Source organism: Carassius gibelio, chromosome A4 (assembly GCF_023724105.1).
Source record: "Carassius gibelio isolate Cgi1373 ecotype wild population from Czech Republic chromosome A4, carGib1.2-hapl.c, whole genome shotgun sequence".
Taxonomy (NCBI): Eukaryota; Metazoa; Chordata; class Actinopteri; order Cypriniformes; family Cyprinidae; genus Carassius; species Carassius gibelio.
Window position 1 is genome coordinate 3,909,940 of NC_068374.1, and position 144,179 is coordinate 4,054,118.

Below are 144,179 nucleotides of genomic sequence, written 5' to 3' on the forward strand. Positions count from 1 at the left end.
ATTTCAATACACATTTTTCCCAGAATGTTCTTGCGACCCGGTAACAGTGCAAACTACGGGGGAGCTGTGCCTTACCCTCTAAGAATAAAAGGACAAATTAACTGATATCCTTCGGTTGAGGTGTTTCCTAGATGAAGTTCCTAAGTAGGCAAAATTTGTGTTGTATGACATGATAAATGGAGATGTACATTTAAGGAATTTCTAATTGTATAAATGTTAAAAATTTGTTTGAGATAAAGGAAATCTGATGGATAGGAATATCATTCCTATCCTATCATATTTGCTAACAAGATTATATGCCATTAATATGACATGCAGCTTCGAATACAAGTTGTTAAATGTTATTATTGATAAGATTGAAGGAGTGGATGCCGAGTTGCCATATCCTTCATACTGATATTAATTATATTATTACATGATTTCTTGTTTGACTATTGATCAATTTATAGCAAGAGTGAAATGTGTAACCTTATGTGTGCTGTATTTCTTTTCCTCAAGATTAATGTCCACATATTATGTGTGTGTATCCAACCGTAATGATAAGACACTCGCCAGTTCAGAAAGCCTTGAATTTTAGATAAGTTCTCTGTGTATGTGTGTTAGTATCTGTCTGTACAGGGAGAAGCTCAGACAGTCCCAGGACAAACGATCAACTGCCAGTGTCCAGCATATCAGATATACGTCTTTGGAGAGTTTATCTAGGTTTTGGAACCAATCAGAATTTTGTTGACTCATGTTTTGACGCAATTAGTATCCTCTGTCAGGGTATTCACCTTATTCCGCCCCGCCCACTTTTAATATTTCGCATTTCCGCATTTTGTCATCCGACTTCCGCTAAACCGATACGGCACGTCCGGTTACTAGTTTAGTAGTTGTAAGATTGTTTATAGCTAGCTATAACTGTGGCGAAATGACAAATAACATTATGTTATAAATTGGTAGCACGATGAAAACGTCTTACGACGATCAAATGGTCTCAAATTGTCCCATCCATCGTCGGTGTTAACGTGGGTAATGTTAGACGATATGAAGAAGTGGCCAGAGTTAACCTATATATTTAACTGCCCTGTCAGAAGGAGTTGATGGAGCAGCAAGGGAAAATTATATGTAAAAAAAAATGTAACGAAGCTTACCAGTATTTACATAGTGAGACAGTGGGTCGTGTACTGTTACTCAGCGAGGGTTTTTTCGTCTTTTTAAAATTGAACGTGCAACCACCAGCCAGTCGAGCAGTCTAAACCTCTCAGCATGGTGCTGTTTAGTTTTGTGTGTGTGTGTGTGTGTGTGTGTGATGTTAACATACACAAAGTTATAAATGTTTAAAAAGTATATTAACGTGTTTGATGACCATCATCAGACTAAGTATTTTGCCTAATAACTTAAATGTACAGTGGAGTAAGGTAAGTGAACGTTTATGAATTACACGTTAGAAAAGAAGGAGGCTGGAACTTGTAAGTGAAAAACGCCTTATATCCAGGTATGCATAATTATTAGGCAGATTTTCTTTTACAAATAAAACAAGCCAAAACAAGATTATATATAACTTATAAAAGATAAAATGCAAAATTAAAAGTTAAGATTGGAATTGGTAAATTTTACCAAAAAAATATGATCAGAAAATCAACTTGCCTCTTAATTCTGCAGTGTATATGCAAAAGGTAAGGTAAAGGTAAGATTTGGTAGGTGTACATTAAGTCTAATCAATGAATAATGTAGGTAAACGTCAAGTGTAATAATAATAATAATGATTCTGAAATAAGACAACTGTAAAATCTTTTAAATGTTTTAGGTTTGCCATGTTCCGTACAGGGCTGAGGACCTGTAAGCTGCTCATCTGGGTTCCATCACAGCAAGTTACATGTGCCACACAATGAGCAATTCTGTGCCAAGACTGTAGCTAGACTACAAACCTTTTATTTTAAGTGTATGCTTCCTCTTGTCAGATGAGTTTCAGACAGGCTACCTGCTGCTTTCAACAAGATACTTGGAGCTTTGTAAATAAGCAGGAATGAGAATAATTAGGTTAAGGATAGGATATTAGGTAATTGGGATGGGATGTAGAGGATGTGGGTGAAGACTAACTATATGAAATAAGTTGTTTTAAATCAGTTGTGTTAAACAAGAGACAGACTGTGATTTGTTTTTAATACATGGATAATTTAATATAAGTTGTATAAAATCATTTGTGATTTGTTGATCAGTGTTTGTTGTTTTCAGGAAGCAAGAGACACCTCCTACTGACCATCCTATAAAATTTCAACATTTAATTTCCATATGTAATAAACCAAGATGGAATTAACTTGCAAACTTGACATGACTTATTCCTTCAAATCAGAGATTAAAGATTTAAAAAAAAGATCAAATTAAGATAAATAAATATTTACAGCAGGTAATGTCAGGTGACACTGTAAAGGTTCATAAAAATAACTTATTACAGCAGGTAACTTTTGGTGACATTGTAAAGGTTCATAAAAATATCTATTACAGCAGGTAACTTCTGGTGACTTTCAGCAAGATCAGGGGCATGTTGATCTGATCACCCTCACAGCTGTCCACTGCATCACTGGCGGTCATCAATACATCTGTGGAAATAATTAAACATTTTTACATTAGTACTTAACAATATATCATGAGTATTAATATATGATGGGACCCGAACTTAGAACTGTGTGTGTATGTGAGAGAGAGAGAGATGCATTAGAAACAAAACAGAATACACACTCTTAACTGTAGTTCAAACATAGGCCAGTATCTGAATGAGAAATGTAGCTAACTGGCCTTCTATCACCTGCAATCTCTGTAGCAGGAATAATGTGAGCTATTGTAATGTACTATAATATCTTGTACTACCGTAAATATTAAATAAATAGGTGGACAATGGTAATCATGGAAAATTCGTTGTACTTCGTTAACTGCTTGTTACTGATCTTATATGTATTCATAGAACGGACTTCATACATCTAACGTTAGGCGAGCAAACACATAGCTAGTTAAGGTTAGCTTACCCGAATCTGACAACCTTTTCATCCCCCGGCGTGACCTCTTTAACGGAACATCGTAGTCGAGCCATTTCTCGGGGTAAAAGTGTTCGTCAGTCGCCTTCCCATCCATGAAATGGTACGAACACACATAAGAGCGCTTGGGTGGGCGCTTCAAATTTAGCGCCTTCATCCATTTCCTCAGGTGCTTCTCTTCTTTAGGTGGTGGGTGTAAATTGTAAAGTGCACCACAACACTCCGACCGCTTCACAATGTGTTCGCTACATCGTTGGTGCAATTGTTTTTTTAATACAATTGTTATGCAGCCCCTAACTGGGCATATAATACTTGATATATTTGCGTTTTGTTATCTAGCCACTAGCTTAGGTACATTACGTCCGGTCCCTCAGCCGGAAGTAAGATGACAAAATGAGCGCAATGGCGGCGCCGTTGTTGCCATGGAAAATAAGGTGAATAACTGTGGTTGATTTTGAGTTGTACGGGGGCGGCCTGCGAACTCCTTCGAGAGTGTTGAAGCTGACTTCTGCTGATGAAATTGCAAACTATTTTGTTTAAGTAAAATTATTATTATTAATTGAACTCATCTCTGAGTCCTGGTCTTCATTGCGACATATCTGGTCCTTGGGTTTTAACTGTAAATTCCCCTACAGTTAATGGTGGAGGATCGGCGGGCAATAGGTCTTTGGTGACATCCCTGATCAATCATCAAACCAAGGTAGGAAAGATTTTAGATTTAATAATATTGGTTAGGGACTGTCTGTAAGTGGAGGGGGTCGAGAGAAGGAGGAACGATAGACTCACTCAGACGTGAGGGGGTAGACACCAGCTCCAGGGTGGAGTAAGGTAAATTGGTGTCACAATATACCTGTAAATAAGTAACCTTGTGAGTATAAGGGGTACAAGTACACATCGGTAGGTCTTGATATAAGATATTTAGAGATGTGTACAGTTACAGAGGGAACAGGTGCACACCTATAGGTCTTAGAGAGAGACGTAAAAATTTTCTAGGTGTGCACAGTCCAGGGGGGGACAAAAATGCATTCTTAACAGGCATGTGAACCCGTAAAGGGCAGTGCTGCGTCAAGCACCGAGGGACAAGGGACACGTAGGGCCGTAAATAGGCAGTGCTGGGTCAAAGCACAGAGAGCCGAAAAGCATGAGAGGCCATAAAGGGCAGTGCATTTACGGCCAGGGAAGCCAAAGTAGGGGTATGGGAAATCCCGAGAAGAATGTAAGACACTAGACGGGGGTTCTAGTAGTATCTCGCTCTTCCAACTCTCGATCACCCACCATTTCAGACAGGGGCGCCCCGAGCTTAGAAATAGGCCAGGTCAGTGGTTAGGGAAAAGAGTATCCAAAATTAGTGTTTAAAAATAAATAGTGATAATTCATATGTGCACCTATAAAAATATAGGGATATATGCAAAGGGAAAGTCTTGATTGATCTGGGATGCCTCAGGAACAACCCCAAAAGAGCTCAAATGTAGTTTTCATGACCCTGATTGGATTGGACCAGTATATGGAAATTCTGGAATATACTTTGCAATTTCATCACGCAGAAGTCAAGTGCTGTTGGTAAGATCGCCGCCTCAATATGTTTTTGGTTTATGATAGAAATATGACTGACAAATTAGGTAACCTGGTCAGCCCTGATAGAAATAATGAAACAGAAGAGAGCAAATGCTGTAAACAGTTTGGCTCTGAAGCTCTGACTTTAAAAATATTCTCTGAATTCATTGAAAGAATGGTCATCCTGAGCTTTGATTCTGATTGGAAAGTTAAAACAATTTTTTTTTTGATTGGCTTCAAACAAAGACAAAACCAGAGAAATAAACATTTATAAATGTGCCGATTTGTTAAAAATAATCCCAGAAGTAACTGAGTGATGATTTAATCTGATTCTCTGTGCATAGAAGGTTTAAGGGTGAAGTCGTGGCCTAATGGTTAGAGGGTTGGACTCCCAATCGAAGGGTTGTGGGTTCTAGTCTCGGGCCGGACGGAATTGTGGGTGGGGGTAGTGCATGTACAGTTCTCTCTCCACCTTTAATACCACGACTTAGGTGCCCTTGAGCAAGGCATCGAACCCCCAACTGCTCCCCGGGCGCCGCAGCATAAATGGCTGCCCACTGCTCCGGGTGTGTGTTCACAGTGTGTGTGTGTGTTCACTGCTCTGTGTGTGTGCGTGTTCACTGCTCTGTGTGTGTGCATTTTGGATGGGTTAAATGCAGAGCACAAATTCTGAGTACGGGTCACCTATGTAATTGTTGAAAGTCCTGACAAGGCATACTGAACAGAATTCTGGGTTAGTGAAAAAAAAAAAAAAACTGTAGGCACACAAATTGGCAGTGGCATTTTGGAACAATTTAGAAGTGTAGAAGTTAGAAATTTAGAATGTCTTGCTTTAAAAGATAAGATTGCTTTGACTGCAATGAAGCAGTTGTTTTTATCTCATTCTGGCCCCCACCATGACTCTGGCTTAAGCAGTAAAAATACCAGAGACATGTTCTGAGTGGAAAAATGTTAATTCCAATATTTACTAATGTTTGGCCAAAAGAGTAATTTTATTGTTGGATTGCAAAATTTTAGCCACGCAGCATCATAAAAATAAAAATTGAAGAGAAAAGAAAATTATTGTTTGTTTATGAGATGATAAAGTATAAACAGGTAACATAAACGGGGGTTTTCAAAGTAAATTTGAAGACAGCATGCTAGCAAGACCCAAAGTAATATTCCTGGGTCAGATAACCTCTGACAAGATTTAAAACCAATGTTGAAATTTAGAAGCCATGGCCAGAATTAAGTGAATGTATAAATACAAGTTGATGTAAAAGTAATGACAATGACTGCAAAGAACTTTGAGAAACATTTGAGTTGCGAAAATAAAGTAAAAATACAAATATAAAGATGTTTATTTTTAAAATGCATATAATTTCTGACAAGTTTTGTCAGAAGTTAAAGGCAGGGGGTCACCGCCACTGGGCACCTGCCCTGAAGGGAGGTGTTATATGTGACATGGTAGTGGAGTTGAGCGGATGCTTGATAGGCCTAGAGCAGTGGTTCCCAAACTTTTTGCAGCATGCACCCCTTTCTAGTGTTTGACACCTGTCAAGCACCCCCCAACACTTTACTCTGGTTAAACTTCACATTTTTAATTGCAACAACTAAATGCAAATACTCTGGTTAAACTTCACATTTTTATTTGCAATAACTAAATACAAATATTCACTGTAGATTAGAAAACATAAAAAATCTGTTATAAATACAAAAGATTACTACCTTTTTTTAGTGAGATGGATGGGCCTGCATGTTTGCACACAGATCATCAAAATTTGGTGTAATGGATGACAGTTTTACTCTCAAATCATTCTCGGCATCTAGTCTTTGTCGATGTTTTGTTTTCAACAATGTCAGTGCAGAAAAGCCTGTCTCGCATAAGTATGTGGTTGCAAAGGGCATCAACACTTTAAGTGCTTGCTTTGACAATCCTGGATACTCCACCATTGCTGAAGCCCAGAAATCCACCAGTGACTTATTTTTAAAAAGCATGTTGTGTCTCCCATCAGATGATAACTCCAGTAACTTTTCTTGCTCTTGAAAGGAGAGATGTGGGATTGGAGGAGTAACATCAAAAGGATTCCGAATCCATGTCTGAGATTGGTCCATGGGGAGGAAATAAGTCCGCAGATTTTGGCTGAGCTGGTTGAGATGTTCAATTATGAGGCCTTTGACACAATCACTTAGCACAGATTCCCGGGATTGCAAAATTTCAGATAAAAGAGGAAAGCACTCGGTGGAGTTTGTATTTATCCAGTTGGCCCAGAAAACAAGCTTTTTAATAAGTGCTTCAACTTTGTCCTGGGTGTTGAAAACGGTGGTACTAAGACCCTGCAGACTTAAATTAAGTTCATTTAGAGTAGAAAATATGTCTGCCAGGTATGCCAGCCTCTGAAGCCAGATGTCGTCTTGCAAGCATGAAGACAAGTGAAACGGGTTGTGAACAAAAAATTCCTCAACTTCACATCTGAGCTCAAAAATCCTTGCTAAAACCTTTCCACGCGATAACCAGCGAACTTCTGTGTGCAGTAGAAGTGTTTCATGCTCACTGCCCATTTCGTTGCATATAGTGCGAAAAATACGCGAATTTAACGGACGAGCCTTGATGAAGTTGACGATTTTCACGACGTCATGAAGTACAGTCAAAAGTTCACCTGGCATGTTTTTCGTCGCTAGGGCTTCCCGGTGGATGCTGCAGTGGACCCAGGACACTGCTGGTGCAATTTTTCGGATGAGAGCCACTGCTCCTTTGTGCCTCCCCGTCATTGCTTTCGCACCGTCTGTACAAATTCCAACGCAGCGCGCCCAGTCAACTTCGTGTACTCGGAAAAAGCTATCCATCAAATTAAAAATATCTTCCCCTGTTGAATGTGTGACAAGGGGACGGCAAAACAAAAAATCTTCATGAACTGTGTTTTCAAATAAATAACGGACATACACAAGAAGATTAGCTAGATTCGCTACGTCAGTAGACTCATCGATTTGAAGTGAGAAGAATTCACTGTTTTTTATTCTGCTTATTAGCTGGTTGAAGATGTCAGTAGATATCGAATCAATGCGACGAGAAACAGTATTGTCAGAGAGAGGGATTTTGTCCAGCGTCTTTGCTGCTTTCTCCCCGAGCATACAGTTTACCATGTCTTTGGCAACTGGTAAGCAGAGATTTTCTCCAATTGTGTGGGGCATACCTTTTTTAGCTATGTGGTAGCTCGCCAGATATGAAGCTTTCTGTGCATTTTTGGAAGTCCCTAAGCCTGAATGGGAGTGGATAATTTTTTTCTTCTTCTGCAGTTCTGCCAATTTTCCTTGGAAAAAACTTGCAGGCATGTCTTGTAATTGACTATGTCTTGTTTGTAAGTGCCGGACCATATATGAGGGCTTGAGACTGCTATTAGCTAAAACTTCACCACAGACTACACATTGCGGGTCTGGACTTTCTGCATCACCAATCCATGTAAACCCGAAAGCAATGTAACTGTCACTGTATTTGCGTTTCTTACTTGACATTTTCTCCCTCTGGCATGCAGGCCTATTTCTCTTGACAAATACATCTCTGTTAGGTTTCTCTGTTCCCGCCTCTTCACTCCGTTCATTATCATCTGAGTCTGTTTGATCGGGTTTTTCAATATATTCAGCGCCGTGGTCGGTGCACATCTCCACACAAGAGGCCGATGTAGATGGCTCATTCCTGTCCCTTGAGTTCTTTAAAGTGCCTGTTTTTAACCAAGTGTCCATTTTGATGAATGTAGCAAGTGAAAAAAAATAAATGAACGAATTATCATTTAGCGCCTAATATGAAGAGGGCGGGGCTATTGTGACACAGACGTGCTTGTAAAATGAAATTAAATCATGAGTGATTTATAGCTTGTAATTTGAAATTTTATTTCTTAATAAACCTTTCGCATGTGAAGTTTACCTCAGTTAAATACGTAAAAATAATAAAGAGACCATCTTTTTCCCCGCCATTACAAACATTCTCTGGCGCACCCCCGGTGGTCAGTCTGCGCACCACTAGGGGTGCGCGCACCCCAGTTTGGGAACCACTGGCCTAGAGCATCATTAAGAGGGGAACTGTATGAAGTACAGCAATCTGCCTCAAAATGTGAGCTCCTCCAGACCTGATCACCAGCAACCACATTCCTTGATTGATTGGTGTGACAAGCGTCCATAACTCGATGCCACTATGCCAGGGGATCAGACCCTGAGGAAAAGAGACTTATTTATAAAGAGTTAATGGCAATGGGCTTTCAAGAACCATCTGAGACCATGTGATGACAGACATTATTTTGAGACAAAATTTCTTATGAGGCTAAAATGATATTGAACTAATATGTCTATATCATAGTCTTTACTCATGCAGGTCATTAGGCATGGCACAAGATGATTACAAGATATGGTGGTGGCTAAAAATGAAGACTGCTTCTGCTTAATCAAGAGATGGTTTAGATAACAAAGGTTAAGGGAATTAAGCATGTAAGGTAAAAATAATTTTAAAGAAATTTTCCTAGCATTATGTATTTTAAACAGTTTAAACTGAGATTTTAGTTCTAGAAACTTTGACATTTTTAACCTATTTGAATGATTTAGGGTTATATGTTGTAATGAATTTGATATTATAGTCTAAGTTAAAGTTTGGCAAAAATTGTCAAAATAAATAAATAAATAAATAATATTTTGCACAGTAAGAGAGAGAGAGAGAGAGTGCTTGAGTGGAGGCAGGGATGGTGCTCTTCTTCTATTATTGGCCTGCTAAGTAAGAGTAACCAAAACAGAGCAATAATTTTAAGACCAAAACAACCCAGCTGATTTTTCTCAAAATAAAAATCATTAATGATCAGGCAAACTTTGAGATTAGATAAGAGATTAGGTACAAACTAGGTAAAATGCACAGACAATGTTTGAGTTTAAATCCTTTCGATTTAATACCAAAAGCAAACCTTAAATATGAGCTGTTAAAATATTAATGTGTTAAGTATGTGCATGCATGAGGATGGCTATATATATATTTTTGGGGGACAATTCTGTTCCTGTTTTGTTTCAATTGAGTCACTAACCTCTGGAATGAGTGTTTTATCATTACAGATGTGTTGAGTGAAATTACTTTACAGAAGTCGATAATTCTGAGTGAAACTAATGAAAAGACAATGCCGAACATGGGACGAGCTTTAAGTGTTTTGGTTATCCAGCTCTGTCTGCTACTGGTAATAATGACTTATTTTGTCTTTTATAATGCTGATTTAAATCACTCTCTGGATTAATACGTTTAAGAGTGTTTATATTATTGGATTTGTGAAATTTAAGTTTGCCGTCCAAAATGGGTTTAAAATCCATGCCTAAATTTAAATGAGGGTCTAAATTTTAACAAGTTAACACTTTGTTGTTTGAATGGTAAAGGTAAATATTTTAGACTTGACGGCAGAAAAACAGTGACACATTGGCTAAGTCACTAACCAAATTATTCAGAGAGCACCCTCACATAAAGAAGCCTGGTGGGAAAACAAAGCAGTGAATCCTGTTTATGTAATATAGTGCAAAAGCAGCCGTAAGGCTTTGTGGCTCCACAAGGTCTGAATGACGCAATAGTATGGTTTATGTAGAACAGAGATAAGTTGAACAAAAACTTGTGGATCTCCTGGGATAGTCCCTTAATGGAGGAATACCATAATGAGAGGTTTGAATTAATTGGAATAGCACAGCAAAAAAAAAAAATATATATATATATATATATATATATAAACAACACAATTGTAATAGGCTCTATGGAGCTGCTTATGAACACCTGTCAAGTCAAATCAAATTAATATTGTGAACACTGACAGGGCTTTTTTTTTTGATAATGTATACTGTTTCAATACAGATTTACAGAAACTGAGGATGTCTATTTAATAAATATTTGGCCGTTTAGAACTAAGTAATAGTATTATTCATTTAGTAATAGTATTGGGAAATCTCTCTGCTCTTTTTCAGTTTAGAATAATTTTGAGTAAATAAATATCACTGCCAAATGACAAACATGAACGAGGGTTTTTAAGACATTGATCACGTAGCTGATGTGTAAGCATTTCTAACTGACAAAACAGTGAGAACTAAATTGACTTTATACTAAGTATTGAGGATTTGCTTCTGAATGTGTCGTTAATATAGTCTGAGTACAGAAATATGGTATGATAATTGACAAGATTTACATTAAAAAAAAAATAATAATAAGGCAATGAGTATGGTTAACAGGTATGTCATGGTATAAAATACATGCATGACAATAAGTGGATAGGTTAGTTGTATTTTAAAAGTTAGACACTTCGATACTTAAAATGTAATTTTGACCGAATGTTGTTAACAATGACAATTTTAGTTTTATAGTTCATGTATGTTTAAACAGCAGGTGAACTATGATGACTGCAACTGGATTCATGGTGAAAGTAAAACTTTATAAAAGGGCTATTAAGTAATAAACTAGGAACTGCTCTAGGTTTTCGAGGAAATTATGATTATGATTATTCTTATTTTTATTTTTAAAGATGGCTCAGTATTGATCTTACTTATTTTTGGTTTGTTTATTTTTGTGTTTTTAACACCAAGTTTGGAATGAAAGGGTAAAATGGATATTCAATCTCTATAATTGCACCATTGATCTGGAAAATGATAGATTTTCATAAAATAAGGGTATCTTTACTGGGATTTAGGTTATAAGCAATGTCTGTATTTGGTATCTGTGAGGTGACTGAGGGTCTGACATATGTCAGGAATGCAATAACTATAAATAAATAAATAAATATGCATTTAGCCCGGCTTCCAGAGAATAATATATATACGTTTATTTTAATGAGTTTATTTTAAGATATGACCAAATTAACTAAAATTCATCATAGTTGTATAAGACGTTAAAAAAAAACAAATAAGGCAAATATCCTTCTAAAGGGTTAAAAAAATAAATAATTGGTTATAGTGTATGCGGTTTTCTTTAATGATTTGTTAAATCTGGTTAATTAATATGCAAATTTAGTCTTAAGGCTGTTGGATAAATGTTTTGTTTTAGAGGGTAAGTGTGAAGTAGCTGTAGTAGGAAGAGAGGTATTTACAAAGATATGTTGATGAAAGTATATATGGATGGAGGACACTTTTCCAGGTTGAGGGACACACAGAATGATTCACTGGAAAAGACATTATAATAAGAAAGACTAGTGCAAGTGCCGATATTGTGGGATTAAGTAAGTAGATGAATGTATATGGGAAGTAAGAATGTATATGGGAAGTATTACAGTTGTACAGAATAATGTGTTTATTACTAGAAATGTCAGCCAGTACCAGAGATGTTAAGTATATGCACGTTTAAGTTGACCAACAGCCTGCATTCTTAGCATGCATCACAACGACACCTGACCTCATTTATTAGACCAGATGTGGGGTATTAGACCCCACATTGATCTAAAACGGGGGACTGAAGGAGTGGATGCCGAGTTGCCATATCCTTCATACTGATATTATATTATATTATTACATGATTTCTTGTTTGACTATTGATCCTAGCAAGAGTGAAATGTGTAACCTTATGTGCGCTGTATATCTTTTCCTCAAGATTAATGTCCACATATTATGTGTGTGTATCCAACCGTAATGATAAGACACTCCCCATGCTAGAAAGCCTTGAATTTTAGATAAGTTCTCTGTGTATGTGTGTTAGTATCTGTCTGTACAGGGAGAAGCTCAGACAGTCCCAGGACAAGCGATCAACTGCCAGTGTCCAGCGTATCAGATATACGTCTTTGGAGAGTTTATCTAGGTTTTGGAACCAATCAGAATTTTGTTGACTCATGTATTGACGCAATTAGTATCCTCTGTCAGGGTATAACTGTGGTTGATTCTGAGTTGTACGGGGGCGGCCTGCGAACTCCTTCGAGAGTGTTGAAGCTGACTTCTGCTGATGAAATTGCAAACTATTTTCTTCAAGTAAAATTATTATTATTAATTGAACTCATCTCTGAGTCCTGGTCTTCATTGCGACATATCTGGTCCTTGGGTTTTAACTGTAAATTCCCCTACAAGATAGTAATTACTATTAGCAATGAAAAAACACAAAGTAGCAAATACTTTTTTAATTGTCTCGGTGCCAGTATTTACATTATATATATATTCCACCTTTTAATGTAGAAACTCATCACTGACCGGTGAAAGATGACACAACACTACGCATATCTTGGACTGACACTCCACACACTTTCAACATTCAAAGCAAGTCAAACTTATAGCAACCTCTTGAGTTCATCAGCGCTTCCTGAGAATCAATCTTTCATTTGATCTGACTGAATATCAGCAGATGAGAGTTTAGATGACTGACTGTCATTCTCACATCTCTTCCTGGTAGAGGTGAAATAAATTGCAGAGCTGAGTTTCAACACGACACTTCACAGGAAGACAAGGCAGATGTACAAACACTGAGGTGAGTGTTTGATCATTCTCTAGTTGTTTGCATGTATGAATGTCATCTTATATGTGTCATTGGTCACTTTGTACTTCTTTAATTCTGTGCTGAAGTTGTTTTGATGGTTTTATTTAAAGTTCTTGATGTTATGATCAAACAGATGATCAAGTGTGTCTTTGTCAGTGATTCACAGAAAGATTCTGATTCTGATACAGTTGTCACAATGGTAAATTTAAAACGGAGGTAAATTTAGTTTGACATGCATTGGACATTAATTTTTTTTTTTTTTTTTTTCAATTAAACTCTTTACTGCTGTTATGTTTTGATCTCAAACTAACTCAGTCATAAATATATGCCCTTTATGTTGCACAAGGCTTAATTTTTAAAATACAAATGTAATAATTTAAATTAATTAAACAATTTAACTATGTGTCATTATAATATAAAACCAAAATTAAAATGTTCAGAAAAACATCCTTGTTATTGCACAAAGCTCAATTTCTGGAATTACCATTTTATGTGTTTTATAATATTTTTACAACTTTTAATGTATGCAAATAATATAAATCCATTAAACGACAACACCATTTGATCTAAAGGTATTAAACCAACTGTAAAATATTCAGAATATTATATTAATGCACAAAGCTTGTTTTTTTTTCCCCATTATGCATTTTATGTTTTTCTATACAGTACTAAATCAATATTTTTCATGTTTTGTATACTTTACCCACTTAAATTAATGAAAATCGGACACTGTTTAAGGTAAAGGAATCAAACCAACTGTAAAATATTCAGAATATTATTTCCTATAATTCAAAAGACGTGGTTTTTCAGAATATACATTTATTGTTTTAAAAAATAATGATGAATCCATATTTTTCATACGTTTGTATACTGTACCCACTTAAATGATTTAAACTCTGAAACTATTTGAGATAAAGGTATCCAACAAATACTTCTGAAAAAAATATTCTGAATATTATTCCCTATAATGCACAAGACTTGGTTTTTCAGATTTTACCTTTATTGTTTTTATATACAGTACTGAATCCATATTTTTCATGTTTTATATACCGTACCCACTTAAATGAATTAAACTCGGACACTATTTGAGATGAAGGTATCAAACCAATTGGAAAATATTCAAAATATCATTCCCTAGGAATATTCAGAATATTTCACTGTTAGTTTGATGCCTTTATCTCATATAGTGTCTGTTTGAAATATAAATATCAGAAGCTCTACGAACATATTCATGAATCATTTTTGCTCATTCTTTGCGTGCTTCACTATGTTGAGCTGCTGTACTTCACAATGAAAACCAGTTATCTTAAATCTTGATCTTAAACTGCAGAAGAGCTACATCTGAGTGAAGCACACTAGTGTTCACCTGCAGGTGTAACCCCTCTCTCCCGGGTCCTCTCTGACGCTACTCGCACTCGCTCCGAGCGGGGCTCGAACCCGGATCTTCCGGCATGGGAGGCGGACGCACTAACAAGGAGGCTAAATGGCTACAGCCACTAGCGTCTGTCGCTAGTGCGTCTCTTGAGATCGGGGAGTGAGGTTTACCTGCACAGCACTACTCACTGGCCTCCGTTACACAGGTCATAATTATCTTACACTTCACACAGACACACAAGAATGAAAATGTCTCCTTTCAGGTCAGACTCCAGCTATACGAACAGACTCGTAGAAATTATTTCAAACACTGAAACACATCGGAGCTTTACTGTTCACCCTTGAGTCTAGATAAACCACCAGCACAGTGAATACTAACAGTGAATACTGCAAATACTGTAATCACCACACGTAGTTCATTCAGTCTATGAAACTAAAAATGATTTAATAAGATGGGAGATTCTCCCTCTCTCATTACTGGGTAGAGTGGAGGTGATAAGAATGAACCTACCTCCCAGATTTCATTTTTTTGTTTCAGTCTCTTACAGTAAATGAACCCATCTCAGATTTCAATATGTTGGATTAATTAATTAGCAAATTCATGTAGAAGAAAAATAGATCTAGGATAACATTTTAAATATTTCTTTTATATTTAAGGAGAAAGGAGGCCTAGGTTTACTGAATCAAAATATTTCTACTGGGCGGCTCAGTTAACTGCAATAGTGGCCTGGACTAAAAATTACAAATAATCAGGAAAATATAAAACATAGCACAGAATACAATCAAAGGGACAACAGTGTCCATTCTAATCATCCTAAAATCAAAATTGATAATTAATGGATAAAATAAACACATGTCCAGGCCCATGCCTATAGTAAGTAATACTGATCTTCTTCCATCTATGTGGGACAGTGGATTTAGAGAATGGGCTGATAAAGGCCTTAGAATAATAAATCAGTCATTTTCAACTCCAAGAACAATTTAGTATTCCCTCTAAAAATATGTATAGGTATTTCCAGATAAAATACCACATTACAAGTCATAAAATAAAAGAACCAAACAAAATATAAGAACGATTTATTAATATTACAAAAAAAAACAAAAAACTTTCCAACTAAAAGACATGTTTCTTATTTATACAAAAGGCTAATAACTAACATTATACAAACACAGGAGATATTAACCCTTTGGGGTTTTTCATTTAGGAGGCAGACTCAGGACCTTTGCGGTCAAAAGTGTCTAGACCCTAAATATATTTGTATTCAATATTTTCTCTTTTGAATTTTGAGACAATTTTATGGTAATAATTAATATTTATGCAATAATTATTATTTATTTTTCCCCCATTGAATATATATATATATATATATATATATATATATATATATATATATATATATATATATATATATATATATATATATATATATAACATTTAGATTAGTTTCCAATACATTCTGTATTTCACATTAAAATAGGCTAGGCCTTTAAAATAAATTTTTTAAAGTCAGATTGGTGCCACCTGGTGGGAGTAGTTAGCAATAATTTCATGCAATACCATAGTTAACCACTAGATTGATGAACAGCTCCCTATAGAAAGGCTTGTGAATTCCCTAGTAGTTTTTGCACAATATTCTCCTTTTTTTATGTTGTTGATTTGAATATATATTTAGAGATTCTCAAAGACTAGTTTTGTTTATTTTTTTTGTTTGTTTGTTTGGATTAAATGGTAATTTGATGTGCCAGTTTTACTTGATAATACAGTCAAACCTGAGCATTGCGTTAGAAAGAAAATAGAAAAAATAAATAAGTGTTTTAAATATTATCCTAACTATATTTACATATTATCTATATATATTTACATACTAACTGTAATTAGTGTTTGTTGCACGTCACAGATCTGTTTTTTAGCCCCAGTCCGTCCCTGCTTATGTGTGTGTGTGTGTGTGTGTGTGGTCAAGAGAGAAACACAATGTGAGACTTTTTCATTTTGAACCCAATGTCTCCCCATTTTTTTGATTTATTGATTTTATTCCACATATTCTAAATTTTCCGTTACAGTCTCATCTCTCTCTCTTTTTGTCTCTGTGTGTGTGTGTGTGTGTGTGTGTGTGTGTGTGTGCGTGCATGCGTGCGTGCGTGTGTCTATTTTGCAATATTGATGGCATACAGTCTCATGCTTTCATTGCTGTGTGCTTTTTTCTTACTTTGTGGTTAAATAATTGATTTTATTTCACGCATTTTCCAAAATTAGCTTTTACAGCGAAACACGTTCATTTGTGTATCTGTGTGTGTTTATGTGTGTATAAGTGTGCATGTTTTTGTGACATATCAAGACACAACTCTGTATAATGTCATGGGTATGACACAGGTATTACAAGGAGAGGCAAAATGAGGACAAAACCCATGTCCCCATTTTTCAAAACGCTTATAAATCATACAGAATTAGGTTTTTTTTTTTGAGAAAGTAAAAATGCACAAAGTTTCCTGTGAGGGTTAAGGTTAGGTGTAGGGTTGGTGAAGGACGATAGAATATACAGTTTGTACAGAATAAAAACCATTACACCTATGGGATGAACACACTTTACACAAAAACAAACGTGTGTGTGTGTGTGTGAGAGAGAGAGACAGTGAGAGAGAGAGAGAGTGTGTTTGTGTGTGTGAGAGAGAGAGTGTGTTTGTGTGTGTGTGTGAGAGAGAGTGAGAGAGAGAGAGTGTGTGTTTGTGAGAGAGAGAGAGTGTGTGTGTGTGTGTGTGTGTGTGTGTGTGTGTGAGAGAGAGAGAGAGTGAGAGAGAGAGAGTGTGTGTTTGTGAGAGAGAGAGAGTGTGTGTGTGTGTGTGAGAGAGAGAGAGAAAGAGAGTGTGTGTGTGTGTGAGAGAGAGGAGTATATCTATCAGCCCAACCCTATAGGTCGTTTGAGATATTTGTATTTGAAGATCTTGAATCTGAGGGAGCAAAAAAATATTGTTAGAGGAAATCATGTTTAAAGTTGTTCAAATGAAGTTCTTAGCAATGCATTTTAATAATCAGAAATTAATTTTTTTTGGGGGGGGGGGGGTATTGGGGGTAAATGTACATTTTATACAAAGTATCCACTAGTCATCATTTTTTTTCATAGTTTGGCTGGTCCTGCGACTTATAGTCAGGTGTGACTTATTTATAAAAATTAATTTGACATGAACCAGGAGAAATGAACCAAGAGAAAACATTACTGTCTACAGCTGCGAGAGGGCGATGAAGATATAGAGCGCCCTCTCGTGTTCTTAATAAATACGACTTATAGTCCAGTGCGACTTATATATGTTTTTTTTTTCTCATCATGACGTATTTTTGGATTGATGCGACTTATTTTCAGGTGCGACTTATAGTACGAAATATATGGTAGATAAACCAAAATAATGTTTTTAACCAGGCTGTAAACTTTTTTTTTTTTTTTAGTTGGGCATTTTAACGTGGAGAGTCTATGGGATTGACTCCCTTTTGCAGCCAGCCTCAAGCGGCCAGTCGATGAATTACAGTTTTAGTCACTTCCTTGTTGGCTTTATGTGAGAGAGCCGCTTGGATGCAGCCATTAACTTCTCATTAGTGATTCCTGATGGTTTTAGAGGATGATTACTCCTCATCGCCCCCCACTGTTCAGAGAATAGTACACCAGGGTTCTTACACCTTCCAAAAGTAAAATTCAAGCACTTCCAAGCACATTTCAAGTTTACATACATACTCTTATCTTAGTTAACCCTCTGGAGTCTAAGGGTATTTTTGGGGCACAGACACTCGCACAGACACACAGACACAGACACACCTTTCTTTGTAAATCGTTTGGATTTTTGAAGGCACATTAGCCATTTGTATTGTTCTAAACAAAAATCAGCAAATTGCCAGCAGGTGGCGCATTTGGACGGTACAAACAGTTTGTATGAATGTCCTCACATTTAAATATCCTTAGATTTTATTCACAATGATGATTAATGTTGATTATATTTTTGGTGGGGGAAATGACACATCATGTTAATACATCCTTCTATAAGAAATTATAGTAACATGAAACAGGATGGTTAATCATTTCGGTATTTAACTGAGCAACAAACATTCCTCATTAATGACTGATGGTTCCACTGCATCTTGCGGACTACACCATGAATTAATTCTCGTTTACATCGTTTCCGCTCTTTATGATGACGATATTCGAGAGAGTCCAGTCCAGTGAGCGCATGATCTGAACACACCTGTAGCATTCAACACCGTGTGTGATTAATTATAATACCAATAATACCAACCCTAATGCTGAGGGAACCCTGCATAAAGATTGTATGCATTGTAAGCCGATCTTAAATGTATACCACAATAACACTGCATTCATTTTCACTTCTTTAATCGCAACAGTCTTAATATTTAGTTAACTGAGCAGGGAAAATGTTGTTTACCTTTATGTGCTCAAAGTGCACACTCTCCCATGGAAAACCAAACCAAGGAGACTTAACAGGGGGCTACTCAAGTAGCCGGTTTACCATACTTTTTCATTTTCGAGCCATCGCTGTCTGAAGCAGCACCCTCCAGCAAGCAGGTTTTTTGTGTTTTTTTTCCCTCTCCTCTATCAGAGGGCGCATGCTAATAAAGAGCACAGTGCAGATGCAGTGTCTTGTATTGGGCATTCAATATGAACATGATGGCATCAGTTACAGATTACTTCTCTTCACTAAATGATTACAGAGACAGCATCTGTCACTTTCTTGAGTCCCGGGCACAGGGTGTATCACACTAGGCCTTGTACCGAACCTGAGCTCGACTGTCCCCGCTGGTCTGCACTCATATCGCTGTTAATGTTCCAGGACAGAGCACACATCATTACCTTGCTACTTTATGTTTTGAAGAAATGCTTTCACTAATAGACTGTCTGAAAGATTTAGCACTTGTGCTGCACATATCAGAGGATTATTACAGCATGGTATAGAGATATCGCTCTAGTTAAAAATAACTAGACTTTCTGTTTCACAGTTCAGTTCACCTAGTGTAACGCAAAGAGGTGTGGCAACAAAGTTGAGGATCCAAATGCAGGCTTTATTTGTAGACGTGGTCAGACAGGCAGGGTCCAGTACCAGCAAACAATAATTTCCCAGGCTAAGACAAAGAGGAATCCGTGAACAGGCAAAGGTCAAACACCAGCAAACAGGTACAATCCAGGGCGAGACAAAAAGAGCGATCAAATAAACAGTCCAAGGTCTAAAACAAGAAGACAAGGCAAAGCAAGGAAAAACGGGTCACAAGAAACAGGATACAGGCTAAACATTAATCAGCAAACTGTGTTTGGATGTGTGCAACCTTTATAGTGCGAGACTGATGAGGTGATGAGAGACAGATGATTGCAATTTATGAGTCCTGGCAAAGGATTATGGGAAATGGAGTCCAGGGAGAAGTGGCAAGAGTCTGGAATGGAGTGCCCTCTAATGAAGCTCATGGACACTCCTAGAGATTGCTAGAGAGCGTGACACCTAGTCTGAGTACAAAGCTAATTCTGCTCTGAGCTAAGAGAAACCTCTACAGTCTGTCTGTTCTTCTAAGTTTATTTCAGTGTGGCCTGTCTGCCCCTGTTTATGTCTTTTTCTGTGTTTTTTTTACCTCTATTTCAATCTCAATCATTTACTCAGTGGTATGACAAATAGATTATGTGTGGGTCTTTTGGGAACAAACAGTAATTTAAGCATATTTACACAACTCTGGCACTTCATAGGTTTCTCAACTCAACTTTAGGGTCTCAACTTGACTTCTGAAGTCGCTGGAGGAATTGGTCAAAGAAGATCTGAAGAAGTTTCAGTGGCACTATGTCAACATCTGAAATGGAGGATGTAGAAGAACTCCTTCTGAAGTCACTGGAGCAACTGGACAAAGATGGTCTGAAGAAGTTTCAGTGGCACTTAAAGAAACTTAAGTGTATATCATCGTCTGAAATGGAGGATGCGGATCGGTTAAAAACAGTGGATAAACTGGTGGCATTTTATAGACTAGAAGAAGCTGTGAAGATCACGGTCAGCATCCTGAGGAAGATAGGCCAGAACAATCTGGCTGTTCAGCTGGAGGACGAACACAAGCAAGGTAACATTTAACTTCATGTAATTGTTTAGCAGTGTAACTGTTTGAATTAAACTTTCCTCTGTGCTCTGCTGAAGTGATTGTGTGATTCATGTTTCCCAGTGAGTGATCCTCTCTCTCTCTCTCTCTCTCTCTCTCTCTCTCTCTCTCTCTCTCTCTCTCTCTCACACACACTCTCGCACACACACAGCTCAAGCTGAAGGCAATATGAAGACTGCTGGAGATCATTCAAAAGAAATACAGGGTAAATAACTATCACTGCTTGTACTGTACACAGAAACAAGAGGAAATAAAACAGCAATTACAGGACATAGCCCAACATCAGCAAGTCTACACAAATACATTTAATAGAACTGTGACCCCCAGCGTACAAGCTTGATTAAAACTTTTTTACACTCTGATACAAATTATACTTGACCAGTAGGTGAAATCAATCAATGCATCATTACAATCACAAATACAAAAGGTATGGTAACACTTTAGATTACTGTTTTATACTGCGTAACTAATAAGGAATTATTGAAGAACTAATTCATTAACACTTGACTCACTATTGTTAACTACTAAGTACGATGTGTTAACTAATAAGTATGTTATATCATTTTATGATTGTGTTAAGTAACAGTTAGATAATCAATAACTAATCTAAACCTCCTGAATAACTACTATTAATTATCTACTAGTTAATGTGAAGAAATATAAATATGAAAAACTACTAATGAACAGTTATACACAAATAGTCACTACAATAATCAGGCTGTGGCCCACAAATCAAGTACTTGAGTAAAAGTACAGATACCCCAATAAAATATTACTTAAGTAAAATTATAAGTAGGCCTGTTCATTTTAAAAATTACTTGAGTAAAAGGACAAGTACAACGTGCTACAACAGTTGCAATTTTGTCACAGTCCACTCATTAGACTTTAATGGAAATACAATATGTATTTTGTTTGCTTCTAAATGTTTAACTTTTGATTATAAAATGTTTGTTAAATTAGTTTAAATGTGGGCAGGATACATGTTAAAATGGAATAAAATATGCTGGATTAAGAAAGTTCTCATTTTAAAGATCGTAAACAAAAATAAAAACTGTGTTGTGTATTTTACAAAGTTTATGATTACTTATGTAAGTTTCTAAGTATATGTTTGATTTGATGATTTTAATCAAAATGATGTAGTAATTATTATTTACTAACAGTTTCACTTTAGAATACTGTTTCAGGTTCTAAATAAGTCTTGCATAATTATTTGATAATTCTTTATTAATTACTATTAATTGCCTGTATTTTCACTTTCCCTCAGTACTTGCCTTACATACTGAATTAATGATAATGTGGTATATGCTGAGGAGGCACACATACAGTACTGTAAATAAAATAAGGTAAAAAAAAAAGGACTGGAATTGTGCTGGGGTTCATATCAGAAGCTGATTTCTTATAAAAAACACTTCACGACAGGCAAAAGTTCTATAAAATGTATAGAATTTATAAATATTGTATTTTCGTACTACTACTGCCACTGCTAATAACATTTATATGAAAGGGTCACAATTCATGTAATTGTAATTAACTGTAATTGTGTATAATTGTGTATAACTGTTCATTAGTAGTTACTTCATAGTTATTTTTGTTGAACCTTTACTAGGAAATAATTAATAGTAGTTCTTCAGGAGGTATGACAGAATATATTAGTTATTGATTATCTAATTGTTACTTAACACAATCATAACATTATATTACATACTGTTTAGTTAACACATCTTTCTTAGTAGTTAACAGTAGTGAGTTAAATGTTAATGAATAATAATCTTTAGTTTTTCAATCATTCCTTATTAGTTATGCAGTAAGTAAGAAACAATATTCTAAAGTGTTAACAAAAGTATGTAAGTTATATGAAAGTTGTAAAGTATGTTAATCTTTGTAAGAATCATAAACCTTTTTCTCTCTTTCAGCTGATAAATGTCCAGTCCAGATAAGCAGCAGTGCTCAGCCTGGAGCCAGTGTTGTTGAAGTGAAAGCTGAAACAGGTGCAAGTGTAAATGCTCCTGTACTCGCTGGAAGCTTCACTGGACCAGTAAACATCTACAGCTCACCTGATGCAGGAAACGGTACAATGTCATCACTATGACAAGACTCACTACTAGCATTTGAGTAAAGACTGGTAATGTTACTGCCTCATAGTGAATTAATGGGACACATGATTTAGCACCATTTTAGTGCTATAGAATACTATCTAAATTATTATTAATCTGTATCTTGTTTATTTCTCTCATTCTGTATGCATCTCAGATAAACACAAATGCTCAGAGACAGCAGAGAATAACAGAGAAAAACAAGGTAAACCTTTCAAATTTATTGTGCATCTCCCCATTTAAATATCTGATTTAACAGGAATAAATGTGATGAAGTATCATTGCATTGATGCATTTGGCGTTATTATTGAATAACATTATATAGACTATTTAATGTGCATACTTTTATGAAATTCATGTAGGCAAATGGCAACCACACATCTCATAACCGTAATCTTGTAAATTGAACAGTAAAAAAAAAACACTTGGATTAAAACATACATTAAAGGAATAACTCTATAACAAGCAATACAAACAAACATAAATTCAACCAAATCATTTGCATTTTGGTGCACAAAGTCTTTCACTGCAGCTTTAAGGTTGATTTCGCGAGCACAGATATTATCAGTGCTAAACTGGACAGTCTTTCTTCTAACATTGTGCTCTGAAGAAATCTCTTGAACAGCAACTGCATGGCAAAGTTTGGTGACAAGTCATCAGTGCCCTGAACCACTAAAGCATTTGCCATTTGAAACATGTCATTGTCAGAGAAGAGCAACAGTAGACCAGTGATACTTATTCAGTGATTCATTAAATGATGATTCAGTTAATTTGACTCAAGAATGCCTGCAATCTAATCAGGAACTAATTACAAATACTTTCGTTACAGTATACACAATACATTTTTCTTTTTTTTTAGCTAAATTGTGGTACTTTTACTTGAGTTGATTAAAAATAAAGTATTAAACTTTGCTACATTTATTTTTCACTAAAAGTAAAAAAAAAAAACAAAGGTGCCGATGGAGAAACAGGGCATTTGACTGGAACTTTTCAAACTACTAGATATGCCAAAGCTGTACAAAAGATTGAGTCTCAGCTCAAGTTTTCAGGATATTTGTTCATTAAGTTGCTACACTATATAGGCTAACTGATAAAATCGCTAGGGCAGTGCTAACACCTTTTTTGTGCAAACTGCGTGACCGTTATTACAGTTTTACTATGCAAAGTGATATGCAACTGTAATGCGGTCTGGAAGTATGTTCGCCGTGTGTATCCCAGAAAATAACTGCACCTCAGAACATTCGTCAGCCAATCAGTTTCAAGCATTAAATGGCCCCATAGTATAAATATATATATATAAGTTGGTCTTCATTGACATCTGCTGTTTACGCATCCTAATTAATTATTTATCAATTATTTGTTCATGTTTTTGCAGCGCTCAATCTAAAGTGGAATCTATTCATCATTTGTAACTTTTTCTAAATGTTTACTAGTCACTATTACCTTTATGAGATGTCATCTGAATGACAAAATGGGTCTCAAATGACTGGAATTCACACTATTTACACATAAGAACATAAAGAAATAACACACATTGTAATTTCAATGTAAAATACTTATTAGCTCAACACTTAAATTAGTATACTACTGTATATCTTTAAACAGGATATTCCTTGAATCATAAATAAACAGGAGAAAACAACATTTTAAAGGTCTGAATGATACATTAATTAAGTATATATAAAATAGCAAATTATGCATTAGTTATGCATAAACACTCTAGTAATTAATCATTAATGGTAACAAATAGCAAGGGCATATTAGTCATGTACAATTTATTAAACATTTGAAAGATACACATTTATGCTATAAATAAACAAAAAAAAGCTAGAAATTAATGATTAACTGTATGTACATTATATGCATGGATGTACTGGCAACATTTAAACTTAAATGTTATTTCAAAATTATTTACAGTTAAAATCTTTTATTTATAATAAACTTTATTGCACTATCCACCTTATTTTGCAACTCGGAAGTAAATACAATGACGTATTTCCTTATAATGTCTTAAACTTCCATTTCGCTAGCTGTACGGTAAAGAGTTATTGTGGCGGGAGCATACACAGAACACTTTTCAATGTTGTGATAGTAAATATTTAACACATCCCCGGTGTATGACACAGTGGGAGGTTGAAATGAATAAGTGGCCTGACATAACTTATCAGGACAATTTCAATTTTGTTTTGTCGCTTGGAGAAGACAGGTGAGTAATGTTACCTGTCCAGCGGGAAAGATAGTCGAGTGCTGGTACATGAAACAGAAAGCAAATTCATGTTTTTAAAAGAAGAAGTGAATCCCACTACTGTTATTTGATTGGATTTAGGTAAATGGTAAATAACTAATGTATCTTTTCATCTGTGAAAACATTTGTTGATGGTTTTAAAGTAGTAATGAAATATTCGTTTTTTCTTTATCTGATTACTGATTACAGAATTAGGGCTGATAATTGAATCTCAAATAAAAGTTATAACTTAAATATATGCGTGTATTTTATAGATTCTTATATTTTGGATGCAATTAATCTTTTGACACCCCTTTTCAGAATATTTTTCCATTTCTTTCATGAGCTTTGAAAAAGTGATAAATTGACGATTATTTACCTGTTATTTATAACTGTATTATTTTAACTGATGGAAATTTTTTAATATATATACACACACACAATTAAAAATGTTAAGGTGCAGTTTAAGGAGAAATGCATATTACAAGATCTTTAAAATAGTTGTGTAAAAATAAAATATTTAATGGTCACAATGAATAATTCCAAACAACTACACAATGTATACAAAATTACTACACCATTCTAAATCTCTATTCGTAAACATTGACATTGCGGGTTGAGAGGTGTTGAGGAGGAGAGGTGAAACATACATATGTATGCTATGTCCTGTGTTCGGGGGGTAATGAGTTGCAAAGTTGGTTTAGCCTACTTATCGCAACATTGTCAGTCGCGTTGTCAATCACAAACTCTAATTTATATAAACATCTCGCCACCAAACTACCCACAGTATTTGTGGAGGAAGAAGAGAAAGCACCCATTTGATAAATTCACACCTTTATTTTTCAACCCCCACAAGTTATACAGAACTACCGTCCCCAATAAAACAACCCCCTCTAGCTGAATTGAATTTGGTCTGTTTTTTTTGCGCAAGGAACTGTGTTTTGTCCCGCTACTGGGTTGAAATATGCTGTCTGCACTAGTTTTATTCATTATTTTCTTGCAGCCCATAATATTATTTTCACAAGACCATAATAATAACAATTTATCAATTGATAATTAATAATTATTTTTATGAAAATCATTGTTTTTGGTGAACGTAGGAGTTTGAGGAAGGCTTTAAGACTAAGGGGAATCCTCCGTCAGCTGCTCCCGCTGCACAGTGTGCATGACTCACACTAACTGGACCAGCTTCACCATCTGCAGTTTGATTTTACAAAATCAGATTGAGGCGAATACAACTTATTGGTCATGAGCCCAACATTTAGCAAAGCAGGAAAAGATTAATTCTAACTGAAGGAAGACGTATTTCATGTTAATGCTGTTAAATAGAGAGTAAAAAAAAAGTAGGCATTAAACTTTGACCTCATATTGAAGTACAAATCCAAACACCAAGCAACCTACACTCTCTAATGGTTCTTTCATTGAAAAGTATGCATTTTATTCACAGGCAATATGGTTGAAATAATAGTTTAGTTCAAAACTATAAGTGCCTTTGTTTAGAAAAATGATTTATTGACTTACATTTCATAGACCTTCATTTGTTATGCTTTAAAATCCCATGCCATTTTTTTAATGACGCTATTTATTTGTATTTTTTTTGAATAATTGTAGCCTACACAAATGGGTGAAGCAGGACAAATACGATAACTTTTAGACTACATGCAGCTATAGGCCTATATTATTGTACATTACAAATATTTGGATCATCCCTTATTCTTTCCCTTATTTTCTTTAAGAATAAACACTTATTTTCTACAAGAATAAACATGAAAGGTATTATTAATTCATGAAAATAATTTAAGCAATTCAAACTTTTTTTTATACTAGATTCAATTTGAATTTCAATACTATTAAACTGACTTTAAAATCTCAAGGAGTTTATAGGTTAAAAAGGTTAAAATGTCACAGTGCATGTTAAATAGCCTAAATGAACTTATATCTTATATAGTCTCCGAAGACATTGATTGCATGTTAGCATAAAACTAACAATATAATTAGATTTTTTTTTTATAAACAGTTCCTATATAAATCATAAATAGTTAACAACATAGCCTAGATTTGGCACAGACTCTGTTCCTAAGTATATAATTTAAAAATTTTAACCCACAGTATCACATTTTAACAGATTAATCGCCATTTTCGTTTGCTGCATGTTTAAAAAAATAAAACATGCTAAAAAATAAATTAAGTTTGTGAGAAGAAAAATATATGTGTCAAGTATACTATAGGTTGCATTTTATTACATTCAGAATAATAACAACTGGCCTAATAATGTTATAATGTACCAACAGGATATTTTATGTTCCTTTCACTTTACAACAAATTCTTTAAATTTAACAAATTTATCAAAACATATAAAAATATATAATTCTAATTGACAAATATAATTGCAGTATATAATAATATAGGCTTACCTATAAACAAACAAACAAACAAACAAAAAATTAAAGGAAAGGAAAGGTTGGGTTCTCTCATTCGGGAGAAATATATATGTTTGTGTAATGATTGTTTAATTACAATAGCATGCAGGAAGAGCCTTTGTGCAAAGGTCTTTCTTAAAATGTTTGATGAGTAGACTGTAGCCTAAGACTATCCTATGTTTTGAAATTCACTCACTGTAAAATGTTCTAATGTTTTTTTTAGGATGTTACTGAGTTATATTATAATATTATTGTTGTTTTACTTCTACGTTTCATCTTGTTTACAAACCAACATTTTACAATTACATACAGTTCGCAATCTGTCCTCTTGCGCCACCTGGCAGTAGTTTTGCAAATTAATTTAACTCGTGACTGATTTGCAGTTAACGCTGTGGCGGCGGTATTACCAATTTTGGTTGCCCACCTACTATATACTGATCATTAAAGTTAGTTCATGGTTCATTAACTAATGTTCAAATTGCAACTTCAAATCTTGTAGTGTGAATTAGGCATAAGTCTCACTCATTGGCCCTTCAGGAACATTAATTAGAATATAGATTCACACACAGTTTTCAAGTTTTGTAATGAGAATCACAGACCATGTCTGAGTCTACATAAAGATATTCTCATCATTATTTTATTAAAAACCAATAACTTACTCTTAGCGGACTTTTTTTTTCATTTTCTCAAAGGTTCTGCTGAGGACAGTACAGCTACAAAGATCTTGAAGGACAAGCTAAAACAGCACTGTGAGCGGATATTGGTTGGTAATTCACAGACGGGTGAAAATAAATACCTGGACGATATTTACACTGATTTATATGTGGTGGAGAATCAGACTGGAGGAAGATCAAATGAACACGAGGTGAGACGTATCGAATCAAATCACAACAGACTGACTGCCAAGGACACGCCGATCCAGTGTAATGACATGTTCAAAGACCATATGGGTCGACAAAACAGAAAAGTGCTCACAGTGGGGATTGCAGGAGTGGGAAAAACTGTCTCTGTCAATAAATTCATCCTTGACTGGGCTAAAGGTAAAGAAAATCAAGATATAGTCTTCATTTTTCCACTCCCATTCCTTGTGCTGAATTTGATTAAAAAAAAGAAGTACAGTCTCATGGGATTGCTTAACACATACTGCTTTAGTGGCCTTAAAGAGCTGACATCTCTTCCTGAAGATGGCAATAATGTCATGTTCATCTTTGATGGGCTGGATGAATGTCGTTTCCCTTTGAGCTTTGAAGAGGATGACGGCTTTACAGATGTTAATAAGAAAACAACAGTGAGTAAGATAGTTACAGCCCTAATCAAGAGACATCTGCTTCCCTCTGTTCTCATCTGGATCACATCCAGACCAGCAGCAGCCAGTCTGATACCCCGAGAATACATTGATCAGATGACAGAGATACGAGGATTCAATGATGAGCAGAAAGAGGAGTACTTTATCAGAAACAGCAGTCCTGAGGTTGCTGAAAACATTATCCGTCACATCAGAAAATTCAGAAGTCTGTACATCATGTGTCATATCCCGGTCTTCTGCTGGATCTCTCTCACTGTTCTTCAGCCTCTGCTGGTTCAAGAGAGCAATGACAAAACACCTACAACCCTCACAGGGATGTACATAAACTTTTTACTTTCTCAGAAGCAGCAGATGAAAATAAAATATTGCAAGGATCCTAAAACTAAGGCTGAAGTCATGTCTTTTGATGACATTATTCTGAAGCTTGGGAAACTGGCCTTTAAACAACTACAGAAAGGTAATCTGATTTTCTACAAAGACGATATTGAGGAGTGTGGACTAGATGCCATTGAAGGTTCTGTGTACTCTGGGTTATGCACCCGGATGTTTCAGGAGGAAAAATCTATGTCAGTGAGAAACATTTACAGCTTCATTCAGCTCAGCATCCAGGAATTACTTGCTGCTCTCTATGTGTTTTTCATTAACAAAAAAAAGAAGGAAAACCCATTTCTCGAATCCTGGAAAAAACTGTCATGTATCCTGTCAACAAAGTCACTGTTTGATCTTCACAAAGCTGCAGTCAATGAGGCTTTACAAAGTGAGAATGGGCACCTGGACCTCTTCCTCCGATTCCTCCTGGGTCTTTCAGTGGAGTCCAATCAGAGAGACCTGAAGGAACTACTGCCAGGACTGGAGCTCAAAACAGAGGACACCAAAGACACTGTTGACTATATAAAAAAGAAAATTGAGATGGAGGAATCAACAGAGAGGACCATCAATCTCTTCTACTGTCTGAATGAACTGAAAGATGACTTTGTGGAGGAAATCCAGAAGAATCTGGGCTCTGGAAAACTTTCAGAGCAGAATCTCTCCTCTGCTCAGTGGTCGGGTTTGGTGTTTGTGCTCCTCATGTCAGAAGAAACTCAAGAGAAGTTTGAACTGAAGAAGTACAGAAGATCTGATGAAGCACTGATGAGACTGCTGCCAGTCATCAAAAACACCAGAAGAGCACTGTACGTGTTTTCTTTATATTAATTTATATACACTGTTAGTTGTTTTAAAGGGGAGACACTGAAGGCAAAAAAACTTTTTTTAGATGCACCTGTCAATTTTGAGATTTTGGGCTACATGGGTATTCATAACATTTTCATTAAGATTAGTGGAAAGAAAAATCCAAAAGACACTCTTAAGTGTTTCTTTGATAGCACTTTATCTATTTGTCAATATATTTCAATTTAGTTTTTTTCTTGTAAGCCATAAATCCCAGTTCAGTAGCACTTACAACAAACCTTACATTTTTACTTATTATACATTTTAAATACATTTCAATACCCCCAAACTTGTGTAAATATAGTTTTCTGGCTGTTCAAGGATTTTTCTGAATTATGGAGTGACAAAAAGAGACACCCAAAATATATGGGTAGCAATATTCAATTTGGAATGTAATATGCAAAATAACAATGCATTTCTGTATTTACATTTACATTTTCAAATACATTTGTGCAACGTTTAGTGAAATTTAAATTACACAATTTTCATTTGCCATTTCATACACTAGTTTTAATATGTAAAATGAATAGTAATTTTAATGCTTAGTAAGTTGCAAAATTAGAATTAGAAAATTAAAATGTATTACAGAAATGATTAGATATGTGTAACATGTTCAAGCAAAACTGTGGCAAAATTATAATTCAAATGTTATTTTTCTTAATTGCATTTACATTCACAGCCAAAACACTTACAATTGCATTTTCATTCAGAGTCCCGCAATGAATGTAGCAAAATTCAATGTGCACATTGAAAAATGTAAAATGAATACTAATTTTAACACTTATAAGTTGCCAAATTAAAATTAAAATGTATTACAGAAATGATTAGATATGTGTAACATGTTCAAGCAAAAACTGTGGCAAAATTATCATTCAAATGTTATTTGTTTTAACTGCATTTACACTCACAGGCAAGACACTTTCAATTACATTTTCATTCAGTGTCCCGCAATGAATGTAGCAAAATTCAATATGCACATTGAAAATGCACTCCGAGCCGATCAATCAATCACTGCGTGAACAAGGCGGGGCTTGCAGAAGGTCAAGAGACTCAAGAGGATTCAAGTGAGAGAACATGGACAAGACAGTTGGTGCGTGTACGTTTTGATGAAATGGCAAATGAAAATTATATAATTTAATTTTCATTTTCATTTTGCACCAAACGTTGCACAAATGTATTGGAAAATGTAAATGTAAATACAGAAATGCATTGCCATTTTACATATTGCATTGTCATTTTGTATATTACATTCCAAATTGAATATTGCTACCCATATGCTTGCATATGTATAAACATTTGACTCTAATATGTAAAAAAAATTGTTTTAAACTGACTTCATCCAGTTCAGATTTTTGTATGAGAAATGTATGCAAATTAGTGTGTATATCCAGGATAGTCATAAAAAAATCCTCATTTGCATATTTAAAAATGACATTTTAGGAAAAATTTTATACAAAAATGTTTGAAATTTTCAAGTTAATCAACTAACTGGGTAAGGTGATAACTATTCGTTAATATTTTTCCATAGTGGAGCTATGGAGGTAGAATTGTTGTATTATTCCCTATAAACCCACAAATAAATTTTAAGAGATTTACAAACAATTAAACATACTAACAAATAAATAGAAAGAGATCCATAAAAAAGGTTCAACATTAAATAAAATTAGATTTGCAAATAAACATTTTCACAAATAAATTATGTCACAAACACAACTTTGTCTGCCATTCATTTATGAATTATGTCTTGTACATTTGTAGATAGTTCGTGGATGGGTGATGCATGTGTGACCATGGCAATGCTGCGATCGCGTCTCTCATTTCTTAAAGGGAAAGGAGCAGACCCCTCTGTCACTACCCATTCCGGTTTTTCTGCCATGAGCAGAGGACCGCCGGCTAGTGCTCTGTGAGATTTGAAGGTGACGGTGAGAGCTTCTTCACTGGAGCACGCCCCATGGACCTCTCAGCCCTGTCGCAGTGCTTGTCCTGTGCAGCTGCTGGATGATTCTGCTGGGCATTCTTACAGTAGTCCCAGTGGGTCATTCAGTTTGCTGCCGGGGATCAGATGTTGATTTCAGCATCGGGGGATGGGCTATTGTGTCCGCATAACTCTGCCATTGGGAGGAGTAGTCCGAGCCTCCCATCCAAGGCCTGTAAGCTATTGGCCGCTCTCGCTACCAAGGTTTACACTGCTGCAGGCCAAGCTACCTCTGCCTTGCATGCCATGGCCATCCTGCAAATTCACCAAGCCAAGGCTTTAAGAAATGCATGAGGGTAGAACCAACCCTAGGTTGAGTCAGGAGCTGCACATGGTGACAGAAGTCACAACGCAGTCCCTCGAGAAGGCGATGTCCACTCTGGTGGTCCAGTAGTGCCATCTCTGGTTCAGCCTGTTTGGGATGAGAGTCGTTGACAAAGTGCACTTTCTCGACTCTTCCATCTCCCAGACTGGCCTGTGTGGCGACACTGTCGAGGGCTGTGCCTAGCAGCTCCTGACAGTACAACTGCAGACTGCGGCCATACAGCGCATCTTGCCCCACTGTAATCCTCTGGCTGCCACCGTTCCATCGTAGGTCGTGCCTCAGCCTGCTCATTGCCATGGGCGCCTTCCGGCATCGTCCACATTGGCTCCACCCCGTGCTGAGAGTTCTGCGACGTCATGTCAAGAGGTCATGTTTCGGAGACGCAACGCCTCTCCATGCATCTCTGGCCAGTTCTTCTGGGAACAGGGGGAGTTATGCTGTGAAGAATCAGAACACAATGCTTTCTGGGCCATCCAACACAACTCCCCATCGCTGCACCACTGTGGGTATGTCGACTGTCCCTTTGGTGCCACTTGTACAGAGTTTGGGGGCGTGGTTTGCACTGCTCCAACACATCTCTCTGGCTCATTTGGATTGTTCAACACGGTTACTTGATTTAGTTCACCCGGTAACCTCCCAAATTTAATGGCATTCTCAAGACTTCGGTGGCAGTCTGGGATGCCTCTGTTTTGTGCGAGGAGATTGCTGTCCTGCTGGTGAAGAATGCAAACAAGCGGTCCCTCCAGCTGAGATTTAAAACCCTTACTTCATCGTACCCAAGAAAAGCAGTGGCCTTCGACCTATCCGGGATCTGTGAGTCTTTAATCTGGCCCTGCACAAGCACCCTTTCAAGATGTTGACGCAGAAACATATTATAAAATGTGTCCAAACCCAGGATTAATTTGCAGTGATTGACCTGAAGGATGCAGTCTTTCATGTCTCGATCCTCCCTTGCCACAGACCATTTCTGTAGTTTGCATTCCAGGGTCAGACAGTGTAGTACAAAGTCCTCCCCCTCTGGCTCTCCCTGTCCCCCGTGTCTTCAGGAAGGTCGCCCTTGCCCCTACCTGGGAAGTGTGCATCAAGATCCTCAACTATGTCGAGGACTGGCTCATCATGGCCCGGTCCTGAGTTATGCGATCACAGGTAAGTTGCGCAGAGAATCTCTTATCTCGGTATGAAGTTAGACTCTGTGAGCATGATGGCACATCTCACCAGTGAGCATGCCCAGTCAGTGCTGAACTGCCTGAGTTCCTTCAGAGGCAGGACAGTGGTACCACTGAAACACTTTCAGAGGCTCCTGTGGCATATGGCATCCGCAGCCATTGTCGCGCCACTCAGATTGCTTCATATGAGGCCACTTCAGCACAGGTTGCACTCCCAAGTCCCGAGATGGGCAGAGCGGTCTACAATCATGACAATGACAATTTATTTATATAGCACAATTAACTACAACTTCCGTCGACCAATGTGCTTTCCATTAGGTCATTAAAAACAGAGAAAAACACACAACGAACAAACAAACAAAAAAAAAATTATAAAACTGTATAGATATCAGCCAAACGCTTTTGAAAATAAAAATGTCTTTAGCCTGGACTTAAAAATATTAAGAGAAGAGGCTTGTCTAATGGACAGTGGCAAGGCGTTCCAAAGCCTGGGGGCAGCAATACAGAAAGCACGGTCTCCCCTGCACTTAAGCCTCGACTTTGGAGTAAACAATAGATCCTGGTTGGAAGACCGAAGGGATCTAGTGGGTTTATACTCGGCCAGCAACTCCCTGAGATAAAGTGGAGCCAAAACATTCAGGGATTTAAAGATGAGGAGCAACATCTTAAAATCAATTCTAAAACAAACAGGCAGCCAATGTAGTGAGCATAAAATAGGAGTTATATGCTCCCTCCTTTTGACGCCACACAAGAGTCTAGCCGCAGCATTTTGAACAAGCTGCAAGCGGGATAAAGCTATCTGGCTAATCCCAAAGTAAAATGAGTTACAGTAGTCCAGCCTTGATGAAATAAAAACGTGAATTACTTTTTCAAAATCTTTAAAAGAAAGAAAAGGCTTAGCTTTAGAAAGTTGACGCAGCTGAAAAAAGCAAGATTTGACAATTGAATTTATTTGTCAGTCAAACTTTAAGCCATCATCAAAAATTAAGCCAAGGTTTTTTTACCCATGATTTTAAACACGGAGTCATCCCTCCCAAATCAATTTTTGGGGAATTTGAAAATTCAGATGGACCAAAAAATATAATTTCAATTTTCTTTTCATTGAAAATTAAAAAATTTAAGGAAAGCCAAGTCTTTACATCTGCCAAACATGTCATAAGAGACTCAAGACCCACAGAGTTTCGTTTGACAGGCAGATAAACCTGAGTGTCATCCGCATAACAGTGAAATGACAAACCATGTTTTTTAAAAATTGAGCCAAGTGGGAGCATATAGAGGGAAAAAAGCAAAGGAGCCAAAATAGAACCCCGAGGAACCCCACAGGGCAAAAAAGCGTTACTCGAGTAAAGTTCACCCATCTTGACTGAAAAACTCCTATTTGCAAAATATGATTTAAACCATTCTAGAGCAACACCTCTTAGACCAACACAATGTTCTAAACGGTCAATGAGAATAGCATGATCGACTGTATCGAAAGCAGCCGTCAAATCCAAGAGCACCAGGACTGCAAAATCACCCGAATCACATGATATCAAAATATCATTATGAACCCTCAAGAGTGCAGTCTCGGTAGAATGGCATTTACGAAAACCTGACTGAAATGTTTCAAACATTGAATTGTCAGATAAAAAATTTTGTAACTGTGAAAACACAATTTTTTCCAGAATCTTTGAGATAAAAGGCAGATTAGAAATGGGCCTAAAATTTGTTAAAACTGATGAATCCAGATTCTGTTTTTTAAGCAGTGGGTAAACCACTGCATGCTTTAAAAAGTCAGGCATAATGCCAGATTCTAAACTGCGATTAACGATGAACAAAAGATATGGAGCGATGTCAATAAAAACTTGCTTAACTAAAAAAGGAGGAATAATATCCAAGGACGAGCCCGAGGGCTTTAGGTGCTCAACTATTTCCAGCAAATCTGGAAGAGAGATTAGTTTAAACTGACTAAAAAATGTGTTTGCGATGGAGGAATTAGATGGATTACAAAACGAGGGAGTTATCCCCAGCTGGAGATCCCTAATTTTACCATCGAAAAATAATAAAAATTCTTCACATGAAAGAGAAGAATCCCCAGAAAAACGACAGGCAGACGGATTAAGAGTAGCATTAATAATGTTAAAAAGAGTCTTTGGTCTAGAACAGTTTTTGTTAATAATATCTGACAAATGTAGACATTTTGCTTTTTTCACTGCTTTCTGATATTTAAAAGAGGGTCCTTTAAAATCTCAAAGGAAACATGAAGGCTGTCCTTTTTCCACTTTCGTTCTGCTCTTCTACAACAACGTCTGAGAGAACGAATAGAATCATCAATTCAGGGTTCAGAACGGGCTTTAGACTGAAAATTCCTTAAAGGAGCCACAGCATTTAAAACATTAGAAAAGGTGGAGTTAAATCTGGAGAGAAGTTCCTCAACGCTAACATCACAGGAAAAGTCAGCAATAGAAGGCATCACTTTATGAAAAATTGATGAAAAAGAGTCTTTGGTAGTATGAGTAATACGTCGAGAAAGGCGGCCACGAGATGGGACTATAGGTGCAGCAGTAGAGCATGGTAAAGTAAACAAAACAGACTTATGATCGGAAAACCCATTTTCACAGACTTCTAAATCAGAAATACTAAGTCCATGCAAAAGCACTAAGTCAAGTGTATGGCCATCCTTATGAGTGGGACCATTAACCCCAATAGAAAAGTCAAAAGCGTTCAGCAAATGGGTAAACCCCTTGGCTAAATTATCATTCATGCAGCAAATATGAACGTTAAAATCACGGAGTATAAAAAGCTTGTCGTATTTGGGAGTCACATCACTCAGGAACTCAGCAAACTCCGTTAGAAAGTTCGTATTCGATTTTGGTGGTCGATAGATTACCGCTATGAGAAGTGTATCACCAAGTTCAAAAACAAACAGTTGAATTTCAAAGCTGCTGCAGTTAACGTTACTCGCCACTGAGCGACACGTAAAATGATCTTTATAAATAGATACAAGTCCGCCACCCCGACCAGTTGAGGGCGGAGAATTAAAAAACAAACATTTCGATGGCAAGAGTTCAGAAAAAGGTCTCAGATCACATGGACAGAGCCAGGTTTTGGTAAGAAATAAAAAATCCAAGTTTCGGGTAGAGAACAAGTCATTTAAAATGTCTTGTTAATCACAGATCTGGTGTTGATCAAAGCCATCCTTAAAGACAGAGGATTTAAGGTAGATACCTTGCATTGCTTTTACCGTGGTAGAGGACGAAGATGTTTCAAACACACTCCTCCGCTATAAAAACGTGGAGAGAAAACAGGAGAATATGAATCGGAGGGTGGGATTGTCACAGTCGGAACCAGGTGGATTAACCACTCCCGAATCGGATCCAGGGAGCGGCGGCGAACAACACGACTTCCGAAAAGTCCATCAGAACAGAGATGCTCTCTGTGTTTCAAAAGCAAAAGCCTCAGCTTAACAGCTGTGCCACTTCGTTTTCCCCGGTGTCGCCTCCGCCTCCAGGCCGGTAAGGAACATGGCCAGCGGTGTAGATATCCAGGTATGTTTGATAGAAGTGGAGGAGGAGTATAGTACGAGGCATTCCGTAGTTGATATGGCAACGTGTTTGCAGAAACCTGCAGATTTAAAAGGAATGACCGATCGTAAGTCGCAAATCATGTTGCATGTCTCAACTCGCCCGCCATCTCCTCCTCTGGAGTCAGACCGGGGGAGCTCAATCATGCAGCTGACGTGCTCTTATGACAGCTCACTTTCTCCAGGGAATGGCGACTCCATACCTATATGGTCCAGCTGATCTGGAGTTGGTTCAGGGAAGTCCAGTTAGACTTGTTTGCTTCGCATAAGTCCACCCCCTGCCAGCTGTACTATTCCCTGTGCCAGTGTGTCCGTGCCCAAGGGGGGCCTGTGACAGAGAATAGTACAGCTGGCAGTGGGGGGACTCAGGCTCTACTCAATGTGTTTCCCCCCAGTGACTCTGCTCGAACAGACACTGTGCAAGGTCAGGGAGGACGAGAAACAGGTCCTGATGGATGCATCTTACTGGCCTACCCTGACCTTATATTCAGAACTCATGCTACTCGTGACAGCCCCTCCCTGGTGCATCCCCCTGAGGAGGGAGCCACACGTTCAAGTTCCAAAGATCTGGACGCTGCAGACCTAACTGATCTGACACCGGCGGTGGCAGACACTAACACTCAGGCTAGAGCCCCCTCCACGAGGCAGACCTATCCTTTGAAGTGGAGTCTGTTCATGCATTGGTGTTCTTCTCACCGAGAAGACCCTTGGAGATGCTTGGTCAGAGTTGTGCTTTCTTTCCTGCAAGAAAGGTTGGAGCGTAGGCTTTCCCCATCCACCTTGAAAGTGTATGTGGCTGCCATTTCAGCACTTCACGATGCAGAGGACAGCTGGTCCCTGGGGAGGCATGACTTGATCGTTAGGTTCCTAAGGGGCGCCAGAAGGTTAAATCCTCCCAGGACACCCCTAAAACCCTCCAAACAGAGTGTGGTCCCCTCCTATGCACTGGCGCATGGTGCCTCTCTGACAGACATCTGTCGAGCTGTGGTCTGGGCGACACTTAACAACCTTTGTGTAGAGCCAGTTTCTTCCTGTGTTGGGAAGGTTTCCCTCTTGATGCATCAAAACAAATCTGCAAATCATTTGTCCCTCATCATGTTAAGCCTCGTGCAGAGTAAACAGCATCGCAGTAGATTTCTTTTTCCTTTGGCAGAGGTGAAAATAGTATAAAAAATATTCTGCTCAGTTAAAATTACCATTACATGAATGCAATTTTACTCAAGTAGAAGCAAAAGTGCCAGTGTAAAAATTTACTCAAGTGAAAGTAAAAAGTAGCTTATTTAAAATTTTAAGTAAAAATATCTTAGTTACATTTTTACAGTGAGAGGAAGGCAAAAATGGGACCAAGGGTGTCAAACTCAGTTCCTGGATCTTAGTCTGGCGAGTGAATTTAAGTTTCATTTCTCTACCATAAGCTGTCTCCAAAGACATTTCAGAGAATTTGGCAGTACATCCAACTGGCCTCACAACCTCAGACCACATGTAACCACACCAGCCCAGGACCTCCACATACAGCTTCCTCACCTCCAAGATCGTCAAAGACTAGCCACCCGGAGAGCTGCTGCAACAATCGGTTTGCATAACCAAAGAATTTCAGCACAAACAGTCAGAAACTGTCTCTGGGAAGCTCATCTGCATGCTTGTCATCCTCATCGGGGTCTCGCCCTGACTGCAGTTCATCGTCGTAACTGACTTGAGTGGTCAAATACTCACATTTGATGGCATCTGGCACTTTGGAGAGGTGTTCTGTTCATGGATGTATCTTGGTTTTCACTGTACAGGGCAGATGGCAGACAGCATGTATGGCGTTCTGTGGGTGAGCGGTTTTGCTGATGTCAACATTGTGGATTGAGTGGCCCATGATGGCAGTGGGGTTATGGTATGAGCAGGTGTATATTATGGACAACGAACGCAGGTGCATTTTATTGATGATGCACAGAGATAACGTAAGAAGATATTAGAGGCCCATTGTTGTGCCATTCGTCCATGATCATTACCTCATGTTTCAGCATGAATGCACTGCCCCATGTTGCAAGGATCTGTACAAAATTCCTGGAAGCTGAAAACATCCCAGTTTTTGCATGGCCAGCATACTCACCGGACATGTCACCCATAGAGCATGTTTGGGATGCTCTGGATCAGTGCATACAACAGCGTGTTTCAGTTCCTGACAATATCCAGCAACTCTACACAGCCATTGAAGAGGTGTGGACCAACATCCCACAGGCTACAATCAACAACCTGATCAACTCTATGTGATTGAGATGTGTTGCAATGCTTTAGGCAAATGGTGGTCACACAAAATACTGACTGGTTTTCAGACCCCCAAATACAGTAAAACTGCACATTTTAGAGTGGCTTTTTATTGTGGCCAGCCTAAGGCACACCCGGCTATTAAAAGTCTAGGTTTGATGTTTTATGAGGAGTTTAATTATTAAAGCAAAATGAAAATAACTAAAAGAAGCCTTTTATTTTATAGCCTTATACTCTCTTTTAAATTCAGTAATCACTGAATATATCACATTTACTATATGGTTATAGCTTTGCATTAACTGCATTACTAGTCAATGGTTTTTGCAAGTTGTATGTGCTACAGAATATAAACCATACCAAATAAACAAATTATTTGTTTTTAATTATTATTTTTATTCTCTACATAGGCTACAATGCTGCAATCTCCCTGCTCAGTCTTGTGAGAGTGTGTCTTCAGCTTTACAGTCATCAAACTCCATTCTAAGAGAGCTGGACCTCAGTAACAATAATCTGAAGGATTCTGGAGTGAAGCTTCTTTCTGATGGACTGAAGAGCAAAAACTGCCAGCTGGAGATTCTGAGGTAAAAGATTTTTAATCAAATAAATATTCAAAATATTTGGTGTTTTTATCAATTTGTAAAGCTTGTGATGTAACTATATATTACTGTTTGTTTTGTTCTTTACACAGACTACAGAGCTGTGATCTCACTGCTCAGTCTTGTGAGAGTTTGTCATCAGCTCTACAATTACCAAACTACATGCTGAGAGAGCTGGACCTGAGTAACAATGATCTGCAGGATTCTGGAGTGAAGCTTCTTTCTGATGGACTGAAGAGCCCAAGCTGTCAGCTGGGGATTCTGAGGTAAATGGTTTACTATAAAATAATACAGATGCCTATTATACAGATTTTTCAACCTGAGAAAAATGAACCAGGTGGACTGTGTTCGTATGACAATAAAAATGTTGAAATATTACAATGAGAAATTTAACATTTTCAAATACATTTATTTCATGCATGAACAATGTTGGGAGTAACGCATTACAGAATTTAGCATTACAGTAACATTACTTTTTGCTGTAACACAGTAGTGTAAGGCATTACTAATAAATTTGCAGTAATATTTTACCCGTTACATGATCAGTAACATTAGATTTCAGCCCAAAATTATAAAAAAAAAAAAAAAAAACCCTAGACATTAATGAATCAAAAATGAAGCAAGTCGCGGTTGTGTCCACCTCGTCAGATGCTCTGACAGAAAGGCTGCGTGTGTGTGACGGCTCGTAAAAGAGGAGGAAGCAAATGCAGGCAATCAGAAGAAGTTTATTGATATCAGAGTCCAGAATGTAGGCAATGGAAAAGAAGGTCTACGGTGGCGTGAGAAGAGCTGGATGGTGAAGGTGAAGACGGTCAATGGATGAAACCAGGAACAGACCGGAACACTGACACGAAGACGACAACACAAACACAATCCAGCACACGAACACGGGAGACGGTAATCCAACTAGGAAGCGGAGACATGAATGAGGATCTGACAACAGACAGAGAGATGAGTGAGTATATGTAGCTGAGTGGAGATGAGGATCAGCTGGAGCGAAGACAATCAACGCACAGGTGACAACAATAACCCAAACGAGCACATGGAGACTACGGGAGTACAAATACAAACACAAAACATGACACGGAGGAAACAATGGATTTCCTACCGTGACAGTACCCCCTCTCCTAGGACGTCACCTGACGTTCCCAGCCTGCTTTACCTGTAGATTGTAATCATCAATAAGGCGGTGATCCAGTATGTCCTGAGCAGGAACCCACCTTCTCTCCTCTGGACCGTAACCTTCCCAATCCACCAAGTACTGAAATCCGCGTCCCCTCCGTCTAGAGTCCAGAATACGATTAACCAAATATGTGGTTTCCCCATTAACGATACGAGGCGGGGGGGGAACCGGGGCAGGCGGGTTAAGATGGGAAAAAAAATCACCGGTTTAATTTTGGATACATGAAACACGGGATGAACCCTCCTGTACGCCGGAGGAAGGCTAAGACGCACTGTTACCGGATTAATGATTTTGGTAACAGAAAACGGGCCAATAAATTTAGGAGCAAGCTTATTCGAAACGGAACGCATAGGAATATTCTGGGTTGAAAGCCACACTCTTTGACCGACGACGTAACGGGGAGGCTTCGACCGGTGGCGATCGGCCTTAGCCTTGGTGCGCGACCTAGCCTGGAGCAGAGCTCTGCGAGCTCTGGTCCAGGTGCGGTGACACCTCTGGACTAGTGCGTGTGCGGAGGGGACCGAAACCTCGGATTCCGTACTGACAAAATTAGGTGGTTGGTACCCTAAACTACACTTAAATGGAGACATGCCCGTAGATGACACTGGCAAAGAATTGTGTGCGTACTCCACAATTGAGAGTTGCTGACACCAGGACGAAGGATTATTGGAAGCCAAACATCGCAAAACCCTTTCGACATCCTGATTGGCTCGCTCGGTTTGACCATTGCTCTGGGGATGGAACCCGGAAGAAAGACTAACAGTCGCTCCTAACAATTTACAAAACTCTCGCCAAAATTTGGACACAAATTGGGGACCCCTGTCAGAAACCACGTCTGTCGGAAGGCCATGTATACGGAAGACGTGGTCAATGACAGCTACCGCTGTTTCCTTGGCTGATGGTAATTTGGGCAAGGGAATAAAATGAGTTGCCTTCGAGAACCGGTCCACTATGGTTAAAATCACTGTATTGCCCTTAGAGGGCGGGAGGGCGGTAATGAAATCTAGCGAAATGTGGGACCAGGGTCTCGAAGGGACAGACAGCGGTAAGAGTAACCCATCTGGAGGTCGATTGGAAGTCTTACCAATAGCGCAAACTGAACAAGCCAAGACGAAGTCGTGGACGTCACGAGCCATACCAGGCCACCAAAATCGTTGCTTGACTAGAAACCTAGTTCTACTAACCCCTGGGTGACAAGCAACACTGGAACAATGACCCCACTGGAGAACGTCTGACCGTAACCCCTCCGGCACAAACAATCGGTTCGGTGGGCAACGAGCCGGGGGCGTTACCCCTTCTAAGGCAGTCAACACCTTCGATTCGACCTCCCATCTGAGCGCGGAGATAATGATGGTTCCCGGTAAAATGGGCTCGGGAGTAGCAGTACGATCGGAACGCTCAAAAAGACGGGATAAAGCATCGGGTTTGATGTTTTTGGAACCCGGCCGGTACGAAAGTGTAAAATCGAAACGACCGAAAAACAATGCCCACCGAGCCTGCCTGGAGTTAAGTCATTTGGCGGTTCTAATGTATTAGAGATTCTTATGGTCCGTCCATACAATGAAAGGTACACCCGACCCTTCAAGCCAGTGACGCCATTGTTCCAGTGCAAGTTTGACTGCCAACAACTCTCGATTGCCAATGTCATAATTAACTTCCGCAGGAGATAAACGGTGAGAATAATACGCGCAAGGATGCACCTTTCTGTCTGAGGATGCGCGTTGGGACAACACTGCTCCTACCCCCACCTCTGACGCGTCGACCTCCACTATGAATTGACGTGAGCGATCAGGAGTGACGAGAATGGGAGCTGAAACAAAGCAGCTTCTCAGTTTGGCAAACGCAGCCTCGGCTGCGTCTGACCACCTGAACGTCAAACTAGGGGAGGTCAAGGCGGTCAGAGGAGCGGCTAGTTGGCTGAAATTGCGAATGAAACGCCGGTAAAAATTGGCGAACCCCAGAAATCTCTGCAGGGCCTTGCGAGACTCTGGGGATGGCCAATTTACCACAGCCTTAACTTCCTCAGGATCCATGCGAACACCCTCAGTCGAAATGATGTGTCCTAGAAAAGAAACAGACTGTGCATGAAAAACGCATTTCTCCGCCTTGACAAACAATCCATTCTCTAGCAACCGCAGAAGCACTCGTCGTACGTGTTGCATGTGTTCCTGGAGAGACGAAGAAAAAATCAATATGTCATCCAGGTAAACATATATGAACAGATCGACCATGTCTCGCAACACGTCATTAACGAGTGCTTGGAAGACTGCCGGCGAGTTCGTTAGCCCGAAAGGCATCACGCAGTACTCAAAATGGCCTTTAGGGGTGTTAAAGGCAGTCTTCCACTCATCCCCCTCCCTGATGCGGACCAAATGATAAGCATTACGTAAGTCCAATTTAGTGAAAACGGACGCTCCCTGCAACCTCTCAAAAGCTGAAGACATAAGCGGCAAAGGATAGGCATTCTTTACCGTTATGTTGTTCAGCCCTCGGTAGTCAATGCAAGGTCGCAAGGATCCGTCCTTCTTTCCCACAAAAAAGAACCCCGCCCCCGCTGGAGAAGAAGAAGGGCGGATGAACCCCGTTGCTAGAGAACTGGATATATATTTCTCCATGGCCGCCGTCTCTGGAATAGACAAAGAATATAACTTGCCCTTAGGCGGAGAAGTACCTGGCAATAACTCTATCGCACAGTCATAGGGACGATGAGGAGGAAGAGAATCAGCACGAGACTTACTGAACACCTCCTTCAGGTCGTGGTACTCCGCGGGCACGTTAGCCAAATCCACTGCTTCCCCCTGAAACACAGACTCAGAAACATTAACACCAGCCGACAAAAGACAAGACAAATGACACTCCTCGCTCCAGCTAACCACAGATCCGAGGCGCCAATCGATCCTGGGGTTGTGTTTCTGGAGCCAGGTGTGACCGAGAACAATGGGAGATTGAGGTGAGTCCGTGATGAAGAATGAAATCTCCTCCGTATGGTTGCCAGATGTGATGAGAGAAACAGGTAAAGTGGTCTGTGTGATGACTGGCAGTCTGTGTCCGTTGAGTGCAAAAGGTGCAATGGGGTGTTTGAGGGAGGTGAGAGGAATGTTGAGCTTACTAGCAAACTTAAAGTCCATGAAACTACCCTCGGCCCCAGAATCCAACAAAGCGTGATGATCGAGTGCGTGGGTGGACCACCGTAGACTCACCGGAAGGAGTGTCGATGTAGATGAGGTCTTCCTGGCAGAGATCCCACCCGATAGTAGCCTCCGTTTTACTATCGGGCTTGGTCTTTTACCGGACAGCGCTGGATGTGATGTTCTTGGCTGCCGCAGTATAAACACAGTCCCAGGGATCTCCGCCTGATCCTCTCCTCCCGGGAGAGCCGAGCTCGCCCCACCTGCATGGGTTCAAGATCTCCAGGTGGGCTGACCGCAACCTCTGAGCGCTGACGCTGAGCCTCCGGTCTGGTCGCGAGAACTGCTCTCCCCCTCCGTCTGGCGGCTTGGTCGAGTCGGTTGTCTACTCTGATGGTGAGGTCAATCAGGCCATTGAGAGAAGTGAGGAGCTCAACGGCGCGGATCTCCTGTTGGATGCGGTCAGCCAACCCATGCAGGAAGTGATCCCACTGCGCCTCTTCGTTCCACTTACACTCCGCCGCCAGGGTGCGGAACTCAATAGAATAATCGGATACGGACCGGTCTTCCTGACGTAGGTCCACCTCCCTCCCGGCGACGGAGCGGTCGAAGACCCGTCTCATCTCCTCCGAAAGGGCGTGGAACGAGGCACAGCAGCTGTCTTGGTTCTCCCACACCGCCGTCCCCCAGAGGGCAGCCCTCCCCGTCATTAGTGACAAGACGAATGCCACCTTCATTTCCTCGGTGTAAAACGTGCGGGGCTGCAGGGCGAAATGCAGAGAACAATGAGACAGAAATGATTGACAAAACTCTGGCTCACCCGCATATTTCTCAGGGATGGGGAGGCGTGGTTCGGACTGGGAAATCCCCCCGGAGACGATCGGCGGTGTGGGTGGCGTGGGAGGCGCAGCGGGTGGCGGTTGTTGTTGATGTTGAGCCTGGAGAGCGAGCTCGGACACCTTCGTCACCATTGCTTGGAAAGCTCGACCCATCTCATCTATCGCCTTGTCTTGGCGATCCATACGACCAACGGCTCTCTGCAGGAATTCCTCCAGATGAGATGGGGGTCTACGGTGGCGTGAGAAGAGCTGGATGGTGAAGTCGATGGTGAAGGTGAAGACGGTCAATGGATGAAACCAGGAACAGACCGGAACACTGACACGAAGACGACAACACGAACACAATCCAGCACACGAACACGGGAGACGGTAATCCAACTAGGAAGCGGAGACATGAATGAGGATCTGACAACAGACAGAGAGATGAGTGAGTATATGTAGCTGAGTGGAGATGAGGATCAGCTGGAGCGGACAATCAACGCACAGGTGACAACAATAACCCAAACGAGCACATGGAGACTACGGGAGTACAAATACAAACACAAAACATGACACGGAGGAAACAATGGATTTCCTACCGTGACAGTGTGAGGCTGACAGAGACATGCTGTTTAATGTGTCTGAGATGTGATGTTTTCCTTAATGCATAACTTTTCACAGGTATATTCTCCATCTGTAAATGTTAAAAAAAACAATGGAAAATTTTCATTTTGTTGTCAGAGGTGCATTAGCTTTTGCTTTAGCGATTCTCCTTTATCCTCCTGATGGTATTTACAGCTGATTAGAGAACCGGCTTTACTGACGAGATGCACATTAATCATCGGCAGATATATATCATGCACCCCTATAATATATGCCTACACGCTTACATACACTTTAATTGTTTAATCCAAATACAAAATACCAAGATATAGGCTACCATATACCACAAATCAGACAAAAAATAGAGAGATTTTTTGCTCAAATCACCCAGCCCTTTACAGAAGTGTACTGGAGTTTTAATTAAACTGTACTGTAGTGTTTTTTCTCTTTTTTTTAAATAGCATAAAAACAACTAAATAGCATTTAGTTATGGTAAACCATTAACTGTTTACTCCCAACTGAGCTGATGGTACTCAAAAAACATCCCAAGGTTTGCTTCTGTCTGCAGGTCTGCTTCTGTAGTTGTTTTGGTGAAAGTAACTCAAAAGTAATACAGGAGTAATGTAATGCATTACAATACCAATACTAGCAGTATATAACAGTATTGCAACATTTATCATATTAATCATTTTTCTTTATCATCTTGTGTGTTCTAAATAGAAGTTTTAATTTCTATATATACTAACTTAAAGCTTTTAAATGGTATAGTCTATATTGTTACACTTGGAGTAAGACTGGAGTAATGATACTGAAAATGTATTTATTAAAAATAAATGACTGATTTAGCAAACTGGTATTGACTGGTATTGTGTAATGTTGAAATATATAAATGAACATCAGATAACTAGCATTTCCAAAGTGTATATTGTTTATGTGCTCTCAAATAAACTAAATGATAAACCACATTATTAACATTATTTTAATGGGCACTGATACTAGTAGTTCAGTAGAACATTTAGATCATGTGAATGAAACTTCATAGTTTCATAATGTCATATTTCATATTCATATTATATAATTTCACTTGATTATACATTTAGTCAGATCCCAGACAGCAAAACTCATCTGGGCCAAATCTGGCCCGGGTCAATCGGAAGATCAGGCCCAGATCCGGGCAACGGACTCAGGCCTGGGTCTTTTGGCACAACGGGCCAATACCTGGGTCAGCTCTGGATTCTTTTATGATGATTTGGCCTAAATGTGGGCCGGATCTGGTCCGGTACCATTTTGGTTCTGGTCCAGAACTGTGCCGGATCTGGGCCAGCTCAAACACACATTTATATATATGCTAACACACACACACACACACACACACACAAATAAGTTGCATACATATCTAGAATTCAAATACAGTTAGTTAATTTGGATAGTACTTTTCACAATACATATTTCAGAACACCTTTACAGAAAATGCATGTTTCTTTGTTACAAATAAAAAAGTGATGTCCATATACCACAGTATTTGTACAGTTACCTGATAATACAAATCACATAAGTAGATTATGATTGTATTTAAGAATATATAATTAAAACCATTAAAGCAATCATTACAAGCATCTTACGTAGTAGATAATTAAATACTTTACTGTCTTATGGCACTGATATTTTTTTTGTTAAGTTGTTATACGAAGCTCTTAAGACAACAAAATGTTTAAAGTACTGATTTAGATGTATAGACAATTACTGTACTGAACACTCAATTAAAACAACATTCAAATTAAAACAATTGAATTACTACAAAAAACAATGCAAAATATGTGCCATTGTGCATCTTTTCTTTCCTTTTGATAATTTATGCACAAAAAAAGCAAAATTAAAGGTTTATTTGGTACACTACCCCAAGCAGTACAAGTCTCTTCTAAGCTTAAAGAGTAAGTTCACCCAAAATTAAAAATTCTGTCATTAATTACTCACCCTCATGTTGTTCCAAACTTGTAAGACAACTCGTTCATCTTTGAAACACTAATTAAGATATTTTGATTCTGAGACCTCTCTGACTCTCCCCTAGACAGCAATGTAATTATCATGATCTAGATCCAGAAACGTGGCAAGAAGATCGGTAAAATAATCCATGTGACAACAGGGGTTCAACAATGATTTTATGAAGCTACGAGAAAACTTTTTGTAACCCCCCCCAAAAAATTATATATATATATATTAGGGGTGTAACGATACACGTATTCGTATTGAACAGTTCGGTACGAGACTTTCGGTTCGGTAAGTGGTACGCATTATTACAAAAAACAATGCATACCGAATTATGCGAAAAAATTATGTATACCGAACGGTAATTAATTATATTTGAAAAAAAAAAGAGAAATATAATGATATGCGTTCAAAAAGGTAGCCCAATAACCCAAACGACGTATCAGGCAACGCCCCTGACACCCCAGAAGAAGAAAAAAACACCAACTTATATGTTTATGTTAGGCTACTCAGTCAGGCGCTCGCTCACTCAGTACGCGCTGAAGGCTCGTTGCAAAATGGCCAATGCGTTTAACAGACCAGAAATAGAAGATCCTCCAATAACCAACAGGTCTGGTGTTTGGGTGCACTTTGGATTCCCTTTAAGCTATAATGGTGATGGCAAGAGAGTGGTGGATAAAAAAACAACGGTATGTTGCCTCTACATGACAATAGGGTACACCAGCGGGAATAAAAAAAAAAAAAAAAACACACCAGCAGGAATACTTGAAACATGTCAACTCATTTACGCTGACATCACCTTATTGTGTCAGTATCTGGGAAAAGACGGAAAAAAGGAGAAATATACACGCAACAAACTATCCCTGCAGCAATTTCCAACTGATTCAAACAGGGCAAAAGACATCACCGCGGAGATCGGTAGGCTTCATTTACATTATAGCCGCGGATATGAGACCTTACTATTTACCATTCAATCTGTCATCACCATTATAGCTTACAGGGAATCCAAAGTGCACTCAAATACCAGGCTATTGTTGGTTATTGGAGGATCTTCTTCTTCTTCTCTTGGAGCCTTCATCGCATACTGAGTGAACGAGCGCCTTAGGGGCCGTTCACATATCGTGCCTAAAAACGCATGGAAAACGCTAGTCGCGCCGCTTTCTCCTCCTTTCCAAAGCGCTCTGGCAGAAGCGCTCATGAGGCGTGTGTCTTTGCTAAGCAACAATGACGTGCTCTCTCCGTGAGACGCGGAAATTTCAGCAAAGGATAAATGGATTTGCAGCTCTAAAAATTGCTTGCAGTAGGCTAGCTCTGCTACTAAATTTATTTCAAAATTGCAATCCATATACAACTATGATCAGCTGTTCCTTCATCTTGGCTGAGCTTTCAACGGTGTTACGGGAAAGGATGAAGCTGATTGGTTAGTTCTTGTCACATGACCCGCGGTGTGCTTGCGACATTCTGAAAAGTTTTTACATTTTGCTGTATCTAAAACGTACCGAACCGAACCGAACCGTGACATCAGTGTTATCGTATCGAACCGAACCGTGAATTTTGTGAACCGTTGTATACCACCCCTAATATAAATATAAATATATATATATATATATATATATATATATATATATATATATATATATATATATATATATATATATATATATGAACGTGAGCAGCACATGCTATTATGTGTCAGCTGAAGGGTCAGAGAGGTCCTGGAATTCTTCAAGAAATATCTTAATTTGTGTTCCGAAGATGAATGGAGACCTTACAGGTTTAGAACTACATGAGGGTTAGTAATTAATGATAGAATTGTATGTATTACAGTATTGCAGAATATTACAGAATGTGATACTTTTTTTAGGATTTATTGATGAATAAAAGAATAAAAAGTAATTTATTCAGCTTTTCCATCACATAAATAAATAATATTTTAATGAAAAATTTAGAAGACTTATCATCAGTTAAAATATTTATTTTCTTTGTTAATATATAGTAAAATGTTATTTATTTCTGTGATCAAATCTGTATTTTCAGCATCATTACTCCAGTCTTCAGTGTCACATGATCTTCAGAAATCATTCTAATATGATTATTTGCTGCTCAAGAAACGTTTCTGATTATTATTATCAATATTTAAAGAGTTATACTCTTTAATATATTAAAAAATCAGGATATACAACCATTCAAATGTTTGATATGTGTGTTATTAAATAGAAATGACTGTTTCAGCATATAGCCATTAAATTGATAGAAGGAAAACATTTATAATTGCAAAAATTTATAGTTGCAAAAATATATTTCATCTAAATTATGTTCTTTTGAACTTTCTGTTCACCAAAGAATCATAAAAATGTTTCCAGGAAATTTTAAGCAGCAGAAAGGTTTTTCATTTTATTATTATTATTTTTTTTTATATAAGAACCATTATTGATAATGGAGTACCAAAATAAATCCAGCACTCAACCTGCATTTTGTAATAATTTCTGAAGGATCATGCTCTGAAGACTGCAGTAATGATGCTGAAAATTTACAGGAATAAACTACATCTTAAAATACATCCAAACAGAAAATTATTTAACATTGTAATAATATTTCACAATATTACTTACTTATATTTGATCAAATAAATGCAAGCAGTCTTAAAAAATTAGCTTACTTCTAAATTAATTTACTCATAATTTACTCCCTTTATTTATTGTCTTTCTTTCTTCAGTCAGGTTTTTGAGAAAAACATTCCAGGGTTTCTCTCTTTATAGTGGACTTCAGTGGGGTCCAAATTGCATCTTCAAAACATGATCCCAGACGAAGAAGGGTCTCATCTAGCGAAACGATCGGCCATTTCCTTAAAAATAAATAAATAAATAAAAGGAACGACAATTATTTGGGTTTGTCCTCAAATGCTCATCTTGCATGGCGCTGCAATGCGCACATGTACTCTGTGCAGTTCTGTTGGAAACAGATAAAAAATTCAAGCATTTCCTTGGCTGATCGTGTACGGTCCTTTGAAACTGCAATGTAGCTGCAATTTGGACCTTCCCCCTACTGAAACCCACTTAAGTCCACTATAGAGAAAAACTCTGGAATGTTTTGCTCAAAAATAAGGAAATTTTAATTCAGAAGTGAACTAACGTTAATCCTTTTTTAGAGTTAGCGCTTAAAAATTGCTAGCTCACTATAATTACCACGCAGCAATCTAAAAAAAAAAATGAATAGAAAGAGTTAAAATAACTCAAGTTTAAATTAAGTAATTAAGTTAAACATTTGTTAATTATGTATAATTGCAGAACTCTGGACGTTTTCTGTTTGGTTTTCTTCATGTTAGCAAGTCCTCTGATAACATAGGCCTTAGTGTTCGCCCACAATACAGTCTGACACAGATCTAAGGATCAATAAAAACACCAAACCTTTAAGTTATCGAGTAAGTTACACTGCATAAGACATTGATTTATTAGTAGAACAGTTTGTTCGCACGGTGTGTCATACCTTGGTGGGGTTTTTGAGGATAACAGCAAGCAGTCTGTATTTTCCTCAACCGTCTTGACGTCTTCTCTTGATCTGAACTCCCAAAAAAAAAAAACGTGTGCTCGTTTCCACACAGATCTGCTCTGCGACTGTAGTTCCCGCCCACTGAAACCACACCTGGGCTAGATCCGTGTTACAGCCCTGAAACGGATGTGACTGTAACGCGGATTTGCCGGTTTGAAAACGGATCCGGATCAGAGTCGTCTACCGTCCCTTGTTTCATTCATGCCAGACACTCTATTCACGTTTGGTGTGAATGCAGCATTACTCTCCTCGATAGTATGACTCAAACACGTGAGGGGAGGGTTGAGACCAATCAGAACTACGGGAGCCCTGAGTGGAGCATCAGCAGTTTTATTTTGTTGCGTCCAAACAATGGATATTTAGATCCCAAACAGAGTTCAGACATCTGTAAAATATCTGTCTATAGCAATATTCGGACGGGACTAGTTTTCTAAACTACGTTTGAGTTTCGATTCTTACCACCTGACGTCTGTGATTTTCATGTACCAATTCGGACGGGACTAACATCTCTGTGTTTATTACAGAGGTGGGAGGGTCTGATTTGTGCATCTGGGCGTCACAAAGATCACGTGGTCTGTATGCGTGCATTGCATTCATTCAGAATGATTGCCTTAGTATTATTACACAATAAATACTAAATGGCTAGTATAACAAAACCATGTTAATGTGTGGTTCCTTTAGTTTAACTTGTTTTTTTTATTAAATGTAATTAAAACATTATGTAACTGAGTTCATAAATGAACGTGAGTAATCTTACCTGATGCTGATATTACAATAGCCGGTATTAACAGTTTACGTGATCTTGCTCTTGATTTTATTATTTTATTTTATTATTTATGTGCCGCTAAGCAAATATATCAAACATCCGCGCGGTAAGAGCATCTACGGTAATTCACGTTGGCCAAAACACACAAGGAAACGCGTTGTGAAATAAAATATCACCGGCAATCACAGACATTCGCATTCGGACGGGATTAGTTTTCTCAGAGGATCACTGAGTTTGCTGAAAAATGGTAGGTAATTTGCTCTGGAATTATCACAGAGGTTGTGTGAGAAAAACACAGACGTGGCAGATTCGGACGGGATTAAAATCACCAAGTACGTCTGTGAAACGCAGATTTCTCTAATGACCCCCTGTAAAACTAGTCCCGTCCGAATAGGGCTTATGAACGTATTTTATAGGCTTTTTTAGATTTGAGAATACACATGCATTACAGACATGACAAAAACCATTTGTCCTCACATTCTTTCTTGTAACTCTTCTCTCTCAGTCACTTACCTGACTGAAAGGCTCATTATGCGGGCCTTCTCAGGTGTAAATCACAATGATATTCATGATAGTTGACACCTACTTGCATATGAATTTTACAAACAAAAAAGTGTCTTAGAAAATTTAAATCTGTGAGTTTTCTGTGAGTGAGTAAACAAGATGATTTTCACATCATTTAGAAAGAAAAATTCTAGGCTACAAGCTCCAGTTCTCAAAAGTCCCGGGAACCAATGTTCTGTATGTGTTTAATGGCCTTATTCAAGTTATTTAACATTTTTATTTTTTCACTAACCGCGCATAACATTTTTTTTTCTCAAAACACAATCATGTACATACATGCTGCTCACATATTATTATAGCCCAGTTTGTGCTGATTACAGTGAGATTAGACTTTAGCCATTTAGATGTTTATAAGAAACTGAAAAAAGCAAAATTTCAGGGCATGACAACCTCAGAAAAACCTCAGAGGGTTAAATGCTCAAACCAGAAGCACAATATCTGCAGAGCAGGGTTGGCCATTCTCAAAACATAAAATATAATTTTTGTGTGTGTTTCAGAGCAAAAATCAGTGTTAAGACGTTTCTCCATTATAGACCATTCTGAAAGAAGAATTTATGCAAATGCGTATAAAATGCTTTTAAAAACGTTAACAAAGATGTCTAGAGGGTATTTAATAGTTCTGCCCCAAGTAAGATTTTTCTAGTTACTAGTTGTTCATTTGTCATTATTCATTGCATTATTCAACTAATGCTCAAGCGCATGCATTAAGTTTGCCACAAAGCACAGGCAGAAGTAGCCCAATAATTTTGAAAAAGGAGATATTTTAATTATTTATTAATAAACAAATCTTTTCTTGTCGCTGCAAGATGAAAATCACAGTGCTGACTTTCTCCACATGGACTAACCTTTAGAGAATTGATTCGTTTAAAAGACATTTCAAGCTTTCTGTAAATATATTTCTCATGTATGTGAGACACCTGAATTTTAAGTTATTTCATTATCAGCAAAAAAATCATGCATTTGAGAGGGCACCTCCCTGTCATGCATGCACATGAACAATTTTTGCACAAACACTTGAATATGAATAATAATTCACATTTTGCATGTGCATTACGAAGTAAATATTTTTTTACATTCAATTATCCAAAATAAAACCGAACATGATTTGTAATGAAGATTAAATATGTAGACAAATAAGAATAAATGCGGCAACTTAATAATGTTGAACAATGAGTTAATAATGTTGAGAAGCAGTTCTTCTACTACAGGTAACATCTCTTTCAGTAATTTAGTGGGTAAAGGATCTAATAAACATGTTGTTGGTTTAGATACAGTGATACGTTTATTTAGCTCTTCCTGTCCTAAGGTTGTAAAGCACTGCAGTTTATCTTTGGGTGCTATGGATGAAACTGACATATTAGACACAGTAGAATCTACATTTGTTATTGTATTTCTGATGTTATCTATTTTACCGGTGAAGAAATCCATAAAGTCATTACTATTAAACGTTGATTGAATATTTAAATCAGGTTGCATCTGGTTATTTGTTAATCTTGCCACTGTGCTAAATAAAAATCTTGGGTTGTTTTGGTTATTTTCAATGAGTTTGTGGATATGCTCGGCCCTGGCAGTTCTTAGGGCCTGTTTATAGCTGGTTATTTGCAAATCTGTATTTGGTGGCTGTTACAATAGTTCTTCCCAGATGGTAAGGCTGAGCCATATAGTAAATAACAGTGATAAGCAGCATGCACGATACAATGAAATGGATGGTAACATCATCAAATTAGGTACAATATCTATCTATATCAGTAAGATCGTTTCCATGCGATATAATTGAATCTAGTGTATGATTAAAATGATGAGTGGGCCCGGTGGCATTTTGCTTGACTCCAAAAGAGTTTATTAGGTCAGTAAACGCAAGTCCCAATGCATATTTTGTATTATCAATGTGAATATTAAAATCTCTGTCAATTAGGTCTTTATCAACTGTAACCAAAAGTTCTGAGAGGAAATCTGCAAGATTTTTTTAGTCTTAATATATTGTACAGCGCAAGTACTTTTATAATTTAATCAGGTAGAACAAAAATCATCATAATATTTATTTGAAGATTGGCTTGCGAACCGTCTCGATCAGGCTCCTGAAATCCCTCTTCAGTGTCTCCGTCTGCCGCAGCATGGTGTCGTTAACCCCGGCATGAAGCACGGCCACTCTGGTGCTCTTGTCAGACTTCAGGATCACGGGTATCTGCGAAGAAACCTCGACAAGCGCGGACATGCCGGTGGAATCTCTGATGATCAGAGCATTCCGTTCCATCTCGCGGAGGGGAGCGAAGCGGTTCCGGGTGGAGATCTCAAAGACTGGAGGGGTAGAAGTCATTGCCCAGGGCCTGTCTAGCGTCTTCCGCTGTGGATGCACCCAGGGTCTGTGGTGTCCTGACAACGGAGTGAAGGACATCTGGGTGGATCGCATCCAGGGTGCACCGGGCCTGTGCAGAGAAACATACCGAGTAGAAGTAGTGGGACGGTTAGCAGCACACTGTATATTTACCCCAGACTTGTGAGCATGGGCCCGGGGAGGTTTCTCTCCACTCTCTCAGCTGGGCCAGCCTCACCTCCAGGTCGCAAATCTGCTTCTCCAAGGCCTCCAGCTCAAACTGTACAGAATGCAGCTCAAACGTGTCCTTGCCTGCAATCAAAGGTAGACATACGTAAAAGTGAGTAAAGCAATGGTAATGTGTTTAAATAGAGTATTAGCAATGCAAGCGTAATTTGAGGCTACCACACTGGAGATTCTAATGGGCTATAAGCTAAATAGCGGACCAAGGAAATCTATATAAATCTTGTGATAACGAGGCACTCTGATTGTTTTTGTTGTAGAATACAATAGAGGATTTTATATTCACACTTTATAAAAATTAAAATGATGGTGTATAAAATAGATTTTTAAGATAAATTATAGTCTAAAATAATGTGATGGAGGTCAAACCAACTGAGTTGTTCGGTGTCCCATCATAGCTGTGTGGGCGGAGTCGGCGTTGGGGAAAACAGTCCTTATGAAGAATGAATGGAGGATGGAAGAGAAAGAAGTGAATATTTAGGATCTTGAATATCAGGAATTAAGAAAATGTAAGTGGGAAGAAGCCTATTCTAGAGTTTCTTTTCCTTTCTAGGAAAAAGGACTCAAAGACATCTTGTCCCCTTGATCGCCCATCATGTAAGTCCTGGGTCCTCTGTCATCAGTGACGAGTGGTGTGCCCACTGCATACTGCATACATACCACTGGATGGTTCTAGGGTATGATCATCACCCTGGTAACCACAGCAGTTATTATATAGAACCACATTCAGGTGTACACACGCAGCATATTGAAAGAGCCTGGAGAATATACAAAGAGCAGATCTGGAGGCTTAGGAGGAACTGGACTAAAATCATGCTATCTGATCACCTCACTGTAATCAAGTCGTATGTATGGCTTGCTAGGAAACACTGTGTTGGAGCCTTTGGTATAATTTCAAAACTGTATAATTAAGTGTGTGTGTGTGTGTGTGTGTGTGTGTGTGTGGTGTATTTTACAAAAATGAATTGTATGAAATTGATCATTACAAAAGAAGGTTAAGAGATGGCCAACTTTTAAAGTAATGGGTCATTAACCAGTTACCTGTCACCCACCATTTTCAGCATGGAGACACAAATTATACCCAAAATTAAAACAAAAGTGTAGCTGACACTGATAGGTCATTTATGGGTTGTGTATGAGGTATTTGTAATATCAGGGTTTTGCTCCTTTTTGTATTTTTAAGACTTTACAATTTAAATATAATATTGTGTATGTGTGTCAATTGCATGAATTCTGATGTACTTATTTTGTGGTACTGCTAAGTTTTATTAAATTGAAGGTCATGTGACCCTTCCTGATTAGATTTAACCTGGAAGTGCTACAAATTGAATGATGAGATTTGAATTTAGATACACCTGTTAGAGCTCTTCACCATTCTACTGCTGGTAACCAGGCCAACACGGTAAAGGTGTTAATTTATGTATATTTCTTTATTTGCATTGATGTCCTTTGTATTGTTATGTGTGTGTAAAACTATATTTCTTTGTTTCTGTTTGTATGTAGTTTTCACGGTGTTCCATATCTATAAATAAAACAAATGGACATCAGTACTTTGTAAACATGGACTGTTTAATGACCAGCGCGTAGTTACACTAAGTCTGATGGTTCAAGGTTGTGGGTTGTGGGTTCTAACACTAAGGTTGTGGGTTCAAGTTTTGGGCCTGCAATACCACGACTGAGGTGCCCTTGAGCAAGGCACAGAACCTGCAAATGCTCCCCAGGCACCGCAGCATGAATGGGTGCCCACTGCTCCGGGTGTGTGTTCATGGTGTGTGTGTTCATTGCTGTGTGTGCACTTTGGATGGGTTCTGTTCTGGTATTTCAAAGTTTACCAAGCCACATCATTTCAATCCCAGTATACATTTACCCAACTATTTTCAAATGTATTTCTATAAAAATACAACAAAACATTTCCTTATGACCTTATATGAATTATGTCAAATGCATTATGAAGAAGAGCTGCACCTGTTGCATTGCATAAGAGCTATTATTAGTATAAAGCTACTTAAGACAATTTATGACATTATTAGTACACTTTTACTCAAAACTCACTTTAAACCCCGATCAAGTGTTGGTAACAACTTCATTTTGCAATCTCATGTAGAATTTGGTCGTTTACTGTTGTAAAAATATGCTATTTATAGCCTTTTATATCGTTTCCCAGATTAGTATTTCTGATGCATATTTTCAATATTGTTATAAAAATGCCCCAAATCTCACAAAAAATCACATACAAAACCTATTTAACAACATAATCATGTGTTTATTATTTGGATTTTTTTTATGGGTACAGAGGTTTCTCTGTGTTGTTGTGGTCAGATATCCACATGGAAGTGTGAAGGAAATGCATCACAGGATGGGACGGGATGAGATATGATGAACAGTTACGTCATTTTCCAGCACGATGGAGCACCATGTCACAAAGCAATAAACAAGTGGTTCGAAGATCATTACATTAAAATTTTGGATGTGTGGCCAAACAACTCCCCCGGATCTCAGTCCCATACAGAACCTGTAGTCAGTCATCAAAAGGCGAGTGGACAAGAGGAAGCTCACAAATTGTGATCAACTCCGAGATCAGCATGCAATAATCGATTGCCATTATTTATTTATTTTACCAATAAAAGCCTTTAAAACATATAATATGCTTATTATTGTTATACACTATACCATAGAAACATGGAAAAATAATCTACAAATACTGAAGCAGCAAACTTTGCAAAACACAAAATGTATATCACTGCCAAAACATACATATCACTGCAATAACTGTTAGCCCCCCCCCAAAAAACAAAATCATTATGATCATTACATTAAAATTTTGGATGTGTGGCCAAACAACTCCCCCGGATCTCAGTCCCATACAGAACCTGTAGTCAGTCATCAAAAGGCGAGTGGACAAGAGGAAGCTCACAAATTGTGATCAACTCCGAGATCAGCATGCAATAATCGATTGCCATTATTTATTTATTTTACCAATAAAAGCCTTTAAAACATATAATATGCTTATTATTGTTATACACTATACCATAGAAACATGGAAAAATAATCTACAAATACTGAAGCAGCAAACTTTGCAAAACACAAAATGTATATCACTGCCAAAACATACATATCACTGCAATAACTGTTAGCCCCCCCCAAAAAAACAAAATCATTATCCAGAAATCAAAAATGGTCAACCATTTAACCAGCCTGACCAGTCATATGACTGTTAACTAATGTTGAAGTCTGATAATGTCCTCATATGAGCAAATTAGTATGAACAAGGCTTGTGTGAATAGCATGTGTTTATGCTCTTACCTCCTCAGCACATTACTTGGTCTTCTTATAAAATAATCAGATTTTCAGTACACAAACAAGCTAATTGCACCTATTCATAAAGTGACTGTTCTGTCTCTGTGCATTTTACACATTTGACCTGACTGACAAGATCAGAATAACAATAAATGTGCACAATATTTTTTTTATTGAATAATCAGTTTAACACAAAAGGATACAACACATAATTGATATCCAGAACAAACAAACTAATATGATGTGGACTGTTACTGTATGTTTTTGTAGGTTATCTGGCTGTATGGTGACAGAGGATGGATGTAGTTATGTGTCTTCAGCTCTGACTGCACAACCCTCATGCTTGAGAGAGCTGGATCTAAGCTATAATCACCCTGGAGATTCAGGAGTCAAGCTACTCTCTGAAAAACTGGAGGATCCAAACTGCTCACTGGATAAATTCAAGTATGTCGAGTAGGAAGAGGTTTTAAGTTTTATTGTTTAAACTTTTCAGTGTCTCTGGGTGAGTCTAGGAGTTTTTAGAGGATGCAACAATATATTTAGGATTTAAAGTGCACTAGTTTTCTTCTTTTAGTCTTCTAGTAAAATCTTAACTAAACTGCGCTAACAAAACTAATAACTCTACCCCTAAATGGCCTCAAAACAGGAGAAATCAGTGAAAACACAACGAAAATGGCAGCCACCTCCCTACAGCTTCCAAAAATTGTAGAAACAAACATTTTCAAAATGATAACTTGTAAAAGAAGGAACAAAAAAGCCCTAACTTTGAAGGGGACATCGAATGCCCATTTTCCACAAGTTGGTGTTATTTTTTCGGGTCTTTTTGAAATGTCTGCAACATACTTTGTTAAAATTCCTCAATGGTTGTGTAAAACAACACCCTTTTTACCTTGTCAAAAACAGCTCTGTACACAGCGAGCTGTGTCTCTTTGAATGATAATGAGCTACTGCTCCCACGCAATCACCCTGAGTACCCTAGCAACAGCATAGCAGCATCGTAGAAACCACTATGAGTACCCTAGCCACTGCATAGCAACCACCTAGAACACATTATCAACCGCAAAGCAACCACATCATGTACTTTAGGAACCACCCTGAGTACCTTGTATAGTAACTGCAACTGCAACAGCTATTTGTTTACTGACTGAATGTGTTTTCTAGTGTGGATCATGGAGGAGAATCCAGGATTACAGCAGGACTACAGAAATGTAGGTCTACACACACTCACACTCACCTATGCACACACACACACACAAACACAGACACTTGTTTTCATGCATTGTTACATAATGGGAACCACCCTTTCCTATGATCCTACAGAACTCAAATATATATAAAAAATATAAACATGAAACTTACCTTGCCAGCCAGTTAATCCAGCTCATGGTACAGGCCCCCTGTATACTGTTGTGAGCTGGACTGACACCTGCACTGTGTCCTAAACAGTGCAGTGATGTCTACCGAGGGCACCTTGATGAGAAAGAAAAATGTGACAATCACAATGTTACAAACGTATGTTTATGTCTTCAAAAGAAGTGTGTTCCTAATGACTCTCACCTTTGAGCCATACACTTTCCAAGGCTGCTGTTGTGGAGAATACAGTCTTACAAGAGTTAGGGCGCACTAGTAATGATGTCCTCTGAGTAGAACACCCCAGTGTAAATCCAGGAATTTGAAGTGTCTTGGAGATATGACCACAGTTCTTCTGGATTTAATTTAATAATCTCAATTTCATGTGTTTCTACATGTAATCATAGACAGATTTGATAATGGTGAGATCAGATCTCCATGTGCGAAAACTTTACAGTAGATGGGAAACCGATTGCTCCCTCGTGACCTTTTGTAAACTGTATTTATGACAATGAACTGCACAGACACAGATATTCTAACAATCTATTGATAAACACACCTTGTGTCCTCCTTTTCTGTTTAAGTCCACTCAAGCAGCTGTGCATTGGTCTGTGGATTGTGCTGAGAGACAGGAAGGAGACAGGTCCGCTGCCGTTTTCATATGAAATTTAAGAGGACTGACTCTGAGGCAATCATGAATTTGTGTACAGTTTATGGAGCTAAATTATATAGCCCCACTAAAAAAAAAAACTAGTGTCGCCCTTGCTTCTCGCATATATTTCGGAGAACCAGGACAGATATTTCAATCAATCACTCAGGCATTATTTCAGGTACTGAAATGATGCACCTAAATCTGTGTTCTTATTCGGTTCGGTGCATACCGGTTCCATAGGTAATGATGCAATATTGGCACCGGGTTTCAGTATCCAACCCTACTGAATAGAACACAGCTCAGTGTCGATCCATGAACTGTGACAAACAAGGACACTAGTGATGTTCTGTGATTAGAACACAGTCCAGTTTCGATCCAGGAACCAAGAAAAACAAGAAGACTTGTGATCATCTCCCCTGAACAGAACACAGCTCAATGTCAATCCAGGAACCATGACAAACAAGAACACTAGTGATAATCTCTGAATTGAACACAGCGCAGTGTCAATCCAGGAACCATGACAAACAAGGACACTAATGATAATCTCTGAATAGAACGCAGCCCAGTGTCGATCCAGGAATCTTGACAAACAAGAACACTAGTGATGATCTCCTCTGAACAGAACACAGCTCAGTGTCGATGCAACAAGGACACTATTGAGGATCTCTCCTGAATAGAACACAGCCCAGTGTCGATCCAGGAACCGTGACAAAGAAGGACACCAGTGATGATCTCCTCTGAACAGAACACAGCCCAGTGTCAATCCAGGAACCATGACAAACAAGGACACTAATGATAATCTCTGAATAGAACGTAGCCCAGTGTCGATCCAGGAACCTTGACAAACAAGAACACTAGTGATGATCTCCTCTGAACAGAACACAGCTCATTGTCGATGCAAACAAGGACACTATTGAGGATCTCTCCTGAATAGAACACAGCCCAGTGTCGATCCAGGAACCGTGACAAAGAAGGACACCAGTGATGATCTCCTCTGAACAGAACACAGCCCAGTGTCGATCTAGGAACCGTGACAAACAAGGACACTAATGATGATCTCCTCTGAACAGAACACAGCTCAATGTCAATCCAGGAACCATGACAAACAAGAACACTAGTGATAATCTCTGAATTGAAACCATTTCAACTTGACAAACAAGAAACTTGACAAACAAGGACACTAATAATGATCTACCCTGAATAGAACATAGCCCAGTGTCAATCAAGGAACCGTGACCTTCAAGGACACTATTGATGTTCTCCTCTGAACAGAACATAGCTCAATGTCGATCTAGGAACCGTGACAAAGAAGGACAGTAGTGATAATCTCTGAATAGAACACAGCCCAATGTCGATCCAGGAATCGTGATAAACAAGGACACTTGTGATGATCTCCTCTGAAGAGAACACAACCCAGTGTCGATGTGTTTAGTATGTATGTGTGTCACTCTCGCACTGATCTGCTGTATCTGTGACGAGAAAAGAAAATCTGCACACCTGAATAGAAGACATTTTTTCACTTCCAGTCTTCATGAAAAATTTAATATCAATTATAAATGATTAAATGCATGCTTAATAGTAGTTATTAAGATTGATGTCGTTTGGAATTGTTAAAAGGTGCTTGGAAAAAAACATGATCAAGATATCAACTATGACCTTTGTCAATGTTATGCAAGGAATGTTGTGAATGGTTGTCAAGGCAGCCAATCAGAATTTAGCAGCCTCGTCTTTAATTGCCTGGAATGATGGTATATTGTAACGCTGGGTTGTGTTGAGCAAGCGAGCTGTCAGCATTCAGAGAGCACGGGGTGCAGACATCAGATGAGCAAGACATCCCATAGAGATCAGGCTCAGACAGAATGGTTGAATACAGTCTGTGCTTTGAGAGGCTCAAGTTTATCACTTAATCTCTTTAAAAGTTAAGTAATGATCATCAGTTAGATGACTCATGTATATCTGGGACACAGGTTCAACAGGTATTAGATACTTGGGTAAAATTAATAAATCCGCCTCAGAGAGAATTACAGAAAACCTTTCACAAAGATTATATAAAACCTCTCAGGTTACGAATCTTGGTTCCCTGAGTAGGGAACGAGACACTGCATCCTCTAGGGGTCGCTATAGGGAGAATCTAGTCGTGACCCGTGTCTAAAGCATACATTGAAAAAAAACACCAGTGAGTGTGCCGTCAACAGCCCCCGACGTCACTACCGCCATGACTATAAACAGGCACCGGGAGAACACGTCATTCACTTCTTCGTCTGAAGCTTGCGTCCAAAGCAAGACAAGGAGCAGTGTCTTATTCCCTAATCAGGGAACCATGGTTACGTTCACTTTCAAGAGAATTTCGAACTGCGTCCTCTAGGGGTCGCTATAGGGAACAGCATACCTATGCCGCCATGCTGGGGAGTGCAGGCCAGAATCATGGTGAACACTAAGTACCAACTCTACCATTTCCATTGGAGTTGCCCCTGGGACGTTTAGACGGCTATCTGTGACAGTACCGCTTACTGCCAAAGGCGTAAGCTACATAGCCAACTTAACTGTTAGGGCCTCAGCCCGGGGTAGAGCTGAAGGCTTGGAGCCAGGAAAGATTCCTTTAAAAGGATACGGCTAAGATCTAATCATTTTATACCAAGTCTTGCCTGTCACACAGGGGCTACCTCTTGTTTCCGCATAAGCTTGCTGAAGGAGCAGTCTCAACAGACAACAACATCTCTAGTAACAACATCCTGTTTAGATAGGTATCCGAGGATACATAGGTGGAGTGGCACCCAAGATGAACGGGGCTTTTACCAACTCAAAAGAGGGCACGAAGCAACCGCGTGAAGCCCTCACCATATATGATTTTTTTAAAAAGCAGAATACTAGTGTGCAAACTTACCACAGTCTGGATTTTAGAAAGTGTGCATAGACTTCGCTTGCAAACTTACTATAGCATGGATTTTCAAATAATGTTCTAAGGAGGGGCTCTCGTGGCACATAGATGGAATGGTGCAAATAGTATGTTTGAGAGTCATCAACTCGCTCTGTGGAAATAATGCTGGTGCGCTCTGGGGAAAATACAGAGAACTCAGTTTCATATGCGAGGAGAACTCTGAATTCAGAGTAGCACACTCATAGGCAACCCTCCTAGTTTAGCGCTGATAAACTACCACAAGAATCGCCCAAATAGCCCCTCACGTTGAGGGAAGCGATGCTTGAAGTGTATAAACAAATACACACTGGCTGAATGGTGCCCAAGGAACCAAGGTCTAATCATTTCAAGAAAGTGAATGAGGCAGAGCGAGTAACCATTACCGTACAGGATTTCAGAAAGTGCACAGATCGTTCACGTGTTCACAGGCAGAAATGGAAGGCTCACCTGAGCTGGAGGGCTATGGTCAGAAAGATTACGCTCATCGTAGGTGTCACCTTGTGAGCACACTTTCATGACAAGTCTGACATTGCCGTGGCGCGAACCATAACCTCCAACAGCTCTACATACACAGGGCAGGAGGTTTGAGAAGGCTCAGCTTCAGCTTCTTCACCATCCTCAAATATCTCCTGCTTTTCCTGGGTAAAAACCCAGCTGAGCACTAACCTCAGTATCAGAAATTGTTAAAGATATAACATCATCCTCCGGAGGCTCTCTCTTGTCCGCCGCCGACAAGCACGATAGAAAAAGTCTCTCTCTAAACCAGACAGATTCACCTGTAATTCTCATGAGCTCATTCTCTTCTGTGTCTCAGCATCGACGGGTCCTGTTTATAGATATGCCATTAGTGACGTCAGAGGCTGTCGCCAGCCAAACCGTTGGTGTTTTTTCAATGTATGCTTCAGACACGGGTCACAACGAGGTGTTCCCCATAGCGACCCCTAGAGGATGCAGTTTGTAGTTCCCTTGAAACAGAACTAGAAATATTGTCAATTGTTGGCTTCAAAGAAATGTATCTATTCAAGGTCAGTGTTGACCTCCAAGACTAAAAAAGAGTTTTCAGACTTGTGTATTATCTGTTTATATAGATTCTAATGCATTACACAATTGACAAAAAACTTTTTTTATTAATCTGGAGTGGCAAGACAGAGCTTGATCAAAGAAAAATAATAATTAGAAGTGTATCTATCAAGAGTAAATGCTTTGGAATTTAACACTATCAACAACGTCTTTAACATTAACTGGATCAAATGTCTTTCTGAGAATAAATTTCATGCTTCTCTTATTTAACTCAAAGTTATTTTTAGATAATGTGGTGCTCTTCATCTTCTTGTCTGTTATTTTAAATGCACTAAGCTCCTCATTAAGCTGTCTAACTTTCACAACATATTTTCTTTCCCCATTCATGTTATTATTAAAAATCAATATATATATTACTCAAAAACAAGTGATTGGTTTAACAAAGGTTTAGTTTTTGTTATAGATTTATTTAATTATTCAGGGGATCTTTATAATGACAATGCATTTATTTATAATTGTGGATAAATGTTTTTTCCAGTGAATATATAAAAACTAATTAATTTTATTTCCCCAAAACTTCTTCACCTTGTTAAAAATGGAAATATGTATAAGCAGATCTTACTGCTGGGGGCCTTTCTATCAGCGTTAAAACATTCAGTAACTTTAAAATCAGGAACATTTTAGCCAAAGAAAACTGTATTCTTTCTTACATATTTAAGATATTGTTAAAAAAAAAACTGCATTATAACATGTAAGAAATCACACACACAAACACGCTCTCTTTCTCACACACACGCACACACACGCACACACACACACACACACACACACTCTCTCTCTCTCTCTCTCTCTCACACACACACACACACACACACACACACGTTTGTTTTTGTGTAAAGTGTGTTCATCCCATATGCGTAATGGTTTTTAAACTGTACAAACTGTATATTCTATGGCCCTTCACCAACCCTACCCCTAAACCTAACCCTCAAATGAAACTTTGTGCATTTTTACTTTCTCAAAAAACCTCATTCTGTATGATTTATAAGCATTTTGAAAAATGGGGTCATGGGTTATGTCCTCATAAGTCACCCTCTCCTTGTAATACCTGTGTTATACCCATGTCATTATACAGAGTTGTGTACTGATATGACACAAAAACAAGAGCACACACAAACACAAACACACACACACACTCACTCTCTCTCTCACACACACACACACACACACACACCACTCTCTCTCTCTCTCTCCATCTCTCTCTCTCTCACACACACGCACACACAGTTGAGTGATTGTTGTTGTTATTAATGTCTCTGTTCTTGTGTTCAGATTCCTGTTTTCTCACACTGGATCCAAACACGGCAAACACTGAACTCATTCTGTCTGAGGAGAACAAAAAGGTGACATGTGTGATGAAGAAACAGCCGTATCCTGATCATCCAGACAGATTTGATGATGTGCGTCAGGTGTTGTGTAGAGAGAGTGTGTGTGGACGCTGTTACTGGGAGATTGAGTGGAGTGGATCTGTGTTAATATCAGTCTCATATGAGAACATCAGAAGGAAGGGATCGGGTGTTGAGTGTAGGTTTGGACGTAATGACCAGTCCTGGAGTTTGATCTGCACTCCTGACAGTTACTCATTCAGACACAATAACAAACAGACTGATCTCCCTGTGAAGTCCATCATCAGGAGAATAGGAATGTATGTTGATGATGCTGTCAGGAGAATAAGAGCGTATCATGATGATGATGATAATAATGATGATGATAGTGATGATGATGATGTCAGGAGAATAGGAGTGTTTGTGGATCACAGAGCAGGAATTCTGTCCTTCTACAGAGTCTACAGAAACACGGTGAGCCTCATGCACACAGTCCAAACCACATTCACTCAGCCGCTCTATCCTGGGTTTAGAGTAAATTTTCTGTCTTCAGTGAAACTGTGTTGATGAATCAGAAGAGTCTGATGAGAGATTCTATCCATAATGTTTGAGGTGCATGATAAATCAGTAACAGTGAGATGTTTTGTGCCACGTTTCCACCGTAATTACCTGGAACATTTGTACCCGGAACTTTTTCCCCGGGAACTATTTTCCCCCCAGACCTGTTGCCATTTGTGTTTCCACCAGGGCTTGAAAACGGAAAAAAAATCAGTTCACTCCGAGCAGAAACGATATGTTAAAGTTTCTATTCTGCGTTCCTCTGATATTATTACCGTTCCAAAACCGGTTCGGGTGGAATAAATACCGGTTAATTATGTTATTTTTTAAAAACAATATTATTTGCCTATAATTTTCCTAATAATAATATTAATATTATAATAATAATAAAGTATAGCATTTTCTTTACTCAAAAAGAAAAGGAAAAAATAAAGATCTAACGCTTAGTCACAGCCAATACAGCATCATCTTCTCTAGATTTTGTAAACTTTTTTTTTTTTTTTTGTAAAAAAAAGGTCACGGCTCACGTTGCATTTTATTAGCCCTAATACCTCCGAAATAATGAAGGCTAAAATATCTGTAGTCTAAAGCGAAATGTTTAAAAACATTATAAAAACAGTTATTAGTTTCCCTCTAAAACAAATCCTCTAAAGTTTAGGCTATAAAAACATCAATCCAAAAACAAACTAATTTAAGCTGAAGCTGATGCCTACCTCTCTCATTCTGCACGAATCCAAATATTTAATAGTAAATGTGTAATAAGTAACACTGTATATGCATCCGAAAGTTGGTCTCCTACTTTCATTCTAAGAATTATTTTGAGGTTAATTTAGCAAATGAAAACGGCAGCTTCCGGGAAATTATAAATAAATATAAGAAACTATATCAATATTAATGACAAACAAAAACGAATGAATTTAGACTACAACAAAACTGATACCAATGTTGGGTCTCTCATTTGACACAAAATCAAATGTTTCCGTATTCGCGATGTATTTGAATGCCAAATGATTATAAAAATAGCCTAGCTATGTTTACAGTGTTTATTATAGCCTAGCCTAATTTTTGTAATCATTTTGTGTCTGCATTATGCCTATTTCTGAATGAAATAATCATTTTCCTCATCAGTCACCTCTCCTTGGCTACTGCAATTTTCCTCACAGTATATTTACAATAAAACAAAATAGGATATCAAACACTACTGCCTTCTTTAATTTTTCATTTAAACATAATGAAAGCTGACCGTTTGTGAAATCGGCTAGACACATAAATAAACCTCCAGCTTTAAATAGGCACTGTCTTCATAAATAAACCACAGATTTGAGTTTTAAACAACTACATTCTCGCCTGAAATACATTTCATGACACGGTAACTGTAATGTTTAGAAAAATATAACTTCAAGCAGTAATTACGAGGCCAAGCACTCCACCGGCAAATTGAGGAGCTAAGCTAGCTTGGCATGGAGCATCACACCAAATGCAACGATGAGCGATTACAGCAATTTTCGGATGATTGTAACCGAAATGGCGAAAAAATCATAAATACAACCTCTCGTAGCATGATTTATTGGCCATTGTTTAAGTGTGACCAATAGGTGGCGCTGTTATCAAATTGATATGGTGTGTTCTGTGTGATTGACATTGACACACACTAAGCTTAGTGTCAATATTCCAAAGCATTGCAGAGCTATAGCTACAAGTGCCATTTTAGCATCATGCCTCAAATTCGTTGCTGTACTATAGACACAAAATCCATAAAATTTTGTCAGCACAGTCTCTAGATTATCTCACTCAATTTTGGTAAAAAACGGATGATTGATGAGGAGTACAAAAAAGTAGGTTTTCAACATAAATCAAAATGGCGGACAGGACGTCCAGCTGTCATATTTGGTATCTATGTTGTCGGCATAAAGCATGGAATATTTTTAGACCAGTTTCATTACAATAGGCTAATGCAATAAAAGGTTATTAGAATCATTTTTATCAATGTAATTATTACTGGTTAATGAATGGTTCATTACTCTTGACCAATAGGTGGTGCTGTTACCAAATTGATGAAGTATGGTCAGAATGAAGTGACAGTGATACATACAATGTTTGGTGCAAATATGTGAAAGCATTGCAGAGATATATCCTCTAATGCATTTTGGCACCGTGCCTAAAATTTGTAACTGTGCTGTATGAAAACAGTTATATCAATCAACACAAAATGCTTAACTTTTTGTCAGCCCTGTCTGAAAATGATCTGACTCGATTTTGTTGAAAATCGGACCAACAGTTGAGGAGGAGTTAGAAAAGGTAGGATTTTAACATAAATCAAAATTGCGGACAGGGAGTTCAGATTTCCTACTAAAAAATTGGTATGTCTATTGTCGGCACAACCCAAGGAATATTTTGAGATCAGTTATTTCATTACAATTACAAATTCATTCATTACAAAGAGTTCATTACAATAGCCTAATGCAATTAAAAGTTATTAGTAATTTTGGAAATTTCATAATTTAAGGTTAATGAATGGTTTATTACTCTTGGCCAATAGGTGGCACTGTTACCAAATTGATATGGCATGGTCAGTGTGAGATGAAAATGACAGTTTGCTGCAAATATGTCAAAGCTTTGGTGAGATACAGCCTCAAATGCATTTTGGCTCCCTTCCAGCAAATTTGTTGATGCGCTAAATGAGAACCATTTCGTATATCAACACGAAATTCATAACTTTTGGCCAGTGGGGTCTGAAGATGATCCATGTCAAATTTGGTGAAAATCAGACTAATGGTCTAGGAGGAGTTTGAAAAATGTGATTTTCAACTTTATTCAAAATGGCGGACAGCAAGTATGGCCAATGTTCTCGGCATGACAAAAAGAATATAGACCATTTTCATTTCAATTCATTTCACTTTTGAAAAAAGGTTATTAGCATTTTTTTGATATTTCATTATAACTCTTGATTACACGGTGGTGCTGCCACCAAACTTTTTGAGTACCTTCAGGGCATGGAACCAAATATTTTTGTAATTATTTTCATAACGATATGATAAAGCGTTAAAAAAATACAGCATTTTAAAACATAATTCAAAATGGCTGACACGGGAAATCCGGACATCATTCCACTCGACATGACTCACTTAATCTAAAGAGACCAGTTGTGTGATTTTTGGATAACCATTCAGAAGTTATAAGCAAAAATATGAATTTTTCATATCTCCTGACCACTAGGTGGGGCTTCATCGAAACACTGCATGTAGTCTTAGGTCATGTTTATTATAACACACACCAAGATTGGTCTCAATATGCCAAACCGTTGCCGAGATATAGCCTCACATGCACTTTTGCGTGCTTTTCATCAAATTTTTTCACATGTCATTAGAAAACGGTTGGACAAATCGTTAAAATCGGACTAACCGTCTAGGACAAGTTCATTGTTCGTTCGTTGAAAAAGTAGGTTATTCGAAACATTAAAAATAGCGAAAAACGAAAGAAATTTGGGGATTAATTCGACTTGGGATGAGCCAAGGATTCAGGAAATTTTCATTGTTTACGGTTCAAAAGTTATTAGGATAGAAATATTGAAACTTTGGACAAGCGGTGGTGCTAGAGAGTTGGAGTTAGAGACTTCAAATTTGCTATAGTTAATGTTTGGACTGTCCTCTATCAGTGTGCCAAATTATACTACTTTCCCGCAAGTGGTTCTATGGGCTGCCATAGACTTGCGGCGGAAGAAAAAAATCATGTTAATGGATACAATAGGTGTCTTGCACCTTCGGTGCATGCCCCTAATGATCTGAATAAATGGTGGTTGAAATGACAATGCTGCGTGAACTCAACCAATCAGGATGTTTAGTGCCCAAGTCCCGCCCCCGAAAGTTCCGGAACATTGAAAAAATAAGTTAGAAAGTAAGAAAAGTAAGTAAGTTCCTGGTTCCTGCGGTGGAAACACACAGAGAACAAGGCCAGGTCTCTAGTTCCTGGGTAAAGTTCCTGCGGTAGAAACTCGACTTTCAAGTCTCTTCATGACATTAATACTGCAGCAGAACTTCTGTCACTGAAATAACAGTCAGAATAAATGTGTCATAAATCCTCATGTAGACAGTGTGATCAGTGTGTGTGTATATGTGAGTGAAAGAGAGAGTGTGTGTGTGTGTGTGTGTGTGAGAGATAGTGGGAGTGTGTGTGTGTTTATCTACATTTATGTTTTTATTGTAGTGTCACATCAATAATTTGTATTATTTCTATCAAAATGTTCTTTCAGTTGAAAAGTTCTTCATGAATCATGTTTGTGAAAAGTACATGTCATTTATTGTTCTCTATTGTATTTGTGCATACATAATAAAACATGATGAGAAACTTGAGATCAGATCTGAATTTATGTTTGTATCTTGAATATAATCGATTCCTCACAAGACTGACCTGAGCTTCAGAAAAGTTTCTGATATAAATAAATAAAACATTAATCATAGCATTTAAAAAAATATATTCTAACTAAACTTTGTGATAAAACATGTATACATCCAAAACGGCCTTTCTACCATCGCAGGTACCGCTGACACGGCGTCTCTAAAGTACATTTGCAGCTTTTGACCGCTGAGTGGCGCTTTAACCAAAAGTTATCAAAAAAGCGCATCAAAGCACATTTTCGCAAGACGTCAGTTTTGCCTCGCTGATATGTTACATTTGACGACTTCAGTCGTGGAAAACACTACAGTTAAAATATTTAATATTAAATATTCACAGATGAAAGTTTGGTGCTTATGAAGTTATTTGCATTTCTTAGAAAGTATTCAAGAAGGATAAATGTCAAGCCTGTGCCTGAGCCTGTGCTTATATTTTTTCTGATCTACATGGTATTAAACCATATTTTAGATCTGACACATTTAAAAGGTGTGCAGTATTATTTATATTATATGAATTATGTGTTTATGTTATTCAAAATAAATTTTGGTTTATTTTGCATCGGAGCATTAAAAATGGTAGCCTATTTTAGGGGGGTAGGCTACATGGATTAATATACAAAATGTCAATATTTTCATATATTATGCCTATATTTTATTTATATTTTAAAATTCCTTTAATAAAACAACATGCATTTTTGTTATTCGTTATCTGTCCTTTATTTTGACAGATAACTTCTTGGGAAAAAGACATTTGTCTCTAAACTGATTAAGAAATTGTTGCATGTTTAAACGTGAAGCGCTGTATAATTTTGTTCACATGAATTATGCCTAATTAGCCTAAAACAAAAAACGAATAAATTAAACCTGCATGATTTAGCTTAATCAATATTAAAAAGACAAATAAATTTTTCAAAACAAGTTTTAATATAGTTATACATTTATAACAGACAAGATGATAAAAAACGGTAATGTTTTTACCTTAATGCTGGAAAGAAATTTTACTATTATTATTAATTTTTTTTTAGTATTATTTTTTTTTGTTAATACTAGCCCATCAGCAGTGCAAATTTTGTTTGTGAGGAAAATAACAGTACATTTTTGTCAGTTATTTTATCTAAACAGATCGATGAATTTCTTCAAGATTTCAAAATCAGATAGCCTACTGATAATGTAGTAGCACTGTAAGATTACATTTGTTTGAATGCATTATTGCTAAAGCGATTGCGTGTGAATGTGTCTTTATCTGTTTAAAACATGCTTTAACCCGAAAATAATCAGTAAAAGAAACAGACAAAAACTCTTTAGCCTTTAACATCCCGCTCGACTCTTGCAGTCATTATAACCTGATCAAGCCATAGCTAAATATGTTTAACATGAATTCTTGCTGAATATGCAGTTATATTATGGGCTGTTGGCATGAATTGTACTTGTGATGGAGGCTCCAGTCAGAATCACACCGCTCCGCTCATCCTTTGCTTGGTGGCGTGTCTCTGTCAGACTCGAGGGGGAGGGTTGAGCCACTCTGAACTATGGGAGCCTGAGTGGTGCTTCGGTGGATGTTAAAAAGAAAACTGATTTTCATTCAAACAAAACGATGTAAATTACAAAATTGAGTTAATTGATCAAATTGATTTATCACCCAGCCCTACTTGCTTTCATATAATTTAATGAACAAAAATATATATATTATTAATGCGCATTAATGACAGGGTGCATTAATTTTCAACATTCAACAATCTGTGAATGTTGCATTTCTCTGTTGGAGAGGGCCAGCACTGTGAATTTCATCTTGCAGCCGACAAGTAAACATTTGTTTATTAATAAATAATTAAAATGTCTAATTTTTCACAATTATTAGGCTACTTCTGCATGTGCTTTGTGGCAAACTTAATGCATGTGCTTGAGCGTGGAATATATTAAGACTTGATTATGTAAATTTAATATAAACCTCTGAATTGTTGAATATCGCAAATGAGCGACTAGAACTAGAAAAATCTTACGTGGGGGCAGAGCATTTTTTAGTCTAAAACCAAACAGTCCTATACAAATCAAAATTCATCAACTTTGAAAGCCTCATAAGACACTGTCCATATGAAAGAACAAGAGATTCACACCTTTATCTCGACCCCCACAAGCCCCTCCAGCTGAACTGAATTAGGTCTGTGTTTTGGCTCTGAGGAACGGATTGTTACTGGGCTGAAACATGCCTGCACTCAGCAGCACTACTCTTTGTATTCATTATTTTCTCACAGCCCATATTATTATTTTCACAAGACATAATGATAATAACAAATTATCAATTAATAATTAATCATTATTTTACGAAAATCATTATTATTTGTGAATGTGGATGTTTGCGGAAGGCTTTAAGACCAAGCAAAATCCTCTGTTCCTGCCTCACAGCGAGAGAGAGAGAGAGAAACTAGTCTAGGGCTATTATTAAACTTGGAGCTCATTATATTGAAGTACAAATCCAAACACCAGAAACGTTATGCGTTTTATGAATAATGAAATGTTATGAAAAGTATGCATTTTATTTATTCACATGCAGTATTGTTGAAATAATATTTTAGTTCACAACTTTAAGTTCCTTTGTTTAATAAAATGCTTTATTGGCTAACGTTTCATAAACCTTCAGCTGTTAAGCTCTAAAATCCAATGCCATTTGTAATTTCACAGTATTCTCACCTCCTAAATCACTAACCTTTAAAGTCACAATTCTATAATGGTCAAATTTACTCAGGCCGATTGTATTTTCTAATGTAATTTTATTATTTATTTATTTTTGAATAATTGTAGCCTACATAAATAGGTGAAGCAAAACAAATATTTGGATCGTCGCTTATTTGTTCTATTATTTTCTTAAAGAATAAACACTTTCTAAAATAATAAAAATGTATATAATACTTATAATTACTGTTAACCCAGAGTAACAAATTTTAACAGATTAATCGCCTTTTTTCATTTGGTGCATGTTTTCTATGGAAGTTAAATAATGATATATGTCTTTGAAACAAAAGAGCATGCTGAATAACACTAACTGAAAAATAATGCATTGCATTAACAGTGCTTGCATTTTTAGGTCCTGAAATTTAACATAGTTGTTTGTTTAACCTGTTAACTGTCACCCTGTTCCAAATACGGGACGCCTACATTGACTATACTATATTACAATCAAATCTAATCTAATCTTGTGACGGTGGGATGAAGGAAAGGTGGAAGCAAATGAGAGTAATGGTTCTTTAATAAAACTGAATAAACAAATAAACACAAGGGAATAACACAGCTGAGAAGACGACACTCCAAGATGGTGGAGAGGAGGTGAGGAATCCGGATGATGATGGTGAGTAGGCAGCAGGAGAGGATGGCACAGGAACTGCGGGGAAATAGAGCAGAGAGAAGGTAAGAGTTTGTGGCTAAGTGGAAGTGCGGAGAGTGGATGAGGTTCTAGGAAAAACACAGACATCCAACGCAGACAACACTAAAGCCGACGAACAGGATAACAACATTAAACAACAATCTCACAAACACAAAACGTGAGACAAGCCAATATAAAGGGAATGAGTAATGAGTGAGAGCTGTTGCTGATGACAATTAGCGGAGATGCCCACAAACTAATCAGTGCAGACGCGAAACACACAGACTTCACCACAAAGTGCAAACACCCAGAGATCACGGTTTACCAACCGTGACAGTACAGTACTTGTACACAGGAGGTAGTTTAAGGCGGAGCCTTAAGACTAATGATCTTGGTGATAGTAAACAGGCCGATAATTTTGGGAGCTAATTTATTAGAAACGGAACGCAGAGGAATGTTACTAGTAGAAAGCCACACCTTTTGACCCATGACGTAAACGGGAGGCTTTGATCGGTGGCAATCAGCCTTAGCCTTAGTGCGCTCCCTCATCCGGAGCAGAGTCTCGCGGGCTCTGGTCCAGGTGCGGTGGCACCTCTGGACAAACACGTGAGCGGAGGGGACCACGACTTCAGATTCCAGACTGGGAAAAACTGGTGGCTGGTACCCTACACTACACTGAAATGGAGAAAGGGCCGTAACTGACACTGGCAATGAATTGTGGGCGTACTCCACCATAGAGAGTTGTTGACTCCAGGAAGAAGGATTCTTGGAGAACAAACATCGCAACCTCCTCTCTAAATCTTGGTTGGCTCGCTCAGACTGTCCGTTACTTTGGGGATGATAACCAGAAGACAAGCTAACTGATGCTCCTAATAACTTACAAATCTCCTTCCAAAAATTGGATATGAACTGAGATCCCCTGTCAGAAACCATGTCAGAACCATCCTTCTTACCCACAAAAAATAATCCCGCCCCCACTGGAGAAGAGGAAGGGCGGATGAACCCAGAGGCTAAGGAATCAGAAATGTATTTCTCCATGGCCTCCCTCTCTGTAATTGACAGAGAGTATAACTTGCCCTTACAGCGGAGACTTACCTGACACTAAGTCTATAGCACAGTCGTAGGGACGATGCGGAGGGAGAGAACTTACTGAACACCTCCTTCAGGTCCAGATACTCTATGGGCACGTTTGGTAAAACCATGTTCTCCTTCTGAAGGAAAGAAACAGGGACAACAGGACAAGCAGAAACCAGACAAGACTTGTGACAACTTTCACTCCACAATGTGACAGTGTTAGAACCCCATTCCACTCGTGGATTGTTTAGTTAACCAGAGATGACCTAACACAATGGGAGCAACAGGGGAGTCCATGAGGAAAAAGGATATGGTTTCGTGATGGTTTCCAGACGTGAGTAGTGTGATGGGTTCTGTATGGTGAGTGACGTGAGGCAGTTCCTGGCCGTTGAGTGCGGTGACATGGATGGGGAGAGACACCGGAAGGACAGGAATGTTCAAGTGATGTGCAAGTGAAGAATCAATGAAATTACCTTCGGCTCCGGAGGCCAGAAGTGCGTGACATTCGTGATATTGACTCCTCCACCACAATTTCACCGGAAGGAGAGTCAATGATGTAGATGAGGACTTCCCAGCGGAGATCCCACCCGACAGTAGCCTCAAGTTTACTACCGGGCTGGCTCTTTTACCGGGCATGAGTAGGTGTTATCAGCAGAGCCTCCACAGTACAGACACAGTCCTTGGGACCTCCGGCGTTCCCTCTCCCTCCCGGACAGCCGAGCTCTACCCACCTGCATGTGTTCTTGGTTCGTCGACCGTTTTCTCTCGACTCAAGCGCCCCCTGGCAGGAGAGATGGTAGGGCATGTAGGACTGGGTTGGCGACCCAGGCGGTTAATCCGTGCGTCTACTCGTAGAGCCAAATCTATAAGTCCATTGAGTGTGGGGGGCAGCTCGAAGAGGTAGATCTCCTTCTGAACACGGTCGGCTAAACCATGCAGAAATCGATCCCACTGCGCGGCCTTGTTCCACTGGAACGCAGCCGCCAGGGTGCGGCACTCGATGGAGTATTCAGTCACCGTCGATGAGCCTTGACGGAGTTCCGAGAGTTGATGAGCGGCTTCCCTACCGGTCGCGGCACGGTCGAATACTCTCCTCATCTCCTCTGAGAGGGCGTGGAATGAGGCGCAGCACGGATGTTGGTTCTCCCACACCGCCGTCCCCCATAAGGCAGCCTTGCCCGATAATAATGTTAGGGTGAATGCCACCTTTGATTGCTCTGTGTCGAAGGTATGGGGCTGTAAAGTGAAATGCATAGAACATTTGGTTAGGAAAGTTCTGCAAAACACTGGCTCACCAGAATAGTTCTCGGGCGCCGGAAGTTGCGGCTCTGGCCGGAAGTGGTCCTGGGAGGTCTCCCGGGGGACGGATGGCACAGGCGGTGTGATGTGCGCAGTGGGAGATGTGAGCTGATGGATCTGCTGGGTGAGCTCGGACACCTGTGCCGCCAGCGCTTGGATAGCGTGTCCGGTGTTCAAGATACTCTCTTGCTGCTGATCCATTCTTTTAATGCTGAGGTAAGTGAGGGTGTTGGTGCTCGCTGCTTCCATGTTTTGGTGAGAATGTTCTGTGACGGTGGGATGATGGAAAGGTGGAAGCAAATGTGAGTAATGGTTCTTTAATGAAACTGAATAAACAAACACAAGGGAATATAACAGCTGAGAAGACGACACTCCGTGATGATGGCGGAGGAGAGAAGGTGAGTAGTCCGGATGATGATGGTGAGTAGGCAGCAGGAGAGGATGGCAAAGGAACTGTGGGGAAATAGAGCCGAAGGTAAGAGTTCGTGGCTGAGTGGAAGTGCGGAGAGTGGATGAGGTTATAGGAAAACCGCGGACAACACTAAAGCCGACTAACAGGGTCACAACATTAAACAACGATCTCACAAACACAAGACGTGAGACAAGCCAATATAAAGGGAAGGAGTAATGAGTGACAGCTGTTGCTGATGACAATTAGCAGAGACGCCCACAAACTAATCAGTGTAGACGTGAAACACACAGACTTCACCACAAAGTGCAAACACCCCAAAATCATGGTTTACCAACCGTGACAAATCTTGACAAACTAGATATCGTTGGAAAGGTCTAAGACTCCCAAATATATATTTTACAAATATTTATTGTTAAAAAATTATGTAGGAAAAGTAATAGATTAATTTATGACAAGAGTGCACCCTCAGAAATCTACATTACAAAATAAGATTTGACCTTTGTTTAAAAAATAGACTTCCTCGTTGCCTTTTTCTCTGTCACATTTTACAAATCATCAGAAGTTATATATCACTTGAAAACATAAAGTCTCAAAATTCATCCTTTAAAACCCATTTTAAAATCAGACATTGCATTACCATGTAAATGGCACATCAAAATCATGTTACAAAATGTTTTCAGTCATGAATTATAAAAATGTAGGTTTGTATCATGCACATTCAAGTCTATCTCCAAAAACGTGAGTGACAGTTAAGGGGTTAAGCTGTTACTATTTCAATTTAAAATATTTCACACACCTTTTCATAATTAACTTCTCACTTCCAAAATATTCATTCGGTTTAAAAAAACGATGTATAATATTTAACATGCAAATTTTGGTCCATTTTATTTCATTTTACAAATTTGCTTCCACAAATTTAGTGGTTAAAATTCTGCAGATAATTTGCCCTTTCACATCCGGGAGCTGCAGGAATAGCAGTAGAGCAGAGGCATTATCTCCATCTGCTGTCAGTCGCTCACCAGCAGGCGGTGCATATTCAGTGAGCATATCTGCAATATATTTCGGTCCTAGGTCATTTAGTGACTTATATACGAGTAAAAGTACTTTAAAATCAATCCTAAATGTAACTGGAAGCCTGTGTAAGGAGCTGAGGACTGGTGTGATACGCTCAGATTTTCTGGTTCTAGTCAGAATCCTGGCAGCAGTATTCTGGATGAGCTGCAGCTGTCTAATGGTCTTTTTGGGAAGGCCGTTGAGGAGCCCATTACAACAGTTCACCCTGCTGGTGATAAAGGCATGAACAAGTATTGGCATGAACAAAGGCATGAACAAGTCTTGGCTGGAAACAAAATATCTAATTCTTGCAATGTTTTTTAAATGATAGTATGCTGATTTAGTTACTGCTTTGACATGGCTACTGAAACTAAGGTCTGTCTCCAGAATCACACCAAGATTCCTGACTGGATTTTTAGTTGTTTGACCCCTAGAGTCAAGGTATGCATTCACCTTGAACACTTCATCTTTGTTTCCAAATGCAATGACTTCATTTTTTTCCTTGTTTAACTAAAGAAAATTCTGGAACATCCAACTATTAATTTCATCAATGCATTGGCAGAGGGAGTCAATTGGGCTGTAGTCATTTGGAGATAAGGCTAGGTAAATCTGGGTATCATCAGTATAGCTGTGATAGGCAATTTTGTTCTTTTTCATTATTTGACTTAGTGGGAGCATATACAGGCTAAACAAGAGTGGTGCAAGAATTGACCCCTTGTGGGACTCCGCATGTCATGGACGTCCACTTAGACTTATGCTCTCCTATACTCACATAATAGTGTGATGATGTGTGTTTAGGGAAAACACAAGGAGAGGGTAAGATCCAATAGCAAGGTATGTTTAATTAACAAAAAGGTAAATACAAAATAAACAGTCCAGGAAGACAAAAAACACAAACAAAAGAGGGAACTCGGAAGAACGAGAAGGTAAGGGGAAGTCTCGGGAGACGAGAACATAGGTACACAGACGGTAAGGTCTCCATACAAATAACAGAGAAGGACAGCTATATATAATGAGACTAATGACAAAGGATTGTCAGCACCTGTGCGATTTAATTGGAGTGCAATTACTGTGAAAACAGGACCAGACTAGAGGAATTAAAGTGCCTATGGTGAAGTGCCTAGGGAGAAGTGAGCTCACTAGGGAACACCCAGGAAAACAGAGACTGACAGCGTGACAAATAGCCTCTCCCTTCTAAGTATGACCTGAACCATTTGAATACCATCCCAGAAAGCCCGACCCAGTTTTCCAGTCTCTCTAGTAGTATGTTATGATCGACCGTGTCAAACGCAGCACTGAGATCTAGCAATACCAGCACTGATATTTTGCCAGAGTCACAATTTAAGAGAATATCATTTATTATCTTAATGAGTGCTGTCTCTGTGCTGTGATGCGGTCGAAAACCAGATTGAAAATTGTCCAGGTATCCATTTGAGTTTAAGTATTTGTTCAGCTGATTAAAAACGACCTTTTCTATAATTTTGCCTATAAAAGGAAGATAAGATATTGGTCTAAAATTGCTCAAAATGGTGTTATCAAGATTGTTCTTTTTCAGGAGGGGCTTCACAAATGCAGTTTTTAAGGAGTTTGGAAATGTCCAAGAAAGAAGTGAGGCGTTCACCACTTATAAAATATCTGCTTCTAAGCAGTAAAGCACATTTTTGAAAAAAAGAAGTGGGAAGTTTGTCAAGATAGCAGGTTGACGATTTTAGGTGCTGCACTATGTCTTCCAGAATTTTGCTATCAATTGCTTCAAAAATCGACATAGTATCTTTTTGATATTGTGGCCAAATCTGTCTGACCGTCCTCTGCATTACTTGAGGATGTGCTAATCGCCTTCCTGATATTGATGATCTTCTCAGAAAAGAAGGATGCAAACTCATTGCATTTGCTGTCAGAAAGCATATCACTGGGAATCTGATTTGGGGGGGTTGTCAGTCTCTCAACAGTGGCAAAAAGACTACGAGTGTTAAGTTACTGTTTATAAGGTTTGAGAAGAAATTCTGTCTAGCTGTGGCTAGTTTCACATTAAAGCATGAAGGCTGTCTTTATAGATGCTACAGTGAATTTCAAGTTTTGTCTTCTGCCACATTCGCTCTGCTTTTCTGCATTGTCTTTTCATAGTCTCAACTGCTGTTGATCTTCTCCAAACTGATTTCTGTCTGTTTGTTTTCTTACTGACTATTATTGGAGCAATATCATCAATAAAATTCTAAACTTTTGAGTTGAAGGAATCAAGGAGAATATCAACAGAGTCTGCAGAAATGCTTGGTGTTAAAGATATAGCCTCCATAAATAGTACACTTGTGTTCTCGTTAATGCATCTCCTTCTGACAAAGACCGATCTAGATTCAGTGGTAGCAGAGATCAATATATCAAAGAAAATACAGAAGTGATCAGATAGTGCTACGTCCTTAATAACAATGGATGAAATGTTTAAACCCCTACTGATGATTAGATCCAGAGTGTGTCCACCTTTGTGTGTGGGTCCATTCACATGCTGAATCAGATCACAAGTGTTTAGAACCGTTATCATTTCTTTTGTAGTTTTGTTTTCTGCATTATCTATGTGAATATTAAAATCCCCTGCAATAGCAAAACAGTCAAACTCTGAGGAATTCGTTGATAACATTGCTGTGACCTCTTCAACAAAGGCTGGAGAGCATTTTGGAGGCCTGTAAATAATAATAAACAGAATGCGTGCAGCACCTTTCAGCACAATACCTAGATATTCAAAAGACAAGTACTGACAAAATGACTCTTGCTTGCATTGATAGACATCTTTAAATAGAGAAGCTACACCCCCACCTCTCCTAACAGTCCTGCAAACACTCATGTAAGTGAAGTTAGGAGGGGCTGCTTCATTGAGGATTGTTGCACTGCAGCTGTCTTCTAGCTATGTTTAGTTTAGAAACATAAAATGCAGATTGTTTGTGGTTATAAAGTCATTGATTAGAAATGATTTATTTTTTTAGTGAGCGAATGTTTAAAGATGCTAACTTGATGGCTGTGCTTTGTGTCTTTACATCAATTTTAGTTTGATGCATAATAGGCTGCAGATTAGATGAGTTTGACTTTCGGCTTGAAAAGGCCTTAGACTTTCTATCACGTGATAAAACTGAAATAGAGAAAGCTACAGGCACACTGGGTTCCCGCTTGTTCTGTAAGCATTTGTGAATGTTGCTGCTATTATAGCGGGGACCCGACACATATCACTGAGAGCTGCTATCAGTTGTTTTTGGTTCACCTTCAGCAGATAGAGGGTTTGGGCCCTGGTGTTGTGGCAGAGGTCGAAGAGCTCTTGCATTAGCAGGGACCAAACGCTTTGGTGGTTTTGGGGCCTGCCGTTTTTTTGTTGATATCTGCGGGCTAGCAGCAAATGAGTGAGAGTGTTTAGTCCCAGCATACACCAATTCCTCTATTTTCTGTGAAAAGCACAGAAGTGGAGATGCTGGAGAAAGGGATAATGTGTCTGGTGAGTTGGGCTGTGTCTCTGGTGTTTCCGGTGGCTGTGATATGTTGTCCTGGCTTCCCTGGCTGTTTTCCAGAAAGTCATCCCTGGGTGCTGAATCTTGTAGCTGTTTTGATACATCACAGTCAGTCTGTGGGCAGGGCTCAGCCGGGATAGTGTCTATCAGCAGTGATTGTTTTGTCGCATGGTGTTATCAGTGTCCTTGTGGGATATGTCAACCACATGATGACTCGGACCCGGTGTGTGTGTGTGCTGAATAGATTGACACACTCTGCTGAAGGATGACGGAGGGAAAAGTAGATATTGTCCTTAAACACTCTAGCACCAAGTTTGTTTGGGTGGAGGCCATCCGGTTTAAACAATTGTCTATGGCCCCAGAAAAGATTGAAGTTGTCAATGAAATTCACTCCTTTTATATTAAGATCTTTGTAGCCATGTGTTCAGCCCAAGCAACCGTGAAAACATATTTTTCCCCTTGCTGGGAGTGGTCCACTGATGAACGACTGAACTTTGAGTTTTCGAAGTGTTTCAAAGAGTTCACTGAAGTCCTTCTTAAGGAGTTCTGACTGCTCTTTCTGAAAATCTTTCTTCCCCACATGAATCAGATTTATGAAATCAGATTGAGGCAAATACAAATTATTGATCATGAGTCCAACATTTAGCAAGGCAGGAAAACATTCAGTCTGCGTGAAGGAAGACGTATTGCATTTTAAGTTAATGCTGTTAAATAGAGAGAGAGAGACAGAGAGAGAGAGAAACCTAGTTTAGGGCTATTTCTAAACTTGGAGCTCATTATATTGAAGTACAAATCCAAACACCAGAAGCAACCTACACTCTCTAAGTGTTCTTTCATTGAAAAGTATGCATTTTATTTATTCACAGTATATATGGTTGAAATAATATTTTAGTTCAAAACTTTTAAGTTCCATTGTTTAAAGAAATGCTTTATTGGCTAACGTTTCATAGACCTTCAGTTGTTATTAGGGGTGCTCCAATCACGATCGGCCGATCGTTATGCGCATCTCGTCAGTAAAGCCGGTTATTTAATCAGCGGTTAATTCCATCAGGTGCGTGATTTCACATAGAGCAGCTGTTACTACACAGAGCCGTTGTTAATAGAGAAGATGCGCAAATCCACTTCATTTTCAGCGTTTTTTGGCGCATCTTCTCAGTTAACAACGGCTCTGTGTAGTAACAGCTGCTCTATGTGAAATCACGCACCTGATGGAATTAACCGCTGATTAGAGAACCGGCTTTACTGACGAGATGCGCATTAACGATCGGCCGATCGTGATCGGAGCACCCCTAGTTGTTATGCTCTAAAATCGAATGCCATTTGTAATTTAACAGTTTTTTCAACTCCTAAATCACTAACCTTTAAAATCACAATTCTAGAATGGTCAAATTTACTCAGGCCGATGGCATTTTTTTTATGAAATTATTATTATTATTATTTTATATAATTGTAGCCTACATAAATAGGTGAAGCAAAACAAATATTTGAATTGTCCCTTATTTTTTCCCTTATTTTCTTAACCTGTTAGCCAGCACCCCCCTATTATGGGTTATCGTATAGATTTTAAAATATTGCTTATTACTTATAAAGCCCTGAATCGTTTAGCACCTCAGTATTTGAATGAGCTCCTTTTACATTATACTCCTCTACGTCCGCTACGTTCTCAAAACCAAAAGGCAATTTGATAATACCTAGAATATCAAAATCAACTGCGGGCGGCAGGTCCTTTTCCTATTTGGCACCTAAACTCTGTAATAACCTACCTAACATTGTTCGGGAGGCAGACACACTCTTGCAGTTTAAATCTAGATTAAAGACCCATCTCTTTAACCTGGCGTACACATAACATACTAATATGCTTTTAATATCCAAATCCGTTAAAGGATTTTTAGGCTGCATTAATTAGGTAAACCGGAACTGGGAACACTTCCCATAACACCCGATGTACTTGCTACATCATTAGAAGAATGGCATCTATGCTAATATTTGTCTGTTTCTCTCTTGTTCCGAGGTCACTGTAGCCACCAGATCCAGTCTGTATCCAGACCAGAGGGTCACTGCAGTCATCCGGATCCAGTACGTATCCAGACCAGATGGTGGATCAGCACCTAGAAAGGACCTCTACTGCCCTAAATGACAGCGGAGACCAGGACAACTAGAGCCCCAGATACAGATCCCCTGTAAATACCTTGTCTCAGAGGACACCAGGACAAGACCACAGGAAGCAGATGATTCTTCTGCACAATCTGACTTTGCAGCAGCCTGGAATTGAACTACTGGTTTCGTCTGGTCAGAGGAGAACTGGCCCCCCAACTGAGCCTGGTTTCTCCCAAGGTTTTTTCTCCATTCTGTCACCAATGGAGTTTCGGTTCCTTGCCGCTGTCGCCTCTGGCTTGCTTAGTTGGGGTCACTTCATCTACAGCGATATCATTGACTTGATTGCAAATAAATACACAGACACTATTTAAAGAATGAAATGCAGCATTTACTATGAATTACGATGCAAATAAGTGCTGATGGCCACTTATACAGATGGTAATAATGCAAATGTGCCATAAAGTAAATAATCCACTCTCTCTATTCATATAGACGCATTCACTTTGATAGCCGTGATCATACAGTAATAGCGAGCTGATTTGGGCTGATTTGCACTCAAACAGATGGTAATAAATTAAAATTTATGCATTTAGCAGACGCTTTTATCCAAAGCGATTACAGTGCATTCAGGCTATCAATTTTTACCTATCATGTGTTCCCGGGGAATCGAACCCCCAATCTTGAGCTTGATAACACAACGCTCTTCCAGTTGAGCAACAGGAACACTGTATGCAATACATATATATTACATATGTAATCATGCAGATACATTCACATTCAACATAAAACACACTCTCACATATATAAAAACTGTTGAAAAACAAAACAAAGAAAAAGGCGATCGCTATAAGTTCCGCCTCCATCAGCTGACTATCTTTCGCCTATCTTTCATTCATTCTTTTTTCCGGTGGATTGTCTCATTCTGTTTGTGACACTGTACACTGGAAAACCATGCAGTTTTTTTTACTACCAAGATGCAGTTTCCAACCATGAGTTATTCCATAACGGACGCAAACAGTTCTGTCGCTGAAGAACTGAAAGGTAAACAAAGGAATTATGATCCATATTACAACGTTATTGCTTCGTTGGACTAAACATGCTCCATGAGATGTCGTTCAGTGGACCCTTACCTTTCTAACTAAACTGGGATTTACAGCTGTGGATGTGTTTATGACTCGTTATTACGACGGATCTGGTATGTACAGCGGTTCTAATGTTCATGTTTATTATGTGTACTGATTACACAAATGTAGCAAATACAGTCTTTATAAGCTTTCCATTGAAAAATAGCGATCTGTTGTCGATGCTTGAAGCTTAGATCTTTATAATGATACATGTCAGACACAAGATGGGAACACAGAGGTAGGTGAACGTGTAGCAGTATTTATTGAGACAGAGGTTTCAGACACAGGTGATGTAACAGGAATAGTCTTGACACAAAGAATGTTGGAACTTAGCTCTGGTTGTGATGTAAGTAGATGATAGAATCGGAAGGTGGCACAAAGGAACTGATGAGGAAGGAACAATGGGTATCCAGGGGAACAACAATGGTAGCGAGGGTTCAGGTAAGTACATGTGGGTCAATGCTAGATCAGACGAGGATTGAGGGGAACTGATAGTCCTTAAATGAGAGCCTGGTGATGATGGACAGGTGCTCAGAATTCTGGTGATTGTGAACGAGTAGGCGTGGCATGTGGAGAGGGTGTAGGCTGTGACTCCGTGACAATACATAGTTTGTCGAGATTAAATTTGTCCCGTTTCATTTAATCTATTCATAAACACTGACACGTGCAAGTTGAGAGGCTTTCAGGACGAGGGGATCGGGGTGCAAGCTAAGAGGTTAAAGAATAAAAACTTATTTTCTACAAGAATAAACATGATAATGTTATTAATTCATATAAATAATTTAAGCAATTAAAACCTTTTTTAACTTGAATTTAAAGGTGCCATCTGTAATGTTTGGCAAAAAAAATCAAGTCATACTCCACATTCCATACCAGATGGGGGCAGTATGCCTCAATAAAGTGAATTGGTCTACTCTAGAGTAACAAACGAGAAACGGCATAGTCTCTATGCTCCTCCCCTACTTTCACAACAACACTACAGCCATAGCCGAAGCCTAACTGTGCGTTCACACCGCCGGCATCTAGAGAGTCAAAAATCGCTCTTACCGCTCTGCTCACGACGCTGCAGAAAGATTTGTGAGTGCTCAGACGCTCTAACGTAGATCGAATGCTTATTTTGTATTTAAAGCGGCCGCAAAGCAAACAAGCTTGTTGATCTCGTGCAGACTAACCACAAGGAGTTATAAGTTAACCTCATTAAATATTGTTGTGGATGAAATATTATGATCCTTTACTTAAAATTAACAATCTGAGACAGCTTGGTCCACGTATCACTTTGAATTTATTTTTTATGCCCTTGTACGCAAACAGGGACACATCATAGATTAATACAAACGCTAAACAGCAATAATCAACCTGTCCTTTATTCTGCTTGGGAGCTAATGTGCCAACTCTCAAGCATTCACCGAGAGACACACACAATTGACTCTTTTCACACGCTTTCACGCCACACGTCAATTTTTTCACACACAGAAAAACCACGAAGCAAACAGGACACGGAGACCAACAGACTAGACAGAACAGGTTAGTTATGATATAATAAAATGGGTAACGTTAAGTTATAACTAGCTAATTATCAAACGCAGCTACGGTTAGCCATCGCTAACATTCGCATGTTAATCGAACAGCCTTCAATACATTTCTATGTTATAATTTCCCGAAAACAAATACACAAACATATAAAACAAACTTCTAGCGAAATACTAACAGCATCTAACTTACCAATCGAAAATAAATGTTGCAAGTTCAGAGTCGAACCTCATTTCTTTCAGGTCCATCAGTTGTCTCCGAAGATTAAAAGCAGTGCCGATGTTTACTCTGGTTCGGCTCCTTTTCTTATCGGATTTGATGTGTTTCCGAGCGCGGTTGTTTCCCTGTAGCGGGTGGTGGTCTCTTGCCAAGGGCTTGAGCTATAATTTCTCTCTCTTCCCTGAACTGAAATGAAGTAGTGGGCTGTATTTTCCATATGATTGACATCAGGTTCAGGCACGCCAACAAGACGTGCGAGTTATTCATGTATTGCAGGTTGGCTGGTGGTTATGTTGCCCGCATAACGCCTCCCATGGCCGAAACTGGTATTACGACACCTGTCGGGCTGGGGCTAGTAATGCTAATGCTAATTAAGGTTGATATCTCTGCAGCACTATAACTTGACATTTTTTTAATGACATCATCGCCCTTATTTCTTCTCATTCTTTTGATGCGTGTAGGTCATGTTATGGATATTTTTACCTCAATTTTTGCATATGGCACCTTTAAATACTATTAAACTGACTTTAAAATCTCAAGGAGTTTATACGTTAAAAACGTAAAAATGTCCCAGTGCATGTTTAATAGCCTAAATGAACTTGCCCATTCTGACCGCCTCACTTCTGCCTGTCAGGAAGTCCATGATCCAGCTGCACAGAGATCTGTTTAGTCCCAGAGTCTGGAGCTTCACAACAAGTGTGGCAGGCACTATGGTGTTAAATGCTGATCTTAAGTCCTCAAACAGCATTCTCACATAGGCGATCTTATTTTCCAGGTGAGAGAGAGCAGTGTGTAGGGTGAACGCAATAGCATCGTCTGTAGAACGGTTGCTTCAATATGCAAATTGTAGCAGATCCAATGACGCAGGCAACATAGAGCTGATGTAATCTCTGACGAGTCTCTCAAAACACTTACTGAAGATGGGTGTGAGAGCAAGGGGCCTCCAGTCATTTAAGCATGTAATTTAGTTCTTCTTTGGTATGGGCACTATGGTGGATTTTTTGAAGCACGAGGGAACCACAGACAAAGAGAGGGAGAGGTTGAAAATGTCTGTGAAAACCTTGGCTGGTTGGAATGCACATGCTCTGAGCACACGGCCTGGGATGCCATCAGGACCCGCAGCCTTGCAGATATTCACATGTCGGAAGGATCGGCAGGATGCTATCCATGTTAAGCGTCTAAGGAGAGGCATAAGGAGAATGAGAGCAGCCTTTGTTAATACACTGAACAGAAGCTTCGTTGTCACAGTGTACTAAGATACTTTTAGAAGTCCATTCATTTCCCCACAGAAAAACTGCTACCACAAGGTGGTAGAGCTCAAAGAAAGCTGAGGACAGGGGGGAGCCCTGCAGCTGGGGGGTCCCATGGAGACGTTAACCAACGTCCTTAGTAAAATCCTTCAAAGCCAATTGAGGGGGCTGCATTTGTAAATAGTTGGATGTCTACGAGAGATGAAATTAAGTTGTTGTAAAAAAGGGAAAGGCCATTCCACTGTTTAAGAAACATTATCCATAATTTAAGTTAATCACGGCACACATTAGATAGAGGAATGAGTTCCTCGAGTACATGTACTGAAGACGTGAGTGAGAGAAGATGAGAGATGAAAGGGGGTCCAAGGGAAATGATGCGCATGGCAAAATTTAAAGGGGGGGTGAAATGCTCATTTTCACTCAATCTCCTGTTCATCTTGAGTACCTATAGAGTAGTACTGCATCCTTCATATCTCTAAAATGTCTTTAGTTTTATTATATTTATAAGAGAAAAATAGTCTGTGCCGATTTTTCTCGGAAAAACACGAGCCGCTGGAGGCGTGACGTGTGGGCGGAGCTAAAGAATCACAAGCGCGAGTAGGTTTTTGCGTTGAGAGCGTTTGGAAGTTGTGACATTACCGTGAGGGAAAAACCATCATCCATAACAAACCATGGCTAACAGTCAGATTCAGCCGTTTATTTATGATCCAGAATCAGATCCCGAGGCTGAAACTGAACGAGAGCAGCAGCAGCAACGACTACAACAGCGTCTCTATGTGGTATGTATTGAAACTGTATATATTTGCTTATGTAACCCTTCTCTCCCGGGTCCTTTCTGGCACTCCTCGCACTCGCTCCGAGCGGGGCTCGAACCTTGGTCTCCTCTAACAAAGAGGCTAAATGGCTACAGGCACTAGCGTCTGTTGCTAGTGTGTCTCTTGAGATCGGGGAGGTTTACCTGCACAACACTACTCGCTGGCCTCCGTTACACTTAGCGGTTTTGGAAAATGACTAAGTTACACTTTATGTCGTCCTTTTTTTTCTTTAAAGGTGTACAAGAGGTTTACTTGATGTGCTTACGCACCGATAGCTAAGTTAACAACACAGAGATATTTGAAGCAGTTTTACTCACCGCATGCGGTTCCAACACAAGATCGTGACCCTTTTTCATTGGGACTGCATTATCCTTAAGAAATAAACGATATGCAAATCCGGCGTCAAACTGGGCCTTGTTTGTAAAACAAGCATCTTCGAAATGCAGGGAACAAACAAAAACACTTGCACAACTCTGTCGATGCTCTTTAAAAATAAACTCTGTCCACTGGTCCCTTGATGTTTTTTTGGTAATCTGTGCAGGGTTGTCTTGCCCTCGCAACCGAAAACACACTTCTTTTGTGACATTTCGCTCTCGCTCTGGTCAGTGAATGTCTCGTCTCTGCTCTGCTATACGGGAGCGCGTGCTCTTCCGGGAGAAGTGCCCTTCGGACCCATATAAGGAAGTTCCACTCCATCTAACGTCACACTCGAAAAACTTTCCGAAACTTGTGACAAACCGGTAGGAGTATTTTGGGAACAAAAATACTCCTTCAAACGTACAACTTAATTTTTGAAATTTTGTCCATGTTTAGCATGGGAATCCAACTCTTTAACAGTGTAAAAAACTCAGTATGCATGAAATAGCATTTCACCCCCCCTTTAAGTGCCCGAGCAGAGAAAGGAGTTTGCGTTTAGAACAGCTTGGGTTGTCGAGGAGGGTAGAAGCGACAAGGATTATTCTATCAATCTTTTCTTAGGCAGACAGAACTTAAATGGTTTTGAGTTTAGTCCTGGGGATGATGTTCATGGTCTTGGTGTTTCTTACTTGAAAATGTTCTGGTAGCCACTCCGATGGGGCTGACACAATACACTTCAAAGGGGGTTTTATCGAAAGGGCTGATCATGAAGCATGGCTTTACTTCTTTTTTGATTAAATTATCTATGACGTCAGGCTCTGCATGGGTGGATTGGAGATTATTGCATATGAAATTTTAGGAGAGTGCGCATTCGACACCGGGATTAAAAAAAAATTCTGAGGCAAGAGAGTTAGATAATTAGTGAATTCTTCGTCTGGGTCATGAGCGAGTTCTATGGTCAGGCGATAAATATTCACAGGACTCGATAGGTAATTGTTTGATTTCATGATCTCTGTCAGATATTACTGTGAGTTTGCAATCCCTCCTCCCTTCTTACTCGCTCCTTTCAACGGATGTTTCCTGTTATTGTTGGGTGTGAGTGTTTTTATCTTCTCTCTTACTCCTGCCATTCCTTTCCTTTTTCCTTTGTTCTTCTCCCTCCTCCCATCTGTGCTTTCTCTCTCTATTCTTTAGTCTTATGTCTCTTTACCTCAATGTATACCTGCATGTGCAGATGATACCTAGAGGTGAATCTATTAAGATTGGTGGGGGGGGGGGGCTTTAAGTTTAGTTTGTCCTTTACTGAAAGTTGAAGTGTTCAGTGCCAACAGTATTCCTTATATATCCAGTAAATGCTTACCTCAGCTAACTTGTTGTTTTGGCTCATACTCAACACATATGTAATCCATATCTCATTGGATAAACTAAAGCACAACCCCTTGCAATGCAACTATATAATGTGTGAATTTAATAATAAACGGGGATGAAGTTTGTGAGCAGACTTGGCTTGATGTTCATTTACTTTTTTCCATGGGTCCATGCAAGGACTGAAAATGGTCAGACGGCATCGAAAGATAAAGACAAAGTAATGTGTTATTTTAACAGTGGGGGCTCATCCGGGATTTTCTACAGACAGGTAATAATGTTTAATTAATTATTCTTACTGTCTGTTAAAAAATTTAACATATTTTCATGCCGTGAATTGGACTCTGTCATATTTGGCAGATTGGGTTATCCTCGTGTAAGACATACGGGAAGAACAGTATCGGGTCGCAACCAACTGTTTTGGAAAAGATACCTTTTTTCATTATACATTCTTAAAAAGTGAATGGACGCTTTGTGAAAGGTTATCTTTGTCACTATTCTCACACTGATATTCTCAGTCCTTCCGAGATGAAATTATGATATTTAAATGATTGGTGAGTTTTGTGAAGTGCTTGCAAGGCACTAAAACAAATAAATTGATAAATCGCAATTATTTTAATTATCTATGTGATCTGGACAGGATGGGTGGAACAGCAAAGTAGTATTTCAGCAAAATTGTTTAGTGCACATTCAACTAATGGCTGTTTGCAAGTTCATTTGGATTTAATGAAGTTTTTAAATGAATCTACTCTTACTTTGTTCTCTCTCAGTTGTCTTAGATCAATGCATTGATATTTTAAGAGGCATCAGGCATTTCCATTACAGATTAGCACAAAACTAAAAAGTATTGCGAAATGACAGCGTTTCCGTTAACCAATGTTTTGCTATTAAAACAAAATTTTTTGCCACTCGCGATAAGTTATGGCAAAGGATTTTGGCTCTATTTATTCAAAGGAGGCGTATGCATGTATCTGTATGATTTGGCTGAATTTTAATTAAGAAGTTTTAATTGGTTCTGAAAAGCTAAAGGCTAGTTTATATAAAAAGTGGGAGCCACAAGGGAATTATATTGATGAATAAACAAATACTATAACGTTAAATGTTTTCAGAGAGATGGTTTGCATTACATCTTATCTTTACGAGCATGTTTGTGTCCGTTTTCTCTGGTGGACAGCCTTAAAGGTGATAAATTGGGGAGATCGAGACTATAGTTTTTGTTAACTAAAGTAATTTGTGTATTGTGATCAAGTGGAACAAGATTAAGTGATGGCCATATTAAGCTAATAATAAAGAAAGAGGGAAAAAAAGAGGAAAATATTTTTTTTCTTGACTTTGGTTGTTACATTTGGTAGATTATTTATATGATTTCAGTCTCAAGTTATAATAAAATGCATCATGCTGATGTATTTATAAGAATTATAGAAATAGCAAATGCTCATATCAGACAGAATAGGTTACTGCTCTTTTCTGCATTCTGCAAAGAAGGAATTGCTTGCTCTTTTCCAGCAAAGAAGAACTTGCTTATTACAATAAACTAAAGTACTGCTGTATATTGTTAACTGGATGAGATTCCTTAAATTTAGGACAGTTGCAGAAGATGACTGACCACGGAAAGATTGCTTATATGTAGTTGTGGTCAAAGTTTATAATGCCGTTCTCTTTAGTGTTCATTTTATAGAAGAAACAAGACGACATCTTGGGCAGCTACCAAAGGGAGAGGCAATGAAGAAAGAGACATTAAGACTGTGCAGAACAGGAAAGCTGAGGAGCGATCGCTACACCCCCTGTAAGAGGAATCTGGCACTTCTGGGAGGGGCTGGAATGGAAAAAGATTGAAAACATTGCAGACATCTGCCAGGAGAAGCAGAGGCAGGGAAGATAACTGCACCCATCGGATCCTCATCACCAAGTGACAGACTGGAAGACACTGCAGAAGGAGAAAGACACTAAACCAGCCAAGACATGTTCAACTGACTTTTAAGAGTCATTTTTTACTTCCATCTTTTCCCTCGTGGGCAGGTACTGCATATACAATGATCACTACAGAGACTGCCTCAGGTTTTGATTTGTTATATTAATTTGCAAACTGATAATTCAGTGGTCTTATAGCAGTGATCTAATGTTAACATTAAAAAATGTTTTTGTTCATTTATTTATTTTCATCTGGTTTAATCACAATCAAATTTTTTTTCAAGATCCTGCATTAAATTAATAATTGTCCATAAATACATGAAAATGTGTTCATTTAAAAAAAATATTCTGACAGTTTTTTTTTTCAGAGATCCCATAAAACTTTACTACAGCTATACTGTAGTTACAGTAAAAAAAAAAATGTTTTAATGCCATGATTGTCGCATTTTATACTGTCAGAAACTCTTGAGGAATCAATATATTCACGATTCATATAGCATTCAGACATTTTAAATATTTATAATCAATTAAAATAAGATCTGAAGCTGGTTTGTCACTGTTTTATTGTTTCTGCACAAATCAAATGAAAGAAAATATAAAATGACATGTCCTTTATGAATCATGTTTGTGAAAATTCCTTTTCAAATGAAAATATGTTTTTCTAGTAATACAAATGATTGATGTGAAATGACAATAAAAACAAATAATTTGAGAAAAGCACAGATAAACATCATCACTCAGCAAGACACAAACACACACACACACACACACAGATTTTACTGTCTATGTGAGGATTTATTACACTAATTCTGACTGTTATTTCAGTGACAGATGTTCAGCTGCAGTATTAATGTCATGAAGAGACTCTATAAGACCTCACTGTTACTGATTTATCATGCAACTCAAAGCATTATGGGTAGAATCTCTCTACAATCTATTCTGATTCATTCACACAGTTTCAGTGATGATTTAAAATCAGCCCTAGTATTCCCAGAATAAACTGTAAATCCAGTATAAACAGAAAACCCATGATACACCCCAAACCCAGGATAGAGTGGCTGAGTGAATGTGGTCTGGACTGTGTGGATGAGGATCATTGTGTTTCTGGAGACGCTGTAGAAGGACAGAGTTCCTGCACTGTGATCCACAAACACTCCTATTCTTCTGCTGATGGGCTTCACAGAGACATCAGTCACTATGTTATTGTGTCTGAATGAGTAACTGTAGGGAAAGCAGATCAAACTCCAGGACTGATCATTAGATCCAAACCAACATTCTTTACCCTGTCCCTTCCTGCTGATGCTCTTATATGACACTGATATACACACAATCCCACTCCACTCAATCTCCCAGTAACAGCGTCCACACACACTCTCTCTACACAACACTTGAGGATTATATTCATCAAATCTGTCTGGATGATCAGGATACGGCTGGACTTTGTCAGTATACGTAATCTCTCTGTTCCCTGCAGCCAGACAGAGACGTTTATTCACTGTGTTCAGATCCAGAGTGAACTGGTGTGAATCTGATGGAGATAAAACACATCACAACATGGGATTATGAATCTATTTAAGCATTTAATGGCATAGTTCACCCCAAAATGAAAATTTGCTGTTCATTTACTCATCTTCAGGTGAGTGAACTACAGCTAAGATGTAAGATTTGTTTCTTCAGCAGAACAGTAAATACATTTTTTAGTTGAAACCGTGGTCCTTGATGTTTCATATAATGCAAGTCAACAGTTACCATCACTTTGTGAGTCAAAAAAACAAACAAACGTGCAGATAACACAAAAAGTAATACTCCATGGCTCTCTCTAGATGATTTATCAAGGTCTTATGAAGCGAAACAAATGGTCTGTGCAAGAAACTGAACATTTACAACATTATTACTTTGTATTACAATATTTTATTTATCCTATAGAAAACAATTGTAGAAGCAGTTTTAATACTGTGAAAGTCAGATGTGTTTTGAAGGCCTCATGGCCTGCATTAAAGTGAGCAAAGTCACATGAGGAAAAAAATGGGATTTCACCAGAAGTTATGTTGTATTCAAATTTCAAGTATACAGAGGATGTTCAAAGGCTGTTTCTTTTATTAATTTTTATTTTTATTCCATTTATGATTTGAGTAGTGCAATACTTCAATTTATCTTGAAGGTATTTACTAGTGGTGGGCATAGATTAATTTTTTTAATCTATATTAATCTCACTGTGATCTTGAAATGAATCTAGATTAATCTAGATTAAAATGGCTCATTTGAATTCTACCGAAGGCATTCAGAATATGTGTGTTACCCAAATAAAATTGACAAACAGTAAGTCTTTGAGAAGGGGTTTATCAAGCTAGGTGGTGCATTAGAAAAGGGGCTCATCTCCTGTTTCCAAAATGCATCACAAAGTGCTTGAAAAAGCTGTAAACTAATTCCACATTGCATAAGGTTCAAACAACATTACGCCTCTTTCACACCAATGTTTATTTAATTAAACGTAAAATAACACTGGATAGTCTTCAATGTAAAAATGAAATATACAATCAAACCTACATTTATTCAGACACCTTCAACATTTCTCACATTATTACAGTTTTGCTATATATATCAAAAATTATATCTGGTGTCTGAATAATTTTTGGTTTGACTGTTCAAACTACAAAGTAATTCAGTCAAGAGCAGTGTGATTTTCTTGCATTTTCTTGGATTAACATTACAGCAGCCAGTCGCTAAATTAGGCGCGGTCACTTTAAGAGACGATGAACGCATCCAGTATTATACACATCCCATTTTTTTCCTCAACTGTTTACTTTCACTTAAGAAATAACTGACAGCTTTTTCGAGCATAATTTCCAAGGTAGATATTTTGACATATTTTGTATGTATTTGAAAGCACAAGATGTTCAAGTGTTTTGAGACGCATTTCCCTGCGTGAGTCCTGAACACCAGAACACCGCGAGTACTGAATTGGGCTCTCTCACATATTTTTGTTTGTTCAAATTGCGATTTCTATTTGTTCGTTCAGGTGCAGGAGGGACTTCGAGGAGAACTTTGCAGAAGAGAGCCCGGTTCAGTGTCGCTGTCCATAATACGCGGCTCTCTCTCTCCGCACCGAACACAGCGCACGAGTAACCAGCTACTCTGTTCAGCTTTTCCGCGTCTTGTGTTTGGATGCTTTAATGTTTAAATCGACAAGCGTTAAGGCTTAAAAACAAATGAAAAAGATAAGCTTTCGTGACGATGCGCAGCAGTGGCCCGTCAACTGTCCTGAGCATATTTTTAGGCTGGCCTCAGCCAGTCGGTTATATAAAATATCAAGGGGAAAGTCATCATAGCTTGCTAAGTATAGACCCATCACTCAACCCAACTTTGAGAATAGATTAACGGCAATATTTTTTATCGCCCGATAAGAGTCGATAACGGCCCACCACTGGCATTTTTTTTACTTTTATTAAGAACTTATTTTTGTACAACTTGCTGAACAACTGTCACAGATCAGGCCAGAAACAACAGGTAAGTGCAAACAGGAAAGTTTATTGATGGGTATTGCAGATGGAGGAACTGGTGAAGTGAATGAAGGTGAGGAACAACACAATGAAGGTTACAGGTGTGATTATCTGAGGGCTGATGGTGTGTTTATTTTGCAGATTCGTAGGGGATTGCTGAAGAAGATCAGTGGAGTCGTTATAAATAGATGGGGAATGGGGGGTACTCTATGTACTCAGTGGAGTCATTTTTTCAAAACGCTTAGAGTTAAGTTAAGTTTCCTGTGAGGGTTAAGGTTAGGTGTAGGGTTGGTGAAGGGCCATAGAATATATAGTTTGTACAGTATAAAAACCATTACACCTATGGGATGAACCCACTTTTCACAAAAACAAACGTGTGTGTGAGCAGCCATGAGCTTCAGGACAAACAAATTCAAGGTGCACATGAAAGTCTGTTAGTAAGTGAATTCCGTGCATCTAATACACATTACATTCCAAACATTAATTTATTAGTATTATTTTAGTTTTTCTGTATATGTTTTTTGGCCTCTCAATGTGTCGGCAGCCATTGACTTACATTATATGAACCACTGCTGATCAGTGTATCAGCAGTGCCTCAGTACAGTTACTGATATCCTGTACAATTGTGTTATCAGTTCTAAATCTCTTGTTTAGCTGTGTTTCCACCGCAGGAACTTTACCCAGGAACTATGGACCTTGGGCCGGTACTCGTGTGTTTCCACCGCAGGAACCAGGAACTTAATAAAGTTCAGGGTAAAAAAAAGCCCCTCAGAAAGTCCCTGCTGGCGAGGGAGTACTTTTTCAAAGTTACGGAACTTTGGGGGGCGGGACTTGGGCACTAAACATCCTGATGTTTGGAGACGGTTAGCTCCTTCGCGATCAGCGAGAGATCAGTCCTCATGTATCCGTCGAGAGCAGCCTCACCTCGGCTAGAGCTTCTGATATGTGCCGCTGGCTTTGATGTCTCTTTAGTGGTTAAACATAAGATATAATTCTTATGAAGAAACAGTCGAGCTACAGAGGACAGCAGCTTGTGAGTGTTTTGTCTTGTTTTCTCATTAGACTACTGTGTGATCGTCATTGCTAGGAAAGTTTTTGGTTTAAATTGTGTGTGTCTTACCCTGGTTAATACGTGCTGAAAGTGGCGCTTGGTTTTGCGTTTGCCTATCGCGGGACTGCCCGGTTTCGATCTGCTAAATAGTGAGGCATGGCCAAAGCCAATGAAAGTACTTTATTAGCTGTTTGGAAAGCACTTGTCAGAAGAAACAGTCGAGCTACAGAGAAGGCCAGCAGCTTGTGAGTGTTTTGTCTTGTTTTCTCATTAGACTACTGTGTGATCGTCATTGCTAGGAAAGTTTTTGGTTTAAATTGTGTGTGTCTTACCCTGCTTAATACGTGCTGAAAGTGGCGCTTGGTTTTGCGGGACTGCCCGGTTTCAATCTGCTAAATAGTGAGGCATGGCCAGCTGACTTCAATCACAGGTAATCAGGCAAAAATGCAAAAAATCAAAAGCGCTAGGTTTCACCGCGGCAGCGGTCACGGCAGCCCTCGTGTGACTCCTCCTCGCGTGAAGACCGACGAGTGTATAGACAATCGACTCAATCTGCATGACTCCACCAAGCAAGGACACCAACAGGGCACTTGAGCATTGCTTTTCTCCTCTCTTTACTTTTTGTATAACTTGTTCTCAAATATTTCTTACACTTGTAGTCACTATGTGCTTTCAGATCTCTACTATCACTACTAACACTCGGAGAGCACGCTATGTACGTCGCAGGAAGGCCTGTCTGACAAACCTACGGCCTGTCCCTCTGACCTCTACTACTACTACTACACTCTCTATTCCAGCTGGTCTCTGGAACGGCCAGTCTGCAGTTAACAAAGCAGACTTCATTTCTTCTATTGCTACTCATTCCAGTCTCAACCTCATGGCACTGACAGAGACTTGGATCAAACCTGAAGATACTGCCACCCCTGCAGCCCTCTCCACTAATTTCACTTGTTCCCAGACTCCTCGTACCACTGGGAGGGGTGGAGGTACGGGTCTCCTTATATCAAAAGAATGGAAATTTGATCTTCAGCCATCACCTACAGGTACTGGTTCATTTGAATCACATGCCATTACTGTAACCCACCCTGTTAAAATCCTCTTTGTGGTCATTTATCGTCCCCCAGGTCAATTGGGAAACTTCTTGGAGGAGTTGGATGTGCTGCTATCAAACTTTCCAGGAGATGGTACTCCTCTGGTACTGCTTGGTGACTTCACCATCCACCTAGATAAACCCCAGGCTGCTGACTTCAAAACTCTGCTCGCCTCATTTGATCTGAAGTGAGTGTCTACTACAGCGACTCACAAATCAGGCAACCAACTGGACCTCATTTACATGCGCTGTTGCTCTGTGGACAACTCTTCAGTTGCTCCACTGCACACCTCAGACCACTTATTACTGCTAACCTAGCACTTACTCCTGAAGTGCCTTACACACCAACGCAGGTCACCTTTCGAGGAAACCTATGCTCCCTCTCTCCATCTCGCCTATATTCTGTGGTTTCATCCTCGCTTCCTGCACTCTCTCAGTTTTCTGCTCTGGACACGAACAGCGCTACGGACACTCTTTGCTCCACTTTAACATCTTGCTTGGACAACTTTTGCCCACTGTTATCTAGACCAGCACGCACCGCCCCATCTTTCCCCTGGCTGTCCGAGGTTCTCGCTCTAAACTCAGGGCTGCAGAGAGGAAATGGCAGAAATCAAGCAACTCTACCGACCTCAGTGTGTCTCTCCTCTCTTCCTTCTCTGCAAATGTCTTCACGGCTAAAACATCCTACTACCACAACAAAATTAACAGCTGTTGTGACGCTCGGACACTCTTCAAGACTTTCTCTTCTCTTCTTAATCCGCCACCACCACCTCCTCCATCGACTCTTACAGCGGACTACTTTGCAGTTTTCTTCACAAATAAGACAAGATCCATCAGTGACCAATTCTCCACACCGCAGACTGAGGAGAACTTCACAATGACCGACGCACACTCTTTCTCCTCATTCTCCCACTTTGGAAGATGACAAGAGATGGACGTCTCCAAACTTCTCCTGTCCAGTCATCCTACTACTTGTCCACTTTATCCGATCCCCACTCACCTCCTTCAAGCAATCCCTTCTTCAGTCATACCTTCGCTTACTCACATTATCAACTCCTCTCTTCTCTCTGGAACATTTCCCTCAGCATTCAAACAGGCTCGGGTAAGCCCACTGCTCAAGAAACCATCTCTAAATCCAGCGCTTCTTGAAAACTACAGACCGGTATCCCTTCTTCCATTCATTGCAAAGACACTTGAGTGAGCTGTGTTCAACCAACTTTCTATGTTCCTTGTACAGAACAACCTCCTGGACAGCAACCAATCTGGCTTCAAAAGTGGCCACTCAACTGAGACTGCTCTGCTCTCAGTTATTGAAGCCCTGCGACTAGCAAGAGCAGCTTCAAAATCCTCGGTACTCATCTTACTGGACTTTTCTGCTGCTTTCGACACTGTTAATCACCAGATTCCCCTGTCCACCCTCAGAAAGATGGGCATCTCTGGAACCGTGTCTTAACTCCTGTGGGTCTTGGAGGGTTGATGTTTCAAAGTCACACCACCTTGCTACTGGGGTTCCTCAAGGCTCAGTACTTGGACCACTTCTCTTCTCCATCTACATGACATCATTATGATCTGTCATTCTGAAGCATGGCTTTTCTTATCACTGCTACGCTGATGACACCCAACTTTACTTCTCATTCCAACCAGATGACCCGACGGTAGCTGCTTGCATTTCAGCCTGTCTGAGTGACATCTCTAGCTGGATGAATGACCATCACCTTCAGCTTAACCTTACGAAGACAGAACTCCTGGTGATTCCAGCTAACCCATTGCTTCATCACAACTTCTCTATACAGCTGGGCTCATCAACCATTACTCCTTCGAGGACAGCCAGAAACCTAGGAGTTGTGATGGATCATCAGTTAAGCTCCACAAACCACATTGCTACAACTAACCGGTCCTGCAGGTTTGCCTTATACAACATTAGGAAGATTAGACCCTTCCTGTCAGAGCAAGCAACCCAACTTCATGTCCAAGCTCTTGTTCTCTCCAGACTGGACTATTGTAATGGTCTACTGGCAGGCCTTCCTGCATGTTCTGTCAAGCCTCTGCAATTGATCCAGAATGCAGCAGCGAGGGTTGTCTTCAATGAGCCAAAAAAAAAGCTCACGTTACTCCTCTCCTCATCAGGTTACACTGGCTACCAGTAGCTGCTCGCATAAAATTCAAGGTACTGATGCTAGCTTACAAGACGACCACTGGCACGGCACCAACTTACCTAAACTCATTGGTTAAATCTTATGTTTGCGCTCAGAAAGTGAACAACGCCTTGTGGTACCATCCCAAAGAAGTTCAAAATCACTCTCACGGACCTTTTCCTGGACTGTGCCCAGCTGGTGGAATGACCTCCCAATCTCAATTAGTACAGCTGAATCTTTACTCATTTTCAAGAAACATCTAAAGACTCATCTTTTTCGCCTACACTTAACCAACTTTTCCTGGGGAAAAAAATTCCAGGTACAAATGTTCTGGGTAATCTCGGTGGAAACATGGCATGTCATGTTTTCTTTTACCTTATGAAGGAAGAACATGAACATGAGGTGAGGATTTCTTCTTGTGACTTACACTGTAGGAAGTCGTTCTTGGTCCAGGGAATAAAGGTGGTAAATGTGACTGTGGAATCAACAGACATGAAAAGTGTAAGATGATGATGGACTCATTTCCGAGAGAAGATGAATTACCAGTTCTTTACCTCTGTCTGAGATCTTTTTGAGACCCTTTTTGCAGAAATCCTCCAGTTTGTCTCTCAGCTGATGGACAGATTCTCTCACACCGTCAAAAGAGAAGAGAGAACTGAAGGGAATAATGGGATCATCTTTAGATTCAGGAGGTGATGAGAGAGACTGGAAACTCTACAAAAAAAAAAAAAATCAAAACTCATCACCTCCATGCTTCACAAAGTAACCTGTATTACTGTTAGATTTTTGCAGCTCTTGTTGACTTATTTTTTGAAAAACATATACTGCACATTTGTGGTCTGGTATTTTTTTTCTTTCTTTTTTTACAATATATTCCATAAATGCACTAATTATATATTTGTTTTTAGATGGATGTATTAAAATATAATTATTAATAGTGATTAGGAGACTGGAGACTAGGAGAGTGATTAGGAGTGTTTACGGGAATGTTTGCAAAGCAAGTAAATACAATATTTGTTATTTGTCAAAATGATGTGAATTACTTAAAATATTATAACTCAATGTTTCAGTTAATGACACTTTTAAATGAGGAAATTTATGTTGTGTAATATAGACATACTACTAGAGTGATATTTAACACAACTGTAATATTAATGCTGAAAATTAAGTCAGGAAGGCTTTTGGCACGGGCTTCAGGTGGGGGCCCTGGCTCATGGGGAAGGGATAGTGCTTGGTGGCTTGAGTGCGCCGTTGGAGCTCAAGCTCTGGTTAGGACTGAGCAAGCAACAGAGCAGGCTTTTCAGGCTGTTGAGAAGGCATAGCCTCTTGGAGACTGACGCTGCGGTTTCTTTCTCTAAGGCTCCTGAGAGTGGAGAAATTGGATACCCCTGTGGCGGGCCACTATCATGAAAGATGGTGATCCTCAAGGGAAGGAAGGTGAGACTCATGCGCTGAGTCCCAATTCGCCTACTTATACTACGACCTAAAAGTATGTACTTTTTTGTGAGGAAAAAGTACATACTTTTGAGTGTGTAGCAAAAGAGTATGCACGTTCTGGGACATACTTCGATGACAACGTGTACAACCCAAAAAGCAAATGAACAAGAGGACAGCCGCCAGTTTAAAGAACGCTCCACCAAAAATAGCATATAGTACTGGCGGGGGATGATTTTGATTTTCTGAGAAGTTGTCTCGTTGGCAGGCCGGAAGGGCCTATGTAGTCTGGTGGGAGCGACTTGGAAGGGTAGGCCCTACCGACTGCAGGTACTGAACTGACCGGGAGAACTCTCGCCAGACGGCTGAAGGGAACGCACGCATCAGACGGGTAAACGCGAGTTTGCTGAAGTCGCTGATCTTGGGATGTAGCTGGTGGATTTTGCCGGAGGAGTTGTGTGAATTTGTGGGCAGGTTATGGTGAAGTGAGCCACTGACCTGCAGACTGCACAAGAAATGCTCCTGCAGCCTAAAAATACGTGGCTGTGCAAGTCTGAGTCGAGGGCTTCCCAATAAGGGCACTGGTTCCACTGAGCGATTCAGGTTGCACACTTATTGGAAAAAAGTTTGTGTTAAGTATAAAAGTGGCCCCCTCCATAGGACAACGCGAGCTCGGCTATAATAGACAAATAGTCGTTGAGTTTGCGTCGCCTATGGGGGAAGGCTGAACAGATTATCTAAGTGAAACGGTTGAATGCGATGGTGAATTCGGAGAAGGAAAGTATTCAAGATGAAAGGGGATTTGGATTTTTTAACGTGACTGAGAAATCCCTGCAGTCTATTTGGCGGAATCGGGAGTGGGCAGGAGGGAAATTACTACTTATTCCCTGTGTCATTTCACTTTATTTATTATGACTCAACTTGTATACTTGATTTATTTTTATGAATTCAATATTTGGCTTGATGGCTACATCTGGTGGAAATTTTGTGTCAATAGCCCACTAAGAAATCCCCTTACTGATAAAATGCTGATGTGTGAAACACTTATTTTTCCCGCTATATATATATATATATAAATCAAGTTTTTTACAAAAATTTTATCAGCACCGCACCACCGGCGGTTGTTGGTCCATGAATACCGCGGTGGTAAAAATCAGACACCATCACAGCCCTATTAAACAAATGTTAATGATTACATCCCTTGCTAAACTAATATATATATGGGAATACACAGTTTTTTGCCAATCAAATATGTTAGGAACGTTGTATCATGATACAAATACCAACCAGTATCAATGCACACTTTTTAATATCAATTCATCGCATCGTTAACTTTTATGCCAATGCACGATCTGTGAACTGTGAATCTTACAGTCCCTAATATACTGTATACACACATTCATGGAATGAGCAGATTTCTGGTTCCCAGCATGCTTTGCTTCTGACTGTTAAGGAGAGTAAATGTTTAAATGTTATTTCATGTGTTTCTCAATATTCATATAGGGGGAGATCTGTTAGTTTTAAATGTTGCATATTTTTTTGGTAATTTAAAAGGGTTTCTGGTAATTCTGAGTTTGTGGGGTTACTGTGCTGAAGAGTAGAGCCTGTGGTTAGACTGAAGATTGGCTGAACACCATTAAGACAATATGATACTTAATAAAGTTATTGCTGTGCACTCTTCAGCACAGTGATTGTCTCTTTGCTAAATACTTTAGGACATGCAGGTGTGACTTGCCTGGAATGCTACAAAGTCGTTGATCGTGGTTTGAAATCGTGACTTACGGGCTCAAAAACCTGCCTGGAACGCAGCATATTTTTACACATGCAGTAACATGTCTTTTTATATGTAAATCTATATATAATGAAGAATATTACTGAATATATTATAAGGAAATATATTGCCACATATTTTTCACTATATGGAAAGCAGCAATTCCTTATGTGTTATTCATTATATTGCAATATAATATAATACTCTGTATATTTTCTATGCATTGTTAAATAATTTAATAAATTGATCATTCATATATAATGAAATGTATTTTCTTTTTTGTAAAGGCAGTCTGCACTCATGAAATGTTTCTCTGCGAGTCTCTGTCACAGCAGGATCTGCTCAAGTCCACTATGATCCTGTTCTTCTAGATCTGTGTTACCTGCAGGAACAGAATGTGATCCTGTGTGTGTGAAAGTTGCTCCAGCTCAGCGTCTCTCCTCCTCAGATCATTGATCTCCTGCTCCAGTCGCTCCAGTTGTCCTTCAGCTTGACTCACTGCAGTCTTTTCCTGATCTCTGATCAGTCGTATCAGCTCAGAGCGGCTTCTCTTAATGGAGCGGATGAGCTCAGTAAAGATCCTCTCACTGTCCTCCACTGCTGTCTGTGCAGAGCGCTGTTAGGACACACAGTGATTCAGCTTCAGTGAGTCTGAACTGAGACGGAGACAAACTTCTCTTCTTCTCCAGACTCACCTTCTGAGACTCCACAGTCTCTCTCAGCTGCTGGAGATCTTTCTCTCTCTGCTGGATGCTCTCCTCTAACTGCTTCTGCAGCTCCTTTAACTGCGTCTGGAAGAAAAATGGATATCAGATTAAACTGTTGTTTTTTAGTGCTTGCCTTTGTGATAACAAGGCATGCGCCCCCCTCAGCATGGCAGATTTGGTATTATATTCCCCATAGTTGTCACAGTGTCTGGTTTGTGTATCCCTGGGTGTCCACTAGAGGTCTCACTTCCCCATATTGTCACCCCAATTCAGGAACTGTTTTCACACAAGCCTTTATCTGGACTAATCACTTCATTGCACACAGATGTTCCCACTCACATTGTTTGCACCTGTCTTTATACCCTGTTGGTTTCTGTCATTGTCATGGAGTCCTTGTTTAATGTCACCCTGTATTTTGTGTTTCCTTGCCATTGTTTATGTTTCTTGTTTTCTGGACTGCTTACCTGATTTTCTACCTTTGCCTGGCTGATTTATATTTCTAGATAAACCATTTCTATTAAACACTGCTACTGGATCTCCCTGTTTGTGTGTGTGTTTCGTGACAATAGTGTCTTTCAGAGGATGTAGTGCGAGTTCCCTCAAGAGGGAATGTCTCAGGTTATGCTTGTAACCATGGTTCCCTGAGAGGGAACAAGACACTGCATCCACTTGCCATGCCTCTGGGACGCCTGCTTCATCTCCTTCAGACGAAGAAGTGGATATTGTGTTCTCCTCGCCCCCTTAGCTATGTTCCCTCATAGTGACTTGAAGAGGATGCAGTGTCTCGTTGGGAGACTGGGATTGTCACTCTAGCCTTTTTAAGCCAAGATATACCAGATTCATATTTGTGTAACCAAAAGATGATATTGAGATATTTTAGTTAATTAAATTTACTTAGAATGTTAATAAATATTACTAAACAGTCATTAAATATTCGTGTTGACTTGAGCTAATTTAAGCGTTTTCATAAAGCAATGTTTAAGATTTATTGAAAAAATAATAAGCTATTGTTTTTGTTCTGAAAGAGAATAAAATATTACTGCGGTATTACTGAAGAAACAATACTGTTGTATTTTTTTTTCTTTATCATAACCAGCGTCCATTTATTTCCAATGTATTACACTGTTAGAGAGACCAGATTGCTCAGAGCAAAATATGGGACAAAAAGCATTGCCTTCATTGCTGTTGGTTGAGATTTTTCTGCTGTCCATGATGCATTAGTTAATGAAAACACATGCTCCATGTATGTAGATATAACACTTAGGCACAAAATAAACGCCACGGCTAGTTAGAAGACTCCATGTGAGTGACTTGCTCACCATCTACATCTGAATTATGTTATTATTTTTATATTCTAATACACTGTTGAAATATAACATTTAGCTGTCATATCTTGTTTTCAAGACAGATTTATAAAAAAATACTGTACAATATGAGACAACACTAACAAGTTAAATAGATATAAAGAATAGTGCATTTAATAAAATGCTTTTATCTGTTGACTGTCATGTTGTTTCAAACTCATTTTCTATTGCATTCTGAATAATGTTTGATATGTTGATGCATCAACAACTTTAAACCTCATTGGTTCTCGCATATCACAAGATGAAAACGATCAACTAATCAAAGATTTAAGTGTGAATATTGACCCCATTTACTTGCAATGTGTGGAGATGAGACATTCTTCAAAATAACTTTTTCCGGTTCCTTGGGAACAAAGAATGTCATGTATCAAAATAACATTAGAGTTAGTAACTCGTAAATCGTCATATTGTTCAGTGATATTACTGGAATCCGTTCATACCTGTTTTTCTGTCCTCTGTGCTGCAGCTGATATAGTGTTGTGGTTTTTATGTTCATCCATACACAGCACACATATACATTTCTGATCAGTAAGACAGAAAACCTCAAGGAGCTTGTCATGTTTCTGGCAGATCATCTCCTGCAGTCGTCCAGTGGCTTCTGTCACTTTGTGTGGTTTACGTGAATGAAACTCCTCATGATGATCAAAATGAGTTTGACAGTAAGATTCCTGACAGTTCAGACAGGACTTGACGGCTTTGTATTTTCTTCCAGTACAGACGTCACACTTAACATCTCCAGCTCCAGCGTCACAGTCAACAGGAAGTTTAGTCTTCTTCAGTTTCTCCACCATTTCAGCCAGAATAGTGTTTCTAGCTAAAGCAGGTCTTGGACTGAAGGTCTGTCTGCACTGAGGACAGCTGTAGACTTTCTTCCGATCCTCCTGATCCCAGTGATCTGTAATACAGATCTTACAGTAACTGTGTCCACAGGAAGTAGTCACAGGATCCTTCAGGAGATCCAGACACACTGGACACATGAACTCATTTTGATCCACTGAAATTCTGGCTTCTGCCATTTTACTGCTTGAATCCAGAGACACAAACACACAACCGCTCGACTACACTTTAGTTTCACTTTCCCTGAACAGGAGATTACCGTTTCCTGTTTCTGTGTTTGTGTGACGTGTGTAAAACAGGCCAACCACTAGATGTCAGTCTCACACAGGCACCAAGAGAAAAATTACAGAGAAGCAAGAAAATGTCTTTAAAAACCACAATAATACTGTATCATAATTACTACATTTGTACTGCTATAATAAAAACTGTTCAGCTTAACAGTTTCTTCATTTTTTAGGAATGTTTTCAAATTATGATTAAATATTATATCTGGATCCTTTTTTTGTCAAAAGCTCAGAATCATTCAAGTTTATAAATAATATATTAAAATTTGTGTCACTTCTTGTTACTGACGTTTCGATGCAGTGTTGAGATCCCGAAGCTTAGTTTCGAACCACTGCTCCGAAGCGTGATTCAAAACAACCATGTCGTGTTACTTTCAATTAACAACAGTGAAAAATTTTGCACTAAGACTCCAAAAACCCAAATAGTCCATGAAGAGCTTACCTGCACAATTATTCCACTTAAAGGAGTGTCAAATACAGCAGTGAAACTCTTTAGTCTGTAAAACCATGAGATCAAGGCAAGTTTTTTTATATAGCATATAGTAATTTTATATATTGTACACAAATGATAATTGAAAATGCTTTACATAAAAGTAAAATAATCATGAAAAAAATCACAAAAATAAAGCAAGCAATTTAAAATCTTTGAAAATGATTTAAGTATTTAAGATTTAAGAAAATTATTTTATATAAAATGCAGTGCAATCATTTTGGGTTTCAACCACAGGTCGAAGAACAATATCAAATCCATTTATCATCAAGCCTTTAAAATGAAATGGAGCAACAGTATGGAAGTTCATAAAAATTTGGTGAAAAATTCCATAATATAAAAGTTTTTTTTAAAAAAGGGATTGGATGTCTCAAAGTCATCATAGTACAGCTGAAGCTGGAGAGCATGCTTGTATTGAGATAAATACAAAAAAAGATGATTTGAAAAACATGGTGATCACATTGTGCATCATGTTTATTTCCTAGAGAACAATGTAAAAGTAGCGCAGTGGTGGGGGGATCAATTCTTAAAACTACCAATACCAAACCTTTACACAGTGTCTTCACAGAACGAGAACGGCGCAACAAAATCATTTTGAACTCATTATAATCAGTGATGCTGTCTACATTGGATGCAGCATGACAGATCCTTGACTGAAAACTGTGGCTGCATTCTGTTTAAAACATATTGACACAAATTTCCAATGATTTTCAATGGTCGCTTTGTCACGTACAGTGTAGACAGACATTAGCTGTTGCAGTGTGGTGCAAAAACTGTTGTGTCCAGTGTAGACACAGTGATGAAGGAATGTAGTATAACAAGCTAACAATGCCACCCCTTTTTAGAGAAAGAGGAAGTAACTACCCAATGGAAATAGGGCACACAGGTTTATTACCACGGAGGGTGAAGGGAGGTGGATATCAGTACAAACAGTGTTTATTGATCTCACATAAATAGATAAAACTTTCAAATAACTACAGTTTAAGAATATTGCTCAAATAAGCTACAATGATGGTTGACATTTTTTTTGTGACCAAGATGAGACACTGACAAGCTAAAAATAATATCTGATGACGAAATTATGAAGAAATCTATGCCACGTCTTCGTTAACTAGACAAGACTGTCATATTAATCACATTGTGAGTGTATTAGCACCATTTGTTGTTTTCTTCTTGTATCTGATAGAGCGTTTGGACACGGAAGAGGGTAAAAAATGACGTCAGACTTAACAAACGAATTGTCCCTTAAAACGCTCTCCATCCAGACTAGCATTTTCAAGCATTTTCCAAAAGTGCCTTATCCACACTGAAACGTCAGAAAATGTTAAGTTGTTTAATGTATTCTTCCCACCTTATGGGAGTTCTGTTGTAATGGTTGTGCTCTTTAGAGTTATTTGCAAACTACAACTGTTTATTAAGGTAAAGGTCCTGTTTTTCGTGTTTTTTTGACGCTTTGATTGTGTTTACAGTGTGCAATATAACATTTGTTAATGTTTTGCGTGTAAAAAAAAAGTATAACGCTGTTTTCAATGTCATAAAAATGGGCTGATGACTTCCTTGTTCTATAAAGTCCCTCCTTCAGAAATATGTAACCAGTTCTGATTGGGCCAGCGGTTCCTGTGTTGTGATTCGACAGCAGCATAGAGCAGGCTGACCTCCTGGAAACGTGCGATTGGACTAGTTTTGAGAAGCAAGTGGGCAGGAGTATGTGCTGGAGATGTACTTATAATCACTGGAGAGTTTTTACTGATGAGATACGCATGAAAATCACATTCAATTTTTTTGCACAGCCCTAACATCTAGTTAACAAAGCTGAACAGCGTTGCCCTTTGTGTAATAAGTTACAGAAACTGTTAAAAGCACCAATTTAAATAATAAAATACACTTACCGGTTGCTGTCCATAAACAACGCCTTCTCCAGACAAAGAGGGAACTGCTCAATCTTTCAAGAATAATCTTTGTGCGAATCCGGCATTAAACTGATTGAGATTGAGGAAGCTGTCCTCAGCAAAATGTGCTGCACATAGTTTTACATGTGGATTATAATTTTCGGGAACTGAGTTAAACATAAATTGTAACCATTAATCTCCAAGTACAGCGTCCCTGGGAAGCCCAAACAAAGATGATTGGACTCTGAGATTAAAATAACAGCGTTTCAATGACATGGCGACAAACGCATTCTTCAAACGCAACTCTTCCTCTTTTTATTGTGTGACAAATGTATCATATGAAGTTTTATTCAGTTAAGCTAACTTGGTTAACTTAAAACATTTAGCTTATACTTGTGTCACAATCATCAGCTGAAGTGCCTTTGAACTCCAGTAGAGGGCACTCCACTCAGGACTCTTGTATTTCCATTCCCAACTCCATTTCCCATAATCCCCTGCTTAGGGCTAATCATCATCAGGTGTTCCCCATTACCACTCCCCTATATATACTGGCTGCGTCCGAAATCGGATACTTCCATACTATATAGCAGGCAAAAAGCAGTAGGCGAGCAAATTAGTATGTTTGAAACCACAGTATTCATAAAAGAGTAGGCAAAAAATGTCAAATTCTCGCGAGATTCGGTCGTACGTATACATCATTTGTGTACTAATATGCCTACTTGCCTACTATATAGTAGGAAAAAAAGAGTAGGCGAAGAAAGTAGTATGTCCGAAACCTCAATATTCATAAATAGTAAGCGAGAAATTCCCGGATGTCCTACTGCTTCAGTCCAGATTCTTCAGTGTTCATCGAGGGACACTTTTCAATCCCAGGATGCAACAGGAGAGCGTCATAAATACGAAGACGAAAAAGAAGCAGATAAATTGCGAGGATGGACGCGGGTGTTTTCAAATGTGAGTATTTGAATGCGGAAAAGTTGGTTTTATTTTGTTAATGATGAATTTGTTGAGCTACTGTAGAGCAAACAGTTAAAGGTGTGAAGACGTTAAATAGAATAGTATATTCTATATATTCTTATAGCGAACAGCGGAGCTCCAGCCAGCACACATCACCAAAGTACATTTACATAAATCATATACATGATCACTTAATGTCTAACATCTGACAGGAAAATGTTCGATAAAACATCTAAAAGACATGCAAATAGGCATCTGATTGAGTGATGTATGTGTGCTGTTGTGTAGAATTCACTGTTGTCAACCCTGCTTACATTACATAAATGTAAGTTATTTAAATAAACAATTAAGTTATCGGTTTTGTTCGTCCATTATTAATGAATAAATTATGTAACAATAAATTATGTAACAAATGCATCTTCTGATCATTAATACATTTGGGTATTTTTAAATATTTTATAGATATATAGTACTATGTAAAAATTATAGGCCACCCCTTTCTTTTTTAATCTATTAAACGGGCTTAGAAATAATTATATACGCTCATTATAGCAGTTCTAAAACATCAAATAGTTGCCTAAGACTTTAGTACAACTCGTTTATATGTATGTCAATAAAGGAATTCTACATATTCATAGTACAACATTTAAAGACATTATGTGATACTTATAAATTATAGTTTATAAAATGAATTCACATTTATAAGTTAATTTAAATATAAAGTGATTGTTTTGTGAATATGTGTGGTGTAATGCACAGACACACAAACCATACTTTAAAATGATCCTTTTATTATTGTTTTGTTTTCATGTGGGCCACTACATTGCAGGGGTTAGCTCCAACACACCTGTTTGTAAATGTCAAGTGGTGTGTTATTAATTGGTTTGATTAATATTGTTCAGGTGTGTTCAATTAGGGGAAGGAAAACTCGGCAGGACTATGGCCCTCTATGACCCAAGTTGAATTTGAGACTTTTTACACAAACCAAACCACCTTACATGTTGCAATAACTACACATAGTAACTTTAATTAGTCATTAAAGGCTTAGTTCACCCAAACATATTTTTATCCAAAGTGTCTGACATTGTTTTTTTTTACAGAGACTTCCCAATCCCCCTGGAGTAAAGAGCCTTGCTCAAGGAAAAACTGGTGATTGCAAACCGGCAACCTTCTGCTTAGTTAAATGGTTTTGCCCACTACACCACAAAAGTGATAACACTACAACACAAATTAGCATGTACTTGTGAACGTCTGAAATTATTCAAGAAATGGACAACATGAAGGGCAAGTTTATTGATTCTTGTAATATTTTACAGGTAGTCATGCTCATGGAGAGCAGCCACACAAATGTTTGGAGCAGACACAGCTGCAGCAAGATTGTCCTGCACATGTTCTCCCACTCTTTCCTGAGGGTTGTGGGGTTCAGGGGGGCCATCATCATAGTCTTCCTCATTCACTGCCTCAACAATGTCCCCATTGAGAAGATTGAGATTGTGAAGCACAGCGCAGCATGCAACAACCTCGGGCACAAAGGCAGGGCTGATCTCTAAGGCCTTGAAGAAAATGCAGCGCCAGCATGTCTTCATCATCCTGAAAGCCCTCTCAATGATGTTTCGGGCACGGGAGTGCTTGCTGTTAAAACGAGCCTGTACAGGGTTCTGTACAGGCTCTCTGTATGGGGTGATGAGGCAAATGGGTGCACTCAGACAATGATAGCCACCTTCCCCGAGGATGCACTTCCCTGGTGGTGGGTACAGGCTGGCAGTATACACAGGGCTGTTCCTCAGCACCCTGGCATCATGCAGAGACCCAGGATATCCCACAAAGATGTCAATAAATTTCCCCCAGTGATCAGTGATGGCCTGGAGTTGAATGGAGTGAAACAGTTTCCTGTTGTAGTAACAGTGGGAGTTATTTGCCGGAGGTTTCATGCGGATATGACAGCCGTCTATTGCACCACCTGCCCTGCTGAAAGCTGGTGACCCAACCAGCTGTGCAAATCCTGCTCCCACTGCCTCCAGGTCATCACTGGTCGGAAAAGAAATCACCCTCCTCAAAATTACAATTATTGCTTTGGTCACCTGTGCACAATATCATGCACAGAGGACTTGGGGATATCAAAGGTCTGTGACACGACCCTGTAGGATGCTGCATGGGCCAGCCAGTAGAGGAACACAAGCACCTCAATGTCCCTGTCCCACCCATGGTCAGATTCCTGTCTGAGTGCAGCAATGAGGGACCTGATGGATGGCAAAGACAGGCGAAGATGGGCACGGTGGTCAGCTGCTTCATCCAAATAAAGCTGCAGAATTGGCAAAGCTCTGTTTAGATGGCAGTAGGATGTAGGGTTCACTGCCTGTAAATGTGAACAACATAAAAAACAATAAACTTAAAGCATTGTTCCATGTCGTGTTAATAATTATTTATATGTTGGTAAATTTAAAATTACATTCTGCTTAATTTACTTAAATATATATTACTTTCTGTGAGAAAATGTACAATATAATTAAGTATTGATCAGCATTTATCATTATTGTTGTGCTTAAGTGTTGGGGTGGGAAAGCAATGCAAATCATTCTGCGTTAATATTACTTTTTAAGTAACAATACTTACATTTTTCCAGGACAAAGTTAACAGCCTTCGCCAAAGACGAGATCTTCGAGTAGCTGTCCGACGTCTCCTCTGTGCAGACATGATTGCAAACATTTTGCTAACATTCAGCGGACCTAAGTGTGTATATGGTTGCCGATATACTGATGAAATCAGGTGTTGGGGCACCTGTCGGTCATTTATTTTGAGTTGTTGCGCTTTTTTTAACGTCACATGATAACGTAAACATGGCGGATCACATTCATACTCAACGAGATTTGGCTGTAGAGTATGTACTCTTTTAGCGCTCATTAAGTAAGTACTTATTGAAATTAAATACCTAATCATTAAGTATGCGATTTCGGACGCAGCCACTGTGTTTGGACTCTCAATGATTGTGAAGTCTTGTTCAGCCCTGTATAGCATATTCTAGCGTTTTTCCTGGTGTTTGTTCCTTCCGTGTCTGACTTTGGATTGTGTATACCGCCTTTGATTCTCTGCTGCCTGCCCCGACCTCTGCCTGGTACGGTTAATGATTTTGGATATCCTTTTACACACTTGATACTGCTGTTGGATTACTGCCTGTTTGACCACTCTATATAAACTACTGCATATGGATCTGAATGTCTCTGACTCCATGTTACACTTAGCATGTAAATTGCCACATGGCAGAAATTATTTTTAAGAATTAATAAGTAAAATTTGTAAAAGTGTTTTAAATTCTGTGTCATAAGACACAAAACATTATGACCAGAAAATCAGATACAGAGCTTTTTAGTTAAAGATTAAAGAGTCAGAACTCACCTCTTGACCTTCCAAACCACTCCAACTTCCTAGTTGAGTGTGGACCTCTTCATATTGATGTTCAAATAGGCAATAATCCCCATTCAAAATATAGATGTATTTGGACAGAACTTGCTCTAAAATCATGCACTGACACTGTGTCCATAAAAATTGGCTAATTTTGGTACTTAAACTGTATATCTATGGATTATTTATACTTTGCTGAGATATATTGTTGTATGATTAAGGTCACACAGCTCGGACAATTACACCATATGACAATTTTGATGTTTAGATTTGAATTAGAGGTCTTTAAACACCAACTAAAGCAATGGTATACTGTGATATCTTGCCAGATGAACTACATAAAGATATATATTTTTAACAAATACCAATTTTTATTAGTATATGACCTCATGGACAGATAAAATTGTATGTCATATCATCCACCTTTTTACTAATGTGACACATCTTTACTGTCTTTCTCATAACCTCCTGCTTGTATAGATGTAGTCAGATTATTACATAGAAGCTTGTAAAGCACATCAATCTTTGTGAAAAACTATAGAGAATGCCACGTTGCACCTTCATTTCATTTTTAAAGGCAAGTGGTAATTTGCTTAATTTTTCTTTTTAGTCTCACAGGGCAATATGTACAGTATTGTTCAAAATAATAGCAGTACAATGTGACTAACCAGAATAATCAAGGTTTTTAGTATATTTTTTATTGCTACGTGGCAAACAAGTTACCAGTAGGTTCAGTAGATTGTCAGAAAACAAACAAGACCCAGCATTCATGATATGCACGCTCTTAAGGCTGTGCAATTGGGCAATTAGTTGAAAGGGGTGTGTTCAAAAAAATAGCAGTGTCTACCTTTGACTGTACAAACTCAAAACTATTTTGTACAAACATTTTTTTTTTTCTGGGATTTAGCAATCCTGTGAATCACTAAACTAATATTTAGTTGTATGACCACAGTTTTTTAAAACTGCTTGACATCTGTGTGGCATGGAGTCAACCAACTTGTGGCACCTCTCAGCTGTTATTCCACTCCATGATTCTTTAACAACATTCCACAATTCATTCACATTTCTTGGTTTTGCTTCAGAAACAGCATTTTTGATATCACCCCACAAGTTCTCAATTGGATTAAGGTCTGGAGATTGGGCTGGCCACTCCATAACATTAATTTTGTTGGTTTGGAACCAAGACTTTGCCCGTTTACTAGTGTGTTTTGGGTCATTGTCTTGTTGAAACAACCATTTCAAGGGCATGTCCTCTTCAGCATAGGGCAACATGACCTCTTCAAGTATTTTAACATATGCAAACTGATCCATGATCCCTGGTATGCGATAAATAGGCCCAACACCATAGTAGGAGAAACATGCCCATATCATGATGCTTGCACCTCCATGCTTCACTGTCTTCACTGTGTACTGTGGCTTGAATTCAGAGTTTGGGGGTCGTCTCACAAACTGCCTGTGGCCCTTGGACCCAAAAAGAACAATTTTACTCTCATCAGTCCACAAAATGTTCCTCCATTTCTCTTTAGGCCAGTTGATGTGTTCTTTGGCAAATTGTAACCTCTTCTGCACATGCCTTTTTTTTAACAGAGGGACTTTGCGGGGGATTCTTGAAAATAGATTAGCTTCACACAGACGTCTTCTAACTGTCACAGTACTTACAGGTAACTCCAGACTGTCTTTGATCATCCTGGAGGTGATCATTGGCTGAGCCTTTGCCATTCTGGTTATTCTTCTATCCATTTTGATGGTTGTCTTCCGTTTTCTTCCACGTCTCTCTGGTTTTGCTCTCCATTTTAAGGCATTGGAGATCATTTTAGCTGAACAGCCTATCATTTTTTGCACCTCTTTATAGGTTTTTCCCTCTCTAATCAACTTTTTAATCAAAGTACGCTGTTCTTCTGAACAATGTCTTGAACGACCCATTTTCCTCAGCTTTCAAATGCATGTTCAACAAGTGTTGGCTTCATCCTTAAATAGGGGCCACCTGATTCACACCTGTTTCTTCACAAAATTGATGACCTCAGTGATTGAATGCCACACTGCTATTTTTTTGAACACACCCCTTTCAACTAATTCAACTAATTGCCCAATTGCACAGCCTTAAGAGCGTGCATATCATGAATGCTGGGTCTCATTTGTTTTCTGAGAATCTACTGAACCTACTGGTAACTTGTTTGCCACGTAGCAATAAAAAAATATACGAAAAACCTTGATTATTCTGGTTAGTCACATTGTACTGCTATTATTTTGAACAATACTGTACACTGCCAACATGAATGTTTTGCCACAACCCCCTAGCCTACTCTCCAGTGAGTATTGATTGCATAAATTATATTATTTGACTTCTACCATTGGTCAGAAGCAGTGTTAATTTTGGCAGGCATTTTTGATTTAGTCTTAGTCTTAGTTTTGAGACGAAAAGTATTAATAGTCTTAGTCACATTTTAGTCCTTCGAGTCTTTCATAGTTTAGTGTAGTTTTGTCAACTTTTACTCATTACTTTTAGTCAACAGTTTCAGCCAAACTGTTTTAGTAGTTTCCAAATTAAAATAATCATTAATTTTTCTCTATTTAAACCAAATAAATTAAGGTTATGAGAAATTTTGAATCAAGGACTGAATTTGGAAATTATTTTGGGTGATCTATCCCTTTAACAGAAGTGAAAAAGGAGCAACTTATAAAATCATGATATATATTTAATAAAGCACAATTAGACAAATACAATAGATATACAGATTAAATGTAATTATTAATAAGATTCGGGAGGAGCGCGTCAGATACTTAGCCTAATCAACACAGGTGGACCATAATCAAGTAATCAATCCCATAGTATAAATATCACTGACTTACCTCTATCCATTGACGGTTTATCAGCATTTTGGTCCGCATGCATAGCACCATGTCCGAAAACCGAGATTCCTCGTCAGAAGACTCATCCAGCTCTTCCCCAACCCCATCACCCGCGGGCGCGGTACGGCGCGAGCAGCTACTCGCCTCCCAAGACGCCTAGGCCTACCTTCCTAAGACGTCTACCTGACTCCCCCGCATCCTCCTACTGCTCGGCCAGGCCTACGATTCCGCCAATCGATGAATGGACGGTGTCGAGTCTGAGGCAGGCCCTGTCCAAAAATGACGTCACATCCTCAAGCAAGTTGAATAAATCCGAACTTTACGACTTGTATACAAAATCTCTAAATAATAAAATTTCTCCTCAGTCAACCCCTATACCAAAGAAAGGAAAAAAGAAAGGAGTACCTCAAAATTCGCCTCAAAGCACTCCACCATCCTCCGCCGCTAGGCCTAGCTCCCAGCGGCTTTCAAGCCGTAGCAAGAGGCCTTCAGCAAGCCTGGGCCGCGCCCCGATTCCGACCGCAGGGGTGCCTGCTATGTCAGCTGGAGCCCAGCCTCCCATCACGGCTCCAATCCCAACAGCACAGGGCGCTGAAGCTCATGGAGGCTCCTGGCTGCCTCCTCCACCCATCTCAGCCCCATCGTACGGAACTTTTAATACCGACACCGCAGCCCAGCCAAGCGCTTGGCCGAACAGTTCACCAAATACAGCGCCGCCTCCCGCTTCCTCCAGCTTCGGGCCCGAGGCCCAAGCTAGCTCCGAGCCCGCCGCTCACGCTAACGTTTGGCCAAACTGACCGCCTAACACAGCCCTGACTCTCGCCCATCCCAGCTTCGGGCCCGCGGCCCAAGCAAACGCCTGGCCATACTGGTCGCCCAACTCAGCCCCGCAACCCGCGGCTTTCAACTCCGGGCCCGCGGCTCAAGCAAGTGCTTGGCCGCAATCGCTGCCAAACACAGCCCCACCCCCAGTTGTTGCCACCACCCTCCTCCAAGCGAAATCCCCCCATTCACTCTTCACTGCTACACCAATGCCCATCCCATCAAACGCCGTTGCCCTCGAACCTCCCCAAGTGACCCACAGCATCCGAGCACAGATATTAGCAGGTGCGGATGTAGATCTCTCATCTCTCCTTTCTCTCCTGCCCACATCCGATTCAAACCGCCAAATAGACTGCAGAGATTTCTCAGTCACGCTAAAAAATCCAAATCCCCTTTCATCTCGACTACTCTCCTTCTCTGAATTCACCATCACATTCAACCGCTACACCGAGATAATCTGCTCAGCCTTCCCCCACAGGCGACGCAAACTCAATGACTATTTGTCAACAATAGCCAAACTCGTGTTGTCCTACGGAGGGGGGCACTTTTACACTTACCACAAGCTTTTTTCTGCTAAATGCTCTATCCGGCTAAATGCTCTATCCGAATCGCTCAGTGGAACCAGTGCCCTTATTGGGGAGTGATCGACTCCGACTTGCACAGCCGCGTATTTCTAGGCTGTAGGAGAATTTCGTGTGCAGTCTGCAGGTCCGTGGCTCACTCCACCACAACTTGCCCACAAATAAACCCGGACGCAACCCAACACTCTGATACTCCCCCGGCAAAATCCACCAGCTACGTCCCAAGATCAGCAACCTCCGCAAACTCACGCCTAGCCCAACCAGGAGCAGAAAGCTCACAGCTATGCATCGCTTTCAACAGCGGGAAATGCATCAGACAGCACTGCCGCTATCTACACTCCTGCAAATTCTGTGGCGGTGCTCACGCACGCATAGTTTGCCACGTAAATAAAAAATCTAAAAATTACCTATCGACTCCTGTGAATATTTTTCGCATGACCATTGAACTGGCACACCATCCCGACAAAGAATTTACAAATTATCTCCTGTCTGGCCTCAGACACGGACACGGTCAAAACGTTCAGAGTCAGCCCAATAGGAGTGGCTACTAGAAAATTTTCAGGTAAGAAACGCTTAATAGTAGACCTGTCATCTCCGCATAAATCCACAGTCCCGAGCATCAATAGTTTGATACCCCTCGACGAATTTTCACTCAAATACCAAGACATAGATCAGGCAGTCGAACTGATTAAAATCGCGGGCCGAGGAGCCTGGCTAGCAAAAATAGACATCACTTCTGCTTTCAAAGTGATGCCTATCCATCTGGACTTTGGCACCTGTTCGGGATACGATGGCTCAAGAAATACTATTTCGCCGTCCGGTTAACCTTCGGATGCAAAAGCAGCCCCAAAATTTTCGATATGCTATCCGAAGCCTTTTGCTGGATCCTTTCCAACAATTACGCAATCCCACATATTATCCATCTTTTAGATGACTTCCTGGTCATTTCATCGCCCAAGGCAATCCCAGCCACCCATATCCTCACTGTCCAAAAAGTTTTTTCCGAGCTCGGGATTCCCATCGCTCAGGAAAAAACCATGGGTCCCGCCACAACCAGTTCCTCGGCATCAACCTCAACTCAGCATATTTTTCAGCTCTCCCTGCCAAAGGAAAAGATTGATAGAATAATCCTCGTCTCCTCCACCCTCCTCGACAGCCCTTGTTGTTCTAAACGCAAACTTCTTTCCCTGCACGGGCATTTAAATTTCGCCATGCGCATAATTCCCCAAGGACGCCCATTCATCGCACTTCTCCTAACACTCGCATCATCAGTTCACGCGCTCGAGGACCTCATCCCCCTAACCCACGCATGCCGCGACGAACTTAAATTATGGATCCTGTTCCTTAGACAATGTAACAGGCTTTCTTTTTTTTATTACAATTTAATTTCGTCTCCCATCGACTTACGGCTGTTTACAGACGCAATCGGTTTCGGAGGTTTCTACCAAGGCCGTTGGTTCGCGTCCACATGGCCCCCCCCAGATGCAGGACTTGACCCAGTCCTCAGCTCTTTTCGAGCTCTATCCTCTTGTAGTAGCAGCCTTCCTGTGGGGAAACGAATGGACAGCTAAAAGCATTTTAGTGCACTGCGACAACGAAGCCGTAGTTCTGTGCATAAACAAAGGCCATTCTCACTCCCCCGCCCTCATGCCTCTCCTTAGACGTCTAATATGGATCGCAGCATGCGACCAATTTATAATTAGTGCAAAGCACGTTCCAGGTACAGAAAATTAAATTGCTGACTCCCTGTCTCGTTTTCTGTTTCAGATATTCAGGACGCTGGCTCCAGAGGCAGACCAATTCCCCACTCCGGTTCCTCACTATTCAGAATTAATATTCCCGTAACCCACCCTCTAAAACCACTCCTCGAAGGATCGCTTGACTCTATTCTCCAAGCAGTCTCTCCCAGAACCCTCCAGTCATATGTGACTGCGTGGAGATGCTTTAAGTCATTTCACCTCACCTATAACATCCGTTTCCCTGATTTTTCTCTTCTCTTCATCACCTCTTTCATTTCGTTCCTCAACGGCGCCAAGGGTCTCCAAGTCGGATCCATTAAAAGCTACCTGAGCGGAGTCCAGTTTTTTCACAAACTGATGACCGGCGCTCCTTCACCCGAAATAAACAATTCACAAACCTCCCTCCTAATTAAAGGGATCCAGCGATCCCAGCCCACCCATCCAGACACCAGAAAACCCATAACGCTAGATATCCTCACAAAATGTATCCACACCCTCCGCACAAATTACCAATCCCCTCAGCATCGCCCGCACGCTTGACGCTATGTTCATCCTAGCCTTTTTCGGTTTTCTCAGGTGCTCGGAGCTTACGATCTCTTCTAAATTTAATCCGAAAATCAACCCCACCGTATCAGACCTAACTATACTAGATGACGAAACAATCACTTATTTAATCAAACAAAGCAAAACAGACCAAGCAACAAAGGCCATTTTATATACATTTTCAATCTCCCCTCCCCAATCCAGCCTTACCAATCCATCCTCGCTTTTTTACACCTTAGAAATTCCCAGGCAAAGTCCCCGCACGAACCCCTATTCATCGACGAGTCTAAAAAAACAGTCACTCGTTTCTGGTTCCAAAAACACCTCAAATGCCTCCTGCAATTATCAGGCATCCCAGCGAACAATTTCTCCACCCATTCATTTCGCATCGGGGCAGCAACTTCAGCAGCACAAAAAGGCCTCTCCAACCAGCAGATCCAAACTCTCGGGAGATGGTCCTCAGAAGCATACCAAAGTTACAACAGAATAAACCAGTTTCACATAAAGAAAGCCCACCAAACCCTCATCGGCCACATATAAAAAATCTATATATATAAAAATATAAAAAAAAAAAAACAGCGACACATTCTTATTGAATACCGATGAGTACATCGCGCAAAAAAAAAAAAAAATACATACCGCCGACGCCAGCCGCACACTCCCAGCCAGACAACCTAACCTTTTCTATCCTATGACCAGCGAGGCTTCTCTCTTCGATGACAGGAGCACGAGCTCCCATCGGATGCTGACGAGAGTCTCCCGGCCAGACAACCTCACCTTTTCCATTCTGCGGCCAATAAGGCTTACCCGTTCATTGCCAGGAGCTCACACTCCCTTCGGACGTAGGTGAAAGCCCCCGGCTACCTGCTTTGCCATTCTGTCTCACGTACGGAGAGGTTTACCCATCCAATGCATGGAGTCAGGGCTCCCATTGAATGTAGGTGAGAGCTTCCCGGCTAGACAACCTTACCTTTTCCGTCCTTTGGCCAGCGAGGCTTAACCGTTCAATCTTGGAGCTAAGCTCCTGTCGGACGAAGGTAAGAGCCTCCCGGCCGGACAACCTTTTCCGTCCTTCAGCCAGAGAGGTTTACCCGTTCGATTCCTGGAGCTAAGCTCTTATCGGACGTCGGTCCGAGCCTCCCGGCTAGACAACCTGACCTTTTCCCCCCTTGGCCAGCGAGGCTTACCCGTTCGATGCGAGTGCTCCCATCGGACGCTGGTGAGAGCCTCCTGGCCAGCAAACCACGACCTTACCACGTGGTTTAGGTTACAAACCTACAAGCAAGCTGTTCAATGCCGCAAGCACCAAACACACAAATAAACGCTCCCTCCTTCCTACGGTCGCCAAGGCTTACCCGTCTCTTGCCGGGAGTAGCAAACTCCCATAAAACGCTGACGACAGCCTAACGACCACACAAACTTACCTTTTCCATCCTACGGCCTGCGAGGCTCACCCATTTTTGGGGAACAGGAAGTCCCCGCTGGACGCTGGCAAGAGCCTCCTGGCCACCTATCGTTACCTTTTCTGTCCGCCATCCGGAGAGGCTTACCCGTTCGATGCGTGTGCTCCCTTCGGACGCCGGCGAGAGCCTTCCGGTTAGACAACCTTACCTTTTCCTTTTCTATGGTCAGCGAGGTTTACCCGTTCGATGTGTGTGCTCCCTTCGGACGCTGGTGAGAGCCTCCTGGACAGACTTGCTTTACGTTTCCACTCTACGGTCGGCGAGGCTTACCCGTTCGATGTGTGTGCTCCCTTCGGACGTCGGTAACAGTCTCTCGGCCACGCAACTTACCTTTCCATTTGACGGTAGGCGAGGCTTATCCGTCCGACGCTACGAGTCTCGTCCTCTCGCCAAATCCTGCAAAAAAAAAACCAACACTCTCAGCTACCCTCAGCTACTCTCACATGTTTTAACCCCGTCTGGCGAGGCTTACCTGTTCGATGTTCTGAGTTAGAGGCCCCATCGGATGCCGCGAGAGTCCTCCCAGTCGGGTTTTCCTTTCCAACCGTCCCCGTCCGCCAAGGCTTACCCGTCTGTCGTGTGTGCTCCCTTCAGACGTCTGGTGAGAGTCTCCCAGAAGGGCCTATGCTTGCCGGCCGCAAGCGAGTCTCATCCATCCGATGCCGTGAGTCGGGATCTCCCTTCGGATGTCGCCAGAGTCCTCCTTGTCGGCCAGCCCAAAGCTTTATATCTGCCAAACCGAGAGGACCAGACGTCCGTCATCCTGAGTCTCAATCTCCTGTCGGAGGCTTCATGGGCCCTCTCGGTCAGCGTTAGGCCCTTCACCCACTGAATAGCAGGGGCTATCAGCCAGTAGGGCCCGTACGCTGACACCGTGACCTATTCCGGTCGGGCACCACAACCACGCTGCTCCTCCTCATCGGCCGGTAGGGCTCACCGTTCCAACGCCAAAAAGCTCCAGTTGAGCATCGGCTCGAGCCCTACCGACCGGACGCCAACAACCACGTAGTTCACTAGCTGCAGCCGGTAGGGCCTACTCTCCCAACGCCCAAGTCACTCCCTCCGGAGTACGTAGGCCCTTCCAGCCTGCCAACGAGATGACTTCTCAGAAACCAAATCAGCCCCCGCCAGTACTCTGCTTTTTTTGGGGGGGGCATTCTTTAAATTGGCGGCTGTCCTCTTGTACATTTGCCTTTTTGGGGGGTACTCTAGGTTCGGCCATTCCCGAGCTCGGAGCCCTTCCCAGGACAGCATGCCAAATACGCATACCATACCTCAGCTAATTATATGTAAGCGTGAACTAGTGAAATGTAATTATTAATAAGATTCGGGAGGAGCGCGTCAGATACTTAGCCTAATCAACACAGGTGGACCATAATCAGGTAATCAATCCCATAGTATAAATATCGCTGACTTACCTCTATCCATTGACGGTTTATCAGCATCCCTCCTCCACCCCATCTCCTCACTTCAAGTTCACTTTATAATAGACGGGGAAGGGGGGGTACTCTAGGTTCGGGCCATTCCCGAGCTCGGAGCCCTTCCCAGGACAGCATGTCAAATACGCATACCATACCTCAGCTAATTATATTTAAGTGTGAACTAGTGAAACTTTTTTTCAGATACTGTAGGTTTTACTTAACATGTATACATTTAACATCTTTTGTTGGTTAACATTAATGACAGATAGGTATTTAATTTGGAATACTGACACTCGTTCAGTTTTCACACACCTGTTCACCTTCACTTAGGGTGTACATACACTAGGCACGGTTGCCATGAACCGGGTCCGAGTACGATTGTCCCCCCTCCCCACTCCCCCTCTGGCCTGCACTCACATATAGGGTTTCAGCATTCGTGCCGGAGCACACTTACGTCATTATGGTGCGACGTAAGCATTTTCCGTGCTCCGGCACGGTTAGCGCTCACACTGCATGCGAACTGCGCCCGAGTCCAACTGAACCGTGCCCTGGCCCACCTCTTCCAAGCGGGCACGGTTTGGAGCACTCAAACTAGTCAAACGAACCGCGCTTTGGTGGTCAAACGCACTCGGGCACGGTTCAAACTGGCTAGTGTGAGTACACCCTTAATCCATAGCTGTATTTACGTGAGATACTAAACACTCAATAAAAATTTGGATTCGAGCCAATCTCGTCTTCACTAAATTTAAGCTAATCGACAATGAATTGTGACTCCCGGGAAAAACGGGACATCTGGTTCCTTTACCCCTACCAGATCGCTAGTTCGTGTTTTATTAGTCTATCCATCCACTGCAGCTGCCATACTGAGAATAGATATGCGAACGGCCGATCGCAATCCAATGACAGGGATGCACATTTTTAAGGAATGTAGCCTATAGGATGCATTTTTGAATGTCCGATAGTCCTCAAATAACATTATAGTCCAGTCTCATCTAGTTAACGAAAACATAAATTTTGCCATAATTTGGTCTTCAGATATTATGTTTAGCTCGTCAACTTTTTGTCTTAGTCACATAAAAAATGTTTGTTAACGAATATTTTTCGTCTTCGTTAACAATTAACACTGGTCAGAAGTAAAATAAAATATATTCTTTTTTTTTTTTGGTGTTATTTATGTGTTTTTTGTTGGATAATGCTTTCATGAAGGATGCCCTTGTGTTCCCTGCATGAACACAAGACACAAGAAGTGTGCTTCCATCACCGACCACCTCCATAAGTTTTGAACAGCATAATAATGCAGTGTAGCTAACAAATGAATTTAAAGCATTGTTTCTTCTTATTGCCCTTATTGCGCTCTGGCCGGCTCTAGCTGATATCAAAACTCAATGAAGATGGACGATGCAAAAATGAACGCAGCTGAACCGTGGCCGTTACACCGAAAATGCTTTAAAGTACTTCTTCGACAAGCTGGATGCTTATAAACAAGTGCTCACTGATTCTGAGGACGATCTGAGCGACGATGAAAGCGGCATAATAAGACTGTAATATCCCTAATCTACAACTGAGCGAAGATGATGACGAGGAAGAATGTATTGGACTGGCATCAGACGAGTTGGACCGTAAGATATCAGAGGCTATATCGTTTCTTATGGGGTGAGTTTCCATAAACATCAAAGTTTGTCGTTTTGTGTTCATTCTAAGAACACGTACACGTTATCTCATGTTTAGTCCATGTTTAGACCTTCCCATATCTACCTATTGTTATTAGCTAGCTCTTCGGTTATCACAGAATCCTGTTAAAAAAAGTCCTAATGCTACACAATGAAATCAAAGTTTTATGTATAAAACCAGCAAATAACAAATAAAATTACATCAATATGTACTTTTTGTTTACATAAACATTAAAATAATAACATTAAAAATGATGGCCACATTTTAAAGATTAAAGATTTTTTATAAAAAGATAAAACTCACATATTTCAGCCTATAAATCATTTTTATATGAGTCAAAAAAGATAAATTACTGACATTTACAATGCACATTCTCCTTTATTATTAATAGTATGTGGTCTGATTTTTCCCGTTGTGTCTGTCGTTGCTATGCAGGGGGCATGGCTTATCTAAATGAGATGTAAATGAGCCCCATTGTCACTCGCAGCAGTGAGAACTGCACAATCTTTAAAGGCTATTTCTGCTTTTTGAGCTTTTTTGAGTGCCTACCTTCAAATGGCCACAACTTCTCCAAATATTATCAGATTTCCATGTGTTACACATGTGTTACACAAACATGTGGTGTTGCTGGAACTGACTGTGCCATGGGAGGAGAGGATAGAAGAGGCCCATGAGAGAAAGCTTGGGAAGTACCAACCACTTACCCAACAGTGCCAGCAGGTGGGATGGCGGGCATGGAACTTGCCGGTGGAAGTAGGCTGCCGAGGATTTCCTGGGCAGTCACTTTGGAGTGCCTTGTCCAGACTTGGAATAAGAGGTCCCAGCAGGAGAAGGGTCGTGGCAAATATTACAAAAAGAGCAGAGACCACATCGAGATGGTTGTGGCTGAAGCGCTGTGAGCCATGGAACAGCCCACCGGCTAGTGAGAGAATATAAAAGAGCACTGGCTGGGCTTCCGGTATGCGATGGAACAAGTTAGACGTGTGAAACGAGAGCTCCGTAAAGTCTGTCGATTAAAACCCCTTAAATTCAGCGAATATTTTCTAAGTTTTAGTAAAAGACTCAGAATATGAGCGGGGGTGCTAAAACAAGAAACCAAAAGATGTCACACAGCAGTGACTCGACTTCGCAACCAAGTTTGAAAGATATAAGCGATCAAATAAGCAACCTTTGAACTCAGCTAACTGCCGATCTTACAGCGTTTAAGGAAGATGTAAAGAGAGAAGTGAAAGAGGAACTGTCAGAATTCAGACAACAGATTAACCAACAGTTAGCTTCTACGACGTTTACCCTACAAGAGCATGACAATAAACTCGAGGAGGTGGCGGCGCGTATTGAAGAACTGGAAAGTTGGTCGGCAGCAGCAAATGAAGTGCTCCAAGAGACACTAAAAGAGCAAAGGGCACTGCTTGGAAAAGTTGACGATTTGGAATCAAGGGGGAGGCGAAACAACCTCAGAATATACGGGGTACGGGAGGAAATAGAAGGTTCCTCTGTGATTCAATTTGTGGAGAAGCTGTTGGTGAGCAAAAAACTTATTGAAGAAGGGACTGATGCCCAAATACAACGCGCACACCGCTCACTCGGCCCGAAACCGTCCTCCGACACACCTCCGAGATCAATAGTTGTTAACTTTCTTCGGTACAGAGTCAAAGACGCGGTTCTCAGAAACGCCTGGAAAAAGAAGATTCAGCTTGGGGATAAAACTCTCTATATTGACCACGACTACACAACAGACATGATCCAGCAACGCAAAGCTTATAAAAAGGTTAAGCTTGTTTTCAAAGAGAACGGCATCCGCTTCCAGACACCATACACCCGCATGCGTATCAATTGGGAGAGTGGCCAACAGACCTACAACTGCGCTGAGGAAGCCGAAAGAGAACTGCATCGCCGGGGTCTTCTACCTGGGGGCCACATCGGTGTGGATAATGCCAATGGCAGCGGCACATCAGCGACTCGAAGACTGGACCAAACATCGTCATGGCAACGCGTGCATCGACGCAGAGAGAGGGAGACAGCCAAGAGAGCACGGGAGTGGCTACAGGAATTCCAACGGAAGATCAATACTTCAACTGAGAAAACAAAGACGCGGAGGCCCGAAGGAAATAGGTAATAGCTATGATCCAAAGAGCTGTGTGTTTAGTGGCATTTGGACATTGTCTGTTAATGATGTAAACACTAGTATTGTTATCTCTTTTTTTATGATTCAAATAACCTGACTTGAAGGAGCTAAAACGCCTAAGGTAGAATTAGTGGAAAAGCTCTTGTTGATTTATACACTGGTTCTGGGAGGGGGTCCTCAGAGGGAGGCTTTCCCCCTTACCTTAGTTTGGCGAAAATGGGGGAATTACGAATACCCTGCCTCGGAAGCCTTTTTGAGTCTATTTGTTTTGTTTTTTTTAAGTTCAGTTCTGTTTCTGTTTTTATTTATAATGTTCATGTTCAAAGTTGATGGTTATAAGACAAGCAACTAATCTGAACCACCTTACATTCATGATGCACAGTCAAAAGCTTAAAATAATGTCATTAAATGTCAATTCAATTCAAGTTTATTTGTATAGCGCTTTTTACAAAACAAATCGTTACAAAGCAACTTTACAGAAAATTATGTTTCTACAATATTTAGTAGTAGCTAGTAGTTTGTGCACGTTTGACAGGATTTTAGAAAAAATAAAAATAATAATACAAGACGTAGTCAGCTAGACGATGAACTATCAATATTATTAATTAAGTTATTATATGATTCAGTCACACATTTAGCAATAATTGTTAGTTCTGTTTGTTGATTCAGGGTTAGCATCATCTGAGGTCCTCTGAGGGTCAGCATCATCTCTTCTCAGGTGTTCTGGATCCAGACTGGAGCTTGTGTAAATCCTAGTTACCACGGGATGTAAATCCCGTGGCGAAACATAGAAACAAAATACAGACATCATTAGCATAGCTGCTGATCCAACAAAGTAAAATTAGTTTAACCCAAGCTAATGAATAAAAAAGCACTTTTGATCAGATGCAACTACACTCACAATTTAAAAGATACATTATTCGAATGCTTGGCGAAAGAGATGTGTTTTTAATCTAGATTTAAACAGAGAGAGTGTGTCTGAACCCCGAACATTATCAGGAAGGCTATTCCAGAGTTTGGGAGCCAAATGTGAGAAAGCTCTACCTCCTTTAGTGGACTTTGCTATCCTAGGAACGACCAAAAGTCCAGTGTTTTGTGACCTTAGGGTGCGTGATGGGTTGTAACGTGGTAGAAGGCTAGTTAGGTACGCAGGAGCTAAACCATTAAGGGCCTTATAGGTAAGTAATGATAATTTGTAACTGATACGGAACTTAATAGGTAGCCAGTGCAGAGACTGTAAAATTGGGGTAATATGATCATATTTTCTTGACCTCGTAAGGACTCTAGCTGCTGCATTTTGGACTACCTGTAGCTTGTTTATTGACGAAGCAGGACAACCACCTAGAAGTGCATTACAATAGTCCAGTCTAGAGGTCATGAATGCATGAACTAGCTTTTCTGCATCAGAAACAGATAACATGTTTCGTAGCTTGGCAATGTTTCTAAGATGGAAGAATGCAGTTTTTGTAACATCGGAAATATGATTTTCAAAAGACAAATTGCTGTCTAATATAACACCCAGATTTCTGACTGTAGAGGAAGTAACAGTACATCCGTCTAGTTGCAGATTGTAATCTACAAGATTCTGTGTAGTGTTTTTTGGTCCAATAATTAGTATCTCTGTCTTATCTGAATTTAATTGGAGAAAATTATTTGTCATCCAATCTTTTACATTTTTAACACACTCTGTTAGCTTAGATAATTGGGAAGTTTCATCTGGTCTCGTTGAGATATATAGCTGAGTATCATCAGCATAACAGTGGAAGCTAATTCCGTATTTTCTAATAATATTACCAAGGGGCAACATGTATATTGAAAATAGAAGGGGACCTAGGACGGATCCTTGTGGCACTCCATATTTTACTGATGATAAATGAGATGACTCCCCATTTAAGTAAACAAAATGGTAGCGATCGGACAGGTAGGATCTAAACCATCTTAGAGCCTGCCCTTGAATACCTGTATAGTTTTGTAATCTATGAGTATGTCATGATCTATGGTGTCGAACGCAGCACTAAGATCAAGTAAGACTAGAAATGAGATGCAGCCTTGGTCTGATGCAAGGAGCAGGTCATTTGTAATTTTAACAAGTGCAGTTTCTGTGCTATGGTGGGGCCTAAAACCTGACTGAAATCCTTCATACAGATCATTTTTATGTAGGAAGGTGCTCAATTGAGCAGACACAACTTTTTCTAAATTTTTAGACGTAAATGGAAGATTTGAAATAGGCCTATAATTTGCCAGTACACTAGGATCTAGTTTTGGTTTCTTAATAAGAGGCTTGATAACCGCCAGCTTGAATGGTTTTGGGACGTGTCCTAAAGATAACGACGAGTTTATGATATTGAGAAGCGGTTCTTCGGCTACAGGTAACAGCTCTTTCAGTAATTTAGTGGGTACAGGATCTAATAAACATGTTGTTGGTTTAGATACAGTGATAAGTTTATTTAGCTCTTCCTGTCCTATGGTTGTAAAGCACTGCAGTTTATCTTTGGGTGCGATGGATGAAACTGAAGTGTTAGATGCTGTAGAATCCACATTCGCTATTGTATTTCTAATGTTATCTATTTTATCAGTGAAGAAATTCATAAAGTCATTACTATTTAACGTTGGTGGAATATTTGAATCAGGTGGCGTCTGGTAATTTGTTAACTTAGCCACTGTGCTAAATAAAAACCTTGGATTATTTTGGTTATTTTCAATGAGTTTGTGTATATGCTCTGCCCTAGCAGTTTTTAGAGCCTGTCTATAGCTGGACATACTGTTTTTCCATGCAATTCTAAAAACTTCTAAGTTAGTTTTTCTCCATTTGCGTTCAAGACTACGATTTACTTTCTTGAGAGAGTGAGTATTACTGTTATACCATGGTACAGTACGTTTTTCTCTAACTTTTTTCAATTTGATTGGGGCAACAGCTTCTAATGTATTAGAGAAAATAGTGCCCATGTTGTCAGTAATTTCGTCTAATTCATGTGTATTTTGGGGTACAAATAGCAGTTGAGATAGATCAGGCAGGTTATTTGCGAATCTTTCCTTGGTGGCTGGAACAATAGTTCTGCCCAGACGGTCAATGGATTAGGTAATCCAGTCAAGCGGGCAAGGGTGATGAATAAGATAAAGAAAGACAATATGCACATCATCTTGCTACAGGAAACACATTTAGGAACTTTGGAGCATGAAGAACTTACTAAATTTGGTTACAACATATTTTATAGCTCATATTCACAAAGTCATAGGAGGGGAGTTGCAATACTTGTAACCAAAAAAATAAAGTTTGACATTTTCAAAGAAGTAAAGGATAAGGAGGGTCGATATATTTTAGCAAAGGGTAAAATCAATAATAATCTTATGACACTGGTTAACATCTATGCACCACCGGAAAGCGAAACAACATTTTATAAAGAATTCTTTGATACACTCACAGTAGAAGCGGAAGGGATCTGTGTATGTGGAGGGGACTGGAATTCAGTCTTAAATTTGAAATTAGATACCACAAGTAAAAACAGAAGTAAAAGAAATCTTACAAAATTACTTAATATTATGTTGGAAGAAACTGGTATGGTGGATGTGTGGAGAAAGCTCCACCCAACTATGAGGGACTATACACATTATTCAGTACCTCACTTGGTTCACTCAAGAATAGACTATTTTATAATGAGACAGGAGGACTTCTACCGGGTAACTGAATGTATGATCGGAGTCACTGATGTTTCAGACCACAGCGCAATCTATTTAACTCTTAACATGGAGAATAACCCCAAAAATAATGTATGGCGATTAAATGTCGGCCTTCTTAACAACCAATCAGTAGTTGGATCTGTCAAACAGGACATTAAAACATTTATAGAAGAGAATGACAATGGGGAGGTGGATCCATCAATATTATGGGACTCGCTAAAAGCTGTCTTACGAGGGAAAACTAATAGCCAAGGAAACAAACATTAAGAAAACTAGGACTGAAGCATATAAAATATTAATTAAAGACTTAAAGGATAAAGAGGAAAAATTCATTTTGAAAAAAGATCAGGACACTCAAAAAGAAATTCAAAAATTGAAAATGCAACTTGAAAATTATTTAGATGAGGAAGTAGAGAAAAAAGCTAGATATACAAAACAAGCATATTATGAACTAGGCCCAAAATCTACAAAGTTGCTTGCTAGAAAATTACGCAAACAACAAGCGGACTCAAAAATTTTGAAAATTAAAGACCCTACCTCGCAAAAGCTTCAAACTGAGCCAAAAGAAATAGAAAAAACTTTTTATCAATACTACAGCAAATTATATTCACCAGAAGGCACTCCTAACAAAGAGTTGATTAGAGCATTTCTAGATAAATTAGACCTTCCTAGTATAGGAGAAATACAAAATAAGAGAATATTAGCAGAAATTACATCCAAAGAACTAGATAAAGCAATAAGTAGACTAAAGGCAAATAAAGCCCCAGGTAGTGACGGTTTCCCCGGTGAGTGGTATAAGACATTTAAAGAAGAATTGAAGCCGCTTCTTCTTAAAGCTTTAAACTATATCCATAAAGAAGGCAAGATCCCTCCCTCATGGAAGGAATCAATTATTACGCTGATTCCCAAAGAAAATAAAGATAGAGATAATTGTGCCAATTATAGGCCAATATCGATTTTAAATGTTGACTATAAGCTATATACATCCATTGTTTCTAAACGATTTGAAACCTTTATTTCTGATATAATTGATGAGGATCAGACTGGCTTTATAATTGGTAGACAAACACAAGATAATATCAGAAGAAGTCTTCAAGTGATTCACAATATTTCCAGCAATAAGCTTAAAGCGTCCTTGATCAGCCTTGATGCAGAAAAGGCCTTCGATCGAGTAAACATGGATTTCTCATATCTAACGTTGGAGAAATTAGGCTTTACTAATGAGTCTATTCAGTGTATTAGAGCAATTTATGATAAGCCAACTGCAAGAATTAAAGTGAATGGATCTTTGACAGACCGGTTTGAACTCCGTAGAGGCTGTAGGCAGGGCTGTGGATTAAATCCCACCCTTTTTGCTTTATACATCGAGCCACTGGCTCAAGCGATTCGGGAAAAAGATGATTTAAAGGGGATTATGATCAACGAAAGAGAACAAAAGGTTGGATTATTTGCGGATGATATATTGTTATTTCTAGAAGATATTAACATATCACTTCCCATACTGATGGATCTTCTGGGAAAGTATAATGTGTATGCGGGATATAAGTTGAATATTTCCAAAACCCAAATATTACTGTTTAATCATTCACCCTCAAATGAAACTGCACGCACATACGATATAAAATGGAGCACCAACAAAATTAAATACCTCTGAGTATTTCTGTCTAAAGATCCTTCACTACTATATAATTTTAACCACAATCCAATAAACTAAAGTATTAAATCAGACATCCAGAGATGGTCTACTTTCCCGTTCGACTTAAGTGATAGAATAAATGTGATAAAAATGAACATCCTCCCTAAGCTACTTCACTTGTTTCAATCCCTCCCGGTAAACATACAGTCAAAACAATTTACAGAATGGGATAAGCTGTTATCGTAGTTTATATGGGATGGGAAGAGGCCCAGAGTTAGGTATTCAACACTACAGCTGCAGAAGGATAAGGGGGGCATGGCCCTTCCTAATTTAAAAATGTATTTTTACGCAGCTCAATTGCGTTACTTGTGTTGCTGGTGTGACCCTAGTTATTTTGCCAAATGGAAAGAGATTGAGACATGCATCCCTGGATATGATGTTCAGACACTTATGGGAGAGGACCATATTCCAACCAAATTAATAGAATTTCTTGGCCCAATTGCACAATTCACAATAGAAATGTGGTATGATGTAGCAAGAAAATTAAAATTGTATAAAGAAAGAAAAATACTAAGATGGGTAGCCCATGACAAAGACTTCAAGCCAGGAATGCATGACTCAAATTTCAAATATTGGATCAATAAGGGGGTTACAGCCTTTTGTAATTTAATCAATAATGGGGAAATACGAAGTTTTCAATATCTGAAAGACAAATTTAGTCTGGATAATCGGAATTCAATTGGAAAAATATCATTAGATTTTTTATCACGCCATCTATTAAAGATAAACAACTGTCCACCCAACAAATGTGTTGGAGGAAATGTGGCACTGTTGGTGCTAACCACATGCATGTTTTCTAGGACTGCATTGAAATAAGACCTTTCTGGACTTGTGTCCATCTTACTTTTTGTAAAGTACTGAAGTATTCTGTACCTTTAACTTTTACAACAATGTATCTGGGTCTTTTGTCCAATGTAAAGAAGGAGGATCAATATTTGGTTATGGTTTTATTGTCGGCAGGAAGGAAAGCGATAACAAGAAGATGGCTCAAACCTGAGCCACCCAGCCATACTCAGTGGATAGACATTGTGCAGGAAATATTCACCATGGAAAGAATGACTTTTATTCTAAGATTGAAAGAAGCAGAATTTAAAGAAAAATGGGACAAATGGATAGCTTATAAAATAGCATTAGGAACTGTGTAATCTGAATGTTTTTATTTATTTTATTTTTTATCACGACATCCGGTTGCTGTCTTATGTTTAATTGTTCATTTTATTTTTGCATTCTGTAAACATACTCAAAACTGAGATCATCATGTTATGTGTTGTATCTGCTTAAAACAATAAAGAGTGAAAAAAAAAAAGAGCACTGGCTGTGGAGTTCAAGGGGCTGAGGGGGCTGCCCCAGGACGCTGGGGTTAGCTGTCAAGCCCTCTGGAGCTGTTGTGGGTTAATTGGTGAAACACTGTTGAAGGAGGGTACCCACCTGATGACCCAAAGAAAGCACCTTGGGCTCACACCACAAAGCTCAGTAGGTTGGACTTGTAATGCACGAGTGTTGGCCATCACGTCAAATAGGTGGCTGGGATCTTACCCAGCCACTGAGGTGAGAGCGATGATCCTATCGTATTTCAGACTGAATAACTCAAAATGCCCCAGAACCGACTTGTGTCCCTACTTTCCGTGATTGGTCACATATATATACACCTCCAAGGATCCTTCCATTGCAACAGGACCCAGGATGGCCAAAACTTTCTATTCCTCTGTAGGAGAGGAGGAACTGAACTGATACCCCATCAGTCTTGTTGACTTCCCTCTTACGTGCCACAGCCCTCTGTTCTGTCACACTTAGAAAGTCCCTTCACTTATTCCTGCCTTCTTATGGGCTTTGTTCATATCCATAGCCAGCATCATTTATTTTTATTGAGTGATTTCTGCTCAGATTTATTTATGTATTTATTTTTGTCAGCATTTGTAATGCTATTTTTCAACTTTGAAAATAGCTGGACTTCATTATTTTCCACCTCCTCAAAAAGAACTGCAATTTCATGCTTTGAAAATTGGGGTTTTCATGTAATCTTAATTAACACATGGCTGAATGGCGAGTAGACTTAAATATGAAAATTTGAGCAAAATAAGCAACAGGTGTCCACAACAGTACATTACAGTATTTTCAAAACCCTTTTTTTTTCAATTGTGGTTAAGTAGCCTATCAATATTAAATAAGAAATAGTATTTATATGAAATTGTGAAATTTTTGACATTGGGATCAGAAAAGAGCACTAAACTCTGTGTGTATATAATGTATTGCATACATCAAGCGTAAGTCGAGTTGAATGAAAGAGAAAATAAAACCAAATTACTGTAGGTGGCGATATGTGCTCCTGGCTCCTGTCAGCCGTTAGATCGAAGAAGAAGAAAAATGGCTCAAACCAACATAGTTTGAACGATGGATCTGCGACACTGGTACCATGGTTTCGGGAAACATTTATGACTAGCTAGTTCGTTTCCATAACGATGCAACGTACCATGGTGGTTAATCAGTGAGTTACGCCGTTGTATGGGAAACCCACCCCAGATCATTATCTGTTATTATGTGTAAGATTTTACATGGTGTAACTCATAAGAATATAGGCCTAGTATTATTAAACTTTGTGGATTGGAGGGATTGTTATTTTATGCTGGTAGTACAGAGGGTGATTTTACCCCAAAATCATAACATAAGTCAAAGATAATGCAAATGTGAAACTGATTTTTATAACACTTTTATATGCCTCCCTATACTGTAGGTACAGAAGCATCTCTTTAAGAGAGATTCTCCTACTAGTCTCCCTGTATAGTAATCAAAGCCTGGTTTTGGAGATGACCAGCACAGAGACATCTTTAGGTCCACAACTAAGAAACGATTACAACGTTCCTATGGCATATAACATGGACATATGCTCTACACCATGCTAACGCTTCAAATTCCCTCAGGAGAGCTTTTCTGTTTTCTTCATTTAAAGGTTGCAATAAAGTTGTATTTTATTGCTGGTCAAGATTCAAGATTTTTTATTCGTCACATACACAATTACATAGAGCATATATAACCAGCAGTGAAATGTGACTCAGGTCCGCTCCATGGAGAGAGCAATTATTAAAGAATACAACACAGATGAAAACATACATAAATATAGCTATGAAATAAAAGTAAACATCCGCTCAGCTAAGCACACAACTCTCTGCAGGGCTTTGCAGTCTTGACTGCAAATATATATTGTAACGGGGTGATAAATCACACAACAAGAGGGTTTCAATAAATGCCCCGGAGGGTGAGTTTATTGAGGGTTTGAAGTGCCATGGTGTGTGATGACGTGTAGGGATGAAACGATGCACTCCGAGTCGGTTGAAAATTGATAATAATATGTGATGATTCGTGTCGGTTGAGATGTTAAACGAATCGCGATACACGTTTTAAACAGCAGGGGGCGCTGAAGCAGTAGCCTATATTTTGACCTCGCTTTGCAGGCGCGGGTTACACTTTATTTTGATAGTCCACTTTAGACATTCTACTGACTATAAGTAACTTTGTAACTACATATCAACTAAATCTCAGAAATTTGCAACTACATGTCTACTAACTCTCAGAGTAGACGGTTAGGGTAGGTTTAGGGTTAGTGTTAGGGGTAGGTTTAGGCTTAGTTTAAGTTGACAAAGAAAGTGTTAGAAGATGTTTAGCAGACAGTCTACTAATCCTCTTTTAACTGCTAGTTGACATGTACTTGCAAAGTTACTTACTGCTAGTAGAGTGTCTAAAGTGGACTATCAAAATAAAGTGTTACCCAGGCGCGATAGCAGCGAACAAGCTGTAACTTTAAACAGTAGCAAAAATGGCGGCGGCAAGTGTAGATGACGTTGATGTTGAGGATGCACCAACCTCATTCAAATCGGATGTGTGGCGGCATTTTGGCTTTCCGAAGATTAAAAATGAAAGCGGTGAGGTGGTAACGGACAAAACAAAAACTGTGTGCAGATACTGCAAGAAGATGTTAATATACACCAATAGCACAACAAACATGATGCAGCATACAAACCGTCACCACCGTGAGAAGCTCCAGTCACCGCTGTCTGCACGTAAAAACCTGTTAGTGGGCCAAACCACACTGACCGGCGGATTTGCAGCCCCACTCGCGGCGACGAGTGCGAGAGCCAAGGAGATCACAAGGTGTATTGGCGTTTTCATGGCAAAAGATATGAGGCCGTTTTCTGTCGTAGAAAATTAAGGATTTAGGCTACTCGTCAACAAATTGGAGCCCAAATACACCATCCCATCACGCCCCCACTTTAGCCAGACTGTCATGCCAGCGCTTTACAGGGAAACAAAATCTAAGGTAATTGAGAATCTCAGAAAAACATATAGTGTATCAATTACAACCGACGGCTGGACCTCCAGGGCTACCCAGAGTTATCTTACGGTAACAGCCCATGTGATAACCAGTGAGTGGGAGATGGTTAATTTTGTTCTCCAAACTCGCCCATTGTTCGAAACACACACCAGAGCAAAAATCGCTCTTGCCGCTCTGCTCACGACGCTGCAGAAAGATTTGTGAGCGCTCAGACGCTCTGACGTAGATCGAATGCTTTTTTTGTATTTAAAGCGGCCGCAAAGCAAACAAGCTTGTTGATCTCATGCAGACTAACCACAAGGAGGGTAATGTTATAAGTTAACCTCATTAAATATTGTTGTGGACGAAGTATTAAGATCCTTTACTTAAAATGAACAATCTCAGACACCTTGCTCCACGTATCACTTTTAATTTATTTTTTATGTCCCTGTACGCAAGCAGGGACACATCATAGATTATTGCAAACGCGAAACAGCAATAATCAACCTGTCCTCCATTGTGCTTGGGAACTAATGTGGTCGGAGCTGCGTTCTCTGGAATCCTCTCAATATCGCAAGCCGTTTTAGCATTTAATACGTTGTTTTGACTATCCATAAGTATAATTTCGGATAGTCACATTTGTAATTCGGATAGTCATAATTATAATTCAACTAGTCACAATGACAATTAGAGATATCTGCAATTATAATTGCACTAGTAAGAAATCAGATTAGAGATATCTCTAAATATTTTATGACTAGTCAAAACTACATTTAAGAAATCTGTAATTACTTTATAGATATCTTCAATAGACGCGTCATACATCCGCAAATGTAATTAGAGATATCTCTAATTCAATTTCGACTAGTCACAATTATAGTTTAAGATATCTGAAATGATAGTCGAAATGCCGTTGTGTGACGTCAGAATAAATTTACTCAGCTCCTCCCCGCCTACGCTGCTAACCGCTAACAACATAATAAAAGTCTGCTTTTGTTGTCACGGCGGGAAAAGCTACTGGATGAAGTGCTTCAAGGATTATTAAATAAATCTGGATGTAGCCTTGTGTGGTAAAAGGTCTCCCGCGTGCATGTATGTATAGCGCTGTGTTTTAATTGAATCATGTTGCAAAATAGACCAAATGCAGTGTAATGTTCAATAAAGGCAGAAAATCACAAACTGCTCATCTGAATTTATTTATTATATATTTAGACAATGAAAAACAATGTTTATTTTTTTTTATTAAAGAAAGGTAGGCCGGTACCTTTAAAAAAATAAAGAAAGGCCTAATTTGCAGCTTTTATCTTACCATTCATTCTGAATTTCTCCCAGAATTGCGAGATATAAATTTTATAACTGTGAAATAAAAAGTTGTTATTTCTTTATTAATTTATTTTTTTATTAATTAATTTATTTAGTGGCGGAAACGAGCTTCCATAAATAGCCCACAAGTTGGGAGTATTGTATTATAGCGAGAGATCCATGATGATTATATTCTGCTGTGTTCAGTGATGAGCACCAATGTATTCTTTTAGGCAGGGGCTATTTGCATTAGGTGTAAATAGCATATTTTCTTAGCAATAGATGGTATTTACACTAAGTGCAAATAGCAATGGATTATATTTACACTGTGTTAAAATAGCTAGATTTGATGCTATTTATACTACTTATTTGAAATAGTGGCAATTATCTGCACCTCAGTATTGTAGTACATTATAAAACAGTACGCAATAATAACTTTTTAATTTGAATTTTAATTCAAATTTTAAATGGATGCCACCTTACTGGGACAATAAAGCCCTCCCTACACCTACCCTAACCCTACCCAATAATTATTTTCAACTTTTTAATTATTTCCTTAATTTTTATAGAAAATAAATGCCTGTCCGATACAATATGAGATTTGAAAAAGGAGAAAAAATGTTTGACAAAAGACGGACGCGAATTCAGGTCGATCGCGTCAAAAGGCACGCATTTTAACCACTAATCCACAGCAGCTGATGTTAAAATGCTGTCGTTTAGCAGTGTTAACTATCCCAATCACATGGTGGGCAATCATGTAATTAGTCTCTGACAAGGCAGGCTTGCGGTGTAAATAGACACTGATTCTTTTAACATTATATCAAATGTTGCAACAGCTGACATGAGGCTTATGCATGTGTTCGTTTGTAAATGAAGACTAACAAAATTTAATCCACAGCGTCTCAACATTACGATAAAAAACAGGACAAAAGCCTATTTAAGTCCTCTCTGTATAGCCTACCACTTTTACACATGCTACAGCTACATTTTTATTTCCATACTTTTGAATTACTTCTGTATAAAACAGTTTAAAATCAACCAAAGATGCGGGACTTTTATTATATAACTCTTAGACAAAACTGTGAATGAAAGTGAAAGTGAAGTGACATTCAGCCAAGTATGGTGACCCATACTCAGAATTTGTGCTCTGCATAACCCATCCAAAGTGCACACACACAGAGCAGTGAACACACACACACTGTGAACACACACCCAGAGCAGTGGGCAGCCATTTATGCTGCGGGGAGCAGTTGGGGGTTCGATGCCTTGCTCAAGGGCACCTAAGTCGTGGTATTGAAGGTGGAGAGAGAACTGTACATGCACTCCTCCCACCCACAATTCCTGCCGGCCCGGGACTCAAACTCACAACCTTTCGATTGGGAGTCCGACTCGCTAACCATTAGGCCACGACTTCCCACGACAACAGTTTCAAAGCTAGGATTGGTTAAATAAAATGTTTAAGGCGGGGCTCAACAAATGTGTATTTGCATGCACATTTTAGATATATATAAACGTATTTTGACTAGTCAAATTGTTAATTCCAGATATCTACATTGCAATTACGCCTAGTCACGAAGCTAAATGCAGATATCTCCAAATATAGTTTTTCCTAGTCAAAAATCTGATTGGGATATCCATAATTAAATTGCAGATATCTTTAAATGAGTTTTGACTAGTCATAATACCAATTCAAGATATCTTTAAATATGATTTGCCTAGTCAAAATTCCAATTCAAGATATCTACAAATGTAATTTGACTAATCATAAATGAATTGCAGATATCTATGATATCTTTTAAAATTTGGAATTAAAGATATCTTAAATTGTATTTTGACTAGTCAAATCATATTTAAAGATATCTTAAATTGGGATTACGACTAGTTAAAACTCATTTGAAGATGTCTCTAATTGAATTATCACTAGTCAAACTGTATTTTGAGATATCTCTAATTAGAATTTTGACTAGGCAAAACATATTTAAAGATATCTTGAATTGGAATTATGACTAGTCAAAACTCAATTGAAGATATCTGAAAATATTTTTCAATGGAAGTCAATGGAAGATTATGACTAGTCGCAATAGCATTGTAGATATCTGGAATGCGTATTATGACTAGTCAAAATTAAATTGTAGATATCTTCAATGCATATTACGACTAGTCATAATCACATTGTAGATATCTTAATTCCAATTACGACGAGTCATAAATGCAATATAGATATCTTGAATTACAATTGCTCCTATCTGAAATTATATTTATGGCTAGTCAAAAAAAAGTTTTAAATGATAAAACGGCTTGCGATACTCAAGCGTATATAACAATACACCATACTTTCACCCAAAACGATTAATTAAAAAGTTTAAATGGGTAAATACATATTTGTTATACTTAATTTTCTTTTCTGGCATAATTGTAAAAACACTAGACATTGTCATTGTTGTTAAAACCAGGGTTCGAAATGAGGGGGGTCTGGGGGGGTCCCGGACCCTCCATAAGTCATTAGGGACCCCCCATAAGAATTCTTTTTTGGATTTTGGGGGGTCACCGACAAATATATTTTAACATTAAAAATGATTGTGAAAATTATAGGTTTTCGTGACGTTTTGTATTTATAAAGATAATTAATTGATTTCTTAGCGCGAGGCAGCAATCGGTGCAGCTATTAGCCGATGAGTTATTTACAGCGTCACAGATTGTTGTGGTGCTCCCGCAGACACATACTAGATGAACGCGGCAAAAAGAGTGAAATCCTGAATGAAAATCCTGTAAGTGCTTCGATTGTGTTTATATCTCCATAATTGCTTATAGTAAAATATTAGGAGTTCGAGTATCCATATCAAAAGTTGCATTAACTAGAGATACCCAGTGTAATGTAGAAGACTACAGCTGTGTCCAAATTCAGGGTCTGCATCCTCCTTAGGATCCTTCCTACCCGGTTGAAGGAGGATGGGTCCTCCGACGACCGCAAAAACCGGAAGTCGGTGTTTGTGAATTTGGACAGCCTACCCTTCTTTCAGTTCCCTCCCTTACCCGTTGCTCATATCCTGTCGCCTAGCAACCGTGACAGCGCTAAGCAAGACGTGGGTGAAGAGCTCATCGTTCTCTCCCCGGAGCTTTATAAACACTTCTGTCTGCTCTTTCGTCCTTAGAAGCGTTAAAAACAGCTTCAATCACTAACAAATAAGCTGTGTGTAAGGGGATATTCACACAGGCAGTAAGGAAGAAGCTAGTTTTTTTTTTACATATACACGTACAAATGTAAAAAAAAAAAAATGCCAGAAAACCACTAAAAATATATATTTTTTAAAAGCCAGTTTTTAAAAAACAATTATGGGATAGGTAGGACGCGAAAGGATCCACCACACCCATCCTTCCAATTCGGGGAAAAGGAGGACGCATTTGTGGGCCGCATTTGAAGGATCCTACGAATTTGGACAGCCTTCGTCGCGGCGCTGTGACGTAACATCCTTCAAATGAGTCCTCCGAAGGATGTAGACCCTGAATTTGGACACAGCTTACGTTTGTCAACGTTTCTTGCTAGATGTAACTTACGTTACTTACGTAACTTACTTAAGCCAAATGATCTGCCAGCTAACAGCAGAACGAGCAGCTCGACTAGTTATTCAAAGCAAGCTTAACAACCTAACGTTACTCGTCCAGTCAGTGATTACGAAAGATAACCAGGAATTAATTAAAGTCTGTAAGTTGGTTAAAGTGAATATGATTTGAGCATGGCTGCAAATAAGAGCTTGGTAAGCAATATAGGAAGCTAATATTATTTTTCTTAATTTGGAATCCTGCGCATGGAGAGGAAAATAGGAAAAGGAAAGATCACCGACTTTTTTCAAAAGTAAATTGTGCTTATGTGATAATAACATGGCTGTTGGGGGAAATAAAACAGCGCGCTTTTCAGCGCCTCCCGCCTAGTGTTTCTTTCACTCTCTATGATATCTGCAGCTGCATCTGTCACGACAGTGTTATAGAAAACACGGTGATAGAACCAAATGCAGGTACGTCGTTTTATTAGGGATAATCCAATAGGGTAAACAGTCCAGGCAGGGTCAAAACCAGAAGATCAAAACATAAACACAAACAAGACATGAACGGAAGGCAAGGCAAGGCAAGACAAGGATGACGGGCATGAAATAACATAACATTAAACAAGGACTCCGTAACACAGACTAAGACAGACTGGGTATTTATACACAGAAGGATAATGGGGAAACAGGAGACAGCTGGGGGAACAATCAATTACGCAACAAGGAGGAAGGTGACCATATAAGGGAACAGGAAGTGATCTTGGACAGACACCGTGAGAAGGAGGACATATAGTGGAACCCCGGGGAACAACAACCCAGACACTGTGACAGTACCCCCCCTCTACGGAGCGGCTCCCAGACGCTCCAAGACAAAACACAACACAGAGACCAAGAGGGAGGCGGACAGGTGGAGGCTCAGGGGGAGGGACGGAGGGCCGGAAAAGGAACACATGGGGGACAAACACCAGAAATGAAAACATAAAACAGGGAGACCAGGAGGGAGGAGGACCGGAGGAGGTACAGGGGGAGGGACGGAGGGCCAGACAAACTGAGGGGAACAGACAGAAACATAACAGAAACCAAAACAACACACAGAAATCCATGAAGGATCTGTTGAGGCGCCCACCAGGGCGGAGCGGAAGACCACCACGGCCTTGTGGTCAAAGTCAAAGCCCTCCAGGGCAGAGCGGAAGACCATCACAGCCTTGTGGTCAAAGTCAGAGCCCTCCAAGGCGGAGCGGAAGACCACCACAGCCTTGTGGTCAAAGTCAAAACCCTCCAGGGCGGAGCGGAAGACCACCACAGCCTTGTGGTCAAAGTCAGAGCCCTCCAGGGCGGAGCGGAAGACCACCACAGCCTTGTGGTCAAGGCCAGAGCCCTCCAGGGCGGAGCGGAAGACCAACACGCCCCCGTGGTTGAGACAGGAGTCCCCCAGAATGGAGCAGCAGACCACCCAGTGACTTGACTTGGCTCTGGAGGGTCCACTGGCACCCGACTCGACTCCGGAGGGTCCGCCAGAACCTGACCCGACTCCGGAGAGCCCACGGAACTCCGAATAGACTCTGGACTGTCTGTGAAGACCTGAGGCGCCTTGGCTTCGGGCACTGCCTCTGGAACAGCCTCGGGCACCGCCTCGGCATCAGGCACCGCCTCGGCCTCCGGAACAGGCTCGGGCACCGCCTCGGCCTCTGGAACGGCCTCGGGCACCACCTCGGTAACGACCTCGGGAGTGGCCTCGAGCACCGCCTCAGCCTCTGGAACAGCGTCGGGCACCGCCTCGACCTCCGGAACAGCCTCGGGCACCGCCTCGGTAACTGCATTGGGAACAGCCTCGGGCACCACCTCGGTAACGGCCTCGGGATCGGCCTCGAGCACCGCCTCGGCCTCTGGAACAGCCTCGGGCACCGCCTTGGCATCAGGCACCGCCTCGGCCTCCGGAACGGCCTCGGGCACCGCCTCGGCCTCCGGAACGGCCTCGGGCACCACCTCGGTAACGACCTCGGGAGCGGCCTCGAGCACCGCCTCAGCCTCTGGAACAGCGTCGGGCACCGCCTCGACCTCCGGAACAGCCTCGGGCACCGCCTCGGTAACTGCATTGGGAACAGCCTCGGGCACCGCCTCGGCCTCCAGAACAGGATCGGGCACCGCCTCGGCCTCTGGACCAGCAACGGGTACTGCCTCGACCTCGGGCACCTCCTCAGCCTCCGGAACAGCATCGAGCACCGACTCGGCATCGGGCGCTGCCTCGGCATCGAGTGCCACCTCGGCCTATTATTTATTTTATTTGGTATTTGTTTTACAAATACCAAATAAAATACGAAGCAGATGGTCGATCACCACGCGCTCTCTGGTAAGCGGGCCTTATACTCCCAGTCGTGGAACAGTTGCATATAGGTGAGAGCCCCACGCGGGCCTCCCTTGTCAGCAGCGGTGCCAGCACACGAGCCTATTCCTCCTGAGGCCAGCCCTCCAGTCGCGATGGCCTCAAACATCTCTAGGTAACCTTCCGCATTATTGTGGGCAGTCATCTTCGGCAGTAGCTGGGTGGCCTGAGCGCCGGGGTCTGCTGGGAGAACTCGTTGGGCAGCATGTTTCACAGGTGTTTCTGCTCTATTTCCAGGGTGATGGTGATGAGTGCTTGGGACACGCGTCACTATATATATATATATATATATATATATATATATATATATATATATATTAGGGCTGTCAAATGATTAAAATTTTTAATCAAATTAATCAGAATTTTCAGTGGATTAATCAGGATTAATCACTATTTGCAATTACACCTGAATCCTAACCATTTTTTTTTCTGAAATGCATACCAAAAGATAAATAACAGGACACAGATACATAATTTTCATGTATTGATTCATCAATATGTGGTTATTTTTTTCTGAATTTCAAAAGTTTAACATTTACTTAGATCAAATTTACCTGAGCACTATATCAAACCATGCCATTTAACTACAGATAGTGTAAGAGTTTTAGGTGAACCAGTGGTTAAATATAGCCATATATTTGTGAAATTATGCATAGAGAAACTCGAAAGAATGAACTCAGAAACACAAACATGCGCCACCATCACATAAGCAGCACTCTGGGCACTCTTGTTTTTGGGAGGTGTTCATTTGCTCTGCCACAATACTTTAGGATCGATATTTTCACGTTCTGAAGGCTTCAAGTGCCAGTAAAACCAAGTAAAAATGCATATGCTTTTCCAAACAGCTGTAATTTTCGCTGCATTGCATGTAGGTGTTCTGCACATGGCATTCCATAACAGAAAGAAGCTCCAGCGTATCAACTACCAAAGTCGTCTCTGTTTATTGAGCTTGGCATGAATGTATTTGAGATTAACTGGGGTAAAACCTTAAGCTTCTTCTGTGTTTTCGTCGCTGTGTTTGCCGCTGTTTTTTACTGTCTTGAGAATTCAGAGATCGACGAGACTTTCCTGACCTAAATAATTTGTCTCACTGCACATGCGTGAAATGGGTTAAAAAATTTGACGTAATTAACAACAAACAACTAATTAACGTCTTTAACGCGCTATTTTTGACAGCCCTAATATATATATCTATATATATATATATATCTATATATATATAGATATATATATAGATATAAAATAGAACATTTACCCTTTTTTTTACACTTCAGTTAGAGTTTATCATTTCATTCAGGATCTGAAATTGTCAGTCCTCATTTATAATTTTAATTGTACTGGAAAGAGTGCTGTAACTCTTTTTTTACAATATGTTATGTTCACAATCATGTATTACAATCAAAAAAACTCCTTGTTTATACAACAAAACATTTTGGTATGGAGA

At 39.6% G+C, this 144,179-nt stretch overlaps 2 protein-coding genes across 3 annotated transcripts; one reads left to right on the forward strand and one right to left on the reverse strand.

Moving 5' to 3' along the window:
* The first annotated feature begins 360 nt into the window (after positions 1-360).
* LOC127967030 (protein NLRC3) lies at positions 361-70,492 on the forward strand. The gene is made up of 12 exons (XM_052568292.1): positions 361-702; positions 12,334-12,990; positions 20,103-20,464; positions 20,652-20,705; positions 22,414-22,569; positions 22,751-22,798; positions 27,930-29,715; positions 39,441-39,614; positions 39,722-39,895; positions 58,351-58,524; positions 59,242-59,288; positions 65,352-70,492. The coding sequence occupies exons 3-12, from the start codon at positions 20,194-20,196 to the stop codon at positions 65,969-65,971; spliced, it is 3,504 nt and encodes a 1,167-aa protein (XP_052424252.1). The 5' UTR covers positions 361-702; positions 12,334-12,990; positions 20,103-20,193; the 3' UTR covers positions 65,972-70,492.
* A 21,759-nt stretch (positions 70,493-92,251) lies between these two features.
* LOC127967822 (tripartite motif-containing protein 29-like) lies at positions 92,252-105,838 on the reverse strand. 2 transcript variants are annotated; one of them, XM_052568544.1, is made up of 6 exons: positions 105,198-105,838; positions 103,382-103,477; positions 103,069-103,302; positions 100,036-100,195; positions 99,909-99,956; positions 92,252-93,233 (listed from the first exon to the last, which is right to left on the reverse strand). In XM_052568544.1, exons 1-6 carry the CDS (start codon positions 105,771-105,773, stop codon positions 92,650-92,652), a joined length of 1,698 nt encoding a protein of 565 aa, XP_052424504.1. In that variant the 5' UTR covers positions 105,774-105,838; the 3' UTR covers positions 92,252-92,649. The 2 variants fall into 2 exon arrangements, with proteins under 2 accessions (XP_052424504.1, XP_052424512.1); XM_052568552.1 differs by having other exon boundaries at positions 93,045-93,233; positions 99,857-99,956.
* Positions 105,839-144,179: the final 38,341 nt, after the last annotated feature.

What these genes read in the sequence shown, in the direction of transcription:
- LOC127967822 (XM_052568544.1), bottom strand. Translation starts at nt 105,773, where the DNA reads ATGGCAGAAGCCAGAATTTCAGTGGATCAAAATGAGTTCATGTGTCCA. An exon ending in CACAGAGGACAGAAAAACAG is followed by an intron (nt 103,478 to 105,197) that starts GTATGAACGGAT and finishes TTTTTCTTCCAG; the next exon opens with ACGCAGTTAAAGGAGCTGCA. An exon ending in ATCACATTCTGTTCCTGCAG is followed by an intron (nt 100,196 to 103,068) that starts GTAACACAGATC and finishes TTTTTTTTGTAG; the next exon opens with AGTTTCCAGTCTCTCTCATC.
- LOC127967030 (XM_052568292.1), top strand. Translation starts at nt 20,194, where the DNA reads ATGTCAACATCTGAAATGGAGGATGTAGAAGAACTCCTTCTGAAGTCA. An exon ending in GGAGGACGAACACAAGCAAG is followed by an intron (nt 20,465 to 20,651) that starts GTAACATTTAAC and finishes GCACACACACAG; the next exon opens with CTCAAGCTGAAGGCAATATG. An exon ending in CTCACCTGATGCAGGAAACG is followed by an intron (nt 22,570 to 22,750) that starts GTACAATGTCAT and finishes TATGCATCTCAG; the next exon opens with ATAAACACAAATGCTCAGAG.